The sequence below is a fragment of the Telopea speciosissima genome, chromosome 9 (genome assembly GCF_018873765.1).
Source record: "Telopea speciosissima isolate NSW1024214 ecotype Mountain lineage chromosome 9, Tspe_v1, whole genome shotgun sequence".
In the NCBI taxonomy this organism is placed as follows: domain Eukaryota; kingdom Viridiplantae; phylum Streptophyta; class Magnoliopsida; order Proteales; family Proteaceae; genus Telopea; species Telopea speciosissima.
The window spans coordinates 16352079-16496257 of NC_057924.1; the positions used below are offsets into that span (position 1 = coordinate 16352079).

The following is a 144179-nucleotide window of genomic DNA, read 5'->3' on the forward strand; positions in this document are numbered from 1 at the left end:
AATCACATACATGCTTAAAATAAAATTAATAACCATAAAATTATAATAAGCCATTATGCCTATTGGAAAAGGTGGGTGAAGAGAGGAATCTCTCCACCCATCTTCTCCAATGAAATTCCCTTCAACAAGTAAACCAGATTTTTTTTTTTATTTTTTGAAAAATTGCTACAAAAAAAAAAAACAAAGCCAAAGGGAAAATCATTAAACAAAGTGCACAAAGGCACAAGGCAGCATCACATGCAGCAAGGCTGCCCACGCACGCACGCGGCAGGCAGCGAGGTGCGCACAAAGAGAGGGGGTATGGTGCGGCATGGGGCTAGGGTGCGTGCGGCAGGTGGGGTGCATGCAGGCAACCAGCTCGCGGCCCCTTTGGTCGCATGCATCTCATCCCAATTTTTTTTTAAACTGAATACAATTTTTGAGAGCATCACATAAATAATGAAAAAAAAATTGAAAACAACCCCATCGATAAAGAGGCTCCGATACCACTGTTAGCATCGCAAGTCCGATCGAAGCGGAAGCGTAAACAAGATTACAATATCGATGGAGATGTCATTCAAATAACTGAACGAAGCAGGGATCGATTATTACCTAAGTTTCACAAATGCAAGACCTCCAATCGATGATAGCCCTTTCTCGATCGTTCCACGTACTACGCAAGCTTTGCGCTCCCACATGGTTAAGCTGTATATCTCCTCCAAACACCAAGGAACACACCACCTTGATTTCTTCTAGGATCAAACACCAAAGAAGAGAGAAGGGAGAAAACGGATTTTGGAGGGGGAGAGAGAGCTCCAACGTTTTGGGTGCCTAGTGCATTCCTTGTGTGTGATTTTGCAATCCCATAACTAAATATGAATTGCCCATCACACAATCCCAATTTGGTAGCTCACATAGGCAAGACATATTGAGTTTCATATTGGGACTCAATTGCTAGCCCATCTAATCTTTTTCCACAAGGAAAGATATGCATTGCTAGGGGAATCAAATATTGGGTTGAATATCCAATATTCACCCAATAAGTTTCCTTTTCTAACAGTATGATGACAACTCATTTAGACGAAGGTAAAGAACTAACATTGATGATTTTCAAGGATAAACACTTCCATTGTTGATCTACAGAAGCTATGAAATCTACAGATGCTTGAACGCCAATGAGCATATGAACTTCATGGCTCACGTGGTGGCTGCATCCCTCCAACCTCCTCAACCTCATAAAATTTGTCCTTACAAAAATGTCTTAAAATTGAATCTCCAAGGAGAAAAGAGGTGTCTTTTAATTACAAAAACACCATAAAAAATCACGTGGGGAAGTGTTGGGCCCGTTGCTCACTCTAGGTAAGCTAACAAGCCGCAAACACATATGAGTGGGGGACAATCATAAAGTCTTTTCAGTGGGAGGGAGGGGAGAGGCAGACACATAGTTGGGTAGCCTATTGGGATACCCAGCCTTTTCCCTATCATAATATTAGTGGGAGTAATATAGTATTGGTGGATCGACTGGCTTGGAAAGCAAATATAGAGAAGAGAAACTATCAAGGATTTTGAATTTCACCTATGAGCAAGAGATCTCTACTTGGTCGCATGGTCTCTACACAAGTGTCTGGGCCAATGGTGGAGCATGCCTAGGTATCTAACTAGGGGGCAGAAGCGTCATCTCACGGTGACCTGTGAGAGGGTGTAGGAAACACCACCAAGTAGAGATCTTTTTCTCTTCACCTTATTTCTTCTTAATTTAGTTATGTTTATATATCTAAAGGGAGAGAGATAGGTACACCACCCACATACGGCAAGCTAGCAGGCGGCACCAATAAGGGCACGGAAGAGGCCATCATACAAGAGGGACATGGGCTCATTTCCAAGAGGAAGAGAGAGATAGACATAGCGGGCGTAGCTTGTGGGTTGTGGGTAGTGTGCCTAACCTTATGCCCACCCTTGGGACTAGAAATACGTATAGAACATCATAGGCTTCGAGATATCATAATAGAATCCAACAAGAACAGTTGAAATTGAAATTAAAAGCTACTGAAGAGTGCACAATTCTTTGTTCATCTCAACTTTCAACATTATGCATGGCAGGGGTAGAAGTTGAAATATGAAATTATTGTCCAACTCTTTTAGGGAAGGGGAAGGGAGATGTAGGGGATGGGCTAGGCTAGGGAGAAGAAGAAGAAGATAGAGTCGGGCTTGGCCAGGCTAGGCTCAGCCCAAAGCCTCAATCCTTGTCCGGCCCAACCTTGACTCAAGATCAAAAATTTCCAGCCTTGACCTCTGCCCTCAGCCCAGGCCCCGTCTCCGGAGTGGCAGATTCTCACTGTGTTTCTAGGGTTTCAAATTCTTTGACAAAGAGTTGTTTGATTTGAAAAGGGCTTTTTTTTGGACTTTTTGTATTACAAAGATACGCACTACGCAGACATTACGGCGAGATTGGTTTCTGCTTTTGTTTTACTCGTTTTTTCTCTTTTAGGGTTTACTTCCTCTCTACTCCATTTGTAATCTGTTTCTTCCGATGATTGTGCAGTAAGTCACGCAGCCTAATAATCCATGAAAATGTATGTATAATCCATTATCCATTCCTTGTCTCTGTCTCTGTCTCTGTCCATTCCTGATTAATTAATCTAAACATCTACGTATTTCCGTGGAGCGAATCACCGACATCTCATGGAAATGGAAAAAATTTCAATCACTTTTCCTCCACTTTCCCAACCTACTATATTCATTCCTATTTTAAATGCCACGTTAAAAATTTTAAATGTTTTAAATATTTGCAGCTCCACCTTCATCATTAATAATCAACTCCTTCATAAAAAACCAATATTATAAGAAAATTCTAACACAACGAGGAATTTCATGGAGGAGCATTACGATTCTAGTCATTTGTCTGGAAAATAATTATTATTTATTTTTTGTTTTCATCCCTTATTCAATGGTAGTTGCAGATTGCGACTTCTCATTGTGTTGATATTGGAATTTTAATGCTCCCCTGTGGAATTTCTTGTGAAGCTAACAAAACCCATTACCCCACAAAGCTCATACAAAATGCTGGGAGAGAGAGAATAAATAAAGAATGTCCCTAACCTCCCTTCACGTCTTCAAATCTTAAATTACCTCCTTTTCATAGTTTACTCACAATCAAAGTAACTGAGAGTCACCTCTCTCTCTCTCTCTCACTCAATTCTCTTAGCTTTCCCAAACAAATGTTAAAGGCCATAAAAAGGAGCAAAGACAATGTGGGAGACTTTGGGGTTCTTTAGGGGGTGGAAAAAGAAGGTGCAGGCATTCAACATCAACGCCAATGGTGCTCATCATTCTCAACCACCGCATGTTGCTGCTGCAGCTCACCCTGTTCCTAGCTATTTGCCCTTCTTCTCCTCAACGTGGTAAGCTACTACTTCTCTGTTTCTTATTGCATTTCAAAGTTCAAACACCTCTTTCTGTTCTTGTTTCCCCCCACTTAAACTATCTTAAGCATTCATTGATGTGGTAAGGTTTTGTTGCTGCAAGGACTGTATTCCCAGGGGCATCTTGAAATGAGTTTTCTGCAGATTTTTTTCTACAGATTTTGATGGATCCAATGCTCTTAACAACTTCCTGTAATCATACATTAGTGTGTCCTTTCTTCTCCTGGGTCTGGAGTCTGAAAAATAATGCCCATCGACTGAGAGAGAGACTCAACTCCATTTGAAATGCACTTGCTCATATGCGTCAGAAACTATTTTTTTATTTGGTTTTAAATTTAGCATTTTACACGGGGAGATGTATATGCACTGGGAAAATAGAAAAATCCATACGGGGGATGTATAGAGTTGTGATGGGTATTAGATTTTGGTAAAAGAAACAGCAAGTGGTCTATTTGTTCTGAACTTTACTGAATTTCTAAGAAACTAGGCATTTTTGCGTTAGTTGTCTAATTGGAAAGTTTGACCGAGAATTTTGATCTATTCGAACTATTTCAATGAGCTTTTCTCTGCCCATTTGCAATCAAGGAATTGGTGGTGGTCGCAGAATCACAGGTCCCTTTCACATTGGAGGATGATTCACAGCATGAGGGGATCTAAAATTTCTTCTTCTTCTTCTTCTTTTTTTAAATGATCATTGACAATATAATGATAAGAACATTTTTGTTAATGACACCAACTTCACTGGCTTGCATAAGCAGCAATGGGCATTGCTGTACAAATTCCAGTTAATATAAAATTAGTTTTATCGTGTGGGTGCTTAATTTGTTCTTGGCCAATAGGGTTGTTAGTGTATCATTCAGGTTATAGCAGTTCTATTACCATTAGATAGTAGTTTTGCTGGAGCTTTGTTGCTTATTTTCATTCGTTTATTTTTTTATTTGTTCCTTAGTTTGATGTATGGTTGTGAAATGGATGTTTCTTCTTTGTAGAGCCATTTGCTATGCGCATAAGTTGTGGAGCTCATGCTAATGTCCAGACAGGCCCAACCAATACCCTCTGGTACAAGGATTTTTCTTTTACAGGAGGGAGATCAGCAAATGCATCAAGAACAAGTTTTATTGTTCCTCCACTTCCAACAGTTCGTTATTTCCCTCTTTCTGATGGGCCAGAAAATTGCTATAATATCAATGGAGTACCCAATGGACACTATTCAGTGAGAATATTCTTTGCGTTGGTTCAAGAACCTTATTTTCAGAATGAACCTCTATTTGATGTATCAGTTGAAGGAACTCAGATCTATTCTTTACCGTCAGGGTGGAGCACTGAAGATGAGGAATCATTTGCTGAGGCTCTCGTATTTGTTTCAAATGGTTCTGTCTCCACTTGCTTCCATAGCACTGGCCATGGAGATCCAGCTATACTTTCACTCGAAATTCTTCAAGTAGATGACAAAGCATATTATTTTGGTCCCCTGTGGGGTGAGGGGTTAATCCTTAGAACAGTCAAGCGAGTAAGCTGTGGTAATGAGAATCCTGAATATGATGAAGATTACGGTGGGGATCCCTGGGGTGGGGATAGATTCTGGAGTCCACTGAATACTTTTGGGCAATATTCTGACAAGATTCTATCCACTGTAAATAGCATCAAGCAAGCATCAGTTTCCCCAAACTATTACCCTGAAAAGCTTTATCATACAGCACTTGTTAGTACTGATAGCCAGTCAGATTTATCATATACTATTGATGTGGATCCTACAAGAAACTACTCAATTTGGTTGCACTTTGCAGAAATTGATTCTGCAATCACAGGTGAAGGTCAAAGGGTTTTTGATATCCTGATAAATGGTGATACTGTATTCAATGATGTTGATATTATCCAATTGAGTGGGAGCAGTAACACGGCTCTTGTGCTGAACAAGACTGTTGCTGTTAATGGAAGGACTTTGACAGTAACCATACACCCTACAGAAGGAAATCATTCCATCATCAATGCCATTGAAGTTTTTGAGGTTATCCCTGTGGAATCAAAGACTTTAGCACAAGAAGGTAAGCTTGCTGATTACCTTATCTATAATTCAGTTGATTCTGTTTGGCAACTTTAGCTTTCACAGGTAAATGATATGAGAATGAGATTGCTGGACCTTTACAAAAGCCGAATGATTTTTGTGTTGCATTTGACTGAATACATTGACTCAACAAAGCCTTATCCTAGCCATTTAGGGTTGGGTTCCACCCTTCCATTTAAGATTGTCTTTGAAGAGAGCCTTGCCTGATAAGCTCCAGCTCACAAAGCTATGACAGAGTTCAGGTGGTTGAATTTCTGAGTTAGGGCTCTGCTTCGGTGGGTTGGTCTATTTGGATCAAATTGAACTCTATTCCCAAAATCTCTGTTTTACATTGTTTTCGTCACAAACCCTGACCAGAAAGGGAGGGCAGGGGGAGGGGAGGGGAGGGGAATTTCTCCATGATAAGCAAAACAAAAGACAAACTATAGTTGCAAAATGGAAAAGTGGATTCTTGAAAAACTAAAATTAGAAAGCATTGAATGAGAAAATATTTCATTTTAATTTGTTAGCCATTAAACATGGTTGTTGTTGAATATACACAACTTATATTATCTGAATTCTGACCTTGAAAGGTGCTAAAGACAGTATTAGTATCTGATGAGGGCTCTGTTGTAATGCCTTTGATGTCAAGGTATAAAACCTCTGTTTGAGATAGGTCTTGACTTGGCTTGGAATCGGATGCCCACCCTCCCCCAGCCCCCCATTCTCTTTCTTTTCTGTTCCTCCAAAACTTTGTTAGAGTTTCTATTCATGAAAGTAAACTTAATTTAAGTTCCCAGTGAAACCTAAGGCTGTGTTTGGTATTCATTCTAGGTCAATTTTTCATTCTCGGACGACAATAAAAACAACTATGTTTATCATCTGAAAATGCGAAATTGACCTCGAATGCATTCCGAGAATGCATACCAAACACAGCCTAAGAAAGCTTCACAATTAAATTCTTCTATTCTTTATTCTGTCATTTTTTCTGTCTTTTTTCCTCATTTCACTATATTACTTTATCTTCTTATCCCTTTTCTTGTTTCTTCCTTCCCTTTTTCATAAAAAGTTGTTTCTTGAGATGGTAAGTGTGAGATTCAGATCCCCCCAAAAAAATTCCAGAACATGCATTCCATGCATCCTTTGAAGTGTTTCTGCCTTTAAATCTAATGTTCTAGCTCAATTGTTTTTATCTCCCCAATTTCATTTTCTTTTCATGGGTAAAGTACATCTTACAATGTTATGCATCTTTCTTAACAATCTACTTCTCAAGAAAAGAAGAAATAAATTCAATAGGATAAAAAGGGCGTACCCAGTGCATGAGGCTCCCGCCACTGCGGGGTCTGGGGAGGATTATAATGTATGCAGGCTTACCCGCTTCGCGGAGAGGCTGTTTCTCAACTTGAACCCGTGACCACTAGGTCGCAATGGAGCAACCTTACTGTTGCGCCAAGGTCCAAAATTTGACATGTGGCCAATCCAGACGGTGCCCTGTCTATCCAATGTTAGGAATTCCACATCATCTCCTGCATGGCAAAACTATGTGGACCTTGGAGAGAAACTTCTTTACACTGGATTGCATAGGGGCAATTATGCCTTCTCTCAATTACATGTATTGCTCTATGCTTTTTGGGGAACTAACTTGACGGGTACGGTAAGAACCAAATTCTATCTGCACTATTCTGTGCATACTTTCTCATTTTTGAGTTTTGGTTTGCATTTTGAAGAAAATAGTATTTAAACTTTAATTTTATAGTGTTATTACTAATTTGATCTTGTCAGTATCTGTCAATAGTTAAGGCTTTGCAGGTACTGAAGAATGCCTTGGGTCTTCCTCTTCGTTTGGGGTGGAATGGTGATCCGTGTGTTCCCCAACAACATCCATGGAGTGGAATTGACTGCCAATTTGATGGAAACAGCAGTAAATGGGTCATCGATGGACTGTATGTACTTTATCTTTAGTATGTCTAGTATTTATAGATATATCTCTCATGAGAAAATGGTAATGACTTGGCTTATCTCTAATAAAGGGAGGGGCCTCCTAGTGCAAAAGTTACCCTCTTGTGATCAAGGTTCAAGAAACTTGGACAGTTTTGGCTGCAAGTTTTGGTGAAGGGTTTCGAGGCCAAATGGCCAAATTGGATCCTGAAACTTTTAGGAAACCCTATTTTAGGCCCTCTAGACATACTGCAACTCTTTAAGTTTTAAAAAATCACACCCAAAATGGAAGTTTGACTTTGGTGCCTAGTTTGGTCGTATACATTGTACACTGTTGTATGGGGGCGTACCCAATGCACGAGGCTCCCGCCATTGTGGGGTCTGGGGAGGGTCATAATGTATGCAGCCTTACCCTTGTTTTCGCAGAGAGGCTGATGCAGATTTATCACCAAACTGGACTTCTTTTATTAGGAATAAGTCTAGGGTTGGGTTATATACATGTTGGGCCTTTGATCCCATGGGTTTTCAATGTAATAGGTCATTTTTATGAGCCTAAACTATGAGTAGTAAGGTTACATACGGGATTAGTTAGTAGATTTCTTTTTATTTGGTTAAGTGGTCATGTAACTATTTAATTGTTATTTAAGTTGGGCTGGATTAGGACTCTATAATTCCAGCCATGTTTTGAGTCTATTTCCTTTGTTATTTCACTTTCCTAGTCAGTTTAGGTTATCTAATAGGTTAAGGATTGGGTTAGGCCTTTCCTTTTTAGAGTAGGACTCTATTTTTGAGTCTTTTATATAAGGTTATTAGGGGGGCAAACATTGAAAACGAATTTTGATATTAATGAAAAGCTTTTGCTACTCTTCTTCTCCACCGAAGATTTTGTCTTGTGTTTGATCAAGGCTGGTGGGATCGATGATTGATCCGATTGACACCTTGCGGTGGGGAGCCCGGGTGGTTCGTTGGTGGGATTGGTGTTTGATCCAATCGACACCTTGCGGTGTGAAGCCCAGGTGGTTCTTTTGAAGCTCTCCTTTAAGTTCTTTGAAGATCTCCTTTAATTTTCAAAATCAAGACTCAAGAATTCTTCAAGATCTTCTAACCAACTGAGCTGCCCTTGCAACAACTGTAAGTTTGAATCATCTCATCAATACCCATTCTTCTCCAAATCACCCCAAAACCCTAATTTTCCTACCCATCTCTTGTAACCATCCCATCTCCCAAAATTCTTAGCAAACCATTCAGCTAACAACACCTTCACATAATTGGATCGAGTATTTTCCTGCCCAATTGGAATACTCGAACCAAGCTGTTTTCTCATCACCCCATTCAAACTTACAACATCCCACCTATTTCTGGAGATCATCCCATTATCCAAATTCTGCCCGGCTCAAACCAACCATCAGAAACACACCATACCTGAATCGAATTTCATTCCCTACACTAGGAATAATCGATCCAACCCCTAACCCTAATTACACCAAAAACCCTATTTTGACCTAGCCAATTCACCTGTTCATAGAAGATCCTGGTTTAGTAGTTCCTAGTTGGTCTCCTACCAATCTAGGACTACATTAGAGGTTGTTTCCAGATTCGAACCTGTGACCACTTGGTCACAATGGAGCAACCTTACCGTTGCACCAAGGCCCGCCCTCATTGTATGCTGCTGTATACATTCTCTAATATGGCCTATTCCACATAAAGTTTAATACTAGAACACACTTAATTTAATTAAAACAACTTAAATATGCATTAGGAATGAATGCACATAAAATTATTAACCATTTCATAAATCATACATCATACATGGATTATTACAAAAGTAAAAGATATGGGAGTCAATAATACAAGTCAGTCACCCCTATGCCCATCTTAGAGTCCTAGTACTACATTGAGTTTTAGTTAGGATCAAAACCACTAGAATGTTGCTGCTGTTGTTGAAGGAAGTTATCTTCCAACTGTATTACAAAAGCTGGCCATGTCATGGTATGGTGGAAGAAATGCTCAAAGTTCTTCGCAACATCCCTATAAATGTTCTATGCTTATACAGGAGTGATTTGGCAAAAAAAATCATAAAACATGAGTTTTTGGAAGGTTTACTGTCGAAACCTACGAAACTTGCGAATTTTGTTCAAAATTTTAGTCTTATAACTTAAGGAAAGTAACGTTTTGATTGAAATTTCGGCGAAACACCTAAATTTCGACTGAAATCTGTACATCATTGCACATCATTTCGTTTCGACAGCTGTAGAAACAGAAATATTTCGCGAAATTTCACAAAATCTTGAACCATACTTGTAATGGCCATGAGAGAGATTCTACAAGAGTATCTATTGTTTGGAGTGGCCCATTTATCAATTTTAAGGTTGCTCCAGAATCACTGTAAATAATGTTGTTCTTTTGATCGTTATTGTTGAACCTAGATGGCCAGTGAGAGTGGAGGGGGGGTGAATTATTGGTGTAGAAATAAGTGAATGGCTTGATTGATCAATGAGATCAGTCAAGCTCTCTATTTATAATAATAATAATAAAAGAGATTACAAAGGGAAACACTGTTCACGTGAACAGTGTCACAGCCCAAATATAACTCTAATTCTAACTAGTTAAATAGAGCTAGAATAGAACTAGGAAAGGGAAAATAACTAAAATAGAAATAACACCCCATGGGTCGATCTTATATCATGGATCGACCCATGTCATATGTAATACCCAAATACCCATATTCCAACACTCCCCCTCAAGTTGGTACGTAGATATCAGTCATGCCCAACTTGCACACTAGAGGTTGAAAAACTTTTCCACTTAAGCCTTTGGTGAACACATCAGCAAACTGTTCCCCAGATTGCACATAAGGAACACAAACCATCCCATTATCCAGATTCTCCTTGATAAAATGACGATCAATTTCAATATGTTTCGTCCTATCATGCTGCACTGGATTATGGGCAATGCTTATTGCTGATTTACTGTCGCAGTAGAGTCGCATAGGCAGAGTAATAGGAATACTCAAATCTTGTAACAACGTCTTGAGCCACAATAGTTCACAAATACCAAGAGCCATAGCTTTAAATTCAGCCTTTGCACTAGAACGGGCCACCACTGTTTGCTTCTTGCTGCACCATGTAACACAATTTCCACCCACAAATGTACAGTAACCTGTGGTGGATTTTCGATCATGGGAACCAGCCCAATCTGAGTCAGTGTAGGCCTCAATTTGTAGATGATCATGACGAGAGAATAATACTCCTTTACCAGGAGCCGACTTCAAGTATCTCAAAATCCTGAATACTGCTTCCAGATGATTAGACCAGGGATCATGCATAAATTGACTGATAAGACTCACAACATAGGCAATATCAGGCTTAGTGTGAGATAAATAAATTAGTCGCCCAACTAGCCTCTGATATCTCCCTTTGTCCACTGGTTCACCATCAGTGTCTCGGAAACGAGCATTTGTCTCAATGGGAGTATCCACAGGAGAACAGCCTAACATGCCAGTTTCAGAAAGAAGATCTAGAGTATACTTGCGTTGAGATAAGAACAGCCCTTGAGAAGAATGGGCCACTTCAATCCCTAGAAAATAGCGAAGTATGCCTAGATCCTTAATCTCAAATTCCTTGGCCAAATAATTCTTCAACTTGGAAATTTCAGCAGGGTTATTTCCAGTTACAATTATATCATCGACATATACTAGGAGGAGAGTAATAATGCTACCCGATGTCTTGATAAATAAAGTGTGATCTACATTGCTTTGTTTATAACCAAATGTCAACATCGTTCTAAAACGACCAAACCATGCACGTGGTGATTGTTTCAGACCATACAACGCACGCTTAAGTTTACAAACCTTGCCATGAGTTGCAGCAGATGAGAACCCAGGAGAGACATCCATATATACCTCTTCCTCTAATTCACCATGGAGGAAGGCATTTTTAACATCAAGCTGCTGTAGACTCCATCCCAAGTTCACAGCACAAGAGAGAATTACCCTGATAGTGTTCATTTTGGCAACAGGTGCAAAAGTCTCCAAATAATCTATCCCATATGTCTGAGTAAATCCGCGAGCAACCAGCCTTGCTTTAAAACGATCAACAGTTCCATCAGCTTTTTGTTTAATTACAAAGACCCACTTGCAGCCAACAGTCTTCTTTTGTGGTGGAAGTGTGACAAGATCCCATGTACCACTCTTCTTTAGAGCTAGCAGTTCTTTGATCATGGCCTCCTTCCATCTAGTATTTGCAAATGCCTCCTACTAAGTCTGTGGTATGGATAAAGAGGAAACAAAAGCATGAAATGATGGGGATAAAGATTCATACGAAACAACCTGTGATATTGGATGTTGCGTGCAAGACCTTTTTCCCTTTCTAAGAGCAATGGGTAGATCAAGTGATGGATCAGAAGTAATAGGAGAAGTAGCATCATCTAAAGGATTAGAAATATTACCAGAGGAGGTGTCATTCGATCCTGGGTCAGAGGACAACTCTTGGTCTGGTAATGCTGCAGTGGTGGGCTGTTGTTGCCCTTGCCCTTTTTTCTTTCGATAATACTGCTGTGTGAAATCTTTCACTGGCTGTACCTGTTGCTCCCCTTGAACATCATTATCTAAAGGTACATGATAGTCATCAATAGGTTCATGTAGAGGAGGAATGGGAATCGGCACTTCTTCTAGAGTAGGAATGGACTCCCCCCTGAAGAGGTGCCGAAGATGGAAAGAAAGCCATGGCCTCATGAAAAACGACATCCATGGAAACAAAAACACGACGAGATGTAGGATGATAACATTTATACCCCTTTTGGGTGGGAGAATAACCAATGAAAATACAGCGGAGACCGCGGGGATCAAGTTTGCCATGGGCATAGTGGTTTCGAACAAAACAAACACACCTAAAATTTTTGGGAGGAATAATATAAGAAGAAGACCCCTTCAAAAGATCAAGAGGAGATTTATAGTCAAGTATCCGAGAGGGCATCCTATTGATAAGATAAGCAGCTGTTAAAACAGCCTCTCCCCAGAAATGAGAAGGAACATGCATTTCAAACATAATAGAGCGAGCTACATCAAGAAGATGTCTATTTTTGCGTTCAGCCACTCCAGTTTGGGGTGGAGTGTCAACGCAACTGGTTTGATGAATAATACCCTGAGTAGCAAGAAATAATTGAAAGGCTCCATCTAAATATTCACGACCATTGTCACTCCTGAGAGTTTGAATGGTAGCTTGAAACTGAGTTTGAACCATGCTATAAAAGACTTTAAAACAGGAAAAAACTTCACTCTTGTGTCGCATTAAGTAAACCCAAGTGGTGCGTGTGTGGCAATCAATAAAGGTGACAAACCACTTAAAGCCAGAAATAGAAGAGGTACGTGAGGGACCCCAGACATCAGAATGAATCATAGAAAAAGGCTTAGAACATCTTTTATTTGAACTAGAATAAACAGAACGAGTTTGTTTTGCAAAAACACAAGCCTCACATAATAACGAGTGAGGGTTACAATGCTGAAATAAAACAGGAAAAATCTTAGCTAAGGTTCCTAAAGGTGGATGGCCCAGTTGACGATGCCATCAGTGCAATTCAGATAAATGATGTTCAACAGAAGTAGCAGTAAGAGCTTGGCCAGACATAGTAACAACATTAGAGATAAGATCATCGTCAAGCAAGTAGAGACCACCACGTATTTTACCAGTTCCAATCGTTCTCCCTGTCCCCAAGTCCTGAAAGACACAATGTGAAGGATAAAAAATAGCTTTGCAATTGAGATCAGATGTCAAACTACTGATAGAAAGCAAATTAGAAGTTAACTTAGGAACATGTAAAACAGAGGACAAAGATAAAGAAGGAGAACAATGGATGGCTCCCTTCCCTGAGACAGAGGAAAGAGAACCATCGGCTATTTTAATTTTATCTTTGCCTGAACAGGGAGAATAACGAAAAAATAAATTGGATTGACCAGTCATGTGGTCAATGGCTCCGGAATCGATTATCCAAGGATGAGATAATGCCGAAGCACAATGACCAGCAAAAGAAATACCTGGTTTGGAGAAAACAAGGTTTGATTCAGAAGAGGGAACCACAATCGAAGTAGAGGCAGGTGTAGATTAAGAGGCGAAGGTAGTCATCATACGACGAAAGGCAGCAAGTTCCTCTGCAGAAAGTGTGGTAGTAGGGGCTGTTTCAGTAGCTACAGAAAGATGGGCCTGTGTGCCACCACGACCACCACGACCACGGCCACGGCCTCGACCACGACCACCACTACGACCATCAGAAGAGTCAGATGGCCGACCATGTAACTTCCAGCAAAAATCCACAGTATGTCGTTCCTTTCCATAATGAGTACATTTAAGAGGTTCCTTCTCAGACGAGGAACGTGTACTAGTACTAGAAGAGCTACCTCTAGAAGAAATTAAAGCAGATCTCTTTGGCTGTGTAGTTGGTAACATGGTGGAACAACGAGTATCTTCCAGTTGTATCATAGAGTAGGCTTGCTCCAAAGTGGGAAAAGGTGAACGACTCGGAACTTGAGACCAGGCTGATCATATTCCACATTAAGGCCGATCAGAAAGTGTATACTTTGAATTTATCCTCCCTAAGCTGAAATTTGGTAATATCGGAAGGACAATCAAGTGAAAGTTATCATAATAGTCAAGCTCTTGCCACAGGCCACGGAGTTCACAGAGTATTCGAGATAAAGTAAGTTCACCCTGTTTGCTTGCATGGATTTTTCGTTGAATATCATAAACTTGTGCATCATTCCCTACCTGGGAATAGGGACCTTTAGCAGCTTTCCAAATTTTTGCCGCTGAATCAAGTAGTGTATAGCCACGGGCAATGGATGGAGTCATTGCACCGAGAAGAAAAGCCATAACAAGAGAGTTGTTGGAACTCCACTTGTCTTGTAATGTACCAGCTTCACTTGGTTTGACAGTGGTACCATATATATATCCCTTATAGCCCCTTGAATCAATGGAAAGAAACATTTGTGTAGACCAAAGTAAATAATTAGTGCCATCGAGCTTTATCGGGCTGACTGGAAAAGAGGGATAATCATGATGGGTCCCTTGTGTAGAAGATTGGCCAGTGTTGGTGGTAGTAGTGGATGCAGCTGAATCAGGCATATTGATAGAACTTCGAGTAGTGCGGGAAATTGCAGAATATTCTGCAATAGGTAAATAGGCAGCAGTTCTTCAAAATAAACTCTGCAGGTTGTATAAATGAACAACTATAGTGTTGTCAAACAAAGAGAAGCTGCAGATCTGTATACAGAAAAAAAAATCTGCAGGTCTTCAAAAAAATACTGCACTCTTGCAAAAAAATCTGCAGATCTTCAACAAAAAATAAATCTGCAGGTCTTTAATCTTCGAGAAAAAAATCTGCAGGTCTTCTAAAATAAAATCTACAGTTCTTCAATCTTCAAACATGGATCTCACTGTGCATGGAGATCATAAAATAGGATAAAGTAAAGGAGGTAAACTCTAGGGCAAGTACTAGATCATATTTAGATCACCTCAAAGTACTGCCCCCATGAAATAATGGAAAAGAGAGAAGGGAAGAGAGAAGGAGGGTCTTGGTTGATATAGGGTTTTAGGGTAATGGGTTAGTTGATCTAGGAGAGATCAATTGTGGAGGGAGACAATGGAGGAGAGCAGAATTAATTTCTCAGATATCGAGTTTAGGCTCTGATACCATGTAGAAATAAGTGAATGGCTTGATTGATCAATGAGATCAGCCAAGCTCTCTATTTATAATAATAATAATAAAAGAGATTACAAAGGGAAACATTGTTCACGACACTGTTCACGTGAACAGTGTCACAACCCAAATATAACTCTAATTCTAACTAGTTAAATAGAGCTAGAATAGAACTAGGAAAGGGAAAATAACTAAAATAGAAATAACACCCCATGGGTCGATCTTATATCATGGATCGACCCATGTCACACGTAATACCCAAATACCCATATTCCAACAATTGGTGACTAAAAACCAATCCCAACTCACTCGTTTCTCAATTCACTTGTTGGTGTCGCTATCATTCAAGCACATGCACAGACGTACAACACATCCACACACCACCTGCAACACTCACATATACACATATACGACTATCACCAGCCATTCAACATGCATCCCATCCAAATACACAACCATCCTACAGATCACACATCCACAATATCTACAAGCAACGCAAACCACAACACAAAAGGATACGTGGTTCGGCAGTGTGCCTACATCCATAGTGCAAATGACCGCTTGGGCTACAACCCAAATTTGGCTTCACTATAATGCACAATGTTACTTTCTGCAGCTACAATTGCAGGGAGCTACAACCCCTGATTTACAACATCCAATTTACCTAGCATATATATCTAGGAGGGCGCTACAATGCGAAATGTTTAGGTAGCTACAACTACCAGGGAGCTACAATCCCTGTGTCCAACGTCCATTGAACACCCCAGTGCAATAAACAATGGCCTTATAAGATTTGTCCCAAATACATGCTCAAGCTAGTCTAGGCTTTTTTTCAAACAAATGTCCCACACACTAGCATATATGAATGGAATGCAACAATGATGTTTACCTTCACTCAATGTTGATTCCCTCTTGAACGGCTCGCATTCACTGATGCCTCTTCGCCGCTTGACGTCAACCAAGTCGTCACTGGGGTATATTGAAGCTTCTCACAAACCCTAGGTTTTTAAACTCTTCTTCTCCTTCTCTTTCTCTTTTTTCAATCAAAACCCTTGATGATGTCTTGTAAACTTGAAAAATCCTTCCCTTGTTGTGCTCAAACAATGGGAATCAAGGAACTCTTCTAGGGTTCTCTTGGAGACTCTCTCTCCTCTTTTTCTTCTTCTTCTCAAACCCAAACCCTTGATGAAGCTTGATACACTCGAAGAGACCTTTCAATGGAGCACAATCGATGTCCTTGCTTGACGGTAATCTTCTAGGCTTCCTCTTTGAGACTCTCTCTCCTCTCCTTTCTTCCCTCTTCTCCTCTAGGGCCTTTTCTCCTTTTTCAGTTCTTGGAGAGATATGAATAAAGCCCTAAAAACTTCATTAAGAAGGCTAACAAAAGCCCCAATCCCACTGGTTGCGTGCGTGTCTGGCATATTGACCTTTGATCAGTCCAGATGGCATAAGTCCCTCTGTATATCTCTAATTGGACTGATTATTTTTGCATATGAACATAGACTCAAAATGCTAGAATTTTTGTAGAAATAGCCTTCCTCTAATTTTGCCCGGAAGATGCTAAAAAATCCATCCAAAATGTCATAAACCAAACCTGTGTCGGCCAACACCAAATTGAATTTCACCTGCTTCAAATGCACTCTTGCCAACGTCGGATGAACCTAAAACGTGTGATGAGCTTTTCTCAACGTTGGTTGAGCCTCGTTGAGTGTCAGGCAGTGAGCAACTCACGTCGGCCTTTATCAGAGCCTGAGAGCATGCTTAATAGAAGAGCATCTTTTAAATGATCTTCAATACAATCTTGCAATCTGAAGAAAGGCGTGTACTTTCTCGGGAAGTAACATCGTCCCAATCGGTGTGTCTAATTGAGTCGAGTACAATAGATCGAAGGCTAAGCCGCTGGCATAGAAAGATCCAAGAGCCTTGAGAAGGCGGTAAGAGCAAGATCTGAAATGGCTTTTCTCGCCGCAAAACTGCGTCTTCCACAAAGTATTCAACTGATGGTACCACTGTAGGTATGCCATCGTGAAGAAAGAAATCGATGGTGTTGGAGACCGATCGACCAAATTGTGAAGGCGGAATATTAGCCCGATTGTTGTTGACAATAACTGGGAGTAGGGGTGGGGTATATTCCACAAGTAAAAAGGATCTTGACTGCCCTGTCTTCGACTATTTCCGGGAAGAAATAGGGACTAAATGGTGAGAAGGGGAAGGAGAGAATTCCGTTGTTGTGGCAGAATTCGAATGTAACCAGGGGGAGTCCATTGGGTAGTAAACATTACTGGGGTTCTCTAATGAGAATACCACCACGGGGATAGGGAGTAAGCCAGAGAAGAGGCTTTCTTTTGCTCTTGCGATTGGGTGTCGCGTGAGCTTTACCTTTACCCTTATCGGGGATGCCGAGGATTCGTGATGTCGGCGGCCTGCTAAGATAATCAGCCGAAAAATTGTCAGTGCCTTTAACATGTACAATTTCATGCGATATTGGTTAATAAGATGGCCCAATTAATACGACGAGAATTAGTTTCTTTGATTTTGGTTTTAAGAAAATCACGAACCGCTGATTATCGGTTCTAATCGAAACTTCTCGGGTAAAAGATAAATTCTAAACCGTTGAATAGCATTTACAATGGCAAGAATCTCTTTTTCATAAATATTATAATTTTGTTGAGCCGGGGTAAATTTGCGAGTGTATCCGCAAATTTGTTCATCAAGAGGGTTTTTAAGGGGTCGTGCTTTCAGACACATCCCCAATGTTCATTGCTAGCATCACTCTCTAAGATTAAGAGATCACCAAAAGAGGGAAGTAAATGCAGACGGACAAGAATGGGTAATCTCGGCTCGTATGTCGAGGACTATCGTGTGTCGAGATGGGGTCCAAGAAAAGTCAACATCTTTTTTCAATTTTAATAAAAGACTTTTTCTTTAGTTGAGAGGTCTTTTATGTAATGCGTCCCATAGTTCAATATGCCTAAGAAGCTGTTGGAGATGCCTTGTTTGTCACGGAGGGACGAGAGGAAAATCCTTAATTTTAATTAAGATGTGATCTTGGAGTTGAGGCCTTGATCACTAAGGATGAGACCAAGAAATTCGATTCGAGGTTTTTCGAGTTCGATTTTCGTGGGAGAGAGAATTATTCCATGTTGGAGGAATAAATCACCGATGATACGAAGGTGTTTCGTATGTTCAGTAGGAGAATCGGAGAAGACGAGAATGTCGTCTATATACGCCACACAAAAAGAGAGGGAACCAAAGATGGAGTCAATCCAATGTTGGAAAACCCGAGGGCGTACATAATCCAAGGGCATAACCGTCCATTGATAATGACGATTAAAAGGAGTGAAAAAGCGGTTAGAGGTTTGGAATCCAGATGAGCTTAATCGCCGGCTTGATTTTAAGTCGAACTTACGTAAATCGTAGCCTTTTCGCACGGTGGATAAGAACGCCTTTTCGCGGAATGAAATATCCGTCGAAGACAATGTCTTGGTTTAAACGTTTATAGTTTATAACCATACGGGCTTTGCCACGCTTTTATTTCCGCATGATTCGTACCATAAAAGCGGGAAGAGTGAGGACTTGTTGAAGGTTCAATAAGTCGGAGAGCCAATAATTCGGAAATACTGTTTATCGAATTCTTCGATATCGGCTTTGATGTAGAGGATGGGTTTTACCCGAATAATCGTGTTAGGATTAGTGGGTTGGATAGAACACCACAAGGGCTTTGTCCCAATGAAGGAGGGGTTGGTCGATAAAGCGAGAAGAGAGTTTGTCAAGGAGCCAATGGGAAATGGCGGTGTTGATCGTGACCAAGCAACAGAGGTAACTTTGTTCAAGAACGGAAGAAGAAATCCGTTGAGGGATAAAAATCGAAATCATCACAAATGACTTTGGAGATAGGAGTAAGGAAGAGAAACATCACCGGAGGGATGGTGTAGTTGAGCAGAATCGAATGCAAGATGAACGGTAGATACTTATGCATAAAGTTCGTACAAGGATGAAATCACCATGCATAGTGGGAAAACAAGTAATTTTTGGAATTATAAATCGCTTGTTTTGGAAGAAGATTGGGATATTGTGAGCGCGATACTCAAGGGTCGTTGTGGGACCCGAAACACCACTAATATACGTGGGTTGTTCCAATTTTTCCTAAAGATGGCCAGGAAATGCGGTTGTTTTACAAATGCATCCGGTAGCACCGGTATCCACGAGGACATCGAGCGTATATGGTTTGAAACCAGAGAAATCAAAATAGCCCTTAACATAGGTGTAGTTTTTGGGATTTTGATTCGATTGAAAGAAAATATCGGTGTCGGCGTGACATACCGATGAAAGATATTAATTACAAGACGGAGAATCGGTGTCGGAAAATCTTTCCGAAGGGGAGCTTTAAATGCTCGGCAGTAGGAGGTAACCGAGTTCGCGGGTTGAAGCCGGGCATATTGCGTGGAACATAAGAAGATACGGAATGGCGAGAAGAAGAGCCAATCGAGGTATTAGAAGAGCCGGGTATGGCGGATCTAAGAGAAGGAGTACTAGCAGTTCGTGCTGGAGAAGGAGAACCAGTAGAACGTCGGCGGAAATATAGATTATGTATCATTGGACGACTTAAAGCCGGAATCACAATCTTCTTATTTTCTTTGTAATCGCACCTGACCAAACAGGTATAGAATTTGTTAATGATCTCTAGATAGTATCGAGGATCTATAACGGATCGTCAATCCTATCTTCGATCCGCAACGAGTGAAAGAGGCGGACTTATTGCCAACTTATGTAAGGATATGCACATATATCAAGTTTACTTCTTGTCTTTCCTTTCTGTTCTTTGTTGAGACCTATGAGCACACAACCGAAGACTATCTCGCGCAGTGATAGATCGCGAGGGTTACCCCTTTAGTCTCGAAGGTCGTTTTATTGATCTAGAGTTCGGTTAAGCACACACAAAGTTGGTTTATTTGCTGTTTATTTCTTTGCTTTTATCTTTGTGATTTCTACGGCCATATATTTGCATAGGAGATTGATGTCCGAGGAACACCAGGTTGGAAGAACCGTGCGTGTTTAGGACCCTTGTCTCTCCGATATTGCAAACGGGTTTAGCCCCAGGAAATTATCTTTTAATTGCTTAGTGAATTAATGGCTTCTTTTCCTCCTTGTTTTTGTGATGACCCGCTCATCCCATATGACCACAAGATTCATACGCGCAGCAAGACGATCGCACTAGCACTAGCGGTGCTCTTAATTTTTTAATAGATCTCACATTAGAACATAATGAAAAATATCAAAAAATTAGATACTACTCTCTCTCTTGTCGATCTGGTTGGAACCCAACCGTAAACACTTCGAATGCCCTCCCGGCTACTTTTCTTGTTATTAGCACTTTAAATGAGGATTCTTCTTCGAACCTCCTCCTCCCGATGATAATTATATATATCATAAAGAAATTATGGATCATTGGAAAGATTGGTATAAAGACTCCACCGATGAGTTGGACAAAACCCGCCTTCTCTCCGTGATGCAACAATTCTACGTTGAAAACCAACAGAGTTTTGTCGCACATAATTTTGTGCTTTTCTCCGACGATGACGAAGACGACGAGATTCTCAACGAATCGTCCCGACTCGGCTTCGCCCTCCTCTTCGACTCAGACTTTGAGTCTCCTCCCGAAGTCAATCCCCGACTCCCCTCCTGTTCCCCACCAGTACCCCTACGTCGGCGAACCTTCTTCCAAACGCAAGGTCGGTCCAAGCGGACCATCTTGACACCGATGCGGACTTTCAACCCCACACTGGGCCCGCACTTCTTTTGAGTGCGACGGCGTCTTTACCATCAACCCCGAGGTTCCCATCCTTACCCGAAAGGACGACCTCCATAAATATGGGTTAGCCTCATGGCACTTATTTGGATCTTACCAATATTGCCATTAAAGACTATGATAAGGCGATCGCGAGAATGGGCTCAAACCTTTCTTTGTTGATTACCAACAATAAGACCACTGGAAAGTAGAACAGTTCCTTGAATACTTTTGTGGTTCCCCGCAAGGTGATGTCTTGCATTTATCAAAAGTTGACTAAACCGACGATGGGAAATGTGCCAAAACAACCCTTTGACCTATGTCTCAAACCCTGAGAAGGTCTTGGTCGAATTCACGAAGCTCTTAAAATATGAGTTTTGTGGTTACCATCACCCTGACAAGCTTGCAGAAGATGTCAGTTTTAACCTCACCAAGATTAAGCTTAATAATTTAAATGAATTTGAAGCTTTTTCTAAAAAATACATGTCTCTTTTCCAATTATTAGATCCCACAAAATCTGATTATTGGAAAGAACAATTCTTTCCTAAACTCCCTCCTCCTTGGGATGAACTATGTCACACGACATACCCTGGTTTCATCAATGACTCCAAAAGCATTGATACTCTTGGCAACCGAATCAATTTCGTGTTTCGCCACATCTTAGATCACTTGTTTAAAGGCACGTGCTGCCAAACAGCTTAAAAAGAAGGTCTCCCCCGGCCTCAGTCAAAGATCTTCTTCAAAATGAATTTGAGTTTGGTACCAAGCCATCTCATTTCTCAAAACCCAAGTCTTTCAACTCCTTTCCTTTTCGCTCCAAAAAAAAGTATCATTGGAAGAAATTCCATAAAAAAGACTTTCCTTCAAAGGACTTTTCTTCGTCCAAGAACAAACGTTTCACCAAAAAACGATTTGTTTCCAAACGTACCCTTTACTCCGGTAAAAAGGACAAATCTCAATGTACTGCTACCTCAGTAATGAAAAGGGCCATTTTGCAAATGAATGCCCAAACAAATCCAAGAATGCCCGTAAGATGATTCGCTACCTCGGACGAATGTAACTACGAGATTCTTTTCTTCTCCGAAGTTTTTAACCCCACGAACTTCTCTACGAAGTCTTCTCTCAATCGGATTGCTCTGGTTTTGATGATTTACTCATCCGATTTCATCTTCAGGAGACGAATCCCCAACCGATTCGACTCTGTTGAAATCCAACCGATTCCTTCTTCAACACGATTCGGTTTCTCTTAATCACCTTATTCGTGAAGATGTCTCTTTTGACCCTAATCTCTTCACTAAGCTTAAATCCATTAAGCATGACGAGGTTTACAAGCTTTCCAAGCTTAACCTCACGGTCTCGACGCTTTTCTTTGACCACGCACGTGCAATTCCACGCTTTCGCCTGACGATGACGCGTCTCGAGATCTCCTGTTCAATCCAGCTCAAATCCAACGATTGGTAGCCAAACATCCTCGTTTAAAATACATCCACATTGGTCTCATTCAGATTGAACTCACGCTTCTCTTTTCGTCAAGCGCATGTACACTGTTGTCATTGTCTGTCTTTGACAAAAGATTCCTCTCTGACCCAATCAATGCCTTAATTGGTGGAATTGAGTCAAACCTCATTCACGGTTCGGTCTGGTTCAAACTTCGACCCAACTTCTTCCTCTCTCTGTCCAGGATCCAAACCTTTGTGATTCCGTGGTTCTTAAAATTAAGACCCAATGGATCGCATGAAGGCCGATAGCCATAACCTGCCAGTTATTTGGAAATGTTCGCATCGAATTAACAAACGTTACTTCAACCAAACTATCGCCCCTTCCGGATAAACGGTTCGTCGAACTTTTCGAACCAAAACCTTTCGAACACGAGATCCAACCTCGCCTACTCGATTGGCATGATATCCAACTTCCCCAGGAATGGATGCTCTCCGATATTCTTGATACCCCTCGAATATCACCGCTCCTTCTCCTCCTACCCAACTACAGGCTTCCGGAAATAATCTATATTTCCGCCGACGTCGCATCTTGGTTCTCCTTCTCCAAAGACGAATCGCTAGTACTCCTTCTCTTAGATCCGCCATACCGGCTCTTCTAATACCTCGACTGGCTCTTCTTCTCGCCATTCTCAGATCTTCTTATGTTCCACGCAATATGCCTGGCTTCAACCGCAGAACCGGGGTTACCTCCTTCGCCCGAGCATTTAAAGCTCCCCTTCGGAAAGATTTTTCCGACACCGATTCTATCAGCCGTGTAATTAATATCTTTCATCGGTATGTCACAAAACGACACCGATATTTTCTTTCAATCGAATCAAAATCCTAAAAACTACACCTATGTTAAGGGCTATTTTGATTTCTCCGGTTTCAAACCATATACACTCGATGTCCTCGTGGATACCGGTGCTACGGGATGCATTTGTAAACAACCGCCCCACTTCACGCCATCTTTGGGAAAAATGGAACAACCCCGTTTGTGGTGTTTGGTCCCACACCTCCAAAGCCCGCCCCCAAATCCCAACCCCCCCCCCCCCCCCCCCTCTTCTTCCAAAACAAGCCAAAACAAGATTTAAATTCCAAAAACTTTACCCTTTCCCACACAGGTGATTTCATCCTCGTACGACTTTAGCATAAGTATCTACCCCCCCCTTCCGACCCATGCCCGCCCCCTCAACTACACCATCCCTCCGTGATGTTTCTCTTCCCCTTACTCTATCTCACAAAGTCTGTTTGATGATTTTACCTCACGGATTTCTTCTTCCCCCCCCCCCCACCCCCCCCCCCCCCCCCCCCCCCCCCCCCCCCCCCCCCCCCCCCCCCCCCCCTTCTTCCCCCCCCCCCCCCACTCTCTTCCCCTGCCCAACCCCCCCCCCCCCCCCCCCCCCCCCCCCCCCCCCCCCCCCCCCCCCCCCCCCCCCCCCTCCTTCATCGGGACAAAGCCCTTGTTGGTGTTCTATCCAACTCGACTAATCCTAACACGATTATTCTGGTAAAACCCATCCTCTACATCAAAGCCGAGTATCAAGAATTCGATAAACAGATTTCGAATTATCGCTCTCCACTTATCGAACCTTCAACAAGTCCTCACTCTGCTTAGCCTTTGGTACGCAATCATGCGGAAATAAAACGTGGCAAAGCCCGTATGGTTATAAACTATAAACGCTAAACTAAAGCCAGCACATTGTCTTCGACGGATATTTCATTCCCGCTGAAAAGACGTTCTTATCCACCGTACAAAAGGCCTACGATTTACAAGAAGTTCGACTTAAAATCAAGCGCGGTCCTAGATTAACCCCCAGCTCACCGGATTCCCAAACCTCTAACTCGCTTTTCCACTCCTTTTAATCGTCATTATCAATGGACGGTTATGCCCTTCGGATTATGTAACGCCCTCGTCAAGGTTTTCCAACATTGGATTGACTCCATCTTTGGTTCCTCTCTTTTTTGTGTGGGCGTATATAGACGACATTCTCGTCTTCTCCGATTCTCTACTCGAAACATTTAAACACCTTCGTATCATCGTGATTTATTCCTCCAACATGGAATAATTCTCTTCTCCCACGAAAATCGAACTCGAAAAACCTCGAATCGAATTTCCTCGTCTCATCCTTAGCGATCAAGGCCTCCAACTCCAAGATCACATCTTAATTAAAATTAAGGATTTTCCTCCGTCCCCTCCGTGACAAACAAGATTCCAACAGCTTCAGCATATTGAACTATGGACGCAATTACATAAAAGACCTCTCAACTAAAGAAAAAAGTCTTTTATTAAAATTGAAAAAGATGTTGACTTTTTTCGACCCCATCCGACACACGTATAGTCCCTTGACATAAAGCCGAGATTACCCATTCTTGTCGTCTGGTCTTTACTTCCCTCTTCTTTGGTGATCTCTTAATCTTAGAGATCGATGCTAGAATGAACATTGGGGATGTGTCCTGAAAGCACGACCCTTAAAAACCCTATACGATGAACAAATTTGCGGATGGATACAACTCGCAAATTTATCCCGACTCAACAAAATTATAATGAAAAAGAGATTCTTGCCATTGTAAATGCTATTCAATGGTTTAGAATTTATCTTTTACCCGAGAAGTTTCGATTAGAACTGATAATCAAGCGGTTCGTGATTTTCTTAAAACCAAAATCAAAGAAACTAATTCTCGCCGACACTGGGCCAATCTTATTAACTAATACCGTTATGAAATTGTACATGTTAAAGGCATCGACAATTTTTTGGCGATTATCTTAGAAGCCGCCGACATCACGGCTTCCTCGGCATCCCCTCGATAAGGAGTAAAGGTAAAGCTCACGCGACACCCAATCGCACGAGAGCAAAAAGAAAGCCTCTTCTCTCGCTTACTCCCTATCCCCCCATGGTGGTATTCTCATTAGAGAACCCCAAGTAACAATGTGGCAAGACTACCCAATGGACTCCCCCTGGTTACATTCGAGTTCCCGCCCACAACAATGAATTCTCTCCTTCCCCTTCTCACCATTTAGTCCCTATTTCTTCCCCCGAAATAGTCAAGAACAGACACCAGGATCCTTTTTACTTGTGGAATATACCCCTGACCAGCCTACTCCCAGATTGTACAACAACAATCGGCTAATATTCCGCCTTCACAATTTGGTCAATCGGTCTCCAACACCACCGATTTCTTTCTTCACGATGGCATACCTACAAGTGGTACCATCGATTGAATACTTTGTGGAAGACGCAGCACGCCGAAAAAGCCATTTTCAGACGCTTCTTACCGCCTTCTCCAAGGCTCTTGGATCTTTCTATGCCAAGCGCCTTAGCCTTCCCTATCATTGTACTCGACTCAATTAGACACACCGATTGGGGACGATGTTACTTCCCCGAGAAAGTACACGCCTTTCTTGATCGGGCAGGCATTGTATTAAAGATCATTTAAAAGATGCTCTCTTCTATAAAGCATACAAAATCTGTTTATATTTAAAAGCTAAAGAAACCCTCCCCGGAAATATTTCCTATGATTCTAAGGCATTTGGATCATGACCAATACCGCTTATCAAGAATTTATGCTTGGAATTTCCCAAAAATATAATACGGACTGAACAACATAATCGCATCGCCTTATCTTCTACCCGGCTCCAACCACGGAGTATTGCTGCTGTTGAATGGGGACTAGTAGGCCAACCGGTCTTCTCTAGTGATATCTTGTTGTCCTCGACCAATTGCCCATGATGATCGTAACTATGATCGGCCATGCGCCGCCAATTGGAGATTTTCGGTGGACTTGAATTCACCATTTGCGGACCCTCGGCCGGGCGTGAACGTGAACGCTTCTTCCAGCCCTATCGCTCCGCATCTCCGCCTCCCGCTACTCCTTGCGTAACCTTCTCTTGTTACAGATGAAGCCGAAGCTCGCATATTGCTAATTTGCGAGATACATGCGGAAAGCCCGCACAAACAATCCTTGATCGCTTTGCACAAAGAAGTTCTCGAACTCACTCATCCCAACGGTTGTCCACGATATCGTTACCTTGTCTCCGACGGAAGACGACTCTGTCAAAGCTTCATGATGGATTACGAGATCACTGATGAAGTTCTTTGTCGATACATTCAAGTACGATCGACCAGCTCCAGGCGCTCTCTCCCCGTCCTCGACATCCCTGGCACTCTCCTTGCCCGATGTTGCGAAGCCATTGAAACCATGGCTGCAGCCCGCGCCGCCGAACTTCGCCGCTCGAGGAAGCCGCCAATGAGGCTCTCTCAACGAGCCCAATCCCCTCTTTGCGGTCATGGCGAGCGATGACATCAATCTCGGATCGGGCCAGCGTCATCACTGAAACATCAGCATGGTCACTACATGAACAGTGCCGCCGCCCTCGTCGCTGGCGTCCACAAGCAGTGCCGCCGCCCTAAATCACCCATGGCGTCATGCGGACCCATGAGCAGTGCTGAATAGTACCAGCCGCCCTACGACACCATTTCGTCGTGCGTTTACTATTCCCGAATTGAAATAAAATTTTGGAATCCGTGGACCGACCTCTCTCTCTATAAGGCAGCTCATTTCTTCAGAGAAGACAGACCTAGCTCCGCCAGCTCTCGAGTTCCACCTCTCGCCTCCCTCTCTAATCTTCTCCTTCTTTTGATCTCTATTTCGATACCTTCTCTAAGGATCGACGGATCAACCCCCCTCCTGCACTTATCTCCATCAGTTTTCGATGTCTGTCCACTGAAACCTTCATATCTCAGTTGTCATAGTTCCGATTGAGCTGCTTGTTTTTCCATATGAAAGCTAACTCAAAATTATACAACTTTCATATTTTCACCAACAACTCAGAACCAGTGCACGGTTTCTAAAAAGGATTTTCAATCTGACTGATGTGTAGACACTGCTTGCTTCAGCATACATGCAATACCCGAAGAATGAGTCATCTTCCCACTCCGATATCAGATTGAACTGATTCAAAATTTTTCCTAGAGATCTAACTCAGCGATCCTCCAAATTCCAACTAAATGAAAGATCAAAAAAATCTGTGAAGTTACTGCTACAACATAAAATTGCTGTCTTCCCCATACAATAGTAACCTTCACCTTCAACAACACCTTCTCATCTTCGGCAACATTACCTCATGCACACTAGGACTTGAACTCATCTCTGCATCATGCCAAAAACATTTCTAAATGGCCAAGATAATGATGCCAACTTTATCAGTCCTACTGCCAACTGCCAGCCATGCCAACCAAGCCATCCATGTCACTGACACTAACAACTGTACATAATGCCTTGCTATCTGTACTAGCTTAACCATGATTATCAAACAACTCACACTGCTATGCCAACTGAGACGTTTCTCTGACACTGCTACTGCACTGATACTCTCTGCTGCAATACCGTTTTCTCAACTGATCTTCCTGGCTGATTGTGTTACAACAATGACAACAACAACAACAACAATGCAAAGCAAGTTGTGCTCAACAATTTATAAAAGCACCACCTTGTAATTTTGTGCTGTGTTTTACTGGTACTGATATTGCGGGATATTATTTTGGCTCAACTTTCTTGCCTTTTAATTGTTGACTATTGTTGAGAATTAGGGGTAAAGTGGTCTTATATTTTTGGGTTTTGGGTTTTTGTGTAATTTTCATTCTTTCTTGTCCTTAGTTGTAAGGTTGTAATAGGTAAGGAGTAAAGGGTAATATTATAAACCCCTAACCACCTTACTTCTATTTTTAGATTCTAATTATAATATAAGTAATGGAGCCTGCGATCAGTTTATCTGTCGCAGGCTGCATCTTCTCTTCTTGCGGCAACCTCTTCCTCTCTTCTTCTTCCCTTCTTCTCCTCTTGACTTGTTTATCCAGATTTTGGTTTGGAACATGGTATCAAAGCAGTGGTAAACAAGTTGAGAGTCTTCTCCCATACTTTCTGCTGATCGATTCCTTGGCTAAAGGAGTGTAGTATGCAGCCACCTCTTGCTGCAGATTATTTTTGGCTTTGAACATGGTGTCGTGTGGGTTCTCACAGTGCTACTTTGATCATTCGGTGTTTGTTCGTCGTCGTGATAGCAAGTTGGTTGTCTTGGTTGTTTATGTGGATGACATTATTGTCTCAGTTGATGATATGGCAGACATTACAGAAGTAAAGACCTATTTGCAGCAGCACTTTCAGACCAAGGATCTAGGTGACCTCCACTATTTCCTTAGCATTGAGGTTGTAAGGAGCAAGAAAGGTATTAGCCTATCCCAAAGGAAGTATGTTTTAGATCTTTTATTTGACACTAGTATGCTTGCGTCAAAACCAATGGATATTCCTATGGATCCTCATCAGAAGTTTGGAGTAGATGATGGTGGTCCTCTCAAGGATGTGCACCAGTACAAGATTTTAATTGGGAAGCTGATCTACCTTACCATTACTAGACCAAACATCCGTTACCAGACCAGACATTTTTTTCGCTGTGGAGGTTCTTAGTCAGTTCATGTAGGCTCCGTAGAAAGCCCATTGGGATGCTGCTATTTGCATTCTTCGTTACTTAAAGGGTGCTCTTGGTAGAGGATTAATTTATCGCCCCAATCGGCATATGGATCTGGTTGCGTATTCCGATGCTGATTGGGCTGGCTATGCAGGTGGTGATCGTCGTTCCACCACAGGTTATTGTACATTTGTTGGTGGCAATCTAGTGTCATGGCGTAGTAAGAAGCAGACTACTATTGCGAGATTTGGTGTTGAGGCTGAGTACAGAGCTATGGCTCATATTACAGCTGAGTTGATGTGGCTCAGGTCTCTCCTTCTTGAGATGTGTTTTCCTGTGCCCACACGAATGAAGATGTATTGTGATAACCAGGTAGTTATATGCATTGCAAGTAACCCCGTCTACCATGAGCGGACCAAACACATTGAGGTGGGTTGTCACTTTGTTCGTGATGCCGTCATGAAAAATGTTGGTTGAGACCCCTTTGTGTCGTCCTCAGATAAGCTAGCTGATGTGTTCACCAAGTCTTTATTTGCCCCTAGTTTTTGCATCTGTTGTGGCAAGCTGAGCATGGGTGACCTGTATGCTCCAGCTTGAGGGGGAGTGTTGAGAATGAGGGGTAAAGTGGTCTCATATTTTTGGGTTTTGGGTTTTTGTGTAATTTTCATTCTTTCTTGTCCTTAGTTGTAAGGTTCTAATAATTAAGGAGTAGGGTAATATTATAAACCCTTAACCACCTTACTTCTATATTTTAGATTCTAATTATAATACAAGTAAAGGAGCCTGCGATCAGTTTATCTATCGCAGGCTGCATCTTCTCTTCTTGCAGCAACCTCTTCCTCTCTTCTTCTCCTCTTGACTTGTTTATCCAGATTCTGGTTTGGAACAACTATGATGTTTTGTAGCTAGAACAGTTATAAGTCTACTGAATAAGAACTAAGTGAATTCTATCATCACTATGGTACAAACATATAGGACTGCTTGTGTTATTGACCTTGTTCTCTCTGGTTTGTAAGATATGATTCCCTCAAATGTGTTGGCCATATGGAGAATATCATATAAACATACAGGGTTTGGTTCCAGACTTCCAGTCGTAAAATTGTGATGACAAGTGGAAGTTGAATGTTCTAAGAATTGATCTTTTGACTTGCCAATCAAGAAAGGAGAGTTACCTTTCAAATTATACTTTTAGAGGGCTGAATCTTTTCCCTGCTAAATTCTTAGAGGACTCGGTCCTGAACTTTTGATGTCTTCTTTCAATGTATGAAAGTTTATATCCTGTTAATGAGCAAAACCTCTTTGTTTGACATTTCTGAGGTGCTACTTTTGTGATTTTACTGTTTCAAACATTTGAATGTTAGGCTTGAGTTGTGTTAATGTGTTAATCCTTCAAACAAGTTTAGGTTAATCATTTTGTTAACTCAGTAGAATACATGGTAGCAATCAATGCATCCCCTTTTATTAGCCCGTTTCTGTGTTGTAACCCTATCATTCCGATGTAGCTCCAATTATTTGTTTTTTCTTCTTAGACTTGTCATTTTCTTTATTAAATCAGGAATCTTAGCACCTTCAGGAATAATTGATTTTTTGTTTCATGGTTGAACAGATCAATACATTAGTTGATTGGTATGCTTATATGTGTAATCTGGAATTCAGACATTTCTCAGCCTTTATTCATGAGCATTTTTTCTTTGGACTCTTCCATCTGCCCTTAAAAAGGCTTATTTCATGAATGGAATAGAATTTTGTTACTCATGCTTTAGTAACAACTTGTTTTTGCTTTGCATGTGCAGTGGTCTTGACACCCAAGGTCTGCGGGGCTTCTTGCCGAATAACATATCCCAACTGCTTCATCTACAAAGCATGTACGTCCTTTCGATAGTAGCTCTTCTTCATTTGTAGATTCTGGAAAAGGAAATTGCATATTTTAATTCTGAAGGATTTAGAATAACAAATAAATGATTTGCTGGTAATTTTGGTATTGTATTAATTATTTAATTAGGACACTATTTCAGAAATGTAGACACATTTAAGTCACTTGCAAATATTTATACCAAATTGATCATGGGCTGCACTTGACATGTCAGATTACATTCTTGTGGAGGAGTGGTGTTTGACACTGACATAAATATCTTTTTCAAAGATGCATGGGAAATATTTGATCTGAAGAGGAACTATACTATTCCTGTGCAAATTCAGTTTATATGGCTGTTATACATGCTACTTACTATTGACAGTAGGAAGAATGACCCCTAATGCATTTTTTGATTTTTCCATAGATGGTCTGTATCATCTTCACCATCTGATACTTATTTTAATTATATTGTATATAATTTATTTGTTTATTTTGTGCATTTTTTTGTAGAAACTTGAGTGGGAACAGCATTCTTGGGGCCATTCCATCCTCACTTGGAACAATAACCGGCTTGCAAATACTGTAAGTATGGCCTCTATATGGCTTTACCTAGTTTAAACTTTTGTATGGGCTATGTATTGATCTTCAGAAGTGTTCTGTGGATAATTAATTTTTCCCCACGAATGAAGGTGCCTGATAATGTGATCAATGTTGAACTATGTCAAAGCTATATGTAGCATGTTGCCCAAAAGAATTGTCCCTTCTGTCTCTCATATTCATTTCATATGTGGCAGTTAGTTTAGTTTCTAGCACAAGGTTGCCTTGCTATGCCCTAGCAGTGTTAGTGTTCTGCTACATATCTGTAGGCTGCAAATGAAAACATGTGGCATTGCCCAATGGAAGTATGACTTCTTTGTGCGGGGAGAGGGGGGAGAAGAGGGCAGTAGCTTTCTTTGCCTTGAGATCAGACGATCCCTATATGTTCTCTTTGGAGGCAAATATCTCCCGACTGTTGCATCATTTTCAATGATGATATGAGATATATTACTTTGATACTCTTACTCATGGTTACCTGTTTCTGACTGGGCACTGAACCACTGATGAGTGTTTCAACTTGGTTATCATGATAATAAATGTTTTCATCGATCCTTTTATACTTCAACGTACTAGTATTAAGCAACCCCAAAACTTAAGCTGTTAGATGGAGAGGCCTTCCCAAACTTGGTTCATGTTGGATTATTCCAAACTCTCCCCCTCATGTGTTGCCCCTTATGGGTGTCACTACACATGGCACGTTTGGCCTCTCATTTCTGGGTGATAGTTTGAGCACTATATCTGCCTGTTATAGTCTTATATGTTATAGTTGACGAAATATTGGAATATTGGAATGTTTCCTCAAAGCCTCCTAAATGATCTATTTTTATTGTCAAAGAGGGATGCAAGTTGATGTGAGTCTTACTGATTCCAATTCTTTCTTCTTGATTTTTGGTTGGTATAATCAGAGTAGGGGCAGCTAGAACACACCTTACCTAATGATCTATGTACCATGTAATCCCTGAAAGAGGTGGCTTGGCTGACTCTTAACAATTTTGTCATAATATCTGAGGCATTTGGGTTTCCAAGTGACAAATGATTACACACTAATATGGAGTAAAAAGGGAGACAACTGAGTGAAGCATGAAGTTATAAATCCATTAACCTCAGACCCAGGCCAAACTTGCTATTTCCATACCTTCCATAATGATAAAATGTTGGAACCATGTGATGGTCCAAAGAGAAAAAAAAAAAAAAAGGTGGGTAAGTGCATTTCTAAATACCATTAAAGTACCCTGCAGCAAAATGTACCTGGAAATGAAGATTGTCTTAAGTACTGGTTCTATTTTGTTCTGGGAGCTCTTTGATTTTTAGATTATATGCATTTCCATCTGGTGATTTTTTTTTCTTTTTTGTTTTCTAATGTATTTTAGTAGTAATTTAATTGCATATGATTATTATGCAGAGACCTTTCCTACAATTTTTTCAATGGTTCGATCCCTGAAAGTCTTGGGAGTTTAACATCACTAGAGATACTGTAAGGACATTTTTTTTTAAGTATCTACCTGAGTGGGAGTGTAGAAGGAATATTGAAGAGAGAAGCTAATCTGGATCATGGTGGTGCAGAAATCTTAATAGCAACATGTTATCTGGAAGAGTTCCTGCTGCGCTTGGAGGAAGGCTTCTTCACAGAGCTAGCTTCAAGTATGCATTCAATTTTTATAGCTAATTGTTATTTAAAGAGTCAAAAAGTGAAGATATTTACTATGGCAACTTGCAGTTTTACTACAAATGCAGGTCTTTGTGGTATACCTGGACTACCAACATGTGGGCCTCACCTATCTATTGGAGCAACGATAGGCATAGTAGTAGTGGTTTTTGTGGCATTTATTCTCACTGTTATCGGCTTAATAATCTGGTGGAAAAGAAGGCAAAATATTCTCCGTGCACAAAGAATTGCAGGTAGGGAAACAAATTGATCTCTTAGCTTAGTTACACTCACATGCACGTGAACCTGCACTTGCATGCACTTTTAACTTTCACAGGGACTTAATGATCTGCCCACTTTTGCCCTGTTACAGCAAGAGATGCTCCCTATGCCAAAGCAAGGACCCATTTTGTGCGTGACGTGCAAATGAATCGACATCATCATCATCATCATGGTGTTGATCACCACTCGAGGGCTGCCACTGAGCATGGGCCTAACTTGCTCTCTTGATTGACCAAGCACTTTTGGTTCCTACCAATTCAATTTTGCTCATCAATTTTTTTGGTTGGTTTCCCTGTGGCTGAGCTTTGAATTTCTCTGTCAAATGTTTTTAAGGCCCCATCTGGAAAGCTCTCTACGGCAGGTTATGAGAAGTCATGTATTGTTCTTTGGAAGCTCAGGTAGCCCATCTGCACTTGGATGGTCTTGTATGTTGTAGATCTGTCATGTATATTACTCATTCTTTTGTGTTTTTAGTTTTCTGCCAAGGAATGCAGATTAGACAAAATCTTTCCATATAAATATCAAATATAAATTCAAAATTACAGATTTCAATCTGTATGGCTGACTGATACAGTCCTTGTGTGTGAATAAACTTGGGTGGCTCATGTGTGCCTGCACAACTGTCATTTATTGTAAATGAAGAGACAACCAAATAAGTGAAGCCAGAATGGCTGTGTACCATCCTTGTCCCTTTTTTGTGGGGGGAAGAGAAAGCAGTAAGGGTTCTTAAATGATTAAAGTGAAATTTGTGGGACTGGGTGGAGAGAGAGAGAGTTATATCATGAGTATGCAATAACTCATTATCTGATAGACAAAATGTCTCCTTAGACCTGACCAAGTGCTTCTCTTTTGCCTTACCAGAAAAGAGAAGTAGATTTCTCATTTTCCCATTCTGGTCTTCAAATTTTCAGGTTTTCCCTCTACACAGCTTAAAGGTCTAGATCAATCCTATTTCTTGTAAAATAGGATGTGAGGGGAGATTCCCTCCATCACCCTACTTGTTTTTTGGGAGTCCTTCACTATCCTACGGTGATGGGAATTCTCAGAGTGTAAGTCCTGCTACATGGAATGTTGATTTGATCAAATGTCAAATTTAAAGACTTACCTCAACTGTATGGCCTAATGTGAATTATCTCGATTTTAATGTACATTAAACTTTTTTCAAATAGTTTTTAAGATACCTACAGGTTCTAACTTGGCTAAAGCCGGCCATTGGGAGTGATTTTTGTTGAAAGTTTATGACAACCTAGAGGATGGAACTTTCATCTTTCCATATTTGAATGATGAAATGGGTGTTTTGTGGACCAAGAAACCTGTTAAACCACTTTAAAGGAATCTCCAATATTAAATTTCTAGAACTGCCATACTTATCATGATGTTTGCTTTCAGGTCCAGAAAGGAGGAAAATTCCATCCTCCAATTAGTCAAACTTTCTCCTTTTGAATATGTAGGCAAAGACTAAGGATGAGACGTGGAGTTGTTAATATATATACTTTAGAAAAGTGAAAGTGCAGTGCAGTTGCTATGTATTCCGCAAAGGGCTTTGTTAGTGGAAGTTTTCCTTAAAACAAAGGTGATTAGGTCTTTCCTTCCCTGCCTGATATTGACTCTCTGAAGCATCTTTATCAATGTCCAATTGTTTTAAAAAACAAGGGGTCTCTCTTTTTAAACATGTATATTTGGTAACCCTTGAGTCGAAGATTATAGAACTTCCTTTCATTTTCCTTTTAGTGGTAAAGTCAAGATTTGTAGGCGCAGTCTTATAAAAATTTAGGGATTCATTAATGTCCCTGGATTTTATTTTTTGTAGAGTTTGGAGTTGGGCCCATTCTCTGTCGTAGTTGAAAGGGCCTAAAACCTTAAACTTAGGCTGGTTTTGCGGCCCACAAATCATATATTCTCAAGAGGTTTGAAAAATGATTTGTTATGTGGCTAGTGGGTTCACTCTAGTGTATGTTAGATTAGGTCAATCTAGTATGTGATAGGTTAAAAGGTTTGATTTAACGTATTTCATCAATTCTGGGGTTTTTATTTGTATCGATCAAGTACTTAACATTTGGTATTAGAACCAAGCATTAAATCATAGATTTAAGTCATGAAAAAGACTACTTGGAATAGAGTGAAAACCATTAAGAAAAGAGTATCTGCCAGCAAACTAAAAATCGTAGAGCAGAATGGAGTTGCTTGGAAAGGGTTTCCTACCGCCATTATGTGCCTAGTAGGGTTCATTTTAGTGTATGAGCGTTAAATTCAGTCAACCTAATATGAGATAAATTAAAAGACATGATTTAACGTGTTTTATCAATTCTAAAGTTTTTAGCATATTGATCAAGTACGTAATAAGACTATTGTTAAACATATATTTTGCTACAATGGGCTAAAACTGGACTCTTCTTGATCTCCAGTTGATTAGCCAAGGGTGGGTGATCATAGCTTGATTATTGAGTATTGGGAGTTATAGAATATTGGTGGGTTTTGTTGTTGACTTGGCCAAATTACCTTAATTAGAATTGAGAGTTGAGAACTTGAGCCAAACATTTACATATATTGAGAAACAGAAAAGATCAGATTAGAGGAATCCAATTTTGGTTTTGGGTTTTGAAGTGGATGATGTGAAAACCAGAATGAAGTCAGGAAAGAAAGAAGGAAAAGTAGGCGACGCTAGAAGATTAATGTGTAAGGACCTTAGTTAGTAAGTTCGGGAACGGCAATTGAACGGGAACGGATACGCACGGCTTAAACGGATTAGACGGTAATAATACTTTTCAAAAATCCGGCTTCATAAAATGCATACGGTAATAATACGGTACGCGTTTAATACGGATATAATACGGCATAGACGGCAATAATACTTTAAAAAACGGACATATATTCATTATATAACATGCATTCACCACCTAATAAACAAAATAATATCATGATTTTATTAACTAAAATAAACACAATAATATAATATGCTATATAACATCTCTAAGATTATCATTTAACATACCAAAATATCAATAATCTACAAGAAATGAATGTAGATTGTCCGAAAATGACATGAGCAAGTTGAAAGACCAGAGAAACAAGAGGAGAGTACAAGACTTAAGTGCCGCTTTGTTGAACGGAGATGGCGAGGATGATTGGAGATGGAGGGCGGCTACTTTTGCCTGCTACGGTTGGATGTTCAACGCAAATCGAAAGGGACGAAAGGGAAAGTGAAATCGTTTCCTAAATTCTAATCTTTTGGATAATTTTTTTTATAAAAAAGTATAATACGTGTATTATTCGAGTATAATACATGCTTGCTTAAAAAACACATTTTTTTATAAAAATATGGGAAAATATGGGGACGGGAATATTATACGTTTAAAAATACGGAAACGCGTATAATACGCGTATGATACGCGACTTTACTAACTAAGGTAAGGACAAAGGATTCCAACACACCTCCACCACCACAGTACCACACACACACACACACACACACGCTCTCTCTCTCTCTCTCTCTGTGTGTGTGTGTCAGTGTCAGTGGTGAGTGGTGAGTGGTGAGTGGTCTTCCAAGGAAACAAAGAAGATATCCGAATCTTATAGGCACTAAAACCTTAAAAAAGCTGAATTGCTTTATGAAATGGAGAGTAGTCGTCCATATCAAGGACGCATGAGTGTAATTATTATGTTTCCATTAAACCCTTTTGAAGATAGAGAACGTAGAAAAAGGGAATCAAAATATGATTTAATGAAAACAAATAAAGAAAAAGAACTCTATGGGAGCGTGGACGGATCATTATCCTTACCGGTACCTTGTTTGGAGCAGTTGTTCGATTATTCTCATAGGGGGTTAAAAATAACGGCCTAATCTTCCGTTTGAACATATTATTTGAGTGAGATTAAGTCTGTCATTTATGCCTTCCTATGAGAAAAAGACTCCGAATCAGTTACCCACATGGACAATTGTATTGGACAGGATAAAAATTCAATTTGATCCCTACATTTATACAAAGAGGGGGTAGAATGACCCCATAAAAGATGATAATGCCCACCTTGATACTTTCGCATGTGTTTTAAGTTTTTATAACTAATCCAGAGGAGGGCAGAATGACCGTCCTATCTGATAAAAGATGGTAATGCCCATCTTGTTGATATTTTCGCATGTGTTTTATCTGACCCTTGTGCTTACACAGAGTCCATGCCAAGGTTTTAAGAATTGATGAATCGAGGATTAATTCAGATCAAAATTGACCGTGATTGATCTTGATTTCCATCAATTTGACACGATCAATTCACACCCAAAAACCTTAGAAAATCCCTATTTTAGGATATGAGGATCAATTCTAAAGTTCTTTTAACACCAATTTGAAATTCCATAAACCCTCAGCCCATGCTCTCCCACAGAAAACTCTTTCTTCACCAACAAAATATTACATTAACCGATAAGTTTGATCCCCGCCTCTGATTAAAAAAATTTGTTGTTCTATCGCTACTCTCGAGTCTCGTTTCGACTTTCGATCATACTTTTAGCAATTGGTATCGGATAGATCGGTCTCAGCCGATATTGATCTGATACCAATCAGGATTGGACAGATATATCTACGGTCCCGAGTCTCGAAAGGACAAAAGGTTTCACAACAGTTTACAGGTCCAAACAAATTGCTTTTCAGGTTTAATTGTTTAAATGTCTGATTCCTTCTTCAGTCCAAAGTGCAATCCGTCCCACCCGCCGCCTAACCGAGTCAAATAAAGTTTCAAAAAACAAACAAAAAAAAGAACGATTCAAGATTCAAGATTCAAGATTCAAGATTCAAGATTCAAGACTCAAGACTCAATAGTGTCTCAAACTCAGAAGAAAAGGGAAGCAGATCGAGAACGTATAAAAAAGGAAGGGGAACTCAACTCGGTGCTGTTCCCCGCAGTTCGACACGGAACCCTGTGTATCGGGAGAGGTGATGAGGGAGATCGGAACCACGTGTGAGTCACTCTCTCTGCTTACATCATCATTGAAAAGCTACTATCCGACAATACAATACACAAACCCCAAAGCCCTCATCTCTCTCTCTCTGTCTTTCACGGGACACGCACGCCACTGGGAAGCAATGCAATACCAGCAGTCGTCGGCTTCTTCTGCCGCAACTGACACATTTTCAAATATTAAAAAAAATTAATAAAAAAAAAGGAAAAAATAATTAGAAAAAGCAGAGTCTGTACTCATATCAAATCAACAACATCATTACCTTTTTCTCCTTACTCGTATAATAAACAATAGGGCTGATGTCATCTCCACCCTCCTGCCCTGGAACGCGCGTGTATACTATACCACTTGAAAGCCTCCCAGTCTCCGGTCCCCACATGAGCTTCCCTCCCTTCGAATCCCTTTCCCTTGCCCTTGCTGACACGTCGTATCAGGCGGCGGCTGCTTCGTTGCCTCCTCCTTGATAGTTGAGACCAAAGTTGTGGCCCTCCTCCCATTGGGTGGGTGGTCTGTGGGTCCCACACCTTCCCACCAGCTCACGGACACACTTTTACTATTTAAATGGCGAGGGGGAGAAGCTGATCGAGGAGAGGGATGTCCCTTGGCCGTGCCGCCTAGCCGTAATCGTCGGGAGCCTCTCCGTGGGTCCCCAGCCCTTTCCCTCTCTCTCTCTCTCTCTCTCTCTCTCTCTCTCTCGCTTTCTTTTTTATCTTTTTCAGTTTCTATTAACTTTCCTGATCAATCAATGGCTTCAACACGCGAGGGACACTACAGAGGAGTAAGGAAGAGGCCATGGGGAAGGTACGCTGCTGAAATAAGGGATCCATGGAAGAAAACTAGGGTTTGGCTTGGAACTTTTGATACTCCAGAAGAAGCTGCTCTTGCTTACGATGGTGCTGCAAGATCCCTCAGAGGTGCTAAGGCCAAAACTAATTTCCCTCCACCACTTAATGCCTTCTCTTATGACTTCGATCTCAACCTCCCTTCCTCTGATCTCTGGCCTACTTCTTCTTCTTCTTCCTCTTCCTCTTCTCGTGCTACTGGTTTCGTTCTTGGAGAACTCTTGCAAGCACGCCTTCCGAGAGAGATGAACTACCATGAACACGACCTTTTGCCTAGAGATGTATCCGCTCGTGTTCAGCAGCCGCCGCCGCCGCCGCTTCCTGAACCGGCCTCCGCTCATCTTCCTCCTTTCTGTGGGACGGTGAGGCGTGGTCTGTCCATCGACTTGAATGAGCCCCCTCCCACGACGAACCCCTCATTCTGGTTCTCATGAATGATTCTTCACTTAGATTATATTTATATATATATATTTAGATGACCACCACCTTCTGCGGTTGTCGTTTTTGTATCTCCGGCAGCTTGAGAGTTGTTAGAGAGACCTTCGTCTCTTCTGTTCTCTATTTATCAGCTTCATTGCAAGTGGAGGCATTGTAAATATGTTTACGTTTCACTTTATCATGAAATGAAATATGACTATCTGTATTTCAATTTTCTGTCTCTCTTTCTTCTTATTAACTTCTAATCTGAGTTTAAATGTGATGAAATATTGGACTGGAAATTTGAAACTTTTCTGCAAAAAAATTTGAATCAAAATCTTAATTGCAGGCTAGATGCAAAGTCACCAACCCTAATAGTTATCTTCAAGAACAGCGCTACTACTGTAAATCGAGACAAGAATCCGATGTGTTCCCTCTCTCCATCCTTACTCTTCCCGATGAGAACATTCTACTAGTGGCTCTTTAATTAACTTAAAGTTTCGATTAAATTGTATCTTCTACTACTTGGATAAATACCAATTAAGAACAGAAATTTAATGGCCGGATATAATGAAGATTTTTTTTTCCTTTCTTCTTCTTCTTCTTCTGTGCGTTGGTCAGAAGTTCCAGCGTGCTGTCACTTCCCGAATCTTTTCTAGGAACCTGATTCGAAGGCACCTCTAGTCTAAAAATCTTGCTAATTTTAAAAGAGAAATAAGACGGAAAGAAGAAATTGGAATTGGGGATTTTTTGTTTTGGTTATCTGATGGTGTGGGGCAGTGGGTGAGATTTTGAGTTTAGAGAAGCAGAAGACACGCAAGCAAGTAAGTAAGTCTCTCTGGGGACCAGGGGAAAATGTCAGAACTAAAAGAAAGCGTCATAATGGGGCCATGGGCGGGCGTTCATTTGACACATAATATAATACTGTACAGAAGGCTGCGCAGCTTACAGCGACGGTTTTGACGCTCTTGTCAGTCGTGTGGTCCCCCCCTTCTCTCTGTCTCTATCTGGTCCCAGCTTTTACCAATAACCACGCCATGTTCTCTCTCTCTCTCTATCTCTTTCACAGAGACTCTCTTTCTCTCTCTCTCTCTCTCAAAAGTAGGGATGTAAACGGATCGGATGTGATCGGAGCCGGATATTTTCTGGCCGAATACGGATACCTCTAAACGGATTCGGATGCGGATCGGATTTTCGATCATCCGTTTACATATCTGCCTTGTGTAACCTGGACCTTCCTCCCCCTAGCGGATATAATTCTCTCTCAGTCCATATCTCTTAGATCATGATTCTCTTTTCATCATATTCTAGAACTTGTTTAATCTTTAAAAACCTTAAAAATCATTATTTACTTGATTTTTTATTATTAAGTATTCGGATTTTTTTTTGGACGAATTTTAATCGGAGTATTCGGATTATTTTTCGGATATCTCTAAACGAATACGGATGCCCCTCAACGAATACGAATGCGAATTCGAATTCGGATTTCGATTATCCATTTACATCCCTATTCAAAAGAGATAGATATAAATGAGGTGAGTCAAGTCATATAGGCATATATAGGCTACAGGGTATCATGGTGGCAGAGGTGAGTGGGGGCTGAGTCTGACACCCACGTGTCCTCAAAAGCATGGTTTACCTTCATTTGCGCTGCCAATCACAACAAATGAATTTTAAAGGGGTCCCCTACCTCCACAGCAAGATCTGTCGGCACAAGACTTGTCGTGATGGTTTGGTGATTATATTTACCAAATTCTCATCTAATAACGTGAATTATACACAACCTCTATTTTGTTTATTTAATTTAAAACTCTTTAATCCTTATCTGAAAAAAAAAAAAATTTTATTTAATTGTATATTTTCATAATTAAGGGTTTTTTATCTAACATTATTTGCCACATGGAAATACATGGAATTAATCCATGTGATAGAAGACTAAGCAAAAATGTTAGGATATAATTTTAACTTAAAATGAAGAATAGAAGAAATTATTAAAATTACAAATAATATCATTTGATGCCATATTGGCACTCTTAAATTAAAATTTAGCTCCTATCAAAAATAAAATCTAAAATTTAGCCATTAAAATATAGGTCGAAGCCTTTATCATATAGACTAACTCATGTCCTGTCAAATAGAATATACTCAAGAGTTATATTTCACTAGGCATTATTATGCCTAAAAGGATGCTTTTCAGAAAATAACAAAAAAAAAAAAATGTTCATTTTATATTTTCCCATATTAAATGTGTAAACATTTGTATTTTTTTACTCTTTAAAATGTAAACAAGTAAATTATTAAGAAACCATGGTCAATCTTTTTCTTGAAACCCAAGTACAAAACCCTTGGTATCTTCGTCCCTTTATCTGCCCATTGTTGCAAATCTTTCTACTATCCAAAAGGATCTTGTCCAGTATCTTGCCCGGGTGACGTGTAGTGTTGGACACAGTGAGCCGTGAAAAGACCACCTCACCCCTGCTTGAGCAGGGGTGAGGCGATCTTTTCACACCTCATTGTGTTCGACATTGTACGTGCAACCTAAGCAAGGTGCTGGACACGAGTCGAATTCTTTCGAATCGAATTCCCTTTCACTACAATTGACAGGTCATTAATCATCGGAATAAAAATGTGAAACCAAGTCCTTCGAGGCTCTTTTTGTACCCATAGTTCCGCCACTGCAATGTATGAATCTTTTTTTTTTTTTTTTGGTCTACTGTTGCAAACCTTCTTTCAATGTGCAAATCCTTCTTTCGTTCCTTAGTCTCTCAAACCTCAATGAGTTAAGTATAATTGCTAGATTAATTTAGGAATCAGACACACGGAATAAGAGAATACTTTCACATATGATTGAGAGACACAAATACCATTAGGTGTGAATGCTTGATATCTTTTCTTCATTGTACATTTAATGCGAACAATAAAACTAAGAGAGTCGAAGAACCGTGAACTCCTGGAAACCTTCACTCTCATGGTAAAGTTCCATCCAACTACCCAAGCAATTATCATAACCATTGATAGTTTGATACATTAGTGTGTTTTATGATAATCTTATGAGATCTAATAGAGATTTAAGGATTCAATTATTATAATATATTTATTTTAATTTTAAAATATTAAAAATAAAAACATAATCTACATGCTATTATTTTATTTAATACATAATATAGAAGCCAATTAATTTCTAAGTGAATAATGCCCAAATCTGTACCCTCATTTTTTTTATAAAAGAACCCATACTGCATCGTTACCGTACAACTCGTTGGGCTGGGTATAGGGCTGAGCTAGCTTATAATGGCGCTCCGTTTCATCAAAATTGTCTGTTGGGAGATGACTTTCCTCGGTCCTCTCCCCCCACTTCCGTCTCACTCTCCTTCAGCAGTTCAGCCTGTCGGTGACGGCGGTGGCTTTCTCACATACTCCAAGTGACAGTTGGATGGTCTTCCAATTGGGGAGCAGCCAACTCATTAGACACCCCCAGATTATAAAAATAAAAAATTAAAACCCCATCTTTCTTTTTTTTTTTTCATTCTTTTCAGATTGAGATGGACTGATAGTTGATGCCTCAACTACTCTTCTAGAAACGCCGTTAACTCTTTTCCTTCCGTCTTTCAAAATTTTTTTTTATCTTAATTATAGTCATCATGCATGACCTCTGAACATCCCAAACACTACTCCATAAGCCATAACCCATAAGCCATAAGCCATAAGCCATAGCCATCATGATTCACGATACGATTATTACGGTATGGAGATGGAGATGGTAACCAATGATCATTCGTGTGGAGTTGACCGGTCGTACCTGCCCTGTCCGGGAGAGGGTCCACTCAAATTGTATTGAAAGCTTGTCAATGTCTTACTTTTCGCTTCGGAAGGAAAGGGAAATAAATAAAGGGAAAACAGGAGTCGTAGAATTTCAGGGGGCACAGTAGTCATTTATGGGAGAAAGAACACTATCTAACTACGTGTGGTGTGGTGTGGTGTGATGCACTGTCCATACATTTAGACATAGGAGTGAGAAATGACCACCGCATTCTTATGGAAAGGTAGAATTTTTTGGGATTACAATGATCATTTCGTCTACCCTTGTGTCTGGATTAAGAGGTTGTATATGTAATGCTTGCGTCCAGGTAGCATTCTATCCCCTTATGGGAGAAAAAAATTCTACAAGGGTGTGTGTGGTGTATTGCTCTTCAATTTGGATTCTTTACTGTTGGGTAGTCGTGCGGCCTCTACATAGGCAAGGTGTGGACCCCATCCCGGTAAGGTATTTGGCAGTGGGTGGGGTAGTCATTTTACCTTTGCTTGTGTAAGACTGCATAGCTACTACCCAGCAATAAAGGATCACGATCAGCTGTTCTTACGTCTAAACACATGAGTAAGTAAAATGACTATCATGCCCCCATGAAAAAATGGAATTTTGCATGAGGCGGGAGGATGATTTTGTCCACCAATGTGTCATGGCGCAGTACAGCGTACCGCACGGGCCTGATAACTTTCTCTTTCTCTTTTAAAAGAAAAGATGGAAATCTTTGGCTTTCGGTACTGCAATGCCACCAGAATCAAGAGTCAGAGATCATAGAGTTATAAATATATAGATCTGCAGATACACCTGATTGTTACCCAAAAGAAATAAAAAAGCATGGCACGTGGAAAGAAGAATTGAAAAGGAAGTAAAAGGGCAGTTAAGGACTTAGGAACGTACATCTGATCGCTTTGTCTTGTCAAATCGTGATCGGATGCATTTTGTCCTATTATTATTATTTTATTTTTCTTCTTATCTATCTGTCCTCATTCCATCCCATCCGTCCATTCTTCATCTATTCATTTTCATCCATCCATTCATCAAAATCTCTTTCAAAAAAAAAACAGAGATGATAATTGAGGTACAGGTAAATAGGGTAGGGTAGGGTAGGGTAGGGTTGGGGTAGGAAGGCCTGAAGGGCAGTAGACGTAGGGCAGTGCAGAGTGTAAGACGTAGGGAGAGAATCTCTACCACTCCTGCGGTAATGACTGCATTGGTTCTTATCTCATAACTTTCAACTCAGACATATCTATGGGCGTAGACGTAGGTGATGACGAATGACATCTACCCTCAAATTACCCCATACGCAACTGACCTGATAACCCTACCCTACGTCCCTATCCTACCAACTATAAAATTCATTAATAAGAGGGTAAGGAAAAGGGAGGAGATTTTTATTTTCTAACCATAAAAAGGAAGAGTTTTTTTTTTTAGAAATTCAATTATTTATTTTAAATTGAATTTTTACAAAAATAAATACTTATTTTAGATTGAATATAACCCTAATAGAGTTAGAAGTAGGTTTAAAATAATCATTCGAGAAATGACAAGAAACTACAGAAATTTTAATTGACTTCAAATAGAGTTGATTGAAGAAATAAAGTTCATGTAATCGATAACATTTAATTGACATAAGACTGAATTAAGTTGGATTGCAAATATATGACAAAATATCTGATTGGAATATAGAGATTAAATGATGTAGAGAAAGTTTTAGAAGAATTCTTGGATCGTTTGGACTAGTAGAAATTCAAAGAATTCTTGGATTGGTTGGACTTGTAGAAGTCCATTTAATTAGATAAAAAATATTAATTTGTCTGTTCAATTTTCGAAGGTCATAACTTTTTTCTAGAATGGAATTACAGGGGATGAATTGATCATCTTACCCCCCATGATGCCAATGTGTATATTCTCACGCTCGTAGGGGCCACACTTCTTCATAGAGAACGCCAACCCTTCAAAAGTATTAATTTGTTAGTTCAACTTTCAAAAGTCATAACTTTTCGCTAGAGTGGAATTACAAAGAATGAATTGACCACTCCGCCCCCATGATGCCAACGTGCGTGTTTAATGCCAAGGAGGTAACAAGGGATCAACTCCACTTCTTAGAAAATAGGTAAATGTGGATTTGGTGCCGTTAAGGAAACTCACCACCAATCAAGCTCCTAACGCAGTTCTCCCAAGAGAGTAGCCAACCACCCAGACAAGCCCTAGATCGGCAATCTATTAATTAATTCAAATATCATATCATATCATATGGACGGATTATATCTAGAATGATTATAGTATTTAACGGATGGAGATAGGTACAAGAGAGCAAAGAGATGGGCTTAGAAAGATTAAAGACCACACAAAAACAAAAAAAAAAACAAAAATTGAAAAAAAAAACTTCCCCTATCAAGACTTGTCAAACGGTACGGTTTCGATAATACGGTACGGTACCAAAATAAGTACCCAATAACCATACCATACCGTATTGTTTAAGAACCCTATTTTCAATATCGCAACCGTACCACTACGATACGATTTTGGTATGATATGAAAACGGTAGATAAAATGGTACATATACGGTATAGTTTTGGTACGATACGAAAATGGTGTATATATGGTACAAAAATTATATAAATTTGATTTTTATAAACGGTATGTATATGAAAATAGTATATATACGGTACAAAAATGGTATGCATATGATACAAAAATGGTACGGTTTCATTTTTACATATTTACACCCCAAAATGGTACGGTTAATGTAAAACGGTATGATCGTAAAAACCATTACCATATCGTACCGTGGTCAATACCGTTTGACCATACCGTACCATACTATTTTTGTAGTAATTCAATTTGATATGATTTTACACGGGCAGTTTCGATTTCAGTTTCAATATACGATTATGGTTCCAGATTGACACCCTTACCCCTATCATCCTTTTGTCCGTTGAAAAACGTGACACTGATGATTTTTCTATTGCTTTCTTTCTCTTTTTCTTTTCCCTTCGTTTTGTTTTTTTTTTTTTCACTTTTTCCTATTTCTTAAAAATTGCATCACTCTTCCACTTGAGTATTGAGATTAAGATATAAAAATCCGTTTACTTATTTAAATTACTTTATTAATGATAATGCTAATCCTCAACATGGCGGCTAATTGCCCACGTCAAGCCCTTGTTGCTGTTGACATCTCTCGTCTTCGTAACATGACATACATGGCCTTTGCTATACCGCAAGATGTGCCCCGCATCCTATGGTATGGTAAAAGATTTTTATATTCCTACCACATCCTTATTTGGCAGCATTTGCATGTGAAGAGCTAATTAATACTTAAATACATAAAAGTTAGAAACAGTGAAAAGGATGCCAAATAGAAAACTAGTAACACGAAATTCTTCTCAGGATTCTGATCATTAAGATCCTTTCCACCTAACATTCACACCATTTTCATTTCTTTCGTTTTCAAATAATGTATTTACTCTTTTGATCTCGTTTCTAATTTTGGGTATTAAGAAGAAAAAAAAAATCTGCAATAGTTCAATGAACAAGACAATAGGTTGTATTCTTTTTGAGATATTACTTGGAGTTCAGCCAAGGCAACCTATTGATCTTCTTCTACTTCTACCCCAAGCTCAAGGCAATCTTGAGGCTGATGAATTTTTGTGCCACATTACAAAGGTTTCGATGACATATTACTTTAAGCAATGATGTGTATAAAGTTATAGTTGATCGTCATCGACATCATGTGGAGTTTAAATTGGGAGAACATGGTGATCGTTTGTGTCAATCCCGAAAGGTTCAAATCTGGTGTTAATATTAAACCCCACCCAAGGAAGATGCGTCCTTTCAAGGTGCTGAAATGAGTAGGACTGAATGCTTATGTGTTCGAACTACCTAATGGTATGACTATAAATAACATCTTTATTCTTTAATGTGGCTAATCTAAATTTTTATGTGAAATATTATTTAGATGATGGTGATACAAAATAGATGTTAATGTTACCCCAACTTAAACCAACCATTATCATATTGTTGAGGAGGTTTTGGATGACACCTACAAAATCACCCGTCGTGGCATTAGATATCATGCATTTCTTGTCAAATGGAAAAGCGTCCACAATACAATAGTACTTAGATTCATGCTCATGACTTCAAGAGAATCAATTCCAACTCGTAAAAGTGCAATCTGTCTTTCATTCATTTGTTGAAGACGAATATTTTCAAGCCGGGGAGAGCTGATGTAGAGCTGAAGATCTGCTCAAGTAAGAAGAAGATTAAGGGAGAAGGTCAACCGTGACCTACTTTGTTATTGATTTACTGTTTTCTATACTTAATTTATTTTCTTTCTTCTTCTTTTTTTTTCAACTTTTTGTTTAGTAGTTCATTGAATCTAATCTAATTGTGGTTCAATTTAAGTTGTCTATTTAATTCTTTAGTTAACTACTATGTAATTGGGTCCACATCACTTTAGAGTCTAGGTTTGGCTTTAGTTAGATTTTTTTGGCTTTATTAAGGTTATGCGTGAAGAGTTTCCCTCATCCACTATTTAAAAAATAAATAAATAAAATTTTACTCCTTGTGTGTAATCGAAGGAAGAGATTGGTGTTTGAACCAATTAACACATTGCAGTCAGAAACCCTGATGGATCATCTAATTCTCATTTTCTTTTATTGTTAGATTTATTATTCATCTTCATTAATCACAGCCATTAACAAGTAAGATCAATTTTGATAATTTTTCTTACAACTAGAACCATTGCTTCTAGATCATATACATGTTTTTTTAGATTAAGTGATCCAAACATCATATCATACTCAAATTTTTATGGATTGGTATCCTCTCCAACGCATTGAGAGCCTAATGAGTCATCCAAGGGCTGGAGACACTGTGCACACGTCGAATGCTCACAAACACAATCCTTATGCAAACCCAGCCATTGGATGCTCATTCGGCACGCCCCTCATTGGAAAGGATCCAAATCCATTATCTCATGAACCCTAATTAGGGAACCATAATCCAAAATTTAGGCTGTTCAGGCCAACCAATTGGTTGTTATAGTGAAATCCCTATTTTGCCCTTCTCATTAAAACCATGTTTAATGCTTGAATCGATTCTGATTTGTTAAACCTTTAATTAGCAGGCATGACATCCAATGGTCCAAGGTCGATTGAGTCATATTTTTTCTTTTTTCTCTCACTTGACCCCGTTTAATGTCACACTTACCAGGTGTCAAGCTCTCAGCCCCAAACTGCACCGCTGTGCACTATTAAGAAATTGGAGAAGATTTTTTTTTCTGATTTAATTCATGATTGATTCCACCAACTTTTCTTAATATCTGAACCTTAAGATTGTTAACTAAATTACTGTTTTACCCCTAATCCTATTGCTACTAGGATTGCTGCATAATTTGTAATCCAACTTGTGGATTAACCTGAATCTTTCAGCAACCATTCCATCTACTTACTGAATAGACAACTTGACCTGAATTTCAGGTCCATCAAACCATTGAAGTTTGTTCTATTTGTTTTCTCCTTAAATTTTAAATTTGTTCTCTACTATTTTGAGTATTCAATCCAGTACTACATTACACCTACCCTCAGCTTGAAGTAGAATACAAGCCCAGCAAAGCTAAAGATTGAGGAATTTACAAGCTTCAATATAGGTATAAACAGAGTACAGCTCGTTTCACCGTAATTCAGTTCCACAATTTGTACAAGAGGTGTTACTAGCTGCTAAGCATCATCACCATCACTCATGGTAGGGTTAGTATCCAGATAGAATTCTGAGTCGATTCCATCTATTATCCTTCCCCTGTTCAATCAAAAAAACCATAGAGAGACCCGCACAAACACGTCATCGGAGGGAGTAAACGAAGAAGAAGTGGAAGAGAAGAGACAGACTAATGAACATCTTCACCTTTCCAAAACAAACTTTCCTTCCTTATACTTCTGGCTTTTATCATGTGCCGCCTCCTGAATGTGACAACCGAACCAGTAAGTAGCTCATCTAAATGGACAATTAAAATTCAAAGTTTCCAGTATTATATTACTCACACAAAAATTATTAAAAAAAAAAAAAAAAAAAAAAAAAAACACTGATTTGAGATAAGAGCAAAAGATTAAGTCCAGAATGAGGGAAGAACATATGACGTGTGGTGCACTTGCTCTTCCCTAAGGCTGCGTTCAGTTGGTGAGAATATATATATGAAAGATAATTTTGAGTTGAAAAATTCAATTGGGACAATGCATGATAGAGACACTCATCTAGTTTTTTCATCAGGCCGTGAGAAATTAAAAAAATTGGAAGTTCTGCAGCCACCAAAATATTCTCTTTGACTGTTTTTCTTTTCCCCCACCAATTTGGTGAGACTCAGATGGAGAAAAAAAGGGCATACCCAGTGCACGAGGCTCCCACCACTGCGGGGTCTGAGAAGGGTCATAATGTACACAGCCTTGCCCCTGCTGTTCACAGAGAGACTGTTTCCAGACTCGAATCCGTAACCTCTTGGTCACAATGGAGCAACCTTAACCGTTGCACCAGTCGGATGGAGAAACAGTTGCATCTAAATAGCATTCAAACAAACCAGACATGATTTAAATTTTGAATTACCAAATCCCATACAATAAAATATGAAAGATAATTTTGAGTTGAAAATTCAATTGGGAAATGCATGATAGAGACACTCATGAAGTTTTCATCAGGCCGTGAGAAATTAAAAAATTTATTTCACCAGCCACCAAAATATTCTCTTTGACTATTTTCTTTTCCCCTAAACAATTTGGTGAGACTCAGATAGAGAAACAGTTGCATCTAAATAGCATTCAAACAGGCCAGAAATGATTTAAAATTTGAATACCAAATCTTATACAATAAACAGACCTATGAAACTACGACTGGAATATCTTTCCTCTGGTTTTCTTTCCACTTCTTCCCAACCATATGGGTTCACATCCTTTATCAGGCCTCCATAACTGACACTTTGCAGGTCAGATGGGGCCCAACGTCTTTGGACAAGTAGGCTCCAACCTCCCTTAACCAAGTGTCAAGTTTCAATCCAAGTGGAGTTCTCTGTGCCTCATGGTAAAGGTTAACAATTTTGTTTAAAATATCAACTCCATTGACCAGTGTTACACTGTTAGAATTGCAAGGAAAATAATTCAATAGAAGGTAGGTCATATGACTGAGTTGACTCCTAAAATTCAACATGCGACTAAGCAGGAGGTTTCTTCTTATCCAATGGTTGGATGCCATTGCAGCCTTCCACATGGAAACAAAAAAGACCGAATCAGGTCCTTGTACACGGACAGCAGTAACGGACGCGTGGCAAACACAATACAGGCAACCCCCTGGACAATCGCCCTCCTCTCTCTTTCCCATTTTTAAATCAAGTCCCACCCCCCTTCTTTTTTTATTCCAAACCTCTTTCAATTTGTTTAAATTTTTATTCAACTCACCCTCTTCTTCTTTCTTCTTCTCCGCCCTACAATATCATGGCCCCCACCCCCTCCTCTTCCCTGCACACCTACCCCACCCTTGCTGTTACTAAAATTAGGCGCTCTCACCCACCTTTTCCATTCTTTAATTTTTTTTTAATTTATATTACAGTTTAGTTTTGCTACTGTAAGGCTCATCAACCATGCAGAGTACTTGCAGCCAATTTTCTGATATCATCTGAACCTCCCTTGACTTATAGTTATTTATTTATTTATTTTATTTACATCATCATGTTCGTGTAAGGACTGTAAGGTTATCCCTGGGGAGAGCCCTCAACCACCCAACATAGCTTGGTGGTCTTGGATATGTGCATCAGTGCATAGATGCGTAGGACGGAACATACGTACCCTAAGATAAGATGACGGAGATTAAAAGGGGAGTTCCTAAAGGCATTTATTGATAATGTGGTAAAAACAAGGAAAGTGGGATTTTGAGGGAGACACCAATGCAATGTGAATCATGATGATGATTCGTATTAAGAGGGTTGCCAAAGATGTGCTAGGGGAAGCTAAGGGTAGTCATTAGGCCCCAAGGGAGACTTGATCGTGGAACGATGATAATGTGGTCCCTAAAGACATTTATTTATAATGTGGTCAAACAAGGAAAGTGGGATTGTGAGGGAAACACCAATGCAATGTGAAATGTGATGATGGCTTGTATTAAGAGGGTTGCCAAAGATGTGCTATGGAAAGCTAAGGGTAGTCATCAGCAGGCCCTAGGGAGACTTGATCGTGGAACGATGAGGTCCTAGCAGCCATTAAGACCAATAAAGATTGTTTTAAGACATGACAAAGGACTAAAAAAAGAGTATAAAAAGAGGTACAATGATGCCACAAACGAAGCTAGGAAGGGCGAAGAAATATGAGGACGTCTATATCAACCTAAACACAAAAGGAGGAGAAAAAGCTATATATAAGATAGCTAAGATGAGAGAAAGTAAGAGTGAGATTTTGATCAGGTGAGGTGTATCAAGGGTGATGATGGAAGAGTGTTGGTAAGGGATGAGGACATTATGAAGAGATCGGATGAGTATATTTGTGACCCATTAAATGAAGATAGGTCGAGTAGAAATGACCTGGACAGTTACATTATTCAACAAGACACCACATGTCATAGATATGTACGAAACGTTAGTATGGCGGAAGTTAAAGAAGCTTTAAGAAAGATAACAGTAGACAAGACATCAGACCTAGATGAGATTCCAATAGAAGTGTGGAAAACCCTAAGAGGTTATGGGGTATACTGGTTAACCAATCTGTTTAACAGGATTATGAACACAATGAAGATGCCAGATGAATGGAGGAGAAGCATTGTAGTCTCGATGTACAAAGATAAAGGTGATATTCAAAGCTGTAATTACTATACAAGCATAAACCTAATGAGTCACATTATGAAACTTTGGGAGAAGGTTATTGAAGCCCGTTTGAGAAGAGAGACTCATATCTCGGTGAACTAATTTGGCTTTATGTCAGGTAGAGCCATGACAGAATATCTACTTATTGAGGAGGCTCCTGGAAAGATATAGAGATAGCAAGAAGGCTCTCCATATGGTCTTTATTGACCTAGAAAAAACCTATGACCAAGTCCCTAGAGATTTAATCCGGGATGTTGTTGTGAAGAGAGGGGTGTCAAGTAAATATGCAGATGTAATTAAAGACATTATGAGGGTGTGGTGACTAGTGTGAGATCTGTGAGAGGTCAACGCAAGGATTTCCCAATTACGACTGGGTTACATCAAGGGTCAGCCTTAAGCCCTTATCCTTTTGCACTTATCATGGACGACCTAACCAAGAGCATTCAAGACGATGTCCCGTGGTGGAAGCTCTTCGCCGATGATATCGTTTTAGTGGATGAGACAGAAGCAGGGAATAACACTAAGTTAGAGCTATAGAGATCAACCTTGGAAACAAGAGGCTTTGAGATGAGTAGAACGAAGACAGAGTATGTGATATGTAATTTTAGTCATACTATGATGGATACTACTAACATAGTGAGAATTGAGGAAAGAGGGATACCGCAAAGTGACTATTTTAGATATCTAGGGTCAATCATAAATAAAGGTGCCATAGAGGATGATGTTTCACAGAGGATTAAAGTGAAATGAAAGTGGAGAGGTGCGTCTGGAGTACTGTGTTACCGATGTATTCCTTTAAAGCTTAAAAAAAAAATCTATAGGACTGTTGTAAGATCAGCTATTATGTATGGGACAGAATGTTGGGCAATTAAGAAGTATCATAATGAGAAGCTATGTGTAGCAGAGATGAGGATGTTAAGATGGATGTGCGGAAAAACTAAGAAGGATAAAGTAAGGAATGAGTATATTAGAGATGACTTGGCAGTTGCCCCGATCATTGATAAACTCCGAGTAAGGAGGGGTGACATGATCTCGATTGAAGGAGCTAAAAGAGCTAGGGGCATGCCTAAAATGACGATAGGAGTTGTGAGGAAGGTCATGCATAGTCTAGGTCTTGTACCAAGTATGAGCTCGGATAAAGCCTATTGGAGGGCAAGGATCCATGTAGCAAACCCCATTTAGTTGAGATTCTCCTGACTTGTTGGGCTGTGCCTCTGTCCTCTTACTTTCATTTTTCTTTTTATTTCCATCCTTCATTTGTCAGTTTCCAGTTTTCATTTTTTTTATCTCATTTCCCATCCCTCTTTTCCCCATCTTTTCATTCACCTATTTAGTTCAGACCTCAGTTTCCCTACTTTGTTTTGTTTGGATCCATGTAGCCAACCTCATTAAGTTGGGATAAGGCTGAGTTTGTTGTTGTAGAATAATCATGTTCGTGTCTTGTCTTTATGATCTGGGACCGCAAAGAAGAGGAGAAGGGGGCTGGGAATTTGGGAGAGAGATGGGGTTGCAAACGAGGGCGGGAGGGGAGAGGTGGGGGGTAGGGGCGGAATAGTGGGGGGGTGGTCATGCATCTAAGCGGACAGGGGAGGATGGGGCTGGGAAGGCAGGGGCAGGGTGAGCGCTGGAGGTGGAGAGGCGGGGCCGAGGGAAAGCAGGGGGTGCCGCTAATGGGCATGCAAGGACAGTTGCTGTCCTTGTACAAGGATCTGATCCGGACTCATAAGGATGAGGCCTGCTACAAGGTGATAGGGTTAAGGTGTTATGACGATTTGAACCCCAACGAACTGCCGCAAATGGTTTGTGCCTAAATCATACCATTGCTACCGCTCGATGAGTCGTGGATACGTGCTAGACAAGTACTGAGAACCAGCCTTAAAGACATCCCCAGCATCCGGACCATTAACTTTTTTTTCTCAATCAACGATTAGTAGTGCAGCCCATTGGGACCAATGTCGGCAATATCTATTTTAACAATCTGGACCCATCACTTAGCAGGTACCATCTAAGCAGTGGAATATGATAGAAATTAGCATATCATATGAACTTTAACAATTTATTCCTAGCCAGCTTGTTTGCAAGGTCAACAAGACACTTGAACATGCTCTAGGAGAAATGTTTACACGTCATCCAACCATGCTGAGACTTATAATAAGCAATCTCTAAGGGGGAACCAATCCAGTTGTGAATCCAAATACTCTACATTATACACATGACGCATTTTAGCACTAGTAATGTAATAATGAATTTGAAGAAGACAGGATTTTAATCAAAGAATAAGTTCAGATATGGGAGATTTTATAGAACAACAAATCAGATGGTCAGAACAGACTCAGAACAGACTGATATTCAAATCAAGTTCAATAAATAAGGGACAGAAGGTCTGCTGAGAATTTGAGATTGATCCAATGGTTAGATCAGCAAATATGGACTAATCCTAGTTGTGTACTAGGATAAGGGTAAAACAGTTATTTGGCTTATCAAAAAAGATCTCATAATTTAGTGTTGAACTTGTCAATTGATTCTGAATATAGGTTAGAAAGCATTAGCAAGACGGATCATGAAACAAAAATCGAGTTTGACTTGAAGAACAATGTTCTAATAAAGGGCAGAATTCGAAATCTTAAATAACTCAAGATCAGTAGGTCAGAATGAAACCAAACCGGAATCAAGTTTATGATTAAGGGTTGATGAGCATTAGGTCAAAATATTGAATAATTCTAACGGTCGGATCGCTCTAATCAGAATTCAGGCAAAAAAGGTCTTGCATATGGCCTTCAACGAGAACAGAATTACTAGAAGATGAATTACAGAAAAATAACCAGAACTTGAACTTGTAAATGGAAGGTAAGGATGGGAGAATAATATAGAGATAGATAAAACAACCAGGCTTCACACCGCAAGGTGGTTGGATGGATCAAACAACAACCAGCCTTGATCAAACACAAGGGATTTCTTCACAGCATGAAGAAAATAGAAGCAATAGCTTTTCATTAATCAAAATTCGTGTACAATGCTGGTACTGTTTAAAGACTTACATAGAAGACTCAAAAACAAACTCCTACACTACAAAGGAAAGGTCTAACTCAATCCTTAACTAACAAGGTAACCTAAACTGACTATGAAACCGAAATAATAACAGAAATTTACTCAAAATAGGACTGGACTTGTAGAACTCTAATCCAACCTAACTAAAACACTTAATAACAATTAAAATAAAAAAAATAAAGACACTAAACGTCTAAACTATCTAATTTCATATACCTAGCCACTACCCATATCCATTAAATAGGCCTCTTACAATGAAAACCCGTTGGACTAAAGGTCCAACGCATATATAACTCAACCCAAGGCTCATTTCTAATAAAATAAAGCCTATTTAGGTGATTTAACCACATCAACTAGACAACAACTTGGGACTTACAATTAAGATAAAGACCCAAATCTCCTCCATCGCATTTCTCCTGTCAATTCCACCCAAGGGTTAAACCCCTTTCCTCTCTCCTCTTCCAATCAAAATTTTAGCTCCATCTACCCAGCAAAGACTACATGCACTAGTGAACACACCAGCTCCGAATTATTCCACACCAGGGGGGGGGGGGGGGGGGGAGAGGAAGCTGGGTTTGTGCAGGTTTTGTTGTTACGAACAATACCAGGGCAAGCAACAATTTGTGCAGGTTTTCTTACTGCCAAATGTTGGAAAGGATGATGCCAGACTACCAGGACAGAACAGGATGGAGAAAGCTGACAGAAGCACAAGAATACAAGAGGCAGGGAAGTTTCAATTTATGGGGCTTGTTGGAGTCAAAAGAGGTTCCTGAAGCTACCCAGAGTCCATCAGGAGGGCAGGAGATTAGAAATTGGGGTGAGGGGAGGGAAGCGAGAGCAAAAGCTTACATATTTCCAGCCAACTATCTGTCCACAGCAGCAGCAAAATATATCAGCTACAGTATGCATTCCAGAGAGCATCATCCGCTCCTCTTTTGCCCCAACAATGATATTCACCCTGAAACAAAACATCGCAGTATACCACTCCATAAATTTATGCTCATTCAAAGCTCCATAAGGGAGTGATAGAGTTCTGATAGATAACACTGCAACTGGAAATTGAGAAATACCAATATCCAAGGAAATTAAGATTCCAATTTCCATCTTGGGAAAGCTCATGTATAAATCTAAAATCATGACTACAAATAGAATGAGGACATAAAGCCAAGAAAATAGTCCCCAATTTGGTGCATGAATACCATGGAAGGAGCATGAATAAATGTAAAGTAAATGGATCAAGGATGCAGAAGCCTTGCTCCCACCTTACTCCTTACTCCCCACCCAAAAAGAAAAAGAGAGACGAGATGGAAAAAAATTAGTGGAGCTGTATAAAGCTGCCTGTACATCACAGTCATTGCTTAGCAAGGAGTGGGAACGTGTGTGTGTGTGTGCTTGTGTGAGTCTGTACCAATAAAATTTTGCACAAAGAACTGATCTCCATTCAGTTAATTAGTTCAGCCTTGTATCTTCAGAGAAAATTAAATTCTGGTAAACTAATTCCTCTCAATAGATCAACCTAACCAAGAATAAAATTTGGTTTCCCCATCACGCAGGACTAGAGGTCTTTGCCAACCACCCGATTTCCAATTCCATCAACAACAGATGCTCAATGTCATAGTTGCTGGAATCTATAGCTGTCCATGACCAACATCAGGAACATGCTCACAACCACTGCTTGAAATTGCTGTCTGCTGTAGTTCAAATATCATATCTCTATCTCTCCCTCTTCCTTCCCCTCTCCCATTCCAAATGTGTGTGCAGGCACTTCTTGCCATCCATTCTGGGAACAGTGAGCATTAGTGGTATATATTCCGACCTTGGAGACCCAATTACTGATGATGGGAAATGACACTAGTAAAAGGGACGTTACTGAGACAATTATCTGATGAAATTGCTGGAGAAGTGAACAAGGAGATAAAAAGTCATCCATGAGAACGGCTGTAATCAACTGCATTCAGATAAATGAGCAATTGTAGTTGCGAACTGTAGATTGCAACCAACTTTGGGACATCTTTCTTCGATAAATTCCATTTTCAGGCCACTTTTGTGTCCTTACTCATTGATTTGATTGAAGTGGTTTCAAATCAAGACACATGGAAAATTAATCAAACGACGGAGAAAAAGGGACGAGAGATTGCATATATAGACAAAGATGCCATTTTCATATAAATAAATTGGTTGAGCAGTGTAAACATTAATGAAAAACAGTACAATAGTGTGTGTTTGCATGTGTGCTTGTACGCACCTTTGCGTGTTGGTATGCCTGCAGGTGTTTATACGAAATGTTAGATGAGTGGTTGTTATATTTTTTACATTAGCGAGCAAAATCAGTCTTCCATATCAGGTGTCATGCAAGACAGTTAAGACAGAGGTTTACCAGCAAAAAAATATGTGTTCCAATGTGTCTAGTTTTTGTGCAGCATGTATTCAGGAATATAAAATTTTGGAGGGAGTATATGTATGAATGAAACCATTTTGCACTTCGGTCAAGTCTTGAATGAGTCATGGTAGTAGCAGGTGGTGAGAGCAAAAGGATGGTCATGGAGAGGAAAGAGAAAGTTGCCCCATAATTTTGCATTACCTAGTCAACTGCATGTCAAGATAGTCATAAACAGAAAAGGATCATTAAGGCTGCTTGGTATGCTAGATTCTAAAGAAAGTTAGGTTAGCAAATAACAAAATCAAAAGGGTACCATCAAAATAATGATCATGTGAACATTTCTCATCAATTTTTTCAAAATTTTCCTCTCCATGAAATTTTTAACAAGAAAATATAGGCAGTTTTTGATGAAACCAACATGACAATATGAACTAAAAATTATCTCCACATCTAGAAATTTGGTTTTGCTTCAGAGTGTCTGGCTCAACCTCTTAGAGTCAATCTTAGTGATGAAAAACATAAATTCAAGCCACCACAGTAAACAAACATGTCATCAACTGCTTTTATAGTTATTTTATCAAACATTATTCTGTCTAAAACAAGTTTAAAATTCAGAGAAAACAAAGTATTCAATGATTGACCAATATGAATTAGTTTCCCTAGAATGAAATTACAAAGTAAATAAAGCTATGAATGTGTATATATCAGTGCTTACGTACATACGATTTTGGGGTCGGGGCAGAGGAGACTATCTTCAGAAAATTTGCAAACATTAAAAAAAATGAAATATTAACGAAAACAGTGGAGAACTCACGCAGTGTTGAAAAGGTATGCCTTCCCTCGACGGCAATGAAAAGCCTGGTCAATGAAAAACAACAAAGTGGAACCAAGATGGTTCAACAAGATTAACATTTCAAGAACTTATATAAAATCACTATATATAAAAAAACAACAGGAATTTGCATCTGTAAAAGAACCATGTAAGTACATAAAGACATGTCAAGTGAATAACTCTCTTTTATGACTAAGGCTATGGAATTATCCCTCAGAAAAACAAAAGAAAGGGAACAAACATGAGAAAAAGGGAAGGTGGGAAAGTCGACTCATCCATTCAGATGCATTACCAAAGTTACTAAAAGAAGGCATTAGCTTGATACAAAAATGGGAGATCACAACTTTAGAATACTTCAGTATTCCACCTTGATTTCATGGGATTATTAGAAATTAACAGCATGTCTATAAGATGTGGTTCATGCCCTCACCTTGGGCATCAAATTTCAGAAAGTGTCACCATCTAGTTCATGCACTCACAGGAATCACATCTAGAGAAAGCCTGATTCAAATATTTCTCAAGTCATCACCTTTTCGGGATTTAAAATTTTCAGACGCGGACATGTGGATAAAGGCACTTACAGATGTAGACAACACAGGTTCACGTACAAAATGTAAATCAACTTATGGCTTCTAGAGGGTTTCTTGGTGAAGGGTGACTAGTAACTTCAGAGGAGCAAAAACCAATATACAGTTGCAAGACCCAGTACATAAACAGACTTAAGATCTACAGTACATGGAAAGTGTGAACCCCTTTTGTTGAAGATATCATTGACTGAATTGGGCATCCAAATTTAATAAATTGTCAAAATAAAGATGCCATTCAACATGATAGGGCAGAACCTATTGAAGTTATCATTCACTGTAACAAGGAGAACTGGGGAAGAATATGTCTGGCCAAATTTGCACACCAGTGTCCAGATAGAACCATTGGCAGTCGTCTTTGATAGGAAGGAATTAGTAGATGTTAGTTGCCTGAGTTACTGAGGAAGTTACAAATGATTGATTTTTATGCACTAGCTGTTGGAGTATGTCCATCAAACCCGAATTTGTTTTGAATAAATAAATTTAATTTATATTATTGCATGAGTTTAATTACAGGGCTTATAAGATTGTTCCATGGATTTTCACCCAAAATAGTTCTCAACTAGGGATCGGACTGGACATCCTGTTCATGTGGTCGTTACATTGTATGTCACTAGAAATGATGATCTCAAGGCATAAAAGAATTTGTATGTGTATAAAACAGAATTTGGTACAATTCTCACATGTATTACTGCCTGTGGTATTAGGACGAGATGTGTACCTGTCACCAGTTGACCCTTTGACCTGAGAGATCTTTATCGTTACGGTGTTACGTTATGGGTTTTGATACACCAGTGGTTGATGTCATGTGGACTATATATCGATGTGCTGGATTCGTGATTGCACATCGTGAACGAAAGAGATGCTCAACATGGAATCCACTACCCTTGATTAGAGAATATCGAGAAGAGAGAAACTCTATGATAAATCGGATTGGAATATGGATCCAGTGGCATTTTTGTAAACTATTTACAAAATTATTTTCTATTATAGATATTATACTATTTCAACGAAGTTTGATCGCGTTTCTGATATCTGATTCTGAGCACAGAATCTCTGATAAGGACATGTATGAGGAATTGGGGTTTGGCAGTATTTAAGTACATGCCCTATAGCTTATCATGAGATATTGTTTCGTGGAGGGTCTTATATGCAAATTAAAGAGCATAATTAATCATGACATTTATTGGGAAAATAAAATAGGTTGATTATCATTTTAATTATAGTAATTTTATGTGATAAAATAATCAAATTAAAGAGATATCAAAATCCCTTTTTAGATTCTACCTCTTCCCACTTTAGAAGTAAGATTGCTTGCAAACCAAGTAACTTCATCAACAAGCAACCCAATCAGTTTAGGAAACTGAAAGTTGGGATTCCACTCAACTCTAACGGGTTGAGTTATATATAGGTAGGCACCATAAGGGGAGGGGGGACACTAGAGCTAGCCGAATTTCCTGAGCTCCCCCCTGGCCAGTTTTTCTCTCTTCTCTCTCTCACCTTGTGTTGACTGTTGAGTGGTGTTGGTGCTTTAAGGTTTTGAATCTCAAACTTGTTGGTAATAGTTCGCGCTGTCCGTTTGCATTAAATTGACGATTCAAGTTGATCATCATCAAATCCTATCGTTGCTCAAGTGAGGAAGAATTATTATTTGGAGGAGAAACTTCAATTGCAGTTCTAAGGTAACCTATTGTTTGCCGTTTCGTTTTGTTATGGGTTGATCTCAATTTTGAATGCAAAGGTTCTATACCCAATCCAAATCCGTTGCGCTATCGGGTCACCGATTTCCAACACTAGCTTGACCAGGTATTAGTCAAAGACTTACAAATGCATGATCGCAAACCCACCCCCCCACCCCCCCCACCCCACCCCAACTTTTAATGGTAGAAAGGTTACTTCCTCTTTATATTCTTAACATTTTCTTTCTTTGACCTCTTGGCATGCATTTCACCTAGTTTACATTCACTCTGACCATTGGCCATAGGATCATAATTCATAACATTGTCCAATTGACTTACCTTGATTGGGAAATCTACAAATAGGCATAGCTATCAGCATCAAATTTAAAGCAAATGTCAAGGTTCAACATTTTAGACCCTAAAATACTTCATGGAAAATTGATATCAAAGTCAGCGCCAATAAGATATAACTCTCAAAGAATATAATATGCATAAATTGCGGGGGAGGGGGGGGGGGGGGGGCAATGAAGATGTTACCACTAAGTCACCAAAGCAAACCATCAGAACCTAGTTATCGTCTCAACACATTGACCGGACAGCTCTGTAATTTCTTAGGGCCAATAAGATATATCAAATGCTACAACCAAGAAAACTATCAGTCATGAGACACAGCGCAGGCCATGCCAAGGCGCACCAAAACCTAGTCGTCTCACGACATTGTTGTTTAACAGTTTTCTATAGCTCTCTTCAATGGTAGACTCTATCAGTTCGAAATCATAGATAACAAAATTTTAATAGGCAATACCATCAGACCAATCCATTCCATAGGAAACACCCAATTAAAGAAGTAGAAGAAAAAGCAGAAACAAATTGGAGACTAGGAGGAGGAAATACCCTGGAGACGAGGTCATCGGCGAGAGCTAAGTGGCTTTTACAGAACTTGCATCTGTAAACCCTACCGTCAAGTTCCACCAGAAATACCCTGCCCATCACTTGGTGCTGAAAAAGGTTCCAAGAAAAAAACTCATCCAAATAACGACTTCAATATCCTCAAACGATCCATTCAGAACTATCAGAAAGAACCAAACAACAAAGACGAAAGAAGAAGAAGAAGAAGAAGGTCACCTTGTGCTTGTGGTTTGCTGGTTCAGTTCTTCAAGGATTCCCGTTCACCGTTGCATTCATTATGTCTCTCTGGTTCTTTTCATATTAACTCTTACAACTGAAACGCGAAGATTTAACGGCTACGATTGTAGAACATACTACCATTACCAAAAGCCAGATGGATCTGTCCATATCATCATCAATTCTTCCTGTGGGCTCCATAATTATGGTTTTCAACTTTCAAGTAGAGATGTAAACGGATTGAATTCGGTTGGATAGTGGCATTATCATATTCGTATCCGATTATATTCGGACGGATTCGGATAATATTCTATCGGTTTCGAACAGATTCGGATAATTTTTGGATAGTGATTTTTTTAATACAAATTCTCCTAAATGGATATGAACATGGATCAAATACGAATTTTCGACTATCCATTGACATCTTTACCGTTTTTATGATGAGGGCTAGGGTTGAGACTTGAGAGTTCAGCAACTCCCCTTTTTTCTACTCTTCTTAGTCTTTGATTTTCTTACGTTTTTTACTTTTGATTTTTTCTTGTATTTATTTTCATAAATATGTGATTCCATGTTATAACATTGTATAAAACAATATATATAAATCATAGAAAATCTAAAAAAAGAATCACATTATCTTAACTTATAAATTTATAAAAATAAGATAACAAAATCCAATAAGGTAACTTAAAAGGATAGACGAACACAGAGATATATTTTAGATATTTTATTACTTTCATATTGCTAAACGAATCGAATAATAATCGGTCGGATAGGGGAATTATCATATTCGTATCCGATTATTTTCGAACGGATTCGGATTCTCCTAAACGGATACGAACGCGGATCAAATTCGGATTTTCGAATATCCGTTTACATCCCTACTTTCAAGCGCGAGGGGTCTCAGAAGTCGGAACACTCCACATGGTAAATGTAATGGCATCTGTCATTTATGCCTTATTTTTTTCCCCAAATAGTTGAGCGACAATTGGCACGCATGCAAGGCAGCTCTCTTTTATAGATGTTAGATTGTAATAATTGTAGGACCCAATAAGGCATAATGTATCTTTTTCTTTTTCGGGATTGGGAGCTTTTATATATATATGGGAAATTTACACATACCACCCTTGAGTTTTAACGAAAAGATATTTTCATCTCCCAGTTTTGAAAAATTCTGCGTATCCCCCTGAGGTTTGCAAACGGTAACAAATAAGCCCATTCTGTCAGTTCATGACTAACACTATTAAAAATTAGACTTGAACTGACAGAATTGCCCTTCTAAGAAGAACCCAAAAAAAAGAAAACTGCAATCTTCTTCCTGTTGTTGAGCTGCGTCACTAGGACACCAATGACTCGGGTTTCTCGGGCATGGAAGATACGAGCCAATGACCCAATCGATTTTATGGCAGCAATTTGTAGCGATGGAGTGCTTACCTCTCCAATTACTCTTAGAAGCTGTTCCACAACCGCCTTCGCCGGAGGAGAATTGGTCTTGAAAGCTGCGTGCCTAAGGTTGGCATTGGATTCAGCTGCAACGGTTATCTCCATGACCGTCATGAGGCAATGTTCCTACAACTCTCCCTGTTCCTTTTCGATGAGCTTCGCAAGGCAGAGCAACCCTTTGGTCTCGCAAATTGGCAACACCAATCTGAACCCTCATGGATGAATCGAAGAGAACCTTCACAATTATCGGAATCCCAAGCTCTCTGGCGATGATGCGAACCCTTTCCTGGTCGATGGCGAGGTTGAGCAAGGCAGTAGCAGCTGCAATTTGGGCATCGGGAGAGGCACCTTCCATCAAGAGCTTCAGGAGTGGAGGAACGCCGCCCTCCTCAATGATGATCTTCTTGTTCCGGTAGTTGTCGATGGCGAGAAGGGCTAGCTGGTTTGCAGCCACGACCCGATCGGGTAAGGGACCCATTTGGATAGAAGCCACGAAGGACCAGACCCAGGGGAGGATTGGGTCATTATTAGCGATGGCGCGGGAGGGAGACCTTGATGCCTCCGGAGGTAACAGAGTTGAAGATGCTAAGTAGCCACTTCATGTGGCCGATGGAGGCGTCCAGCAGGTTGAAGGACTTGTGGAAGTCAGTGGCGCTGGTGATTGAGAGTGTGATTTTACCTGAAATTTGAATATCCATTCGGCCATGTTCCCTCCATTACCGACGTCAAACCATCGCCTCTGCACCAAACGAATTCTTCACTGGCATCTCCATCATCAGATACCTCTTCATCGCCTGAGAATTCCTCGAATCAGTATAATTTTCTAGACCATCTCGAAGCAAACGCTTTGTTCTCCTGTGATAGCCGGAATATTTCAGTGGCGGCAACCAAAATCGATCGAAATGAATCTCGAGAGATTCCATGGTTAACGATCTGAAAACAACCGATCGCAGCAGTAGATTCTTGAAAGTTTAGGATATCGATGGAGTTATCATCGTCCATGGACATCAATGATCGGAAGTCGATCTGAGGCATGCTTTGGATCGAGATTTGTCGAGGGAAGAGGAGATCGGGCAAGACGAGAGCAGGAACTCGAGTCGATTGCTCCAAGAATTCGGTGAGCTCGTCGCCGTTTATCACACCAGATCGATGACCACTTGCGTTGGCGACGGGAGAAGGTGGTGGAGCTCGAAAGTCCGACGGCCTTCCTGGCAGAGCTTCTGGTGATGTTGCTTTGGGGAAGATGAGTTGCAGAAATTTTTCTTTTTTTTTTTTGGGTTCTTCTTAGAAGGGCAATTCCGTCAGTTCAAATCTAATTTTTAACAGTGTTAGTCATGAACTGACGGAATGGGCCTATTTGTTACCGTTTGCAAACCTCAAGGGGGTACGCAGAATTTTCCAAAACTGGGGGGTGAAAATATCCTTTCATATATATATATATATATATATAGGGCTCATGTTCTTTGTGCCGCAGAACAGGCTGCGCCCAGACACATGGGCCTTCCACTCAGAGGGTAGGGTGGTCATTGCGCCCAACCCCATGTGTCTGGGCACAGCCTATGCCCCCGACATAGAGAACATTCTCCCATATATATATTTATCTATAGAAGGGGGGGGAGGGAGTGACCTGGGGAGGGGGTAAGGTACTAGCCAGGAGACTCAAACTCGAGACCTCCTGGTGAGCATGGGCATGAAGCACACCACAGCTCACCAATTGAGCTAGGCAGTTGTTTGTAAGGCATAATGTATCTTTGAAGCAGGGAGGTCAAACGTGGATTCCGGATTGGAGAGGCAGCTAGCCTTTTCTTAACTTAGGCTATGTTTGGTTGGTGACAAAAAGAAAAGAAAAGAAATCTATACAGTTTTCATGGTTTCACAAATTTTCTTTGCTTTTGGCACACTCCAATGGCGAGATGATTCTTTCATTTGAATTTTAAATTTTATTTCAAAACTTTGAGAAAAAAAAAGCTTTCTTCCAAGAAAAGTGTTGGGATTAGGAGATAGGGAGAGTTGTAGAGAGAACTAGAGGAGAGATTGGGTTGGGGGGGGGGGGGGGAGAAAGAGAAGTAGAGAGAGGGAGGAAATACAGTGATGGGGAGAGATGCCGAGAAAGAGAGAGAGAGTCACAGTAGCTGCCTGAAAAGCTACTCCACATGGCTTAAACCACATCCATAAGGATTCATTCATCTTCATCATGCACAACCTCGAGGGTGACAAAAATAAGTTGTTTGTAGAGTTCAGCTTTACCCTCCCCCCCTTGTGAGACAAAGACCCCATGGAAGTATCATCTTTTAGGACAAAATTTGGCTAGACAGAATACCATTCCCAAAAAGATACTGTGTTCTTACAAATTTGGCCAAATGAAGTACATTGTCTGTTAGGATGGAACTCAGTTAATATTATCCCTGGTGGAGCGGTCCCCAGCTTGCTCAACCATTTTTTATCATTCAACGTGTTTGTCGTGTCAAGCTCAAAAAGGTTTGTACCCCAATTTGGTTCAATATTCACACTTATCACCTTATGTTTATCGTGTTGAGCGCAGAAAGGTATGCACCCCCAATCTGTTTCACTACATTTAATTACACCATTATTAGAGAATCGCTGAACAGGTTTGTTGCTATTTGACTGTGAGCAGACTGCTAGTTGGTCCCTGACCCCTATTCTGCTTGTCGTGCATTCAATAGTTTTTTGAATTCACTACTTTTCTTTTGCATCCTTGACCTAGTTGATGGAGTTGTTTTTGCTCATCTCCTGATGAAATGAGGAGTAATGTCTTGGACTCTCGCCTACTAAATAGCCCTAATAAAAAAAATACATTCTATAGGCACATCGTTTTTGTCACCTTCGAAGGCGTGCATGATGATGACTACTAAATCCTCGTGTAAATGGTTTAGGTTTTGTGGAGTAGCTTTAGGTTCTCCCATACTTCATACTTCATTTAGGAATGTTTTTTTGGATATTTGACATCAACTGTTGAAAATGCCCTTGGCAGGGTCTGTCAATTCAAGCTAAGTTGGTTGGTCAGCGATCTTTGTTTTATATTATTAAATTAAGCTAATTAAACTAACAAAAATTAATGCGTCCTAACTCATAAGCATCTAACGAACTAAATTGGCATGAATTAAATTAGCGTCCTAACACATATCCATCTAACCTATCAAACTAAAGTGGATTGGAAGGGATAAATTGCAACCACACACCACAACTACATAAAAAAAAACAAAAGAAGAAGAAGGAGAATGAGATAGAAGCACAAAGAATGAGATAGAAGAAGAGAGAATGAGATTACGAGTTTAGAGAGTAAAAACCTGGATGAGCTTGATACAGATTGAAATTGCTTGCATGAATGTAATTGAAGAGCTTGAATACTTGAATAATCCTACCATGACTTCCTCTTCCAAGTCTTCTCACTAGAATTTAGAAACCTAGACTAGAAAGCTTGAAACTAAACTAGAATTATTACAACCATATTGAAGATATAAAATTAAAGCATGAATCAAAAGCATTACAACCATGGAATTGAAAGCATGAAATCAAACTAGAACTTAGAAAGCCAAAAACTAGAAGAAGAAAAGAAGAAATTTCACTAATTAATTGAACTAAAAATTGCATAAAAATTGAACTAAAACTGAACTAGAACTAACTAAAAAATTAACTAAAAATTAACTAGTTACAACCCAAAGGGCAATGGGTATTTATAGGGGGAAGGAGAGGAGAAGGGAGAAGAGAGAAGAGGTAGGAGAAATATTCCCTTCTCCTTCCTTTTCATAGCTTGATCCCCAAGAAAAAAGAGAAAAATAAAAAGAGGAAGAGATTAAAATTTTAGCTACATAAACCTTCTATTTTTCAAAAAGTGATTTTCTAATTCTATTCTTGTGCTTTCTTTTCTTTGTAGGTGTCTTCTCCAAGCAATGAGATCAAGGCATCTTTGACCTTTCAACCTTCCATGGATAAGAGAATATTTTTCAAAAGAAATCTACCCATAGTACAATTCCAAAAGTGCCCTTGGAAAGTGGAGGAGAGAGAGAGTGGTGACTAGGACTCCTTTCAAGAATTAATCAAATCCCCATTCTGTCCTTCAAAAAACGTGGAGCATGGAATGTTTATATATGCCTCACTGTTGTATTCCTTGCGAAAAATCACCCAGAATAGACCTAAATTTCGTCCAATTTGGAGTTCGGGAGCCCAAGATATCTCAAGTTGAAGTTGGACTGTCCAGAGCCTTCCAAATGGAATCTTTCGGCTAACAGAAAAGATAACTTCTGATAATTGTAATATGACCCATCGAATCGGAACTTCCGCTTTACTTTGTCCCTGGTCGATTTTCGATAATTACAAACAAACCCCTGCATGCCATTTTCGCGCGTCGTTATGGAAACGACCGTAACTTCTTCGTTTCAACTCGGAATTAAGTGCCGTTTTAACCGTTGTGAAGTTGACTCGATGGGCTATGCATCCATACTATTAACACCTCAAAATTATGCTAAGGGGCCTACTGTAATCACATTCAAATTTGACTAATTGGCGTGAATATTTCAGTGCTCAATCCAAACTTGATTTTCTCGACTCCTGGACGCTTCCGACTACTGCCAAACACCACTAAACAGCTTAAAAACGGCTCCTTAGCATCATTTGCTCCATTTTCACAAGAATTCACCTAAAACCTGAAAACACAAACAAAAACCTCGGGTAACTCCGTTCCAAGTATAAAAATGCATGCTTTATGGCCCTAAAATTTCACACATAAATGTGCTCATCAAATTCCCCCACTGTAGACGCTGATTTTTGTCACCCCCTAATTGGCGATGATGACAATGAGATATGGACGATGGACGACGCACCCTCCCTCTTTTCAGACCCAAAGATACCTGACCCATGGGACCAAGAACCATGTTGAGCACAAAATGGTCCATTTTAGGCCCAAAAACAAGGAAAAATGGCACTGCGCTCCCACGGTGCCGTGGACGCCTTCCCACGGCACCGTGGGGATGTGTACCAGATTTCCACGGTACCATGAGGGGGTGTGACATCAGCCTACTGATGTCACCCACGGCGCCGTGGAAAAGTCCCCCATGGCGCCGTGGACATCTCCACGGCGCAGTGGAGGACTTATCCGGTCAGGAGAGAGAAAAGGTCCCTCCCTATAAATAGGAGGGTCCCCTCCCACATTTCCCAAGGAATTTTGGGTAGAGAGACCCTCCCCAAGTGATTCCTAGCCTCTTTTTCTCCCTTTTCACCCTCATTTCTCCTTCTTCTCTCATGAGTGTGTGAGTATTTGAAGTTTTCTTGTGGTGGACAGATCCTTCGATTGTCCCTCTGAGTATAGAGCGCTTTGGCTCCTTGGCTTTGGTATCCCGTCTGTGCACGGATAACCATCGAAACTCCTTTGTTACAGACGTTATTCTATCTGTTTACTCTTTTCCAAATCACTCGAAAGAGCCATTACTCTGCCGAGAAAGAAGCAGCGTCGGTCCATTCGTCCATCTCCCTTGAGCCAGGGGCATACAACCATACAGGTATAATTATTGCATTTTTGTTGATCCAATGTAGTTCTTTCATATTTTACCATTTTAGTCTGCATTTTTCACATATATAATGTAGTTTATTATGCTTTAGTTCAATTCATAGCATCTGAATGTAGTTCATAATATCCCCCATCCCCTTAATAAGAGAGAGACAACATTCGTCCTTATGTAGCATCTAACACAGAGAGACCGGCTTCGGCCGGGCAAGGTGGGTGCCTAACACCTTCCCACACTCGTAACCTGACCCCTTACCCGAACCTTTGGTCGGACCATATGGAGTCACGTAGCCCGATTTCGCTCACCACGGGTAGGGCTACACTTAATGGGTCCTAGGCCCTAACCCTAGGTGGCGACTTCTCATTATATTAACATATTTTAATGCATGATCCCAATCCCCCATTTATCAATATCATACATTGACAATGTTATCCACATCCATACACACACACATGTATCTCCCAAAACCCTATGTCGCCATATACAAACAAAGGGCGAGGCAGAGGAAATCTTTGTCCCGAAGGACCGCGGTACTTACAGTGGCAACTTCACTAGGGAAGTGGTGGACAAATGTCCACCCGAGGTCAAACTCTCTAAATAGGTGCTATCAATAAATGACAGAACGTTTTCTCTAAACTTTTATAAAAAAAAAAGAAAAAAAAATAGTAATAAAAGAATATAAAAAATATATATATATATATAAAACAAAAACAAAAATAAAAATAAATGAATAAATAAATATCATAATATGTTTGTCTGGCTAACCCTTGTGTGTACTAACCGCATCATGCATAGTGCTCGAAGTGAAATCAAACGGCGAGGGTACTCCCTGTCGTGCCTTTACCCCCGGGGAGGTGAGGCACGTCATACTAAGTACTCTGAGATCGGATGATAGCCGCTTCCTGTACCACTTTCTTGCACACATACACTGCATGGGAACCCCTCTTACCCCCGTAGTTAGTCGTTGGACCCCATGAGTAGTCATGAGTAATTCGCGGCGAAGCTACAACCCTTGATATTTACTGTACGAGTTTAGAATCACCAGCGAGGGTATTCACTAGTGTGTTGTGGAGTGCTTTGCCACTCAAAAAAGGCACTAGCTCGATTACTCTGAGTTTGTGTGACCTATTCTCCAGGTATATTAAAAGAACCACGTGCCTACAATTCGCGACCACGAGCAACAGGTATATCGGTTCTGTCAAGGGTGGCCTTGATCTGTCCTATGGAAGCCTACCTATTACATGCATCATGTAGGAAAATAGACCACATATGATTAGGGTACGACACAAACTAACCTTTGTTAGCTGTAAGAAAGACCGAGTTTAGGGTCATTTGACGATTAACCTGGTTTTGATATGAGGTGCCACCAAAGATAAGGAATTCCATAGTCCCACGATGGTACCTCAAAGAAAAATGGAAGTCCACTTCCATATAATGGAACCTTACATGTCCCTCGAGAAAAAAAAAAGAAGGCATCTCATCTTGACTCCAGACATAATCATCAATAACCCGGTAATTAGGATCTTTCTTTTGTTTGTTTTTTGTTGTTGTGTTCAAAAATGCTTGGGCAATGACGACATTTGAAGTCTGGTCTCAGAAGGAGTCTGCTGAAACTCTGATGACCACTCCGATTACTTGAGTTGAATAAAATAATAAAATGAAACAAATGTTATAAAATACCAAAAAAAAATCATTAAAAAAAAAAAAAAAACCCAAAAGAAAAAAAAAATTTTAATAAATAAAATAAAATTCTTCTTTAGCCTTCTTAGGGTCTAAACTAGATATTCTTCTCTCTTTCGTAGAAGCACGATTCCATCCTTATCCATCTGGGTCCGACGCAACAGAAGGTTGACTCGAGCCAGCCCACCATTCTCCTCAAGATCCCTGATTCCTTCTCATTCTTCTAGTTCATCTTCTGAGATATCACTTATGAGTAACATGAATCCTCCGGAGGATCACTTGTCTGAAAGTCACGTCGAAGATCGAGTGGATAGGCTGCAAAGTAGACATGGTCAAAATGCGGCAACTCATGGCACAACTAGTTCAGTCGGTCAATGAACTATCTAGGGGCGGATCCATAGCTGGACCAGTAGAGCAAGAAGTCCGAAAAACTAACCCCGCAACCCTCAAGACTCCAATCATCATACCAGTAGAAGAAGGGGAAGATAGCCACCCTATGGACCCTCCTGAGACTGAAAGGGAGAAGAAAATGAGAGAAAAAGTAGCCGAGTTGGAAGTGGTTGTCAAGGGCAAAGTCAAAGAAAAGATGAAGGAGACCTGGTGTTCTTTCCCGAAGGAAAAATCCCCGAAGATTTCAAATGGAAATTGGATAAGTTCGACGGATCGGGAGATCCTAGGGTTCATCTCAAGATTTTTGCCACCATTGCCAGATCATGGGGACTTTCTGAATATTAAATGGGACAGGCGTTCTTGTATTCTTTGGCCGGATCTGCTTTGAGGTGGTTAACCCAGCTTGATCACACCCAAACCCAGTCATAGGCCTCTGTGGTTAAAGCCTTCACTAAGCAATATTCATACAACACTGAGATGGATATTACTCGAAGAGAATTGGAAACCTTGAGGCAAGAACCAAGTGAAGAGTTCTCAAACTACATCATGCGGTTCAGGGAGAAGGCCGCAAAAATGTGGAACCACCCTACTGAGGAGGAGCAGGTCGAGATATTGTTAGAAAATCTGTATGGGGAGTACCGTGAGAAGATATACTACCAGCACATCAAAACATTTGATGCTCTTATGACAATCGGGAAGAAGATTGAAGATAAGATCTTTAAAGAAAGGCAGAATCAGGGTATGACCCGTGAAGCATCAGGAAGCTATTCGGCAAGGAAAAGCCTAAGAGCCAAAGGAGGAAATGCTATAGGGACAACCAGCCAGGCGGCAAAAGTTCAGGTGGTAGCCATAGGATCCACCCCTCTTGTGATCCAAACTGAATCTGAAGCATCCAGGAGGAATTTCAACTTTGAAGGAATGATGCCCTCATTATTATTCACCAAGCTCAAGAAACAGGGAATGATCAATTCCGTTCCTCCTAAGCCTGTGGATTTGAACAATCCACCTACCTGGTATAAGCCCAATCTGTACTGTTATTATCATGACCAACAAGGCCATCATACGGATAGATGCCTAGCTCTTAAGCATGCGATCCAGGACTTGATTGACGAGGGCAAAATTAAACTTCAGAAGAAGCAGTCGCCAAATGTCACCACAAATCCTCTACCTAACCATGGAGTAAATATGCTTCAAGAGGATGCCGAGCAAGCAGATCCTACCACCTTGATTCATCCAGTTGGAAAGAGGAAGCTAATGAAGGCACACGTCTATATAGCAATGTTGACCAAGAAACTTAAGGAGGAAAAAGAACCACAGATTCGACAAGAGGTGTCTCAGGAAGTGGATCAGCCCGATTCCCCTTTCTATCATCCAAAGTCAGAAGGTGCCACATGGGTAGAATACCGGATACCGCATGGAAAATCTCACAACCACCTGGTGAAGGGGACCTATTCCCCAGTCGTCTACAGGATCGTGAACATGCTGCAGGAAGAGACACCATTCCAAGATCCTACTACATTGATCCAGCCCATCCCGTGGTATTCAAGAAGAGATGAGCGATCCACGGCAAGCACGGGCGAAAGGATGCGATTTGCATTTATTGCCCGAACCAAGCTGTGACGGGAATATCCGAACAGGCGGGTAACCATGTGACCAAGGTAGAGGTATAGCATCCATCAACCGACTTCAGAAGTTGGATTTCTTGGAGTACGGATTAGAGGGTCTCGAGATAATGACACCATTGTGCAAGTATGGTTTCTCATCATCCGAAATATCTCACCTGGATCCTAAAGAAGAAGAAGGGACCGAAATCACCAGAGTCACACCTCAGCTCCTTAAAGCAGTCTCAGCACTAGCTATTGGACAAGCTCTGACCAAAGAAGTCTCTCTTGCCCATATAGGGAGAGATATTGACAACAGCTCAGATGAGGAAGATGACCAAGATATCCACGAGGGATGGATAGAGTATGCCGAGCAAAGTCCAACGATGGAGGACGAAGGAGTAGAAGCGATGGATTGGGTAAATAACATTGGAAGCGATGATAATAATGACCCTATCAGCCTTATTCAACCCGTATCATCAGATGAGTATGAAAGCAGAGATGATGAGGAGATATCATCTCCAGAGGTTCCCAGAGGCGATTGGACGATGTCCAGAGAAGATTTTGAGCGTTGGAACATGAGCGCCTTCTATTAGGTCGCAGATATACTCGATGTTTCCACCCATACTCAAGAGATCCTATACAAGGCTACTTCTCTATTTCCAGATCTGGTGTGTAGTAACTTCGCAGCACGTTGTGAGAGCTTGGTGATGCCAAATGAGAGCGATGAACTCGCTCAAACCCTCCATGAGCTAAAAAATATGACTTGGTTAGTCAATGCTTTGGCCTGTGATCTGTTCGGAACTCCTCCAAAAGACCTGGTCTTGTATTCAGATTCATTCTCCTATCCGGAACCACCTCAAAGAAGTGAAACATGGGACGCATGGATCAATGATATCAGCTTCGGGGAATTTTAGATTGACCCCACCAGAGGTATCTTTCCTATGGACATCGACGATGAAAGGGAAGAGCCGTTGGAAGAAGAACAATTATCTGAAGAAGATGAAAGTGAGCAAGAATCTGCATCAGAGGAATCCAATGTTGAAGTGTCCGAAGGGGAAGAAGAAACGGAGGATGAGGAACCTTAGCAACCAAGGACGCGTCTGGAGAAGTATGAGAACATTTACGGACCCGTACCATGGGAATTATCATTCCGGGTGAACAAGATCCACCGGGATGTAGATAAAATCCAGGAAACACTCATGAGGACGGTGGTCTTGGATGATAAGTACCAGGAAGAACTTCAACAGCTGGAACCTGTTAGAGAACAGTGGGCGCTCCCTCAAGCAATTCACCATTTGGAAAACTCTGTAAGGTTAACTTTGGCCTTGACACAAGACCTATGTGGGACTCCTCCCCCATCTCCATATCAGGGTAACAGAGAATACCGTACATGGGCAAGAGCACATGATGATTTCTATATGTGTCATGTCAATGAGGGAGAAGCAGTAAATGACCCAACAGGGAATATCCACCTAGTTACGTCAACCCAAGAAAAGAGGTCCAAAAGTTCAATTTCTCAAGGAGAAAAGAAGGATCGCAGCTTCTATAAGTCATTGGCGGAAGCAAGGAAGATGTACCAAGTGGCTTGAAGCCTTTCATGCCATTGGCCAATTGATACCAGAAAAGCCCCATACATCCAAAGAAGTTCTTAAAGCGAGAAACCCTGTCAGGAATCCTAAATCAAGCCCAGAAGTCTATCGTGGCCTTGTCTGATGAAGGAGGTAAAACCCGAATTTGTCCCAAAGGTCCTCTTATCATCACTGATAGTAACGAAGAAGATGGGGACTTTTGCCCAGTCCGGTTGGTCATTAAAGAAAGAGAGTCAGGGGTGGCGGAAACCAGGAGTGGCCGAAACTTCAAGAATAAAGAGTTGACAGTGGAAAAATATCGGTCTAGCCAATCAACGGCGGTTGTGGAGCCAGAAAACCAAGTATTAGACCAATTGAAGAAAGCCCAAGCTAATATCTCAATCTGGGGATTATTAATGGCGTCGCCAACCCACCGAGAAGCTGTTTTGAAAGCTCTTACCAAGGTTCAAGTGCCCATAGAAATGGGGCCTGAGGATTTATCTCATATAGTGGAGGCCACTTATGCCATTCAGTCACTCTTTTTCTCAGAAGAGGATTTACCCCCAGGAGGAAAGAATCACAATCGGGCACTTTACATTACGGTCGAATGTAACAAGAATCAGGTCCCCCAGGTTCTGATAGACAATGGGTCCGCCCTCAATGTGATGCCCCTCATAGCAGCCAGATGTATGGGTTTATCTCTAGACAAAATGAAATCGTCTAGTCAAACCATCAGGGCATACGACAATTTCAGAAGGGAGGTAATTGGGATTCTTACCACCAGTGTCAAGATTGGACCAGCCTGCTTTACCATAGACTTCCAAGTCATCGACATTCAAGCATCCTTCAATATGTTGCTTGGAAGACCATGGCTACATTCAACGGGAGCCCTACCATTAAGTCTTCATCAAAAGCTGAAATTCATATATGACCAGAAGGTGATTACCATTTTTGGAGACCCGAAAATGGTACACACTTTGGCCAACATTGAAGTAGGTGGTTCATCCTCGCAAGAAGTGCAGCTAGGGGGGTTTGAAATTGGCCACATTTGTACTACCTCTGCAAGTGAAGAAGAATAGAGTCTAGGGAAATTCCTGACAATATGGAGCGAGGCCTCTGTAAAGATTATGAGAAAGATGAAATATTTCCCTGGATTAGGACTGGGAAAAAACCAATAGGGGGTACCGGCGTTCCCGGAGATACCAGCCAATGCCAACCGTTGTGGATTAGGGTTTAACCTAAAGAACCCAAGGAAGAAAGCCACAGGACAGAAGAATAGTACGACAAATGGTGAGCCATATTTCAAGACTCTGAACGGGTACTTCGTGAAAGAGGGAGAAGACTTTCCTTACTGTGGAAATCCAGAACCATGGTTGAATCAAGAGCAGGGCGAACATCTACCAGGACTTGAAATATTCTTTAAGAACAAAATAGACTGGATAGCCATGGAATTGGATCAAGCTAGCAAGAAGGGAGTCACAGGGGATCAAGGGATCGGCAAACTGTTCGAAGTAGCAGTGATCATTGAAGAAGAAGAAGAAGGACCGGCACTACATCTTCTCATACAACCTCTCCAAGGATCCATAGCGAATTGGGAAAGAATGATGGAAGACTTCCATATTAATGAGTTTGAAGTTGTAACCAACTCTAGCATAGTCCTGTCTAAGTCTGTCTCTAAGTCTGTATCTGAGTTCGGTGGAAATGTCCAGTCCATTGGGTCTGTCTATACTCTTCCCCTTATCATGAATGAAATTACTGATTCTGAGTATGTTTCTTCTTCTTCTTCCTATTCTTCTGATGATGATAATGTCTTAGAACATCGTAATCTGTTAGAACAATTGGAGCAAAGAAGAGCTCAACCCGTCCGAGAGGATACCCACCCCGTAAATATAGGGACCGATCAATGCCCTCGAATAATCAAAATTGGTGCTTCTCTCAACAATGACGAAACATCCCAAATGATCTCTCTCCTCAAGGAATTTGAGGAAGTCTTCGCCTGGTCCTACAAGGATATGCCCGGCATCGATCCAAAGATTGTGCAACATGAATTACCAACATATCCGGAGGCTCGCCCAGTCAAGCAGAAGTTAAGAAGGATGCGGCCGGAATGGAGTGAGAAGATCAGGGAAGAAGTAATCAAACAATGGAATGTAGGATTTCTTCAAGTAACCCAGTACCCTCAATGGTTGCCCAATATTGTCTCAGTCCCTAAAAAAGATGGGAAGGTCAGAATGTGTGTGGATTTTCGTGACCTAAATAGGGTCAGCCCGAAGGATGATTTTCCGTTACCCCACATTGACATTTTGGTAGATAACACTGCAGGCCATGCCCTACTGTCCTTCATGGATGGTTTCTCAGGATATAACCAAATTAGTATGTGCCCAGAGGACAGGGAGAAAACTGCCTTCACCATACCTTGGGGCACGTTTTGTTACAAAGTAATGCCTTTTGGGTTGAAAAATGCTGGGGCAACATATCAAAGAGCGGCCACAGCTATCCTACACGACATGCTACACAAAGAAGTAGAGGTATATGTCAATGATATGACAGTCAAATCTATTGACCGACAAGGCCATTTCGCAGCTCTCAGAAAGTTTTTTGAAAGAATCAAAGAATACAAGCTGAGGCTGAACCCTCAGAAGTGTGTGTTTGGGGCCAAAGCAGGAAAATTACTGGGATTTCTTGTCAGCGAAAGAGGGATAGAAGTGGACCCTGACAAGATAAAAGCCATCACGGAAATTCCACCACCTTAGACAGAAAAAGAGGTACGAGGGTTTTTGGGCCGCATCCAGTACATCAGCAGATTCATATCTCGGTTGACATCCACTTGTGAACCTGTCTTCAAACTCCTAAGGAAGAAAGAGCCGAAAGAATGGAACGAGAAATGTCAAGATGCCTTTATGAAGATCAAAGAGTATCTACTTTCTCCTCCCATACTTGTCCCTCCAGTGTTCGGTGAACCTTTGCTCCTATATTTGTCAGTAGGAGAAACAACGGTCAGATCAATGATGGCCCAAGTTGGCAAGGCGGATGGAGAAGAGCATGCAATCTACTATGTTCGCAGGAAATTCATCGAGTATGAAACTCGATATGCCCCAGTAGAAAGGACATGTACATCTTTGGTTTGGGTAACTAAGCGCCTGAGGCACTACATGGTGTCACATCCCATCAGGTTGATCTCTCGTATGGATCCAATTAAGTACCTCTTTGAGAAACCAGCATTGACAGGGAGGATGGGTAGGTGGTTGTTGCTATTATTAGAATTCGACATAACTTATGTCAGTCAAAAGTCTGTGAAAGGGCGAGCAATCTCTGACCATCTAGCAGCATTTCCCTCAGAGGATGATTCCCGAGTAACAGAGGACCTCTTCCCAGATGAAGATTTGCACTCCATAGAAGCCGGACCAACTAGGGGGTGGCAACTGTACTTTGATGGAGCCGCCAATCAAAAAGGATTTGGCGCAGGGGTGTTATTGATAACCCCAGAGGACTTTTACTTGCCAATGGCCTTCAGATTGGAATTTAGTTGTACCAATAACATAGCAGAGTATGAAGCTTGTGCTATTGGGTTAGAAATGGCTCTGTCTGTAGGAGTGGACAAAATTAAAGTTTACGGAGATTCCTCTGTGGTGATCTGTCAAACACAAGGAAAGTGGAAGACTAAGGATGAGAAGTTGAAACCCTACCAAGTCTATCTGGAACAACTGACGCAATGCTTCAAGGAAGTTTCTTTTGAGTATCTGCCCAGGGATAGCAATCGATTCGCCGATGCTTTAGCCACTTTGGCGTCCATGGTAGAATGTGACACTCGAGACAAGATCCGACCCTTCCTAATAGAAAGAAGGACCTGTCCAGCATATGGAGAACCAGTCAATATGCTCACCTAGGATGGAAGACCTTGGTATGCTCCAGTGGTCGACTACATCAAGGAAATGAGATATCCTAAAGAGTTTTCAGAAAGAGAGAAGAGGCATTTACGAAAATATGCCACTCAATTCATCCTCCAAGGAAACTTGTTGTATAAGAGGTCTTATGATGGTATCCAATTATTATGTGTAGATGAGGATCAGGCTCAAATCATTATGGAAGAAATCCATCAAGGAATATGTGGACCACACATGAATACAAGGATGCTGGCCAAGAAAATTCTCAGGATGGGATACTATTGGGTCACTATAGAAGCTGAGTGTGCTGCCTTCATAAGGCGATGTCATAAATGCCAGATATTTGCCAACATCATTCATATTCCTCCGACAGAGTTGCACTCATTAAATGCCCCTTGGCCATTTTCTACCTGGAGAATTGATGTAGTTGGAAAAATAACTCCAAAGGCTTCAAATGGACATCAATTCGTGTTAGTCGCCATCGACTATTTCACAAAATGGGTAGAGGCTCAATCTTATGCAGTTCTAACTTCCGCCAAGGTGGCAAAGTTCATAAAAGAGAATCTCATTTGCAGATACGGGGTACCGCAACAGTTGATTTCAGATCAAGGCCTGCATTTCAGGGGAAAAGTGGAAGAACTCTGTAACCAATTTGGCATTAAGAGGCATAAGTCTACTACTTACCGGCCACAGACGAATGGAGCAGTAGAAGCAGCCAACAAGAATATGAAGGTCATATTGCAAAAGATGGCAGATACACACAACCACTGGGCAGAGAAACTTCCACTAGCCTTATGGGCGTATCGGACATCCATCCGAACCTCTACCGGAGCTACCCCGTATTCCCTGGTATATGGGATGGAAGTTGTATTACCGATAGAAATTCAGGTCCCTTCTCCTCGAGTCTTACTCGATAGTCAATTACCAGAAGGGGAATGGGTAAGGGCCAGGTACGAAGAGCTCAATCTCCTGAATGAGAAAAGGATGAAGGCCATGGATAATCTCAAGAAATATCAGCAAAGAATGGCTAGGGCATTCAATAAGGGTGTCCGCGCTCGGAGCATTGAAGAAGGAGATTTAGTCCTTAGAGAGCAGCGAGCTCCAATCCACGACCCAAGAGGAAAATTCCGACCCAATTGGAGTGGACCCTACAAAGTCAAGACCATATTGCCAGGATAGGCGGTCCAACTCTCTGATCTTGATGGAGAAGATCTTCGGGGTCTGGTCAATATGGACCAGCTAAAGAAGTATTTTGTCTGAGATATGTGAAGCAATTTGAACTACGTTTGGCCTGATTCCTCCGAAAGGATACGTAGGCAACTCGATGTATTCAGGTACGGTCTCAAAAAAAAAAAAGAAGAAGAGAAGGCATTGTATTGGTTTCCTCCCATAAATTCCGCTAGCCGGCGTCCCTTGCACATATGGGTAAATCTCGCCATTTGGCCTTCCATTCCTTGACCTAGTTTAGGAGTAAAAGTCATCTAGAGCTGGTTATTAACAAAGGATTTATTCATTTTGTGTCGCAAAATGCTAACCCAATCCTTGATACAGGTAGCATGAGAGGACCAAAGAAAGAAGGACTCGACAAACAGTTGCGTCAATGGACTCTCCGGATGAATGTGGACGAGCCTACACTCCTGGAGGATCACCATCTGATAGTATTGGGAAGGATCAGTTGCTTCAAGCTCCATCATGATTTACTAAGGGAAGTGTCGAAGTGCTGGAACCCCCAATTGCACGCGTTTCGCTTCGAAAAAGTCTGGCTGGCTCCGACCATTGAAGAATTTCGGGCTTGCATGATGTCACCCCCTCGAAGAAAGTCGTTCCTCCCAACTATGAAGAAAGAACAGCTCTTCAAAAATTTAGGAGATTTCTTTGCCATGAATAAGAAAGAGGTAAAGCAAGTTCTCAATTATGACAAGGTGAATGCGTTGAAAGTTGTGAAGGTCTTCAACAACAATGGATTTGAAGAAGGAAGACATATCCGATGCAGAAAGTGGGCATACTTATTCTGTATGATTGGGAGGTACTTGTTAGCATCTCCAAGAAAAGGCATGTCGCCAATAATTGCAGAAGTGGTGAGGCAAATTGAAGAAGGATGCGACATCACTCCTACCATTTTAGCAGAAACATTCAAAGGGTTTGATATCATGAGTCAGTCTCAGAAATATGGTACAGACTTCCTTCACGGATCTCCGGTGGTATTCCAAATGTGGTTGATGGAAAAACTAAAATTGGTCACACCAATTTCGTGTCCTCACCTCCGGCCTATGCATTATCAAATACAAAGGGAAAAGTCAGAATTCCACAAGGTCCAAGACTGGAAGAAATATTTGGAGGAGAGAGATGTCCAAGAAATCCAATGGAACTGCCCTTGGATGAAGGCCGAGAGAAAAAAATCAGAAACATCAGGGAACAATTATGTGAGATTCATGGGTTTAACTCACATTAATTTTTATATCACTTCCTTAGTATCTCCGAGGCAGGAACAACCTAAGATGGAAAATTTCAGAACCCTAGAGATGTGACACAAGAAGTGGTGATGCTGTTATCCGAAAAATGTTACAAATAAGTGATATCAATTGGATGTTCCTATCTTTACTTGTTTGTCTGTCTTTTCTCAATTTCTCTGTCCTTGCTCATGTAATGGAACCATTTACCAATGGAATTTGTGCTTCTAAGGAAAGGGATGGAGTCTCATGTGCATTTCAAAGAAAGAAATATCCAATGAATTCATAGACAATTCGTTTGTGTACAAAAAAAGAAGAAGAAAAAACGTGTACATAAAAATTGCACCAGTATCCATACCAAAATGTATAAACAAAAAAAAGAGAAGGGAAGGAAAATAAATGTACATAGTTGTAACAATATTTCCAAATAATAAAAAAAAAAAAAAGAGGAGCGGTCATGACTCAGGGGAGTAGTCGTCAACATCCAAGCCTCCCCCCTCTCCGCTTTGGGATGCTATCAGGGCATCTCTCTCGACCTCAACCCGCGTAAGGTTGAACTGCAGCTGATCATTTGCAAGCCTGAGTCTCTCAATCTCTCTCCGACAATGGTCGAGCTCAACCCTCTAAAAAAAGGAGAGAGAAAGAGAGAGTGGAAAATCAAAAGATAAGCAAGAAAAAAAAAATAATTGAAGTAAGAAAAGAAAAAAAAGAAAGAAGAGAAGGGGGAGGGGGGGAAGAGACGAAGCATCACCATACTATGGCCCGCGTCCACACGCGAGATGATCATCTCATCCATGCTCGCCATCATGCGCCTCATATCGGCATATCGGCTCGCATCCACCTAAACATGATAATCACCCAAGATGTCAAGAATTTGAAAAATAATGGATGAAGTTAGGAAAGTCGGATGTGCTTACCCCATCATAAGGAAGAGGGAGGCCTAGGTCCGTATCTGCAGCCCGAGGGGGTGGTAAGATGACCTCAACCATCCCAGGATCATGGTGGCGAATGAACCACGAATGATACCCTGGAATGTGGTCATCTGGACCAGCAATCCGCAGGGCTGGAACCTCTCCAGAAGGCCCAACACCTGACTCCACCTCCCCTACTCGGGAGGCGCGAGAAGAACTCCCACCACCATAGACCCCTAGAATCATGGGGCGACCTGGAAACTGTCAAAAAGAGAAACACATCAGAATAAAAGCTAGATTAACAATCTGAGGAGAAGAGGGGAAAATGGAGAAGATCTTACCTGAGGACCCTCGCAGGTGAGGGGGACGTAGACTGTCTCTCGGAGAAGGAAATCGGTATAGTCCATCTCGGCTAGCACCAGCCTAATCGCGGGCTCACCAACCCTCCAGTGCCTGATCTCCTCCCGATCCATCAAGGCTGGCTGATGGACCCGAGCAGGAGGAGGGCAGGGCACCAAGCGAGCCTCAGACCACTGTAGGGACACTCGCTCTCCCAAGTAAAAAGTAAACCCCCATGGACTCTCAAAAAGGACCCTGCGAGTGGAGAGAGCTGAGGCCCTGTCAAACATGTCCGGCTCTAAAATCACCTCCCCCAAATAAGGACGGAGAGAAGCCTGTCAAGAAAGAGTCAAGATCAATGCAAAAATAAAAAGGAAGAGAAGAAAAGAGAAAATAAGATAAACAACCACTTTAAATTTACCTCGGTCGGCTGCAGCTTGTTCAGGAGGCCATGAATGGACCCAAGGTCCTTATGGCGACCACTCCTGAGCAAGTGGGACTTACGCCATCGCGTAGTCTGAGGAAAGGTGGTTCCGGGGTCATCCCCAGGTTTGAAAGTAGGGACCCAAAACCGAAGGATCTCATAGCTCCACGTCTGCAATAGGCAATCATAAATGAGCTAAAAAAAGTAAGAATAAAATAAAAATAAAAAAAGGAAAGAGAAAAAGGCAAAGTTGAGAGAACTCACCCATAAGACATAGCAGCATCCGATCAGGTTCGGCAACCCCACAACCAGATAATCTAGCATATCCAGGAAGTAGGCGTACGCCAAGCCCCCCCAATCGTAGCCCGCGGCCATGTTAAAATGCTCAAATAAGTAAACATATGCGGCATCGGCTGTCATCGTACCCCATCATATCGCTGAAGATCACCTCCGCCAGCAAGAATAGGAGGAAGCATCGAGCCTGCTGATCCTGAAGGACGGACGATGAATGGTCTGTAACGACCCTCTCATCCTAGCTACCCCTCAGGACCAACGCGGGGATCTCTCTCCCTGTAACGACAATCCCCAACTGCTGCCTGTAGTACTCCAGGCGCTCTGATGGCTCTGCCGAGGCTATAATCCTCTCCTCCGGAGTCAGTGTCACGGGTAATCCACCAAAGGGCAGTCCCGTGATCATGTAAAAATCTAGGGGGGTGACCGTCGCCTCACCAAAGGGAAGGTGAAATGTATGGGTGCTCGGCCACCACCTCTCTATCAGAGCCCTCGCAGTCGGACTGTCCAACTCGTGAGCTAAGGACGAGGCGATGTGCCCCAGCCTGGTCCGAACAACCCGCGACTGTAGCACTGGGCAAAGTGTGTGGTACCACTCCGAAATAGCCTCCAGCCCACAATATTTCTTGGGCGAAGGAAGGGAGCTGCCCTGCAAAGAAAAATAAGGCAAATGGTTAGCCGAGATAATGAGGACAACAATTAAACAATTAAATAAATAAAAAAAAAGAGAGAGAAAGAGGGAGAGGCTGTAACAGGGGGCATCACCTAGATTTGCAGGCCAAATGACACTTAAGGTGGTGTCTGATGGTCTCGCTTTGATTTGCGTGCCACTAGGTGCCTAGGAGGGTATCTAAAGGCGTTACCTAAATTTACGTGCCAAAGGACACTTAGGGTAGTGTCTGATGGTCTTACTTTGATTTGTGTGCCACTAGGTGCCTAGGAGGGTATCTAGAGGTGTTACCTTGATTTACGTGCCAAATGACACTTAGGGTAGTGTCTGATGGCATCGCTTTGATTTACGTGCCACTAGGTGCCTAAGAGGGTATCTAGAGGCGTTACCTAGATTTGCATGACAAAAGATACTTAGGGAAGTATCTAATGGCCTCGCTTTGATTTGCACACCACTAGGTGCCTAGGAGGGTATCTAGAGGCGTTACCTTGATTTGTGTGCCACTAGGTGCCTAGGAGGGTATCTAGAGGTGTTACCTTGATTTATGTGCCAAAGGACACTTAGGGTAGTGTCTGATGACCTCGCTTTGATTTACATGCCACTAGGTGCCTAGGAGGGTATTTAGAGGTGTTACCTTGATTTGCTTGCCAAAAGACACTTAAGGTGGTGTCTGATGGTCTCACTTTGATTTGCGTGCCACTGGGTGCCTAGGAGGGTATCTAGAGGCATTACCCAGATTTACGTGCCAAATGACACTTAAGGTGGTGTCTGATGGCCTCGCTTTGATTTACATGCCACTAGGTGCCTAAGAGGGTATCTAGAGGCATTACTTAGATTTATGTGACAAAAGATACTTAGGGAAGTATCTAATGGCCTCGCTTTGATTTGCGTGCCATTAGGTGCCTAGGAGGGTATCTAGAGGCGTTACCTTAATTTGCGTGCCAAAAGACACTTAGGGTAGTGTCTGATGGCCTCGCTTTGATTTGCATGCCACTAGGTGCCTAAGATGGTATCTAGAGGCGTTACCTAGATTTACGTGCCAAATGACACTTAAGGTGGTGTCTGATGGCCTCACTTTGATTTACGTGCCGCTAGGTGCCTAGGAGGATATCTAGAGGTGTTACCTTGATTTACGTGCCAAAGGATACTTAAGGTGGTGTCTGATGGCCTCACTTTGATTTGCGTGCCACTGGGTGCCTAGGGGGGTATCTAGAGGCGTTACCTTGATTTGCGTGCCAAAGGACACTTAAGGTGGTGTCTGATGGCCTCGCTTGGATTTGTGTGCCACTAGGTGCCTAGGATGATATCTAGGGGCATTACCTGGATTTACGTGCCATTAGGAGCTTGGGGTAGAATCTAGGGACATTACCTCTAATCTATGTGGTGAGGTATGAAGCTAATATAAATAAATGCATAAATTGAAAGGGAAAGAGTAAGAATACTGACCTGGCCCCATATGGAGCGGCAACCATGGCGGGCCGTGTCGGCCAGGGTGACCCCTGAAAGATACCATGCAGCCCGTGCATCGCGAGCAGTAGTACCGAGTAGTGGCTCCCGGTGAGACTGGAGTCCTCGTCGGTGGAAAGACATGGTGTGAGCGGATAAAAAGGGTTTGAAGTCAAAAATCAAAAACAGCAGAGCTTCGTAGCAGAAATGAGAGTGAAGGAATGAGGGAGGGGGCCCTCTATTTATAAATTCTCTATCGCGCCCACTGCGCCGTGGAATTCTCCACGGTCCCGTGGAACAGCGGCCCACGGCGCCATGGAGGATTACCCACGGAGCCGTGAAGTCTGGCACGGAGCCATGCATATGGGGCCGTGCAAGCACGGTGCCACCCATACACGAGGCCGTGCGGCGGGAGCCGTGGACCCAAAAAAAAAAAAAAAAAAAATCCCCAGTGAAATCCCTCAATACTAACTTTCGATCGAGTGGTGCCTTATCACCCTCAAATTTGATCTTCGGGCCAAGTGGTACCTTATCTAGATGTTCGGTCGAGTGGTGCCTTATCACCCTCCAAACTTGATGGTTTCGGTCGAGTGGAACCTTATAACCATCCAAAGTTTGACTTTCGGTTGAGTGGTGCCTTATCACCCTCAAATTGGGTCTTCGGGCCGAGTGGCGCCTTATCTAGGTCTTTGGTTGAGTGGTGCCTTATCACCCTCAAATTTGATCTACGGGCCAAGCGGTGCCTTATTTAGATCTTTGGTTAAGTGGTGCCTTATCACCCTCAAAATTTTATCCCAGTGGAGTCCCTCATATTCGATCTGGTGGGCCGAGTGGTGCTTTACCTAGGTCTTTGGTCGAGCGGTGCCTTATCACCCTCAAAAATTGTTTGAGCAATGCTCACAAGATAAAGATTTGGTTCTTCCGAGTTTTTCTTTTGAGGATTATCGAAAGATTTCATCGCGATTAACCGCCTGTTTTTAGCAACTCTGCCGCCTTTGAGCAAAGCGTTAATAGTACATGCTCTTGGTGACAAAATTAGTTGGTCTTTTGTCTTTACCCTCGGCTGTTGGCACAGACCTCGGCCAAAGAGGGGCAAACTATAGACGCTGATTTTTGTCACCCCCTAATTGGCGATGATGACAACGGGACATGGACAATGGACGACGCGCCCTCCCTCTTTTCAGACCCAAAGATACCTAACCCATGGGACCAAGAACCATGCTGAGCACAAAATGGTCCATTTTAGGCCCAAAAATAAGGAAAAATGGCACTGCGCTCCCATAGCGCCGTGGACTCTTCCCACGGCGCTGTGGACGCCTTCCCACGCCATCGTGGGCACCTTCCCACGGCACCGTGGGGATGTGTACCGAATTTCCACGGCACCATGAGGGGGTGTGACATCAGCCTGCTGACGTCACCCACGTCGCCGTGGACATCTCCACGGTGCCGTGGAGGACTTATCCGGCTAGGAGAGAGAAAAGGTCCCTCCCTATAAATAGGAGGGTCCCCTCCCACATTTCCCAAGGAATTTTGGGTAGAGAGACCCTCCCCAAGTGATTTCTAGCCTCTTTTTCTCCCTTTTTCACCCTCATTTCTCCTTCTTCTCTCATGAGTGTGTGAGTATTTGAAGTTTTCTTGTGGTGGACAGATCCTTCGATTGTCCCTTTGAGTATAGAGCGCTTTGGCTCCTTGGCTTTGGTATCCCATCTGTGCACGGATAACCATCGAAACTCCTTTGTTACAAACGTTATTTTGTCTGTTTACTCTTTTCCAAATCACTCGAAAGAGCCGTTACTCTACCGAGAAAGAAGCAGCGTCGGTCCATTTGTCCATCTCCCCTGAGCCAGGGGCATGCAACCATACAGGTATAATTATTGCATTTTTGTTGATCCAATGTAGTTCTTTCATATTTTACCATTTTAGTCTGCATTTTTCACATATATAATGTAGTTTATTATGCTTTAGTTCAATTCATAGCATCTGAATGTAGTTCATAATATCCCCCATCTCCGTAATAAGAGAGAGACAACATTCGTCCTTATGTAGCATCTAACACAGAGAGACCGACTTCGGCCGGGCAAGATGGGTGCTTAACACCTTCCCACACTCGTAACTTGACCCCTTACCCAAACCTTTGGTCGGACCATATGGAGTCACGTAGCCCGATTCCGCTCACCACGGGTAGGGCTACACTTAATGGGTCCTAGGCCCTAACCCTAGGTGGCAACTTCTCATTATATTAGCATATTTTAATGCATGATCCTAATCCCCCATTTATCGATATCATACATTGACAATGTTATCCACATCCATACACACACACACATGTATCTCCCAAAATCCTATGTCGCCATATACAAACAAAGGGCGACGGCAGAGGAAATCTTTGTCCCGAAGGACCGCGGTACTTACGCCCACACTTGAACGTTACTTATCCTCAAGTAAACAAAAAAAAAAAACTAACCTAGAATGCAAATATCCTAACTCACTTTCGTAGGAATCATGGTTGCACTTAGCATGTGCAACAAGCCTTTAAACCCCTCGGTTACCCTTAATGGACGAGTTTTGTCTCGTGGGTGTTTGCAGTGAATATACACCCAAAATTCAATAAGTCAAAAATATACTGCAAATTTTAATCATGGCATAAGTAGGATAGTGCACACAAGCTCTAAAAACTCTCAACTAAAGATCAAGGAGCCAAAGATTCTCCCACACTTGAATTTTATCACCCCACATCAATTCAAGCAACAAGCATGCATCAAGATTAAGGGATCTCCTCATATTTTCTGAACACTACTCACCTTCAAGTAAACCACTCATAGCATTGATGGAACCAAAGACTCAAGCTTTGAGTATTTTTTACCATACTTTTTTTTTCAAGCATTAAGGCAAAAGTTTTTTTTCTTTCTCAACAACAAACTCTATTTCTTCTCCACTACTGTTCTCTGAATGACATGGTGGAGCATACACCAGACACCCAAATACTTGGTAGCTTCACTTTTTGCATATATCTATAAAGACTTTGAGACATTGGTGCAAGAGTTTTTTTTTGAGTTTCCTTCCAAGGAATTTCGAACAAGTCACCCTGCTTCCTGAGGCAACAGTGCCCTGTCTAGTCCCAAGGAATTCCACTTTCCTTTCTTGTTTCTCTTTTTTCTTTTTTCCCATTCACTTTCATGCTTGCCTTGACACAAACAAATTGGTCTCAACTACTAGCCAAAAGATCAAAGGGGCCATAAAACACATAGAGGAATCTAGCCATCAAATGAAATAGTACTCATATTTTTCAATTCAGTCCCTCTCATCGGATACATACCAATTACCGTCCTCGAAAAGGGATTTCTTTATTATTTCGCATGCTAGAGCACCTAATTCCCTCTTTCTCTCGCTTCGCAATCAAAGAAACATATGCACAAAACCACAACTATTGCCACAATCAAAATTCACCAATTAAGTCCAATACACCCCTCCACACTTAATTCATGCAGTGTCCTCAATGCATGTAGAAAAGAAAAAATAAGGACAAGGGAGGATATGAGGGGGCTTACCAGATATAATCGACAAAGAGGATCATGAAGAGTCATGAGCATGACAAAAAACGCTAGAGGCAGCATTAGAAATCTCAATCCAGGGCTAGTAAATGTAGAAAGAGCTTCAGAATCAGAAAATACTCAACCATGAATTTTAGTAAAGCGAGAAATAACATTGAAGTTAAGCACAAATGAGAAATACCCAACAGGAAAATCTATCCTCATGGGACAGTGGAAAATGAAGGTAGTGAAAAATAGTCCTTGTAGACAAATCCTCCCATTCCTTCTCATGGTCAATGCAGAATGCATGTCATTATCGCAAAAACCAACCAAGAATGGATCGTAGTAAGCATCAAAAGGATCATGAATATTAGTAACCTCACCAAGATAATCATAAAAAATGGGAGGTTTACTCAAATCAATCCTAGCAATAAAACTATCTGCCCCTTGCATAACTTGGTCTTCCAAATATGGATCACGATAATATGCTTGAAAAGCATCATGACTAACATTGTCCTCCTCAATAAAATCATCAAACCTAGGAGGTTTGGACCAATCAACATACGGGACAGTTGAATCCTCAAAATGACAATCATCTGGGTTTTCCAAAGAGAGAGAGGGAGATCGAATTTCCTGGGTTTCTATGCTATCATGAAAATCTAATTCTAAATCAGTAGAAACACTAGGCTCACTAAGATCAGGAATTTCAGGCAAAAGTTGGACTTCCCCAGGTGGCTCATCAAACTTTGCTTCACTAATATCTTCAGGAAACTCAATCTCAACAAATAAATCATCTTGAAACTCATTTTGTTGGGGGTGACTCTCATTAACTTCAAACTGGGGTGGTGGATTTTCAACATCATTAAACTGGGGATGGGGCGGTTCATTCTGAACTGGAATCTGGTAACATAGACTAGGTTCAGGCCGACTAGGTAATGTACCCAATTCCTCCTCCTGTAACATGGTGATCAGTTGAGAGAGTTGCTTCTCCATTCTATTACTACTTTCTACGAAAAGGGCAATGTTCCTATCAAGCTCACTCATTCTGGCCTCCTTACCCATGTTTTGAAACTCAAGGGGTTGTTGAAATGGTGTAAGGAGAGGTGGCTCATGGAGATTCAATGGAGGGTTGGGCATTGGTGGACCAAACTGACCATGGGATTGGAAATTGGGTGGTCCAGCTTGGTTATTCCATTGATCCCACGAGATATTGGGATGATCACTCCACCCCTGATTGTAAGTGCCAAAAGATTTGTACTAAAATAGAGGACTCACATTCTCATCACCATAGCTACCCCCATAAAAATTATGGTTTCCGTCCATAACATGGATAGCCTAGGGATGTGATCAATCAAAATTTTCTGAAAGCCCATAGTTGGGTTGGAGAACGAAATTGTACTGGGGTGGTGCAAAGTGGTTCTCTAACTCACTACTGTTGGCCACCCTAGCCTGTTTAAACCTTTCCCCCAAAGTCATATGTGCCTTAGCCTGTTTCCACCTTTCCCCCAAAGTCATAGGTGGAGGTGCACCTCCCATTATTCCAGACATGCATAAACCAACCACCTATCCAAAATTGAGGTGTCCCTAATTTTATTTTTTTTTTGGATTTAAATAAAAATATAAGGACTATAAAAAATCACTAACAAAAGCACTCACTATGTCGCTTTCCTGTTATCAAAGTTGGTCACCTCCAAAGATAAGTCACATGCCAATTCACCGAACCAAGTCAAGATCCAACGTCTTAGGTAACTAAATCTTATGAGGGACACCAAGATAGGCTGGGTTTGGGCATATGAAGGACTTTAGATTGGGCGCACAATCTTTGGAGCAGAAGAGAAACAAGATGAGGTTTTCAAAAACTGATTTTTTTTTTTTAAGAAGAAAAGGAAAAGAGAAAAAACTAAGCACTCCGAATTACTTAAAAATAAAAAAAAATAAAGTGGACAATAATCTCCTTTGCAACGGCGCCAAAAACTTGTTACAAAAAATAATAACCGCAAGCATACGGATCAATTATAGCTACGGGTCGAACTCAAGGAGATATACGCCACCCTATTTTACTCACTTTAAAGTAATGCAAAGTGAACCAAATTAAAGTGTTAAATTAAACTAATTTCTTGGTAAATCTTTGGTGCCGAAGCAAAGAAAGGGAGGGAGTTCGAATGTACATTATTCTCACTTTCAAGATGGGGCCTTTGTTTTAAACATGCTTACTGAGGGGGAACCAGTTCATAGATCGGATTCTCGTGGGTCGGGTTTTGACCAATCTGATCAAGAGGAGGTGCAAGGCGGCGGGTCTCAGGTGTTGGATTGGAAAAATCGTGCTGGACGTAGGAATGCTCTTCGAGGTGTTCGTGTGGGTTCCCATATGGCAACTCCTGTTCTTGGCAGAACTCGTCGTCTAAGGAATGCTAATCTTGGTGTTGAGGCGGTGGACTCAGCGGTAGGAAAACATTAGGTTGAAAAGGAGTTAGAAGTGGGGTTGCAAAATATTCCATCTCCCTTTTCGCCGGAGGAGGAGGCTCTTTTGGCCCGTGTGGCTCTTGATCGGCCTAGTCTATATGCCGAGATCCCCCGACGTTCGAATAGGATAAGGACCCCCTTGGTGTTTCTCATATATCCCCCGTAGCCTTATTTTATTATTTCTCTTGGGTGAGCGAGTGGCTTGTTTCCCTCGTCAATATGTTTAAGGACTGAGTTCCCTTTTTAGGCTTTAGCTTTCTTTGCTTTTAGTCTATCTTTAGGCTTGTTTGCCTACTTTTTAATCTTCAATAAATTTTTTAATTAAAAAAAAAAAAACTAATTAAACTAACAAAAATTAACGTGTCCTAACTCACAAGTATCTAACGAACTAAATTGGCATAAATTAAATTGACGTCCTAACACATATCCATCTAACCTATAAAACTAAAGCAGATTGGAAGAGATAAATTGCAGCCACACACCACAACCACATAAAAAAAACAAAAGAAGAAGAAGGAGAATGAGATAGAAGAAGAGAGAATGAGATAGAAGAGAGGGAGAATGAGATTAAGAGTTTAGAGAGTAAAAACCTGGATGTGCTTGCCATGGACTGAAATTGCTTGCATGAATGTAATTGAAGAGCTTGAATACTTGAATAATCCTACCATGGCTTCCTCTTTCAAGTCTTCTAAATCTTCTCACTAGAATTTAGAAGCCTAGACTAAAAAGCTTGAAACTAAACTAGAATTATTACAACCATATTGAAGACATAAAATTAAAGCATAAATCAAAAGCATTACAACCATGGAATTGAAAGCATGAAATCAAACTAGAACTTAAAAAGCCAAAAACTAGAAGAAGAAAAAAAGAAATTTCACTAATTAATTGAACTAAAAATTGCATAAAAATTGAACTAAAATTGAACTAAAACTAACTAAAAACTAACTAGTTACAACCCAAAGGGCAAGGAGTATTTATAGGGGGAAGGAGAGGAGAAGGGAGAAGAGAGAAGAGGTAGGAGAAATATTCCCTTCTCCTTCCTTTTCATAGCTTGATCCCCAAGAAAAAAGAGAAAAATAAAAAGAGGAAGAGATAAAAATCTTAACTACATAAACCTTCTGTTTTTCAAAAAGTGACTTTCTAATTCTATTCTTGTGCTTCCTTTTTTTTGTAGGTGTCTTCTCCAAGCAATGAGATCAAGGCATCTATGACTTTTCAACCTTCCATGGATGAGAGAATATTTTTAAAAGAAATCTACCCATAGTACAATTTCTAAAACTGCCCTTGGAAAGTGGAGGAGAGAGAGAGTGGTGACTAGGACTCCTTTCAAGAATTAATCAAATCCCCATTCTGTCTTTCAAAAAACGTGGAGCATGGGATGTTTATATAGGCCTCACTGTTGTATTCCTTACGAAAAATCACCCAAAATAGATCCAAATTTCATCCAATTTGGAGTTCGGGAGCCCAAGATATCTCAAGTTGAAGTTGGACTGTCCAGAGCCTTCCAAATGGAATCTTTCGGCTAACAAAAAAGATAACTTCTGATAATTGTAATATGATCCCTCAAATCCGAACTTCTGCTTTACTTTGTCCCTGACTGATTTTTGATAATTACAAACAAACCCCTACATGCCATTTTCGTGCGTTGTTACGAAAACGGCCGTAACTTCTTCGTTTCAACTCGGAATCAAGTGCCGTTTAAAGGATTGCGAAGCTGACTCGATGGGTTACACATCCATACTATTAACATCAAAATTATGCTAAGGGACCCACTGTAATCAAGTTCAAATTTGACTAATTGGTGTGATTATTTCAGTACTCAATCCAAACTTGATTTTCTCGACTCCTGGACGCTTCCGACTACTGCCAAACACCACTAAACAGCTTAAAAATGGCTCCTTAGCATCATTTGCTTCATTTTCACAATAATTCACCTAAAACCTGAAAACACAAACAAAAACCTCGAGTAGCTCCGTTCCAAGTATAAAAATGCATGCTTTATGGCCCTAAGATTTCACACATAAATGTACTCATCATTGGCCATATTACACTCAAAATCCAATGATTTTGAGCGGGGTTTGTTGCTAATAGAAGTGGCGAGACTCAAGGAGAGTCTCAATTTATAAAATAAGGGCTTTGCCCACGTCCTAAGGGCCTTTGGCTCTGGTTTTTGAGTGCTAGAGAGTTATAAGATTTCTAGTGGTACTCTTGAAAGTATTCTTTTCTCGATTGAGAGATATCTTCTTTTGAGTTGTGCACGATCTCCAACTTGTTTCTTGAGTAGCCTGCAAGCTCAGATACCCCTATATACAAAATAGTTTTATTTCATTTGGTATGCATATTATTATCGTCATGTGATCATAGGTATATCGCTATTATTTTAGTAGAAACAATAGTGTTATTTTTTCTCTTAGGCATGGATGGAAGCATGGAGCTATTCTTCTTCTAAGTCTAGTGAGTAAGGTTTATGATAAAGTCTATTAACCTAGCTTATGCTATTATTATGTCTATACTCAATGTTTGTGTAATACCCCAACCCAAGAATTTTATTTTAATATTGGTTTACTGTCTTACTTTCTATATGACTGGACTGGATGGTAGAGAATCGATTTTCATGTGATATTGTTAATTATGGTAAGATTTCATGTAACTATGATTTTACATGTTTTATAATGAATTATAAGCATGAGTACGATTGTTGGTCATGTATAGCCATGTAAGGGCATTTATGTAATTTCATAACCCTTGATTTATGTATATAGACCCTGTATTGATTTTATACACTATGGTACATTTTTATATACTATGGTTTATAAGTTAAAGTGTATGAAAGATATGTTTGGTTCACTTTTTTATTAATAGTTTACTATTTGGTTCATGTGGTTCTTTTGAGTTACTTTTTGGTTCAATGAAATAGGGAAAAGAAGAGTTTAAGTGAGGTTTTAATGAAAAAGTTACAAAAGGAAAAGAAGAGTTAATGGAAGGGCATAAAGGAGATTTTAAGTAAGATATATTAATGAGGGGATATAATAGGAAAGAAGAAAATAATGGAAGGGCATAAAGGAGATCTCAAGTAAGATGTAAATTAATGAGGTGATAAGATGGGAAAGAAGAAGAAAATGGAGGGGCATAAGGGAGATTCCAAGTGAAAGTTAATCTAAGAAAGAGAGAGAGTTATTTTAAGAAAGAGGGAGAGTTATTCTAAGAAAGAGAGAAGAGAAAGAAAAACAAGGAAAGCAAAGAGAGGGAAGGAAAATCGTGGAAGGGGGGAGTAGTCCTTTTGGGATTTGAGTGTCCAAATTTCAGGGTTTGTGAGAAGATTTCCAAGGCTAAGTTGAAGATTTGGAGCTTGGAATATGGTGGAGTGAAGGGCCAAAGCTGGGATCAAGACTTGGTTCTTCAACAAGGTAGGTTCCCCATCCTTGAATTCTGAATTTTTGTCTCTTGAGAGAAGATTTCATAAATGGGATGGAAGAATAGGGCTTTTATGCTTGAGGATGCATTATGAATTTTATATGGATTAAGACATACATTATTCATGTTATATGAATGTTTTTCTAAATTTAAATCATGGTATTGAAGCATGGAAAATTCAAATACATGAGGTAATGAGAGAAAAAGTAACTGATTTTTCTTATTTCTGGAATTTCTGGGTTGGACAGAATAGTAGCCCAAGATTGTTCATGTTATCCATTATAGTTAGGGATCAATTCATGGTCTCAAATAATTATTGGGAGTATATATATGTGTTCATATGATCTCTTGAAAATTTCATTTAGAAATAAGTCAATTTGATATGTTTATAAATTCGTGCTCCCAGACAGGTCACTATTAGGGTAGTTTTCTGTACCCAAGATTGAGAGATGTGTTTGAGGTACTTATACTTCCAATTGTGATCTTATTTTTGGATTGAATGAACTCTAATCAGTCTTATAAATCCTCCAAAAATATTGAGGACATTTGAATTCAGGAGAATGGATTTATGATTTTTACAAATTGATGACTCCAATTTTGTCATAGTCAGAAGGGTGTTTTTGAAATATTTAAAACTCTATGATAGGATGGGTTTCAAGATGTATGGTCTTATTATGAAATAATACATGGATGTTAGCTTTCAGTAGCCACTGACCTTGTTCAATATTAAGAACATTAAGTATTTATTATGTATTTTTATATCACTGTAAGTAAAACAGTGACATAACAGAAGTTTACAATTGATGATTTCCATTTGAACCTATCCTGGATTGAAGAGATTTTGAGCTTGTTTGAGGATCTGAGATAAGAACCCTAAGTTTTGGGGTTTTTATTTAAAGAAGAAGGACCCTCGAAAGGCGGACATTAATTGGACGACCGGACGCGAAAGTGTTGGTAAGGAAGCATTGTTAATCAATGGTTAATATTGTAGATTGAAAACATATATGTTTATGCAATGTTTATGGTGATATTTAATAAAGATTTATTGATATGACTATGATAGGTCTCTATATGCTTGAATGTTGAATGATCTTATGGTTATTAATGGGAATGTAAACGGTACATGATTCTATGAATGATGACTAAAATGGATTAACAAAGAATGAAAATGAAAAGAAAGTTATGTGACGATGGGCACGACCAACATACGACCCGGTGCTCATGAAGTGCCTATGAAGATGGGTGTTGAGGCCATGACTGAACCCATTCCAGTGGTTTGTAACTGGAGCCATTTTGATGGTACGACTGAACCCATTCTAGTGGTTTGTAACTAGAGCTACTTCAGTAGTACGACGGGGATATACTGGAGAAAGATCTAAGACTGAAATGAAATGAGAAATGATAAAATGAATGAAATGTTATAGGTAGAATAATTATTGAAAGATTTATGGAAATCGACTGATTAAATGATTATTATTCAAATGATAAGAAATGATACCATGCTTATGGATAGAAAAATGAAATTTTAATTGCATGTATATTGTGTGCATGATTAGCAATGTTATTTCTTACTGGGCGATAACTCATTCCTCGAATGATAATCTTTTTACAGATAAGACAGGCATGGATAAGGGCAAGGGCATTGCTATCGTCGGGCAAGATGAAGACTGATGATCTGAGGATCATTTTAGGAGTCTATTACTTCGAAATTGATAGAACTCTTCTGTCCTAAAGGATATTTATGTTGAAGGAAAATCTTGAACTCGGATGACTGTAAATATTTTTAGAGTTCTGTTCCTCTCCTTGGAGAGTATGGATTATAGACGTTAGAGCCATCAGTACCATGCTTTAAGTTTTAAATCGTTATCTTCCACTTACTATTATGTCTTTAATTTTATGCACTTTGATTATATTGAATGCTTGACCGAATGTTTTTCTGTGCGGTCCCGACCGGACTCTGGTGTCATGGGCCCCACCTGGTCCTTGGATTGGGGTCGTTACAGTTTGCATGCCCATGTAATGCATTAAGCTTCTTATTTTAGGTCTAGTTCATTGTTTGCATGTAGAGAGCATGTTTTGTTCCTTATCAATTCATGTTTAGCTTCACATTTTGTTTGTGATCATATTGCGTATAGTGGAGTTAGGCTACTATTATGTCATTAGTTCTTGTTAGTTATCTTCTCTAGCTTAGGTATGCATCTTGTTTAGAGCTAATGTAGGTTTTATTACTTATTTTAAATTACCGAATACTTATGGTTCAATATATGTCTTGTGATGTAATTTAGGGTTCACATCATAAAATTAGCTCTTAAGCGAGGTGACTTAACACCTTTCTCGGACTGTACCCTAACGTGTACCCAATTCATGGTTTAACCAATCTATATTGGAGTCATACATGGAGTCATATGGATGGGTCCTAGATCGAGTCTAACTGGTGACTCATCAATCTTTAAAGGATAAAAACAAAAAAAGAGTGTGTCTCCACTCCCCTTGAGGAAGGCTGCACAAGATGTGGGAATCTCAAATCTGATGGTTCTCATACTCTATTCAATATTTAAATTGGGGTTGTCGACATAAAGAGCACGTCGTAGAACAGACGATCGATGTCAATAAGTGATCTTGAACATTAGAAATCCTCATTTCAGTGATGAAAATCATTTTTGTCACGTACTTTATATGGCTTGACTTGGGTTCGGACTGGGCTAGTTGGGCTTAACCCTATTAAATCCGTTTAATTCATTTAAAATGCTTAGAAAATCATATTTTTCTTATAAATCAAAATCAAAGGATTCAAAAAATATTTTATTAAAATTTGATCCATCAATCCCTTAAAGGTTATTTTTGTTGGAGTATGTCCATCAAACCCGAATTTGTTTTAAATTTAATTTCTATTATTATATAAATTCAATTACAAGCTTATATTATTGGCCCAAGGGTTTTCACCCAAAATAGTTCTCGCCTAAGGATATATAGGACAGGACATCCTGTTCATATGGTCGTTAAATTGTATGTCACTAAAAATGATGATTTCAGGACATTAATGTAAATACACATTGAAAAGAATCTGGTACAATTCTTACATGTATTACTACATGTGGTATTAGGACGAGATGTATACATGTCACCAGTTGATCATTTAACATGAGAGATCCTTATCGTTACGGTGTTACATAACAGATTTTGGTACACCGATTGTTGATGTTATGTGGATTATATATTGGTGTGCTAGATTCGTGATTGTGCATCGTGAACGATAGAGATGTTCAACATGGAATTCACTATCCTTGTTTGTGATCAATTGGATTGAAATTTGGATCTAATGGCGCTTTTGTAAATTATTTATAAAATTATTTTCTTATTATCAAGTATATATTATTGTATTATTTTAACAATTTGTTGGTGTTTTTAGCATCTAATTGTGATCACAGAATCTCTGATAAGGATATGTTACATGCCCTATAATCCCTAATGAGATATTGTTTGGTGGAGGGTCTAATATGCAAATTAAAGAGTTTAATTATGCATGACATTTATTAAGAAAAAAAAATAGGTTTATTATATTTTTAATTATAGTAATTTTATTTGATGAGATTATCAACTATAATTAAAGAGATATTGAAAATCTCTTTTAGATTCTACCTCTTCCCACTTTAGAAGCAAGATAGATTGCAAACCAAGTAACTTCACCAATAAGCATCCTAATTTAGGAAATTGAAAGTTAGGATTCCATTTAACTTTAAGGGATGAACTATTTATACGCAGCACTAGAGGGGATTACGACACCATTCATACGAATTTTTTAGGCTCCTCCCTTGGCCAATTTTTCTCTCTCTCCTCTCTCTCTTTTGAGTGTGAGTGGTGTTGTGTTGGGAAGATATACACTTCCCTTTTTTATTGAACCTATGAGGAAAAGATCGAACACAAGTAATGACAATATTCCAACAACAGATATAGAGAATCACAACAACCACAATTATATAAAAGATTTTTACATGGAAAACTCCTCCAATGAAGGATAAAAACCACAGGAGCGTTATCGAAGTCTACCCAAATCTTCACTATAATATGTTAGGTACAAAACCTAAATCCATTTAGGTATATAACCTATTCTTAACATTCTTGAAAGGGAAACAACCCCACTTCCATTAACAATGGAATCCATAAGTATAAGTGAAGATAAAGCAATAAAATCAACTCCAACAAAGTGAAAAAAGGAGAAGATCTCATAAAAAATGTAGGTCTGAAACTGACCCATGAAACTAGGTACAGAGTGCTTAAACCACGATCCAAACTGTTCATAATATAAAGCATGAAGTCACGAACCTGTTGTTCAAATTTCAGCTCAATCGGACCACAGACGATCTCAGATCGCCGGTTTGATCGTAACTGTACAGAACCCCTCTTACCTACGAAAATACTGTTTTTTTTTTTCTTGGTGTCGACTCGTTGCTTCTGTTTCCCCCTTTTTTGCTTTTGATTAAGGAAACTAGGGAAAAGAGAGCAACCATGGAAATTTAGCCCCCATAACATTTCCTCAAAAGGAATCCATGCCGGCCAGACGCCAACAAACCCGAAGCTTCTCCATCAGAAGTACCTTTGCCATCATATTTGAACCATTATCATTGATGTAAACTTTATCAAGCTCTAACAATTTAGATTCCAAAGTTTGTCGTATCCAATGATACCTGACATCGATGTGTTTCGACCTCGCATGGAATGTGGAATTCTTAGCAAGGTGTATAGCACTTTGATTATCACAAAATAACACATATTTTTCTTGAGTGAAACCAAGTTCCTACACAGATTCTTTCATCCAAAGCAACTCCTTACATGCTTTAGTCGTTGTGATGAATTCTGCTTCTGTGGTGGATAAAGCAACACATTTCTGTAGTCTTGACTATCAAGCCACAGCCCCCCCTGCGAATGTAATCAAATAACCTAAAATAGATTTCCTAGTATCAGTATCCCCTGTCATGTCTGAATCAGTATACCTGACGAGGATCGGCTTCTCACTTTCAAAAGAAAGTTTCAAACTAGAAGTGCCTCGGAGATACCTTAAGATCCACTTCACTGCATTCCAATACTCTCTACCTGGGTTTGATATAAAACGACTAACTGGTTCAACGAAATGAACTATGTCTGGCCTTGTGCAAACCATTGTATACATCAAAGTACCCACGCCAGATGCATAAGGAACTCTTTCCATGTCTTCCATCTCTTTTTCACTGGATGGACATTGTTTTTTACTAAGCTTAAAGTGTGTAGCAAGAGGAGTGCTCATAACTTTAGCTTTATTCATTTTAAACCTTTCAAGTACTTTCTCAATGTACTTCTCTTGAGACAACCATAACTTCTTGGCCTTTCTATCACGACTAATTCTCATACCAAGAATTTGCTTAGCCGGTCCCAAGTCTTTCATAGCAAATGGCTTGCTCAAATCTTGCTTTAACTTCTCAATCCTCAAAGCATTCTTACCAACTATAAGCATGTCATCTACATAAAGTAGTAAAATGATGTAGTCGTCTTCTGAGAACTTTTGCATAGACACACAATGGTTAGAAGTAGTCTTCTTATAGGTGTGCTCCCCCATAAAAGATTTAAACTTTTTATACCACTGTCTTGGTGCTTGTTTTAAGCCATACAAGCTCTTCTTTAACTTACAAACATAGTTCTCTTTATCACCTTGAAACCCTCTAGGTGCTCCATGTAAATGTCTTCCTCTAAGTCACCGTGAAGGAAAGCGGTCTTCACATCCATTTGCTCAATCTTAAGATCCAGGCTAGCTGTCAATCCCAAAATAACTCGGATTGAAGACATTTTGACAACTGGTGAGAAGATCTCATCAAAATCAATCCCCTTTTTCTTATTGAAACCCTTGACAACCAATCTAGCTTTGTATCGAGGACATGAAGTATTCTCATCTTGCTTCAATTTATAAATCCATTGTTTCTTCAAGGCTCTTATGCCCTTAGGCAATGCCACTAACTCAAAGGTGTGGTTATCATGCAAAGATTTCAGCTCATCTTGTATTGCATCAACCCATTTCTTTTTGTGCTCATCCACCATTGCTTCTACAAGACTTCCGGGCTCACCCCCGTCAGTCAATAGGACATACTCATCAACAGAGTATCTAATAGAAGGCTGGCATTCTTTGGTAGACCTCCTCAAGGTAGTAGCTGGTGGAACTGTAGGTACAGTATGTGGAACATCATAAATATCATCTGCCTGAGCATCACAATCATCTACACCAAGTTGGTCATCCTGAGTCAGATCTTGAATCTGATCCTATACACATCATGCTGAATATTATCTCCAATCTGATTAAGCAATTATCCCTGCAAATCGGTAGGTGGGACCGGATCAACATCAATCAACATATATGTGTCACAGGATATTGTCTTCTCTACCTTTTCAATAGCCATTATGGTCTAATCCTCAATAAATACAACATCTTGGCTCCTCACAATTTTCTTCTCAACTAGATCATAAAGTCTATAGTCGAACTCATCAGTATCATACCCAAGAAAGATGCATCTTCGCGTCTTGGCATCCAACTTGGACCTCCCATCTTTCGGAACATGAACAAAATTTTTGCACCCAAACACTCTCAAGTGATCATAGGATAGATCCTTGCTAAACCAAACTTTGTCTGGTACCTCACCGTGCAAAGCAACAATGGGAGATAAATTAACAACATGTACCACTGTACTCAATACCTCACCCCAAAAGGATTTTGGCAATTTTGCATTTGAAATCAGACATCTAACTCTCTCAATCAATGTTCTATTTATCCTTTCTGCTATACCATTCAACTGAGGTGTCTTAAGATGTTACATCTATGCCCGGACCTTGACCCGAACTCCGAATGTAGGTCCGAAACCCGATGGATCCTAGGTCTTACCCACTAGCAACATGTGGTGCACCGACCCGGTGATCATTTTTTAGGGGAAAACTCCGGTGATGTCATATCTACCGGTCCGGAGGTAGCTACCAGACTTATGTCGCTATTCCATACACAAATTGATGGACAACCTAAGGTACAGTCCCTGCCTAATCAAAATAGGAATAAATTCATTTTAAATGTTTGAATAAGGGTTTAATGGCCATAAATTATACAACGACAAGGCCCTAGGCATGGTACAGGCCTCAGTGGGGCCCAAATGCAAAAACAACAGGGTTTTACCTACTGGTCTATTGGATCGACCAGTGGATCGACCAGTACTGCTGCATTGCTCAAAATTCATCTCAGATGCATGGGGTCCAGTGTTTCGCACCCTAGATGACCTCCCCATGCTTAGAATGACTTGTGGGGATGTTACCCTCACACTATGACCATGTGGGGCCCATTTGGGAGCCATTTGCATTCAAGAATGAGATCTTAGAATGCATTCTCACTAAAAATTAGTTTCAGCCAAACAGCCCTTAGTGGCTGGGCTTATAAATAAGTCAGCCTTAGACCAAAAACCTCTTTTGCTTATTTCGTTGAAGAGAAAGAAGAGAAGGAGAAGGAGAAAGAGAGGAGAAGAGGAGGAAAGGAAGGCTTTGGACCCTTGTGCTTAGAATCCAAGAAAGTATTTCCCCTAAACCCAGCTGTTGGTGCTGCTTCCTAGCCATTACCATGGCTGTAATCCATGTCTCTTCTCTGTTGTTGGCTGTCCAGCCATGTTCCCATGAGTTCTATAATAAAAATCATGTTTTGCTAACCTTAGATGCTTAGATTCTTTTATGCAAGTATGAATCTAGTATGCTTGGCCTATCATCTACCTGTGCCATGATAAATATATATTGTAACTGACATTAGCAGCTTGCATAATTGATTCTTATGCCCATTGCTAGCCTTGAATGGTCCATATAGGTGTAGGAGCCTCAATACCTAAATGCATGATGAATTCATGGCCTTATTTCCTGAACCAGAGCTGTTACAGAACTGATAAATATGTATAAAATCTGTTGATCTGGTGCACAAGCCAAGCATGCTAGCATAGGTACCCAAACCCCCAAGAACCCCATGCATGTTGGATTTATCACCATGTATATGTTGGATGTCATGCATGGAACCCCACTGTAACTCCTGATCATCCATGTAAACCACTGATCCAAGGATCTAAGCCAAAACAGCCTTAACTTTTAAATTTTTGAGCTGTACTTGTACTAGTCCATTGCCACTGGTCCATTGGATGGACCAGTGCCAATCGACCACTGCAGGTAACAACTGAAACCTGTGCTACCCCTAGCTTATCTCTTGGTCTGTAATGCCCCGTATGAGGCCTTGGATGTCATCCCAGCTGAAATCCATGCTTTGTACCTGTGTTTAGAGCTAATTTGACAACCCGGGATGGATTTTGGGTAACCAAACTTGTATCTAGCATAGAAGCATAACCCAAACAATTTATGGAACTACTGTAGTACCATCTAATACCCCTGGTGTGAACCCCTTCCAATTCTGTGGCTGAAACCCCTACTGGTCCATTGCCACTGGTCCATTGGATGGACCAGTACCAATCAACCACTGTAGGATATTGAAGTCTGTGTTGTCTCAGACCCACCCCAAGGTCTGGACATTCTTTTTAGAGCCTTTGGTATGAACCCCAATGCAAAACACATCTTTCCAGCCATGTTCCTACACTTGGAGCAATGGGTTGATTGCCACTGGTCCATTGGATAGACCAGTCCAATCAACCAGTGTAAACCATTGATGAAGAATTTGACCCTAACCTCTGTGGTTACTTACAACAGTACTTGGGCACCCTTTCAGGTTTAAAACCATAAACCCCTTTTGATTTTTGGCCACAATAGCCTACTGGTCCATTGCCACTGGTCCATTGGATAGACCAATGCCAATCAACCACTGCTGCTGACATGGCAGTTTTGTGTCCTACTTGGGTCTGGGAGTTAGACCAAGTTCACCCCTAGACTTTTAGGATAAAATGGTGTATTAATATAATTCCTCTAATTTATTTACTTAGGCTGTGATTGTCTGACCGATGACGCGCATCTGAGGACTTTTGCGGATCAACAGTTTTCAGAACCAGCGGTGTACAATCAAGGTGAGTGGATATTAGATCATCTTTGTAGGTGTGATCTTGTGAACATGCCAAAGATAACAAACTAATTTTTATTATTTAAATGTGTTATATTATTATTTATTTGCTTTTGGACTTGAAACTCTGATGTACTGTGGATTGTAATTATGAGCATGTTGCTAAGTTGATTGATAACTAAAATGCATGCTTTGTGAATTGTTAGATTAGATGCCGTAATAGACGGCTTGAAAATGAAAGGCATGGTGAGCCGTAGTATGGGCTGCGGGAGCACCGTGCATTTTATACTGAAAATGAGGTTTGTAGTAGTCCATAGAATGGGATATAGTTGACACCACTCAACTCATACTTACCATATAGATCATTGGGCCAGGTGAACATACCCTTATGCTACAGCCCTTCCCAACAGGGGTGTAGGTGTTGGGTGATCATGGCCTCTTGAACAGCCAAGGGCAGCAGAAGTCGGGTCAGGTTGTCGTGATTAACTTGGGGTCTACCAAGGGAGGGAGTCGGTGCTCCCGGACCAGCGTGGGTTCCACCCGCAATGATTGAGGTAGCAACCGAAGATCGATAAGGGAGCGACTGAGGTTGTTTCCTGAGTCATTGCAAGTAGCATATACCTAGTGACTTAGTTGTGATGTTAGGTGGACTAGAGTAATAAAAGTGAACCCAACATGTAGATTGATGATTATGATGGTTGTACCTGCTTGCATGATTTATTATTCATTCGCTGGGCTCGGTGGAGCTCACCCCTCGTGGATTGTTTCTTTTAGATGATTTTGCAAGTGGACATCTCCCTGAGTGGGAGGATTATTACGGATAATTTGGTGATGGTGATCGTGAACATTCTGGTCTGGACCCCTACGGAGGTGATCCCTTTGATGTGGGTGCACAGGATTAGGTTGGAGGAGCTTATCTAATGGCGGCTGTCCTTTCTTTTTGATGTTCATAGAACATTCTTTTTGTGGATAGCCGATTGGCGCTTTTCTTTTGTATAGCTTACAGATGCAGCTTTTATGTATTTTGTTTTATGATGCTGGGCTATGAAAAGGCCATGTATGTAATTGTTATAAGATACTGCAGGTGCGAGCCTCTGTTAGACATTGTAATTATGGTAGTACTGTGGGTTGTGGGCTACTATCGAACAATATACTTTTGGTAGCTCTTTTATGTATATATAACACTTTAGCTTCTGTTGCACTCTGTTTCTAATATTATATTGTAAATGATGTGCGAGTTTGATGAGTGGTGTTTGCTTCTGAATCCTTGGGGATTGGCAGATGTGGTTCGACATTCGGGTCACCCGCCCGATTCGCCTAGGGGGTGGTTTGGGGTGTGACATAGGAGGTGTCTTCCTGATGTTGAATGCCTACTATCTGCAGTGCTCATCAAATGGTCCACAATATTCACCACTATTGTTTGTTCGGATGCATTTCAACTTCTTCCCTGTCTGTCTCTTAACTAAAGCTTGAAACTGCTTGAATACATCCAACACTTGGTCTTTTGTCTTCAAGACATAAACCCAAAGTTTCCTTGAATGGTCATCAATGAACGTCACAAAGTATGATGCACCACCAAGTGTTCTTGGTTTAATTGGACCACAAACATCTGAATGTACTAATTCCAACAAATCTGATTTTCTAGGAGGGTGACTCTTGAAAGAGACTCTTCTCTATTTCCCTGCCAAGCAATGTGCACACTTCTCAAGTTTGGCACTCTTCACTCCTGAGAGTAGATTCTTTTTGGTCAATAAGTTCATTCCTTTCTCACTCATGTGACTCAGTCTCTTATGCCATAACTCAGTTGCATTTCCATCTTTCACAACATTACAAATATTCTTGAAAATCTTGGCTTTCAACAAATACAAAGAAGACTCCTTCTTTCCTCTAGCCACAACTAATGAGCATTTTGTGAATTTCCACTGTCCATTGTCAAAGGTATTGCGAAACCCTTCATCATCGAGTTTCCTAGTCGAGATAAAATTCAAACGAATATCTAGTACATGTCTAACATCTTTAAGAATCAGTCGTGTGCCATTATTAGTCTCTAGGCACACATCTCCCACATCTATCACTTTTGCCAAGCCGTCATTGCCTATGTTCAAGGTACCAAAGTCTCCTGGTTTATAGGAGGTGGAGAATTCTTTCTTTGAAGTGATATGAATCGAAGCTCCACTACCAATAACCCAACTTGTCTCATTGCATGCAAAATTTACATTATCATCATAACACACAATGACAAGTTCCTTAGAGGCGGTGGTGACTCGATCATCATTTTTCTGATCCCTCTTCTTATTGTTGTCACTACTATTTTTCTTCTCTCTTTTCAGTTGAAAACAATTTTTTTAATGTGTCCCATCTTACCACAATGATGACACTCAACATTTTTATGCCAGGACGATTTTGACTTGCTTCGGCTCTTGTTTCTATCACTCTGGCCTCTACTTTGACTTCTTCCTTTGCGTTCGATAACCAATATTTCTGAGTTTGATGATAAACCCTGAGACTTCTTTCTCATCTCCTCATTCAACATACCACTCTTAGCAAAATCTATGGTGACAATACCATCAGGAGCTGAGTTACTCAACGACATCCGAAAAGTCTCCCAAGAGTCTGGTAGGATACTAAGCAATCAAAGTCCTTGTACCTCATTTTCAAATTTAATGTTCAAGGCCGAAAGCTGATCTATCACTCTTTGGAACTCATTCAAGTGATCAGACAAAGATTGACCATAACTATATTTCAAACTCATCTGCTACTTTATTAAATACATTTTGTTGTTACTGGTTTTCCTCGCATACAATGATTCAAGCTTGCTCCACAGGCTTCTGACATGTGTTTCTTTACTGATGTGATTCAAAATATTATCATCCACAAATTGTCGAATAAATCCGCACACTACTTTATGCTCAAGTGCCTATTCGGCATCGGTCATATTGTCTTCTATTTTACCACTCCAAATATGATAATTCTTTCTGTTCAAACTAACCATCCTGTTCAAACTCAGTTCCATCATTCAATCAAAGTAAATATGCACCAAGCTCTAATACCAGTCTATTGGGAAGAAACACACTTCCCTCTTTGATTGAACCTATGAGAAAACGATCGAACACAAGCGATGACAATATTCCAACAAAAAATATAGAGAACTACAACTACAATTACACAAAAGATTTTTACGTGGAAAAGTCCTCTAATACGAAAGAAAAAAACCACGAGACCGTTCTCAGAGTCCACCCAAATTTTTACTACAACATTTTAGGTACAAAATCTAAATCCATCTAGGTACACAACCTATTCTTAACACTCTTGAAAGGAAAACAATCTCACATTCATTAACAATGGAATCCACAAGTATAAGTGAAGATAAAGCAACAAAATCAACTCCAACAAGTGAAGAAAGGAGAAGATCTCACTAAAAACGCAGGTCTGAAACTGACCACGAAATCAAGTACACAGTGCTCAAACCACGATCCAAACCGTTCAGAATGTAGACCATGAAGTCACGAACATGTTGTTCAAATTTTAGCTCAATTGGACTACGGACGACCTCAGATCGCTGGTTTGATCGTAACTGTGCAAAACCCCTCTTACCTACGAAAGTATTGTTTTTCTCCTTTTTCTTGGTGTCGAGCCGCTGCTTCTGTTTCCCCCTTTTTTGCTTTTGATTAAGGAAACTAGGGAAAAAAGGAGCAACCATGGAAATTTACCAAGTTACCCCCACAACTTAAAATAACTTCCCAAATGGACTGGACCGGCTGTAGGCCCAACATGTTGGTGCTTTGAGGTTTTGAATCTCAAATTTTTTGGTGATAGTGAACGTGTTGTTCGTTTTCTTGGTATTGAGGATTCAAGTGTTGGTCTTCTTCAATTTCTATTGTTGCTCGAATGAAGTAGAACTATTATCTAGAGAAGGAACTTCAATAGTAGTTCTCAAATAACCTATTGTTTCCCGTTTCGTTTCGTTATGTTATGGATTGATCTCAAATTTGAATACAAAGGTTCTCTATCCAATCCGGATCCATTGCACTATTTGGTCACCCATTCCAACAATTTTAACCAACCATCACACCTCATCTCACACGTTCTATGCAATGTGGTCCCCACACCACATGGATGATGTGAGATAGGGTGAGATGGTTACCCCGCAGGGAAGGAAATGAGACTTCAAAGTTGCTATGTTAAGGGAGACAGGGCCAGGGGGGAGAACTGATTGATTCTTGGGTGATACAATAAAATGCATCCATAAAGATAGATAGATTGATTCAGATTGGAATTGAATTCCATCTCAATTAAAATTCGAATTCTGATTTCGGTTCCGATCATGATTCTGATTCTGATTCCGATTACTTAAACCGTAGTACTAAAGGCATAATAATGCACTGAGGACCATTTTGTCGGTTAGACTTTGACAGGATAAAAAATTCATTATGTGTCATGCCTAATATACTCTGAATAGGAAGATGATCAAAGCTGGGGAGTGGGACCTACTAACTCACCGCCACCGGTGGCGGTGGCCGGTGGTCGGTGGTTGTACAATAGATCCTGTAAAGTTGTTCCAGACCGGGCAACTAGCACATGGCCCGACCAAAAATCTCCCTTCTTCGATCTAAGTTTCACTATCCATGCGTCAAAATCAATCTCACTCTACCAGCGTCGTTGGATTTCAGATTTTCAGACAAAATCCATGCTCTCCACCAAACTACCTCTGGCCAATTAGATTCCGGCAACGCCAAGCGTGTGGTGTCCAATGTGGACACGTTCTCAATTTTCTCCGGTGCATGTGAGCGCATAGACAGAACTATCAACTACAGCAGCTTAACACGTGACTCACGACTCATGAGTCATGACTACGTGTTTGGCTTTCATTTGAAACCCTCCGCCATCGCTTTCACTCTCTCGATTAGAATCAAACGGTAACCATGATCAGACGGCTGAGATGTTTTAAAGATGAGATATTTTGAACTAAGGCAGCCACGTGTTAAAGAGATCTAACGGCTGTGAAGTACTGAGAGGTCTCCTTATCCCACAACTCCAGTGGTCGTGGAAGTAATATATCTCAAATCTCAATGACGTGTGATAGATACTATCACACGCGTCGCGTCTGACGGCTTTAAATTCAGCACACCCACCTTGTTTAATTAGTAAAAAGAAAAAAGATTACTTAATTATAGATTAATTAGATATATCAAGTATTCAGTTCAGGTTAACTTGGGGGATTTAATTAATTAATCAAGAAGTTTTAAATAGAAAAAGACATTATAAAAATCCACGTAATGGGGACTAAGACGCGTCGCTACATAAACGGATAGAAGCGTGGTTTGGAGAGGTGGTCACCTCACGAGACAACAAATTCCACTTTTGAAGGCGGTGCGGCAGCATCAGCCAGCCGCCCACATCCAACCCTTCCCCTCTTTTGACGGTTGCTTTTATTATCCCCACATCCTTAACCTCTTCTCAGCGATACGTGGCACATAATGAGGCAAAAACACAAAGGCCCACACAAACACACTTTCTCTCTCTTTGCTCTGCTCTGGCTGACCCAATCCACCACCGAACCACGCCCCAGCAACGCCGACCCGCCGGCTTAACTATCTGTCCCCTTCAAACGCGTCACCACTTCGTCAGTGCCGCTCAGCCATTCAATATACCGTACGATCCCATGGGCCCATTATGCATCCATCCATCCATCCATCCATCCTATCTCAAAACCAACTACCGCAACATCCATGCATATAATACCCACCTCATGCATACATGAACATGACAACCATAGAAGAGAGGAATTTTTATGGGTGTGAGCCTTTTATGAATAAAAAATTAGAAAAGGCAAAAGCGAAATCTTCTCCATAGATTCCGAAGACGAGGACCGAGCCCCACTTAAGAAAGCCCAAAAGCCGCCGCGGCGCCTAACTTCCAAGGGCAGTGTCCAAGTGGACCCCACCTTTGTCTCCTTCCGACCCTCTCTCCTACTTTTAAGTGTAAACGTGTACCTTACGCCCCACCACACCCTACCGGCCAGAGAGGCCTTTCTTTCTCATTAGTCCATTTTCACATTCACAATACCAGGACGGCAGGCAGAGATGTATGCGTGCCGCCCCTGCCGAATCTCAAACAATACCATAAGGCCACACATACACACACACTAACGTCGTCAACACGGAATTAATTTACCTGGCCCACCTTAGGACCATCGCTCGTGATTTAGTCTCGTTGGTATGTGTGGTTTCACCGTTGGCGAATTTTTATTTTTACAAAAGTAAAAATTGAAAACATAAAAAGTGAAAAAATACCGTCCGTTTTAAGCATCTTCATGTTGTCCGGTTAAAGAAAGATTTACTAAAAAAAGGAAAAGCATCTTTTCTACTGCAAGAAAGAGCACCGTTTTACACATTTCTATCGGTGACCAACCATGTCAATGCCGGCGGCCAAACTATGAAGAATATGAAATCTTTAAACAGGCAAAGATAACACAAAAGATATGAAGAGAGCAGTTATAGAACATCAAATACTCCATTGAAGGGAAAAATTGAAAATATCGATGAAAAAGGTTACAGTAGTAGCTGTGATAAAGAACAACATTGAGAAACTTCTGATTTCTCAGTTGTAAAAAACAGCTTGGGATAGGAAAAAAAAAGGTTCGGGTCACATATTTACATAATAATTCCGGTCTCGGTCTTTTCTCTCTTTTTTTGGTTTTTTCTTTTTCCTTCTTAGAAAAAAATAAAGGAGCAAGAACTTTGAAATGGAACTAAAAATATCGGGTAACAAAAGCCTGATCTGATCCCGGCGCCGCTCTCAAAATCCGGTATCAAGCAACTTCCGGCGGAGGGGGAAGATTGAGGTCAAGATCACGGAGTCCTCTAGGAGGACTGTGTGAGTGGTGGCTGAAATCCACAACGGAAGATGAGTCGGAATCGCTTTGGGCCCCACCACCGGCGCCAGCAAAAGCAGCCTGGAAGTCAGCAGCAGCGGCGACTGGGTCGAACCTCAGATGGTGATGGTTCATGTGGTGGTGATGATTCATGTTCATGTTTATGCTCTCCGACCGTATGAACGGGTCAAAAAAGAAAAACGGATGCGCGGTCGGCAAAACCCCAACAGCGGCAGCCGCTGCTGCCGTTGCAGCAGCCTGCTGTTGTTGATGATGAGGATGAGAATGGTGGTGAAACGGGAACCTCATAGCAAACCCTCCACCAGGACCGGCACTGCCGCCGGCGGCGGCACCAGAACCAACACCGCGATGCAACAGATCAAGGTTCAAAGGCGAAGGAGGTACGATCGGTGCTGGAGAAAACCCTTCCCGGCTCGAAGACTCAACGGTGCTGCTCTGGCTAGGACTCGACTGGTTATTATTGTTGGTGGTGGTGTTGTTACACTCAGAAGTTAAAGGGAAGTTAGTTTTAGCCTTAGAACCACGAAACTCTCTGGCCGCAGCATCATAAGCTCTTGCTGCTTCCTCCGCCGTATCGAAGGTTCCCAACCAAACACGACTTTTCTTGCCGGGATCCCTGATCTCGGCAGCGTACCGACCCCATGGTCTCTTTCTCACACCCCTGAAATGCACTTCCTTGCCGCTACCGGCACCTCCACCGTTTCCTCCTTTAACCCCATTAGGCTTATCTCGTGGAGCCATCTTTGTACGACTGTGCTAAGCTTTGCTTTGCTTTCTTTCTTTCTTGTCAGTTCAGGCTTTTTCCTTTTTTTTTTCTTTCTATTTCTATCGCAGAAGATTAAAAGAGTAGACGATGAAGGATATCGAAGGGAGGGTGCGAAGAGCCTTTTTATAGAGTTGAAGGGATAGGGGAAAGGAAAGAAGATGTTAAAGTGGAGGGTGTGTGGTAAGATCGGCGAGGAAATCGAAAATATTAGGCGCAGTCAACGAGGGATTTGACTGTCCTTGGCCGCCGCCCCCGCCCCGAGCGTGGTGGTAATATTATTATAATATTGTCTTGACTTACGTGTCACATTAGCTTTAGGACACGCGGTTTACGGCAGACCGGGCGGCGTTGGTTCCTTAACGGCCGTTAAAGAAACAAGACGGCACATCACTGAAACTGTGCACTTCTTGTGGCTGGTGTTGGTCCCATCTCTCCTTTCCAAGTCGCTGACTGCCGGTTCAAACTTCTAACAATTGTCGGCACACTCCGCTTTCCCGCCGTATGAGTTGGATCGGGGTTATCTTACCTGGGCCCCATTGAACCGCTCCCAAGGACCGACAGTTAGTGTTGTTTTACCAATCCTATTACGACACGCGTTTAGCGGTACCTTCCGCGTTATGGGACACAACACACAAGAGTGCCAAAACCCCACAAGTACCCTACACCCCTACTTTTCGGTCTCTCTTCAAGTCTAAAAGTCTTAAGTCTCTCAACTAACGCCAACAGGTTACAGGCGTCCCCTTCTGACAGCCCCGTGTTTTGCGTATTTTATGGTTTTGCTTTCTCTAACTTGATGAAATTACAATTTTACCCACATATGAGATTCTATCCTTCTTATTTAAAAAGTAATAAAGTACCATAATATTGTCTTTATCTTTCAAATTAAATTAAACGGGTAAGGGTAGCAACTAGCAACCAGATTTTCCGCCCCAAAAGCGGCAAAGCTAACGGATCTTTTTTGTATTTGGATTTTGGAGCTTAGAAGACGCCCGAAGAGCCAAGACATTGTTCCGAGTCACAGGCAACCTTTTATCCACAATGGGTCTCCCCTCTCTCCCCTCTCTCGTTTTCTCCTCTCCAGTGCGAATGTGGTCCCCCGCCTCTACGGCTCTCTACGGCAGTCACATTTTTTTGTTTTCACACCTTATACAGATCTACTATTCTTCAATCGTACGGTTTTCACACGTTACACGAAAAAAGGATTCCGATCTCACGTGTGTCTACATTGCAATATCAACGCTTCGTCAGAATAGGAAAGGAAAAGCGTGGATTTCAATCAAACGGTTGATAGACAATTACGCGTAGAAAGAAGACACGGCGGCTATTAGTAATAGTGCTTGTCGTTGCCCGCTAGTTAAACAAACGCGCCCCTAATTTAAGGGTGGTTGTGGTGGTGGTTTGTGAAGACAATCACTTCAACGCGGTATCTTATAGATGTGATTCGAGTCAGTGAGGTCCACGCGCCCAGAGTTAGTGAATTCACGACGACACACTTTACTCGAGACGGTGGAATCCATTCATGCATATCTTATTGGGTGGGATGTGGTGGGACCTATTGTAATTCGCAAAGTGGAATCTCTGTCGCACGTTGACTGATTTTGCATCACTATAGTGTGATGCACGGAAAGAACCATGAAAGTGTTCCTATTATGACTTTTCTTAATGACGTCCAGCCTTTGTCCCCCTATGATATGAAAATCCCTCGTGAAACTGGATATTGTTTGGCTCGTTGAGTCTGAACACTCGAGCCTTCCATTGATGCACCCACGAGTCACGAGTCACCGGTGCAAAAGTCATTTGGATCATAGTTAAGAATCAGAATTTGACTCGGACGAGTCAGTCGATCGAGTTGAGTCAAGTAAAAAAAACCATATGAAATCTGATCAGAAGTTATGAAGACTCGTCCAGATTTAAGAAATGACTAGATCATGTCGAAGTTGATCCAAGTTTTCATTGATTCAACGCTTTTGCTCATTGAGTCTGGTTTTTTCTCTTTTTATGTTGAGTCATGTATTATTCATAGGCTATACACTTGATATCCAACTAAACAAAAACCCTATAATTTTTGTTGGTTATATCTTCAATAGTAGTTCCTTTTTATTTTCTTCTCACTAGTGAAACAACCATAGCCTTGATCTCTCCACACTTAGAGACGTAGAAGAACAAAGCTAATAAATAAATGAGAAAAAAATAGGACTCACCTTGACTAAGTTTGACTCGTCCGAGTCACTAGGTTTTGAAAAGGGCGATTCAAGTCAAAAAACTTCATTTTTCAATTATGATTTTGGATGCAAAAAGCCAAAAGGCGTAGTGGTGTCGCTATATAACTTTTTTTGATTTCTAGAAAGGGAAGGGGTTTGGAGGCATGTATACACGATTCTCGTGTGTTGGCATTTTTCACGTTAAATTCATGGACATATGAGCGAAAAATGTCTCGTGATTAATAAAAGGGAAACCCACATAAATAATCAGGGAGAAGACAAGAGTGCGAAAAGGGTGTGTACTACTCATGGGTTTAGTGATTGATAGCGGATTGAGTATTGGTCACCTTTAATTGATACAGATCGACCCATATTTAACAAATTTACCTTTGATTTTTCTTTTAAAAAATCAGATTTTTTTTATTGTTTTACCCTTGGTCTGTACTATTTCATTGATACAATATCAGAATCAATGGCTAATGATACAGATACCTCAAACCATGATACTACTGATTTTGTGTACATTATTTTCCCATAATTTTACCATTAAATTAATATTTTATTAATTAAAAAAAGATTTGATAAGTAAAATGTTAAAGTTTTTTTTTTTTGGGTACGAAATAAGTAAAATGTTAATAGCACCTAATACAACTAGAATACAAGCTATTTAATTGTAGGGAAAAGGAAATACACAATGTCTTATCTCTGTTTTCTCTCTCCTCATTAAATATATGGGTATCTCTTCTCTCACCTGTAGGAAGACATGTCATCTTTAGCCTATAATTAATATACATGACCAAATACAAAGCCTCGATCTTTCGCTGTCCCTAGGCCATCAAGATGCTCCAGCAGTGATCATTGTCCCAACCCTTCCTACTAATGAATAAAAGACGCGTCACAGTCTTGAATAAAACCACACTAAAGTTGCATAATTAGTAATTTCATTGCAATAGTACCAAGAGTTGGGACTAATTCTTTACTTTTGCATCTACCATCCTTTGAGATGCAAAAAGATCCAGTCAATTCGGGCAGCGTTTAGTCATGTGGAGCGCCTAAAGATGAGGCGGGCGCATTGACCGCTTTACTCCTGTTCGGACAAGGCATTTGGGTAGGGGTAAGGCGATAAATGCACACCGCCTCATCTCAAGTGCTGCACATGCAGCACTGCTGCCCAGATTGACATGAGAAAAATGTTTATTTTATAGGGAAAATAACTTCGTCCGAGAGTGTGTGCCATGCACCTAGTCATAGAGGAGGAGAATGACCACCCTACCCCAATGAAAAGTGGAAATGTCACCCAGATAAATGCTTATTCGCATGAAGATGACATGTCTTCCTAAACCACTCTGCCCTGGTTGCAGGAGCCATGCTCCCGGATAAAGGAAACTTTCCTTTATTTAATTAATGGGTAGGAGATTGATACTTGGTCACATGGTCTCTACACCAGCGTTTGGGCCAATGGGGGAGCACGTCTGGGTATCTACCCAGGAGGTAGGGGCATCATTTCATGGTACGCTGTAAGAGGGCGTAGGGGGCACCACAAAGTAGTGATTTTTTCCCATTAATTTATAGGGAAAAAGATCTCTATTTGGTGGCGTTTTCTATGCCCTCTCATTGGGCACCGTGAGATGACGTCTCTGCCTCCAAGGTAGATACCCAAGCATGCTCATCGATTGGCCCAGACGCTTGTGTAGAGACCATGCGACCAAGTAGAGATCTCTTGCCCTAATTTACATTATATTTTTTGGAGAAAGAACACTATCTGGTCGCATGTGGCGCGCGGCCCTTACGTCCAAACACAGGCTAGGCCACACAAAATGACCACCGTGCCCCCATAAAAAGACAAAAATCACTAGAGACGCAACAATCATTTTACACGACCTTATGTCTCGACACACAGACTGCACATCGAATGCGACCGGATAGCGTTCTCTTTTCCTATATTTTTTATCTATAGAAGAGGCATATAACATGTGTTCTTTTATTTTTAACATATTATATCTGTATTTAAATATAAAATTGTCAAATTAAATAAGAAAAATGCCTTTACACGGCAATGAAAGAAAGAATTCATTTACAATCCACCATTTTAAGCAACGTGATTAGCTTTATGTAGTTCCAAGTTCCAACCAACCATTACATATGAGCTACCTACTACACTTGGAGACATGTGTCAAATTGGTTTTATTCTTAACCTTGTGGGTCAATATATATTGAACTTTTGCCCTTTTTGCCCTTGTATTTCTTAGTTATTGAACAAATTAAGATGGCAAAGTCAACTTTTCAATAATTGGCCGTTGTCATTTTGAGAAATGGAAGACGAATGCTTGCGTAGTTGGTAACTTGTCAAAAGAACGCATGCTCCAAGAAGCTCACGAGTTCTTAATGTAGTTAAAGTGTATTGGAATTATCTGTTAGAATATTGAGGGTTCAAATTTAAATGAGTAGAAAATTATTTTTACGGTAAGAGTTTTCAAACAATCACTCTGTTTTAGAAATTTATAACAAAAATTGTATTAGAAAAACTGACAAGTTGAATCATGTCACTTGACAATACTATCCTTAAGACCTTACATGTCCCTTGTGCAATCAAGAATATTCTCCAAGATACAATTGTTCATTGGTTCCCTTAGTAATCGGGCACTCAACTATTAGACCCCTTTGAATGCTACAAGGATGTACTCAAACTAAAAAGAAATACTTCTACATAGGTAGGAAAACACAAAACAAGAGGAGGAACTAAGAGGAAACATTAAGAGCAGGAGTTAAGATAAGACTTTAAGAACTAAAGAAAACAATGAGACAACAAAAATCTCTAGCAACTAAAGAGATTATTAAGAAACATTTATGGGAGATATAAAGTGTCTCCAAAAGGACCAAAACTAAAGAAACTGTTTTGAATAATTTGTTTTAAAAATTTTATTTAAAGTTAACAAAATCCCATTGGGCAATAATAAATTGAGTTGGAGTCTGGCTCAGGTCCTCGTACAAGAACACTCCTTGAGACTTAAGCACCCCTCTAAAAGAGTTTTGAAATGGGGAACCGATGGATCGGTTGATCTGACAATCCGGATCCAATATGATCCATGATACTATTCCATGATCAATCAAGTATCCATATAGGGGGGTTGCTGATACCGATACAGATCAACCCATATAGGGGATGTTGATATTGATACAGATTGACTGTATCTGCCGATCCAATACCAATATTTCAAACCATAATCTCCTAATTAAAGTATGGACATACCTAAAAGATAAAACTTTAGAAAATGTGACATGAACAGCCACAAGTACTAAAGCTGTCTTGAAGAAAAAGGCATGATATTGGTCATATCGCACAATAGTAACAGGTTTAACATGAAACCTCCCCAACTTATAGCATACTCGCCCCCCCCCCCCCTTTTCCCCCCTCCCCCAAAAAACCTTTTCAGGCATCTAAGCCTTGTTAGTAAGTTCTAGAATAATTCACATATTACTCACGAGCAAAATTTTGTTAAAAAAAGTTGCCTTCACATACATTTACCAAAATTTTGATAAAAAAAAAAATTTACAATCCTTTAATCAGATTAATTTATAAATCTGTGTGAGATAAGGAGAATCAAGAATGATCCTTCCACTATAGATGAATGATTAAGGGCAGAAAATTGATGCTAGGCTGCGTGGCCATGCACAAGCACGGGACAGTCAATGGGATGAGATTTTTTATTTTACTTTAGGAGGGTGGGGGCAGTTATTTTGTGCAGTCTTATATTTGGATGCAGCCTACACGCAGGCTTGTAGGGATCGAAAAACAAGAAGTATATGCCATTGGTGTGTACTTCTATCTCAAAGTCTCTCTTTTCACTCTCTTCATTAAAGATATGATTCCCCAGTATGATACATTCACACCCATTAAAATCTCCTCTCTCATCCCAATAAGATGCCAATATAAGCGGACAGCGTGTTGATCTTTCTCCTGTACAAATAAAAGAATTCTTTCTTAATTTCCATAATCCACTTAAACATAATCCGGATCAGAATTGTTCAACACTATCCGGATCTCGATTCTAAGTTTTTAAACCCTAAATAACAATTATACCAATCGGGTAAGGCCGGGGGATCAATGAATTGAGTAGGAAGATTTATTTATTTATTTGTTTATTTTTTGGGCACAAATGGGTTGGAAAACAGATGGGAGAAATGTCCCCTAAGTTCTATTCCCTTCTTTCTTCGTATGAAAGATCCCAAAAAATTAAAAGAAAATTCACATTGTCGGTCTTGATTTAATGATAACGAGTTAGGTAATCAACAGCTTGCCGGCGACTTAGGTGAACTAAGTCCGTTTTACATCATTGATCAAATCTTTTGGTAGGTCAACCCCTCTTTATGGTGGGTGGACGGTACCAGTTCTTTCCAGTTTGAATTTGGTTCCAATAGAATTTTTTTTCTTTTGATGAAGATAAAAATTTATTAAAATCATTAAGCCGGAAACAAATTAGAAAGCTAAGTACCCGTTTGATATTGTTTCTGTGATGAAACTGTGCTGAGAAATAGTAGAACAGGTTTTTCTAAAACTGTACTGAAAAATCGCTTTTGATCCGCTTGATAAACCTGTTCTGAAACATTTTCAGAAGACAATTGAAAAGGAATGTAAATCAGAATTGAGAAGGTTCATGGAGAGGGAAGTCAAGGGGGTTTAAGGCTTAACACCACCCAAGCTAGGTGGTGTTCTGTTTGTTTTTTGCAAGTTCTTTCCCCAAAGCATTTTAGGCACTTGGATTGATGAGAGTGCAGGTGACTGAAATGAATGAGGATCACTAGATATGATATCAAGCCATCGTTTATTTAGGCACTTGAACCTGAGAAGGGACTTCACGGGTAGCCATGAAAACAGTTTGATCAATGGATCTTCAGGTAACACTAATGATGGATCATCATTGTCACTCCTCATCGCATTTAGACGGTCTTTGTTAATCATGCCAACAATAAACCCTATCATTGAGAAATCTCATAGAACAGGTTCAACAGATTAATAAGGGGGAAAAAAATCGAAAGGGGAAGCAGTGCAGTACGAGATTACCTCAAACGATGAGATGCTCTGTTTCTGTTTCAGTCGAGAGATCAAAAGACTTGAAAACTCAAACGCAGCAGCAATTGCAGCACCGCAGCAGAGCACCTGAGTAGGTCCAAGTCTTGAAGATGAAGAGAGTTAAAGTGTTAAATGGGTTTGGAACGAGATTTCCTCTACCTGGACCTAATTGGATGGTCAGATCAGCAGATATGGGTGAGAGAGAATCAGTAAAATCAACATCAATTCAAAAATCTATCTGGACCTAATTAGATTTTTGAGATCTAGGGTTCAACGATAAGTGTGCTTAGACATAGTGGAATAGCAGAAAAAGAAGAAGAGGAAGCAGAGGAAGAAGAAGAAGAAGATGAGGAAGCAGAAGTAAACATAGGGCTTTTACCTGAGTTCGCCGACGGTAAAGAAGAAGCAGAGGAAGCAGAAGTAGCATCAATGGAGGTTCGATCGACCTTGGAGATGGCTTCGCTGGGTTTCGTTGGAACGTTGCAAGGTTTCAATGGCTAGAGGCGTGAGAGGAGAGAGAAGTTTGAGGCGTGAGTATCGTGAATACGAGGAGAGCTTTTATCGGGAACAAATTTTCCATTTTGCGCCAAGAAAAAACGGAACATTTCATGTTCTATGAAACTCTTCCAGATATCATAAATTTCAATTTATATTTCCAAAAACATTCAAGAAAACATTCCGTTATCAAACGCATTTTAGGGTGTTTTTCCATTTCTCGGAACGTAAAAAAACCAAAAACAATTTCCTGTAAGATTATCAAGCGGGCATAGTTGGCTAAATGGTGAGGAAGTGATGTGGTAGTTCTATCTACTTTCAGAATACAAATCGAATTAAAAAGTTTGAAAAGAGATATAATGTCAAAAGCTGCTGCAAAAATCTTCCAAGGCTATGGTTGCTCCAATGGAAAATATTATTATTGATATAAAAGTTAGTATTTTATTAAGGGATAATCTGTTTAGACTTCATAGGGAAAATTATTTGTACACCCCCTATACTATGGCTTTATTGCTTGATCATTCCAACTTTTCAAACAATTACTTGAAACCCCATGAAACTTGATAGTGTTAGTCTACTGTTAGTGGTTGAATGGAAAAATTCATTTTACCCTAGTGAGTTATTCAACTGAAACTTATGAAGTTAAAATGATCAACTTACCCTTTAACTATTTCTTCTTCCAGCCTACCCCTGAACTTCACGTCACCCCGTTGCCGTCCTCCGCTCCACTCCTACCCCTGCCATCCCCACCACCCGTGCCCTGCACTCCCGGCCAGCGACCATCGCCAAACCCACCCCGGGTCCCAGTCCACCCGCTTGCCATCGCCCAAGCCCCTGCACCCCTTGCCTCTACCCCTGCCCTGGCCTACCGGCCATCACAGTTTCGATTCTTCTCCCAAAAACTACACCCTTGGGTTCATAATAAGATTTCACAGTATCGTTGTGGGGATTATTACAGCGATGGAGTTAAAAGTCTTGCCTAAGAGGGTGAATGTAACTGAGACAACAGTGTTTTTTTTGGGGGGGGGGGGGGTAAACTGGGTGACTAGTTGATGCTAACGTTTTCCTTCTACAGAGTAAGAATAATCATATTAACACATTCTTTCCACTTCAGATAAACCATTTTTGACTACTGAAGGATTAAATGGATAGCTAATTAATTCTTCAGGATCTAAGAATTGGAAAGAACTGAATTTTCTGGGCAAATTATGCCAAGAAAGGGAAAGTATTTGCGAAAATTTTTTGGCTGTCATATGGAAACTGAGAGAACATTAATTTTTCATTAAAAAAAGGTGAAAACCAAGAAAGGGAGAGTAGAAAACATGAAAAATCACTAATAACAAATTATAACTATTAACAGATAGAGTTGAAGATTTAATCTAACAATTCAACTGGTTATACTGTTCATTCTGCCTGACTTACATGGCTTACACTTTTATGACCAAATCTACCACTTGAGTACAAACTAGCCCTTCCCCTCAACCTCTAAAGCGCCATTGGATATAAAATAGATAGATCTCATCAAATTAAGTACACCCAATTCCCATTTCCAGTCAATTCATAATTACTACAATCTCCAATCATCACGTATTTCACCCACTTTGATGCCTAGGTTTTGGAATGGTTTGAAATAGGGATGGGGCGGATAGGGCAAGGGGTGCAGGGGTTTGGGCGATGGCATGCAGGTGGCTTGGGTCCTGGGGTGGGTTTGATGGTGATCGCTAGGAGTGCAGGGCATGCGGGTGGGTTGGGACCTGGGGTGGGTTTGGCGGTGGTCGCTGGAAGTGTAGGGCAAGGGTGGCGGGGATGGCAGGGGGCAGGGGCAGGGGTAGAGAGGAGGACGGCGACAGGGGTGGTGTGAAGTTTAGGGGGTAGGGGTGGGTTGCAGCAAGAGGTATGGTTGTAGGAGGAAGAAGAAGAAGTTAAAGGGTAAGTTGGTCATTTTAACTTCATAAGTTTCAGTTGAATAACTTTAAAGGGTAGTTTGGACATTTATGATTTTTCTACCCAATGACGTCATCACTAAACAGTGACTGACTAACGGATAGAGGCTAGTTGTAAGAAATCTTAAAATGCAGGGAGTGTTCAAGTAATTGTTTGAAAGTCGGGGTGATCAAGCAAATCAGACCATAGCACAAGGGTGTACAAGTAATTTTTGCTACTTTATAACCAAGATGTGTAGAATAACGAGAGGTTTACTCAATGGTGAACATTGGAGAGGAGAAGTCAGTAATACTGAAGCATAACTTCTTGTCTATATAAGGAACGAGTGCAACTTAGGTTCTTGTACGAGAACCATTCTCATACAACCTGAGCTGTATAGATGGAATCCAAGAGAGGTGGGTCTCACTCTTGGATTCCATATGTGCGGCTCAGGCCCATATGAGAATGGTTCTCCTATGAGAAGCTGAGCCAATCTCATAAGGAACTGGGTATATATCTCCGTTTCTAATCACTTTCGTGGGTCTACTACACCCATGAAGAACTGCGTATAAATAATTGTTTAAATGCAAAATAAGTTTCATAACATTTGCCTCTTCATTTTTTGTAGCCTCCTCTTGAAGCTCCTAAAGCCTTTAACCTTCAGTTTTTTCGTTCTTATTTCTTTCTCTTAATGTCACTTCTTAAATGTCTTTCTTTCTCTATATATTGAAGAAACCTTTAGCCCTTTACGGATCAAATCTCTCTTGAGATTAATCAAGTCCCTCTCGAGTGTGCATGTGTTGTTCTTGTTTCTCTTATTTTTTGTTGATTCTTATGTGAGTAATTTCTTTTTAGTTTAACCACAGTCTGTAGCATTCAAAGAGGTCTAGTAGTCGAGTGGACGATTACTAGAAGAGTCAATGGGCTGTTTTATCTTGGAGCAATTCGCAATACTCTCGATTGCATCATATGGGGCGTCTACGGTCTTAAGGACAGCGTCAATTGACACGACTATGCCTGATCTCAGTTTTTCTAACATAATTTTTGTTACAACTTTATGAAAGAGGCAATGCAAGTGATTGTTGAGGCAGTACAAGTGATTGTTTGAAAGCTCTTATCGTAAAAGCAATTTTCTACTCATTAAGTTTAACATCTCAATATTCTGATATATAATTCCTACAAATCATAAGACTATATAGACTTAGGTTATTGATAAACAAAAAAGTTGACATGGTTAATAAACTTATGTCGATGATGGTGAATCTAGAGATTATCTCTAACCTCAATTATATGACATATGAGGTTTCAAGTTTTTACTGTTGTTGATAGGCAAATTGGTGGTTAACAACTAGTTTGTCTTTCTCCAGATTTGAGATTGTTGCAATGGTTGAAAGGCTTTTGCCATTAATTGGTTTTACTTCACTCATTAAAATGGTCATTATTGAACAAATTGTTTTGGTCCATTATTATACACTGATTTGTTTGCAAGGCATTTGATCATAGATTAATATATATATATATATATATATTAGTAAAAATGCACGTGCAAATGCACGTGTGACCATACGTGGATTCCGATGTATCATGAATGTCCTGTAGACCAAAAGGACATATCTTCCCTTTGTGATTAACTACTTCCCCTACATGGATATGAATAGAAAGTCTTAGAAAGACAAACTTCTAAGTGGGAAAAAAAAAAAGGATTGAAACTGTTTACTTAATAAATCCTGATTTCGAAAAAGAAGTACTTATTGAAGTCCAATTTGAATTTAGTGAGAGAGAGGAAGCTAAACATAAGTTGTGATGATGACATTTAGACGGAAAAACATGAAGATTATTAGCAAGGCCCACACCACAATTTTTACAATCCATCGGCCATTGTGCAAATTTGAGAAATAAGAAATTTCCCTAGCTGACACGAAGGACAACATTTGTTTGAAACCATTCCTTAGTGTCAGCAGAGTTGTTTATCCCTGTAAACCAAAAGGAAACAAGTTGACGAACAAATGAAGTGTTTACTTTGAAGGTACCATTCCAAAATTCTACGAAAAGAAAAATAGATAGGGGTCGTACTACAAATAATTCTCCCAAAATTGTATCTTTAAAAAAGGTTAAAACCGCTTCTCTAGTCAATAAGTAAAGTGAAAACCTCTTCAAAGACCACAACTAATGTCACAAATTCACAAAGAAAGGTAACAAGAGCATGTAAGTTAATCACATAACTCAAAACACTGTCCATGATATAATAAAGAAACTGAGGCAAGAGAAATAGGAAAACACCTTCAATTACAGTTGATTTCAACCTAAATTTGTTATGGTACGCTTGATTTTAAACCTAAAGCAGTGCAAAACCAGGTAAACAACTGAAGATAAAGCAATTGATAATGCCTGAGAGCTTATGCCTGAGAATTATGTTGAGATTCTTTACAACTTGGCCATCAACCATTATCTACAAAACAAGAGAGCTTGCCAAATCTATTCCTTCTCAATTTTTGTCTTCTTTTTTTTTTATTTTTTTTTATTTTTTTATTTTTTTTTATTTTTTTATATCTTCATTGTCTTCTAATTCAATGACTTCCATCTTTTCTGCGTTTGTTTTCTTGAGTGTCTCGGCAACGATCCTTTTGGATGTTCTACTTGAATTGTTCTTGTCATCAATTTTGAAGTAGAAACAGTATATTTGGGATACACAGGACTTTAAAGATTCTTTGTGTTGCAAAATCGAAAAGAAACATTAAATATATATTTAAGTGTACTAAAATTATTTTTTTTTGTTGATTTTGCATATTCAACTGCTGATATTCCAGTAATTGTTTCAATATCATTAAATATTGTCACAATTATTATTTCTGAATCATTTGAGACCCTAAATTTTACCAAGTACCTGTGAATGTGAAATAATTGTTGATTGAAAATATTTAAAATACTATTAATTTAAATATTTGTTCAAATAATTTATTTGTAAATTGAGATCTTACTTTTGTGTATACTCTATATCATCATTTGCACATTTTTCGCATCTTTCTTTTTCTCTTGCTACATTTTGTGCATGCTTTGTACCATGGTTTTTCAGTTTCAACTTTTGATATTATTCCTCTAATGTAATAAAACTTATTCTGTAAATTATTATATGTTCGAGTCATCAAAGAAAAATTGAAAATAGTTTTTATATTTTCTATTTTGCTAACTTAAGTTACAAAATAAATATTTACCGAATCTGCAGAAAATGGCTTCTCTATTAAATCATTAATTGTTAGATGCTCCGCTTCTCTATATTTCTGTTCTTCTAATTTGACATGATTTATTTTCCTGATTTCACTGTTTTCTTTGTACCTATAACATAAATTTAAGAAAGTTAGATATATGTATTTGAGAAGCAGTTTTCTGTACGGGAGTGTGGCCTACGCCAGCACTCTCATGTGTCTATCTCTCTCCTCCTTAAAGGGGGCAGAGGTGTCTTTTCACATGAGTAGGAGAGATAGACTCATGGGAGTGCTAGCGTAGGCCACTCTCCCAGACAGAAAACTTTTTTCCTATGTATTTTTATATATTTTATTAGACATATGGTCTTCTTAATTCTTTAGTTTTTGGATTTTGAGACATACCATCTTCTTAAATCTTCAATTTCTTGAATTTCTGGATTTATTCTCATTGATGTTGCTCTAGTAGTATTCAGTGAGAATCCTAATATTTTAAAAAACAATAATTTTTATTATACTTTATGAATAATAATTAAAATAAAAATTTATACATTACCTTGGTAAGTTGATGTTGCAATTGATGAAAATGCCACAATCGGATTTTGTGATGCCAAATTCATTATTTCGCTTCCTTCATTTGTAGCATATTCACCTTATAATGTTAACATTATTGGGTCCGAACTATTAATCAATATCAATAATAGTTAAAAATATTATAATATAATAATATAATATATTATATATATAAATTTAATAAATCTTACTCCATGTTGTTGATCTTAATCTCTCTTTTATTCTTTTTTCCATTGTTTTTTGTTTGTATTGTGACCACATTTTTTACTTTTGAAACTATTCCAATAAAATCTGGCAAATCACATGAATAAACAAATAAAGTTAGTCTCTTAATTTCATAAGCAATTAAATTATTTAATATTCTAAACATTCTAATTACTTACCAATTAGTCCCTCCTTTTTTTCAACCTGATTAACCCCTTCTGCAACGCTCATAAATAATTGTTGAATAACTAATGCAATCTAGGGAAATACCATTCCTTACCAGAGGAATAATTGTTGAATAACTAATGCACTCATAAATAATTTGATTTTATAAAGTGCACTCAAGAAATTTGATCAGAGAAATTATCAACTAAATATTTAAATAGGATTGATGGACACACAAAATAGAATTCATATGCTTAATTCTAATTGTTACCCTCGCTCCCCTAGCATCGGGTATGTCCTGAAGGCCACCATCAAACCGAAAACCGCCCGTACTCTCATTGCCATTTGTGCCATTAGCCAAAGAAGGGGGAGAAATCCCCAAGTTCAAATCAAGATTGTGGCTGTTGCCTGCAGCATCATAACCATTATAAGTTGATCATGCATCAAGTCCCAAGAAAGGACATTTGGATTTCCACGGTAGACAGTGGTCACAGTGTCCTGAGACTAAACACAAGAATAGTGTTGATGTTACCTCCATTATCCACCACAGAGTTGATCTCCTCTCCATTATATTTATATATATAATAATATATATATTATTACTAGGGAAAGGTATTCGGATATGGGAGATTCTCCCATCAACTCCATCAAACAAGGGGTGCAAGGGCTTTTATGGCATTTCAGATTTGCACATTTAATAATATATATATTATTACATTTAATGCAGGTCGTGCACATGCATGAAAATTTTTGCCTTATTACTATTTTATATTTATGTCATAATTGTACTAATCTTTTAGGATTTGGTGGATTAGCCCACTGTAATGAGAATGTTTTTTTCTTATCATTTTCTTGGATTTGTCTAGGTCATCAGCAAGTTGAGCTTAAAGGAATTTGATCGTTAGACTCCAGAGCTATCTTTTCTATGCAATGTAAGTATTAAAAAAAATTGTATGAAATATAATTTCTAAATCCAAATCCAAATATTCTCAAGGATGTTCATTGCTTTGTCTTTATTATGTGTGAACCATGGATTAGGATTTTCTGAACAGCCCAAGCTATTGACCAAGTCATCATCTAATATCTATGGTTATAACCTTAATGCTTAGAGTGGTTTTTTATATTTATGTTATTAAACATGAAATAGTGTTACTTGTTTAATAGTTGTAAACATGTTTACTTTAAACTCATATATCTTGTACCCAATGTAAGGTTTCCCAATGAATTTTTCTTATCCCAATTTTTTACAGCATTGATATTAAATTTGCTAATTGGTTTATCAACCATATGTTTCTTGAGGTTTTATAGGGCTGACCATAAAGGGTTATTATGAGTTCTAATTGATGTATGCTTGGGATGCTTTAATTATTATGTAAATTGAATCAATTAAAATTGGGACAGACATTATTGTAAGTTTTATATAAAGTTCAAGTGATTGCTTCTTAAGTTTACATGTAACAAGTCTCCTTTATTATTTTTGGAAAAGTTATCTAGAGCTGGGTAAACCGAGGGTATGTGATTTGTTTATTTCTTTTATCTTATAAACATCAGTAGTTAGTAAAAGATTTGGATTGTAAATTTATTTGCGGTCCATTTGGATCCAAATTTTACTCACATGACATTATTACTCAATATTTTGCAGTGTAGGGGCTTAAAGCCAAGTAGATTTTCAAATGAATTCAATATATTTATATGTTATTTTAATCATTATTAGCGATGATTTTGAATTTGACAAAACTATTGTGTAATGATTCGATATTGGATTTAACATCTAAGTATAGTTATACAATTAAAAAATAGGGATTAAATTGTGATTGATCTAATTGGACCTAACTATTTTTTTCTTCAATAGTTCAAATTAGTGAGCCAATAGAGACCAGAATTAAATCATGCCTGTTAATATTCTCTAGTTTTAAAGAATGAATACGACCCAGTTAAGATTAAGACTAAATTGAATTGTATAGTCATCCGAACTAAGTGGTGTCATAGTTTGTCTAAGTAGACCAAGTTTAGTTTTCCCAGTATTATTTCTATGATGCGACACATTTGTAGTCAACTCATTGGTAAATTTATTTTATTTAGTACAGGCTATATCTTATTCATTGATAATTTATTCAATGGGATGTTGAGATTTTTCTATTTTATTAGTCTATTTATAATTGGACATTAAACTCATATGATCTAATTAATTTTACTTTGTCTAATTTGAATTGGCGGCTCAAGCTAGGTGGTATAATTTATTGACTATTCAAGCAAAGTGACATTTGTATAAAGTAATTTCTATTTGTTAGATATTTGTTTTAATTTATTTTTGCCAATACTCTAAAAAATTATTCATATGCATATAAAAATGGATAATGCACAAATATGTATACTTATGGTACAGATTTCTTGAATTATCATGTATGACTTGGTAATATTATGAGCATATATTTTGAAGTACTTGAATTACTATGAAATGTGGGGGATTTTAAAATTCATGATATATACATTATTGTACAAGGATTGTGTAATAGATAATACCAAGTGATAATGTTTCTAAAAAATGATGAAGGTCCACTAAGAAAAAATAAACACAAAGAAAAGAAGTTTTTTTTTTTTTTGGGTGTGAAAAAATAATATATTAAAAGATTAAAAACTATTTACAACCATTTTCATTGTGTGATTGGTAGACCAATCCTCAGTGATTTTCAGTGCTAAGTTCTAAAGATAATCAAGGGGTTATCAATACATAAACTAAATGTAACTGTCGACAAGTTAACAGTTAACTCTGTCAATTTCAAAGAAAAAAAGTTTGAGAGATGACATAACTTACTTATCTTGTTGATAAGGTTCCTCTAACAAAAAAGTTGATGTAATATCTCCTAATGTTGGGAAAGAAAATAGTTAGAGTGAATTACACTCGGTAATTGTTGGAATTAGTTAAACTTTCATTTAGTGGTGAGGATTTATATGCTTAATTGATATTTAAGTTGAAATTAAAACTTAATAGATCACTTAATAAATTTAAAGTCAGATTAGTAATCCAAGAATTCTAACAAAGGAAAACTATATTTAGCAACCTGAAGGTTGTGTCGTTCTCAACAAAGATCACAAGGTGTATAATTAAACTTATGAAGTTTCTATGTGGCTTAAAGTTAGTACATAGAATGATATGAAACTTGATAATGTTTTATGGTTTTCATGTGAATGATACTGGTTGGTGTGTTTACAACGAGTATTATAATGAGAAAAGTGTTTTCATATGCTGATGATGGACACCAAACAAAATGTTGTGAAAACAACAGAGAACCTCTTGAGATAATTTCTTAAGCCCATCACATGTGAGAACATAATATGATTTTAAAAAATAAAATCTTCAGAGAACAATATGAGATAATTTCTTAAGCCCATCACATTGATAAAAAATGTGGTCATTATGACTATACATCTGTGATGCATTTTGTTGTTGATGATCGTTTGCAAAGTAAATAATTAAGATTGTACCATTATTTATAACAATATTCTTAAATTATTGGTTCTATCTCTTATTTGATAAATTGCAATATGATAGACCTGCTATTGGATAACTAAGTATGTATATCAAAAATCGAAGGAACAGAATATCGATATATTTTAATAAGGTTGTTAAAAGTTACTGTGGTTTATATTTTACATTATTGTGGTAGCCGAGCTGGTCTTGAAAAATATTTTGACACTAACTGATATTTCACGGGAAACTTTGACTATTAATGGATATATATTCGCTTTAGATGATGGTGTGATATCTTATAAAAATCGGTTAAAGAAACCTATGATATGTTTCACCATGGAAGTCAAATTTGTAGCTTGAAAAAAGCTGGATTTGAAGTTGAATGACTAAGTTATTTACTAGCATACTAATATGGTATATGCCTGTGCCTCTGATATGTCTACATTGCGACGATCAGGTAGTCCTTGCAAAAAGCTAAAAGCATGATTTGTAATGGTAAGAAAATGTGTATATGTTTTAGACATAACTTGGTGTGAGAATTATATAAATAATGATACCATTATTATCGACATTTTAAAGTCAGAGGAAAAAATAACAAACACACTTACAAATCCTTGTTTCACCAAGGTTATTCATAAGACATCTAACGGAATAGGGTAAGGCCCATGTAATATGTTAAGGTGATGGACACCCAACCTATGTGATAAGAGATTCTTGGAATTAGGTTCAAAGGATAAAAAAGAAGTCACACTATAAAAAAGCACTCAAAAAGTACACTTGGGCTTAGGTCTACGACTATAGTTGCTAAGAACCGTGGTGAAAGACAATTTATACTTACGATTTCTAATAAACGCAGTCAATTGTACTTCGGGGGTGCAAATCTACCGCGAATTTTGATAACCGTGGTCATATATTATTATTTAGCCACGATTTATAAAAATCACGGCCCATGTTACATTCTTTAGCCGTGGTTTCGAGGAACTGCTGTACATATACTATTCTTTAGCCGTAGTTTGTAGGAACCGTGGTCATATACCATTCTTTCAACTGTAGTTTCTAGAAGCCGTGGTTCAGAAAAAAAGATTATTTTACTGTAAGTTCCTATATGGTAGTTTTATTATTTAACATTTTTAATAAAAAAGAAAAAATTATCCATCATGCTATTTTCTCTAAGTGCTAATACTATAACTAATAATTTTTTCTATTTTTTATTCTCTCCTCACAATTTTCTGACTCTAATAATTGTTGGCTAATGAGGGCCCTTGAAATAGAATCTTTTCATCTGGAACTCCGATTGATTTGAATGTCATTGGATCCCACTTTCAAAATTAGGTGGTTTAGACCCATATTTATCAATTTTTCATGGTTGGTACATAATTTTCTAATCATATCATTGTCGACCAATGACGACCCTTAAAATTGATTTTTTTCCCTGAAACCCCGAGTGACCTAATTTCAATAATATCATACCCCTCTTTAAAAATTAGGTGGTTTATTTAGAAATAATAATTTCATTTTTCCATGGTCCTGACTCCTGAGCCCTTGGTTGAGAGACATTAGTTTATGGAAGGGTTTAGGGTATTGTTTCTAGGGTTTGGCTTATTCTAGTCGATATCGATTATTCACCATTTTTAAAAATAAATTATGTGAAAAATAAACTTATTCGTGTCCCAATTTCAATTTTAATAGTGTTTTTGGTTTTCTAGACTATGTACATTTTTAAATTTTCAGGAATTTATTGCAATATATTAATGCATTTTATGCAATATTTTGAAGAAAAATATCTATTTTTTAATGATTTTTATATTGAAAATTTATTGACATTTTTTATATAAATTTTATGATTGTTCTTGGATTTTTTCAAATATATAAATTTATCTATAAATAATTTTATATAGATATACCTTTATATACTATATATATACATATTATTAATTTTTTCAAATTTCCATACTCCCCTTACAATTTTTTGGTTTGCATCATTGTCGGCCAATGATGACCCTCAAATTGAAATCTTTTCAAGTAGAACTCGGATTGATCTAATTTCAATGTCATCATATTCCCCTTCCAAAATTGGGTAGTTTATGGATGGTGACTACAACGTCGGGTAGTAGGATATGTATGGTAAGTCAGTCGACTACACTAATGAGTAAAGATTTTTTAAGAAGTTTGACTTCACCTGTATTCTATAGTGTGGCTTATCAGACCTATTATAGATTTAAGTCCGAAAGACATTTGCAACAATATGTCCTACTATTCTAATGTGCTCAAACTATTTTTGTTGTTTTATCGGTATTTTGAATTTTAGAGGCGGGGATTGTTAGTTTTAAATTCTTTTTTTAAAACAAATTAAAATTCAAAATAGCTTGGTTTACCAAATTTTTTTCTTTCAAAATAACCATAAATAATTGTTTAAACACAAAATAAGTTTCACAGCACTGGCCTCTTCATTTACTTTTCAATTTTGTTGCTAGAAAATTATGTAGCCTCCTCTTGAAGCTCCTAACGTCTTTAATCTTCAGTTTTTTTGCTCTTATTTCATCCTCTTAATGTCACTTCCTTAATGCTTTTCTTCCTCTATAAATTGAGGAAATCTCTAGCCCTTTACGGATCACATCTCTCTCAAGCATGCATGTGTTGTTCTTTTCTTTTTTTTTTTAATTATTTAAAACTTTTACAAGTCAAAATTCTGGTGAATGATTTCTTTTTAGTTTTAGCACAACCCTGTTGTACTCGAAGGGGTTTAGTAATCGAGTGCACAATTACTAGGGGAGCCATGAGCTATTTTATCTTGGAGGTTGATTCACAATACTCCCGGTTGCATCATAAGGGGGCGTCTACAGTTTTAAAGACATTATCAAGTGACACGATTCAACCCGTCAGTTTTTTTTTTAACACAATTTTTATTACAGCTTTATGAAAGATGCAGTGCAAGTGATTGTTTGAAAAATCTTATCGTAAAAGTAACTTTCCACTCATTTAAGTTTGATCTCTCAATATTCTGATATATAATTCCTATAAAATTTTATCAAGTTTTTCCCCTTCCATTGCAGGTTGATTTCTTAGTTCTCTATTCAACTTCTCTCTTGCATTTTTCCTCAATTGAATTAAAAGTTTGAAGGTAAGTTTTTTTTTTTCTTCCATTGTTGTGCTATTTCAAAATAAAAACCATGTGAATTGTACAAAATAGAAAAGAACCTGTTGTGCTGTTTCAAAACAAAAACCCTGTGAATTATACAAAATAGAAAAGAACCCAGGATACCTTTTTCTATTAACATTTATGTATGCTGATGAAGTAGATGAACTTACTTATCTAGGAGATCATAGGTTTGCACGGAAATATAAGGTTAGTTCAAATGTATTGATCAGGAAGAGGCATGCAATCCATGGATGCAATTACTTGACCAAGTTGATATTACTATGAGAGATCATGTGGCCTTATGTCGGCTCATCCAATTTCCCTATATGGTAGATGATTGTGGTATTTAGGAAAATCTCTTCCCCTTTTTTCAACACAAAAGATTACAATATCAACATCCATAGTCAAGTTAATGCTTTTAGAGTTGTTATTGATGAAGCATGATCTCAATTTTAATCCAGAAAGTACTGTGATTCTTTGGCGGGCTATTTCACCTTCGAAATGTGCAAAAATGACCAAAATATGCATACATCAGTGCCCGAGGTGCTAACTTCTAAAGAGCTCGTCGAGAACTTCAATTTGATAAATTATTTGCCTTATGGTGGTTTGTACCTCGAACCAGACTGAGTGGGCTTTTAGGGGCAGTTTTGTACTTTCGTGGGTTAGGATTTTCTCTATATTGTATTTATATATAGTGGTTATTTGTTTGAGAAATGTGTGTGAGGGTTTGTAATTTCTTCTTCGAAATGGTGGATTTGGACTATCGCTTTGCCGTGGATGTAGCCTACCTTTTTGGGAGTGAACCATGTAAAATCGTTGTCTTGTGTGTGTGCTTTCTATTTCTCTTTGTTTTCTTTTGCAAATCGCCATTCTGCTGCGTTGTTATTTCCTAACAAAAGATGCCCAGACTTTGAAGTTTATGACTGAGTTGTAATGTGTAAGACTGAAGAATTGAGTTTGGTGCCTTTACTATTGCTATAAATAATGATACTATTTTACAGATAACTCGGGATAACTCTATAATTTTTTGGTTATCCAACTTGTCTAGGAGTAAATTCAGAAGACTGAAGTTGCTAACTATTTACTAGCAGTACACAAATATTAAAATTTTTGGACTCCAACCCCTGGTTTTCCGCTAGCTTTACTTCTTCCCAATCGGATACTTTCTTTTATTTTCTCGATTTAATGATTTATCACTCCTATCAAAATTTCTCAAACTTTTCTGAAATCAAGAATTTGGTGCATGCTATGTTTGGATGGGAAATTGTTGTCTATGTTTTACCATGAGATTTGTTCATTAGTGTAAATTGTAATGCTTTTGCTTGAGTAGTCCCTTGCATGTGCAATGATTGTATTCCTAATTCAGCTGCAAAGACTATCCATTAACCTTTTTGTTGGATTTTTTTTTTGGGCGGAGGGAAGGGATGTGTTTGGAGGGTTTGTCTCAGAATGGATATAAATCGTACAATGGTGAAAATCTTTGCTCTACACAATTTCATTTTTTAAACTCATCTTTGTGCTCTACTTTGTCATGGATCAGAAACGGTTACTTGCCCCTCTTTACGATGTTTCTTGTAGTCCATTGGATCCTTCACCTGGAACTCTCTCGTAGTTTTGATGTCTTCTGTATATTATGTGCATATTAGATTTTAGAAACGATGGAAACTTCTTCAAATAACGATGGAGAGTTTGCAAAATGGACAAAAGCTGAAGTTGATGTTTTTGTAACTTTATTATTTGAGGAGTTCAAGAACAGTAGCATGACAACTAGTAGATTTAACGAGACAGGGTGGAAAACATTAAAACTCAGCTTGAGGCAAAAGTAGGCCATCCCTTTAAAATTTCACATTACAGTTCTGAAATAAAATGAACAAACTCATAATTGATTATAGAAGTTTCAAAAAATTGTTGGGAACATCAAGCTTTGGCAGAAATTCAATGATTAGGACTTGGACTATAGAGGATGATGGTGTTTGGGAGAGACACATAAATGTAACTTTTGCACCATATACATATATCATCTGCAAAAATGTCTTTTGTTTTAGTGTAGTTTCTACTAAAATGTAAAACAAATATTTTTTGATATCAAGCAATTGAACTTTTTTTAAGGAAAACCCAAGCTGGTCAAATTTGAAGAAAAATGATCTACCCAATTGCCAAAATTGCTGATGATATATCATATGGTGATTCCTATGCATGTGGGGTTGGAGCAATTGAGTTTTACTTTTGTCATGCTTTATTATCTATATAATGTGCATGAAGTGATTTAGACTTCATTATAGTAGATAACAATTTTTGTTCCTTCGGTATCACTATAATGATGCAATTAACATTATGAGAATTATTGGATGTATTAGAGGGTGGCCGGACCTTGGTGCAACGGTAAGGTTGCTCCATCGTGACCAAGTGGTCACAAGTTCGAATATGGAAACAGTCTCTTTGTGAAAGCATGGGTAAGGCTATGTACATTATGACCCTCCTCAGACCCTGAGTTTCGTATAATTGGATAATGGTAACTGACATTTTTAGGAAATATAGAATTTTCTTAATAATCAGTGTAGTAATAAGAGTGATTCTTTCATTTTTCATAACAAACGTTGATTCTAGTCTCATTTTATTTCGGAATCAATTCCATACTAGTGTTATCAAATGCCAATTTTACTCTGAAAAATTATGCAATTAAAAAAAATAAATCAATCCCACCTAAAAATCAAGAGAATGGGACCTAGATGATTATGAAACATAACCTTACTCTAGCAAAAACTCAGAGCTGTTCAAAAGGAATCTATTATGTGGGAATGTTCCATCTGAACGGTTGTGAGTTGTTCACGTACGTTCACGTTTATGAACATTCACCCCCTTGAAAATATTTGCTCTACACAATTTCATTTTTTAAACTCATTTTTGTGCTCTACTTTGTCATGGATCCGAAACGGTTATTTGTCCCTCTTTACGAAATCTCTCGTAGTCCGTTGGATCCTTCACCTGGAACTCTCTTGTAGTTTTGATGTCTTCTGCGTATTATGAGCATATTAGATTTTAGAAACAATGGAAACTTCTTCAAATAAAGATGGAGAGTCCGCAAAATGGGCAAAAGCTGAAGTTGATGTTTTTGTAACTTTATTATTTGAGGAGATGAAGAGCGGTAGCAAGACAACCAGTACATTCAACAAGGCAGAGTGGAAAACATTAAAACTCAGCTTGAGGCAAAAGTAGGCCGTCCATTTAAAATTTTACAGTTCTAAAACAAAATGAACAAACTCTACGAATAAGCGGTCATGAGTTCAAACCATCTTGGGGCCTATCCCCATCCCCTAATTCCCCCCCCCCTATTATACAAGCTCTTAATTCCAAAAAAAATAAAATGAACAAACTCATAATTGATTATAGCAGTTTCAAAAAATTGTTGGGAACATCAGGCTTCAACTGAAATTCAATGACTACGACTTGCACTATAGAGGATGATGGTGTTTGGGAGAGACACATAAATGTAACTTTTGCACCTTGTATCATCTACAAAAATGTCTTTTGTTTTAGTGTTGTTTCTAGTAAAATGTAAAACAATTTTTTTTTTATATCAAGCAATTGAACTTTTTTAAGGAAAACCCAAGCTGGTCAAATTTGAAGAAAAATGATCTACCCAATTACCAAAATTGCAGATGATATATCATATATGGTGATTCCTACGCATGTGGAGCTGGAGCAATTGAGTTTTACTTTTGTCATGCTTTGTGATCTATATAATGTGCATGAAGTGATTCAGATTTCTTTGTAGTAATTAACAATTTTTGTTCCTTCAGAGGGTGTGCCTTGGTGCAAGTGCAACGGTAAGATTGTTCTATTGTAATCAAGTGGTCACGGATTCGAGTCTAGAAACAACCTCTTTGTGAAAGCATGAGTAAGGCTGTGTACTAATCCTCCCCAGACCCCACAATGGCAGGAGCCTTGTAGTAATAAGAGTGATTCTTTCAATTTCATAACAATCGTTGATTCTAATCTCATTTTGTTTCGGAATCAATTCTAGAATAGTGTTATCAAACGCCAATTTTACTCTAAAAAACTTATGAAATTAATAAATAAAAAAATCAATCTCACTTATAAATCAAGAAAATGGGAGCTGGATGATTATGAAACATAACCTAACTTTAACATCTCTAGAGGATGAGATTTGCGCCTTTAAATTAGGGGAGTTAACCGATTGGTCTTGGTCTGTGGAGTGGTTAAGAGTCAAGGCTATGACTGACTAAATAAGTAATTGGTCTGCAATACCCAACAGTCCAACACGGTGGCATTCAATAAACAGTCGGTTGGTAATAGGCCTCAATTGGTCCAGTACGCGGTTAATAAGACTCCACACACAGAGAGACACACACAGAGAGAGAGAGAGAGAGAGAGAGAGAGAGACTTGGCTCCCAGTATCCGACACACCCCACACACAAAGAGAGAAGGTTTGAGATAGGGGTGTCAAAAGTTGGCCCACATCATAGGCCCCATCTGAACCAATCGGTTGAAGCTTGAGACCGGTTTGACTAATTAACGTGTTGGGCTCAAGAACCAACCAATTAATAATCGAGTGTTCTTGGTGCAAGGTAGTGGCTTGACGCCTTGACAGTCACCTGATCAGGATCGGCCGAATAGTGTGATCAACCAATAATTGACTGTTTATAATCTTATTATTAGTTTGGTTAAGCTTATTTAGTCGATTATAGCCTGTTTAAGGACTGTCTATTGCCCAACTACTCAGTTATCATGTTTAAAATCCAATTATGGACTGGTAATTAACCGACTGAATAGAAATGTTTCCATGCCACTGTCTACATGGCCCGATTACCTAAATAGAAAGAAACGATGTGATCTTTAATTGGTGGAGATTGATTATTGCCTGACCAAAACCGATTGCATCTGATCAGTTGACACCCCTAGTTTGAGAGTCAGAACTTGAAAGTGACAAACTCTCTCAAAGGGTAGGGGTGTCAAAAGTTGGCCTGCATTGGTAGGCTTGACCTGAACGGTTCAAGTATTGATCGATAAATAATCAGGCGGACCTGATGCAAGGTAGTGACCTGATCAGGACAGATTAAAGACGGTTTATGGCCCGATTGTACCTCGTTTAAAGACGGTTTATGGCCTGTTTAAGGACCATTAGCTCAATTAGCTCAATTAGCTCATTTAAATCCCGATTATAACCCAACTAACTCAGTTACCTGGGGCCAGATTATGGACCGAAAAACAATCGTTCGAATAGATATATGTCCATACCCTGGCCTACGAGGCCCAATTACCTAAATAGGCAGAAATGGTGCGGGGTCTTCAATTGATAGGGATCAATTAGAAATGGTGTATATAGAAATGGTTTATTGTTTTGGTCGGTTTGGTTACGGTTATTTTTCTGTTTCGGTCGATAACCAGTCAAGGATTAGTTTTCAATCAAAACCGAGACTGGTTGATTATCACATTATCCAAAACCATGATTAGACCGGACCTATTAAATGGTCGGTCCAATTTTGGGCTAATCCAAAACCGTTATTGGTCTGGGTTTTGACATCCGTACTCTATTATCTATATCACCTTAACCTTGTGTTACATGAATCAAGCCACCACAATAGACAATTGCCAAGACAAGTTGGATCTATCCACAAGTGGACCACAACCTCCCCACGTCAGGTGTCAATTTTTTCTCTCTAAGTTTAGTTTTCAATGCCTAATGCTATAGGTTTTGAAATTTTGTTACAAAAAATAAGATCAATCTTATATATTTAAAAGAAGGCAAGAGATCTCTACTTGATCGCATAGTCTCTGCACAAGCATCTGGGCCAATGGGTGAGCACGCTTAGGTATCTATCTAGGGGCAGAGGCATCATCTCACAGTGCTCTGTGAGAGGGCGTAGAAAACACCATCAAATAGAAATCTTTTTTTAATTAAAAAAATAAAAGAAGGTACCACATCCTTCCCAATTTGAAGTGCCAGTTTCGCCAACCAGAATATTCTACATGGGCTGCGTTTCCCTTCAACCACGGTCAAGGGATTCAACTTCAAGGGAGAATACCTTGACCATGGGGTTTGGACTTAATGGTGTCCTAACATGGTGGTTTGAGGAATTGGTATTGGTATCATTGGAGATAGATATTGATTCTTGACCGATACAATGCCGATCTAGGGCTACTGATCAAAGGTAAAAATGTAAAATAAAATCATTTTTTATTAAAATTTACGGGTAAAGCTATCCGATCCAGATCGATATAGGCTGATCTAGATTAGTTTCATATCGATATCAATCAAGATCGATAATGGTTCCGATATCGATTATTAAAACCTTGGTCTTGAGTAAGGTTATCAAAACCAAACCAAAATCATTTATTGAAATTGAACCAAGCCATTTACATCGAAAACCATGAAATCATTTAATAATGGTCCAATTTTGATTTTACCTAAAAAACATTGCATCGAATCGAATTGAACCATTTAGTAACTGAGCCGTTTAATACCATTTTCAATCATTCCTCAATAAGAGGAGATATTTTTATTAAAAAAAATAATAATAATAAGAGGTAGATATTTATGGTCTCCTTTCTATACCTCGTGATAAAGGTTGGAAAATTTATTTAAAATATTAATTAATTTTATATATTAAACATAAAATTAAAAAACAATAGAAGATGGGTAATATATTATAGATTTTTTTTTTTTGGGTAGAATATATGATAGATTTGAACATAATAAAAAATTTAACATGTGACTAATTCAAAGATTCTACCATAAATCCAAATAATTTGTCTATAAATTAAGGGATTATCTCAGTTGCCAAGAATTAATATCTCATAATCAAAAGGTCATGACTCTAATTCTCATTGGTTTTACTTAATAAAAAAATAAAATGAATAATTCCCCATAAATAAATAATAAATAAATAGTTTATAGTTGGATACAGTGTGATACAGAGGATACGCGGTAGTGCATCTGTCGATCAGCAAGCCGCCACTATTTGGTCAAATCATCGATCGGTCCAAAAAGTCCTAACGACTAACGTAGTTGGTCAGTTGCCTTCTTTTTCAGTCTAATTGTTGAGGAAGAAGAACAAGAAGACCGTACGCTTTGATAGCTATGACCATTTCCATGGCCTTCTTCCTCATCTTCTTCTTCTTCTACTCTTCTTCCTTCATCAAGTACAGCTCATTATCGGAGACTTTTGCAGTTCAATTCCTCTTAATCTCTGAGGATTTCATTTGTAAAAGAATAAGCTTCTTTCCTTTTAGAGAGGGAATAGACGATGGCGATCGATGCGAGTCTCTTGACTCCCGAATCTGCAGCTGAGAGAGCAGTTTCTGTAATTGGTCTTGGTTACGATCTATCTAGTGATATCCATCTTTCCTACTGCAAGTCTGGTCCATTTAATTCACGTTTGATCGAGCTCGATGAAACCCTAGCTCGTGACCTCGTTTTGCCTTGTGGTATCGTTGTTCCTAATGTACCCAATTCAATCAAGTGCGATAAGGGAGAGCGCACGCGGTTTCGTTCTGATGTTCTTTCTTTCCATCAGGTCAGTTCTCTGTTCCCTCCCCCCCCTCCCTTTTTTTTTTTGCTTATGAAGACTACTTTCTTTCTAAGGATCTTGCCAAGGATCTTCGTTTAGTACAATATAAGTAGATTAGAAGTGAAAATTTTAGAAAGCTACACTTATCCTCCTAAAATCGGTGATGTGATTTACTGAAACACAGACAGATGAAAATGGTCATGGCGATGAAAGGCACTGGAAATTAGCTTTGAGGGCTTGGGGGTGAATTGCAGTTTAGTAGGATAAAGCTTAGATGCTAGATCTGAATATCGCAAATCAGATAACGAAGAAAATGAGTGACTTTTACAACTATTGGAGCTGCATTCGTTCTAATGATACTGGATTTGACCCTTTTCCTTTTGTTCCTTTGTATAGATTTCATGGTTCATGTGATCGCATTCTCGTTTTTCTGAACTATGTTGCGAAGGTTTAAAAACTAGAATCTGGTTCGGGGTCAGTCTCCATCGATTCTGACATGATTTCTGATTCCAATCGTCTCGGAATCGACAGGAATTAGACTCAGCCGATCTGGTCAGACCAGGTCAGACTTAGTAAGCGAAGAGTCAGGGTTAATCAGGATCAGCGTTGATCACCGATTCTATTCTACTAATTCCGTTCGATTTTAAAACACAGTTTGTTGCGGTCCTTTATTGTTGAGATTCTTTTTTACCTGTTACATAAATTGATCAAGAAATTGGTATGGTTCTTCAATCTTTCTTCCGCGTAAAGCTTGATATTTCTCTCCTTTTCTGATGTTCCAGATGTCAGAGCAGTTCAACCACGATCTATCTTTGACTGGTAAAATCCCCTCGGGCCTTTTTAATGCAATGTTTAATTTCAAAGGGTGCTGGCCGAAGGATGCAACAGCCACAAAAAGTCTTGCTTTTGATGGATGGTTCATGACTCTTTATAATATAGAGTTAGCAAGATCTCCAATAGTACTGAATGAACATGTGAAACAAGAAGTTCCAACATCATGGGACGCTGCTGCTCTTGCTGGGTAAGATTTTGGGAACAAACAAGGTTACCGCAGCTCTGACAATTGATTGCATTTTTATGTCTTTTTTTTTCTCTTATTTCATTTCTTTGTAGATTTGTGTTTTTTTTTTTTTTTGGGGGGGGGGGGGCGTCTGACTTAATACCCTTTTATTGTTCCATACATAGACTGAATGTGGGCATAGTTTTTTACTTGTACATAAGATGCGAGCAGAAATCAATTCATAAACACATTACATAATGTAAGTCCAACAGACATGATAATTTGTGAACAGAGGAGTGATTATTATATTGTTATATGAGCTATAATTCTTTTTCTGGTGTGATGAAGTAATTTGTACTGTTGGAGCAAAACTATGTCCTTGTTATGTGATTTGATTTTCTTATTGCCAGTAAATAACAAGGACACTTCATTTTGCAACATTTGTGTGTTAGATACCCTGTGTCTGCATATGACGTCGACTTAATGTTTTCTATAACATGACTGTATAATTTTCACCGATTGTGCTGAGTTGGACACCCTGAATCTGTGTTGGATCAGATGGTGGCATTAATGTCCCTGTTCATATCCTTGTTACCTAGCCTACAGAAGCTCAAATAATTGCAAGGTTGTTAATCATCTTCTGCTATTTTCATGGATTATGGAACAAGGAACTAATTGTCCAGTTATATCTCAATTCGACTCATTCCAAGCAAAAATAAATAAGCATCATGGATATCTTGCAAATGGTAGAAACTTCTGTCTGTTTTGCAATGATAACCTGTAATCTGAAAGTTACTTGGATTTTACATACCCTTTGTTTTCTGGAGGGGTAATGAACTACATTTCTTGTAGATTTGTAGTTTATTTATTCTTTGGGGAACGAGGCCTTTCTCTGAAAAGAAGGTGGAACATCAATTATTTGCTAAACTGTAATTGAGATTCTTTTTTTTTAAATTTTAAATTTCATACTTCAATTGGAATGCAATTTTTGTTCATATTTTATACTTCGGTTTGAATTCCAACTTTCCAAGTTCCTACCCCCTTGTTCTTGCTTCGTTTTGAGTTCTTCTAACAACATAATTTTCCAGGTTTATTGAGAAATATGGTACTCATGTTATTGTTGGAGTAAAGATGGGAGGTAAAGATGTGATTCATATTAAGCAGCTAGAAAACTCAAATCTTCAGCCAATGGAAGTGCAGAAACTGTTAAAGGAGTCAGCCGATGAGAGATTCTCTGAAGATGTCAATGGAAATTTATACTCAGGCTCTAATGAATTATCAAGAAAACTAAAGGTATATCATACATGGTTTTGAAACTTACATATTTGTCCAATAATGTAATTTTATTTAATCATACAATAACAATGAACGGGTGAGAGAGAAAAGCTAAATGGTGAGAGTAAAAGATGATACATATAAAAATGTAGGGGTCCAAGGAACATGCAGTTTCATGTCCACCCACCTTGAGATTTTTTTTTTCTGCTCTGGTTAATCATTATAAATTTAGCATGTGCACTTGCTATTTTACTCTTTGGATCCACAATTGAAGAAATCATTTGTGTCTCAATTGATTTTATTCATGAAGAAAAGGAAAGCATTTGACTCGTAATAGTGCATGAGTCTAGGATAAATCCTAATACTTCTCTTGCTTATTAGATTAGATAATAGCTATTAGCTGACAAAAACAACCTACTAGATGGCAAGGAAATGCAGTATTTGAACACATTAACAACATAAAGGAAAAAGGGTATGGAAATGGCAAAATTTCAAGTCTACCCCGAGTTGTAGAAGGTATAAATAGTTGAATTCCTCTGAACAATAATTTATTTGCACATTGGGATCAGTTTTAGTGGAATCTTGTCAAATACTTGACAAAATTATGCAAATAATTAAAAAATAAAAAAGGAAATTGTTTCTGAATTGTGAGAAAAATTTTTGTGTATAAAATAGTGATATTTCTTTTTACTATTTTCCTAATTAATGATAAACAAATTAACATATCATGTTGTTTATATAGAAATGCTAATTTATTGAAAAATATGCGTGGAAGGTCTAGGAATCTGGTAGATGATATTAGAAATTGTGATAATATAAGAAAAACAAGAATAAATTATTTCTATGACAAACAGATAGTTGTTAGTGGGTTATTCTACAGCGGAAAGAATAAGTAGACAAATGATTAAAATCTCCCCAATCTGCATTGTTTCAGGATAAACAGTTTGTGGCCTGGGAACTTAATACTGCATTTGCAAACTCAATTAGATCAACTACTGTTTCTCACTCAAAGAAGGAGGTAAGATTCTTCATTTCTACCGCAGTTTTGAAGAATTGCAACTGGTGGAGAGTTTTAACTATTATAGATTTGATGTTCCTTTCCTTCTGTGCAGGATATCGTAAGCATTCATGTCAGGAAGGGAGGTATTAATAATGGCCAAAGTCATAATGAGTGGATTTCAACCATATCACAGTCTCCTAATGTGATATTAATGTCTTTTGTTCCAATAACCTCCCTTTTGAGTGGTGTACGGGGTAGTGGATTTCTAAGCCATGCAGTAAATCTTTACCTCCGATGTGAGTATGGCTATCTCAAGAGCACCAGTTTCATCTTGTCACCATATTGAGAACCCTTTGGTCTAAACACAGTGCAATTTATTCTTGGACTTGGAATGGAAGAACAATCTTCTGACCCAAGGAAGTGTACCAGCTATATCAAAAGAATTTCATGTTTTATTTATTTGATTACTATGTTTCCCAATTTATGTACCCAAAGGATGGGGGGGGGGGGTAAGACTATCCTAGCTATGTTATTGTCCAACTCCTGATTGTGTGTGTATTTAGGTTTCATTATCAATTAAAAGATTATGAGCACAAGGAAAATGCCAGATGAATGTAGGAGAAACATTGTGGTTCCGATTTACAAAAATAAAGGTGATATTCAGAGATAAAAATAACTATAGAGGCATAAAACTAATGAGTCATACTATAAAATTATGGGAGAGGGCTATTGAAACCCACTTGAGACAAGAAACTACCATTACGAAGAACCAATTTGGATTTATGCCAGGAAGATCCATGACGGAAGCTATTTACCTATTAGGAGACTTATGGAAAGATTTAGAGATTGTGAGAAGGATCTCCATATGGTCTTTATTGACCTAGAAAAAGCTTATGACAGAGTCCTTAGAGAGTTAATCTGGCAAGTACTAGAGAAGAGAAATGTTTCAAGTAAATATTTGGACATACTTAAAGATATGTATGATGGTACAGTGACAAGTGTAAGAACTGTGGGGGGCCAAGGTAGTAAGTTTCCAATTACAATTGAGTTATATCAAGGATCAGCTTTAAACCCTTATTTGGGTGCATTTATCATGGATGATTTAACCAGAGACGTTCAAGATGAAGTTCCTTGGTGATGCTTTTTGCTGATGATATTGATTTGGTGGAAGAGACAAAAGCAAAGATTAACGCCAAATTAGAGTTATGGAGATCAATCTTGGAATTCAAAAGGTTTTAAGATAAATAGAACGAAGATGGAGTATATGGTGTGTAACTTTGGTTACATTAGGACGGATAATGAGGTGGTGAAAACTGATGACAGGGAGATTCCGCAAAGTGATTATTTTAGGTATCTTGGCTCAATCATAAATAAAGAAGGTGATATAGAGGATGATGTTTCACCGAGAATTAAAATGGGATGGATGAAGTGGAGAGGTGCGTTTGCAGTGTTGTATGATCGGTGTATTCCTTTAAAACTTAAAGGAAAATTTTATAGGACAATCATACGATCGACTATGATGTATGGTGCGGAATGTTGGGCAGTTAAGAAGCATCGTATAGATAAATTCATTGTAGCTAAAATGAGGATGTTGAGATGAATGAGTGGAAAACTAGGTAGGATAAAGTAAAGAATGATCATATTAGAACTGGTTTGGGAGTAGTTCCAATACATGATAAGCTACGAGAAAGTCATTTGAGGTGCATGACCATGTTCAACGGAGGCCTCTGGATGCTCCAATACGGAAGAGTGATTTGATTCAGATTGAAGGAACTAAAAGAGCCAGGGGCAGACTTAAATGACCTTAGGAGAAGTGGTGAGGAAGACATGCATAGCTTAGGCCTTGTATCAAATATGACCTCAAATAGAGCTGATTGGAGGGAAAGGATCAATGTAGCTGACCCCATTTAGTTGGGATAAGGCTGAGTTGTTGTATGAATTAAAATTTCTTTGTGAGTTTTTGTTGTGTGAAAGATATGAACTTCAAATAATTCCAGGACACCCAACATGCCCTGAGATGGGACATCAGCAAAGTGTTCTTAATTTAGTACTGAATTTGAATGATCAAAACAGTAGCCAAACAAGATCTTTTCATAGAGTAATAATTCCAGATTTGGGGAGGTTATCAATAATGCAAAATCAGATGGTTGAACGGTCCTATAACTCCAATCGAGTTTAGTATAAGGGTAAGGGAATAGTTGCTGAAAGTATGAACCGAATCTGGTTGTTAAATCAGCAGATAATAAGGTAATTCTAGTACTAGTAGGAATAGGGGTAAAACAATAATTTAACAATGAAAACAGAATCCAGGAACTAGGGTTTGTAATGGACAATCGATACAATAATGTTAAAGACATAAACAGTAGCTTAAACATTAGAATCAATTCAGGTAGAAAGGTCTAAACAGTAGCTATAATGGAAGGTAGGACAGAATAGGAAAACAGAAATATCTCAAGATCCAATGATCAGAAATAGGTCAAACTCAAATCGAGTTTACCATTAGGGTTCATGAACATGTGG

At 39.4% G+C, this 144179-nt stretch overlaps 5 protein-coding genes and 1 pseudogene across 8 annotated transcripts in view; 3 read left to right on the forward strand and 3 right to left on the reverse strand.

Annotated features, from left to right (window-relative positions):
- Positions 1-3154: 3154 nt before the first annotated feature.
- Positions 3155-37103, forward strand: LOC122641169 (receptor-like protein 4). 2 transcript variants are annotated; one of them, XM_043834503.1, is made up of 10 exons: positions 3155-3380; positions 4391-5446; positions 7241-7388; positions 30598-30669; positions 31170-31241; positions 32659-32730; positions 32820-32897; positions 32974-33155; positions 33275-33428; positions 37092-37103. In XM_043834503.1, exons 1-9 carry the CDS (start codon positions 3296-3298, stop codon positions 33409-33411), a joined length of 1902 nt encoding a protein of 633 aa, XP_043690438.1. In that variant the 5' UTR covers positions 3155-3295; the 3' UTR covers positions 33412-33428; positions 37092-37103. The 2 variants fall into 2 exon arrangements, with proteins under 2 accessions (XP_043690438.1, XP_043690437.1); XM_043834502.1 differs by lacking the exon at positions 37092-37103 and having other exon boundaries at positions 33275-33447.
- A 1755-nt stretch (positions 37104-38858) lies between these two features.
- On the forward strand, positions 38859-39415 carry LOC122640590 (ethylene-responsive transcription factor 12-like). The gene has a single exon (XM_043833809.1). It carries the CDS (start codon positions 38880-38882, stop codon positions 39408-39410), a length of 531 nt encoding a protein of 176 aa, XP_043689744.1. The 5' UTR covers positions 38859-38879; the 3' UTR covers positions 39411-39415.
- A 9343-nt stretch (positions 39416-48758) lies between these two features.
- LOC122639282 (protein yippee-like At5g53940) lies at positions 48759-61601 on the reverse strand. Of its 2 annotated transcripts, none has more exons than XM_043832099.1 (6): positions 61452-61600; positions 58277-58320; positions 55932-56040; positions 49103-49158; positions 48915-48997; positions 48759-48853 (listed from the first exon to the last, which is right to left on the reverse strand). In XM_043832099.1, the coding sequence occupies exons 1-5, from the start codon at positions 61545-61547 to the stop codon at positions 48919-48921; spliced, it is 384 nt and encodes a 127-aa protein (XP_043688034.1). In that variant the 5' UTR covers positions 61548-61600; the 3' UTR covers positions 48759-48853; positions 48915-48918. The 2 variants fall into 2 exon arrangements, with proteins under 2 accessions (XP_043688034.1, XP_043688035.1); XM_043832100.1 differs by having other exon boundaries at positions 48801-48835; positions 48913-48997; positions 61452-61601.
- A 224-nt stretch (positions 61602-61825) lies between these two features.
- LOC122638681 lies at positions 61826-63820 on the reverse strand (annotated as a pseudogene).
- A 45416-nt stretch (positions 63821-109236) lies between these two features.
- On the reverse strand, positions 109237-110439 carry LOC122639330 (ethylene-responsive transcription factor 4-like). The gene has a single exon (XM_043832156.1). It carries the CDS (start codon positions 110382-110384, stop codon positions 109560-109562), a length of 825 nt encoding a protein of 274 aa, XP_043688091.1. The 5' UTR covers positions 110385-110439; the 3' UTR covers positions 109237-109559.
- A 27600-nt stretch (positions 110440-138039) lies between these two features.
- The window catches only part of LOC122640525 (MACPF domain-containing protein NSL1), a 9540-nt gene continuing 3400 nt past the window's right edge, over positions 138040-144179 (forward strand). For both annotated transcript variants that reach the window (XM_043833740.1, XM_043833741.1), the window contains exons 1-5: positions 138040-138390; positions 139167-139405; positions 140473-140677; positions 141594-141677; positions 141772-141955. In XM_043833740.1, coding sequence (XP_043689675.1) covers positions 138121-138390; positions 139167-139405; positions 140473-140677; positions 141594-141677; positions 141772-141955 — 982 coding nt within the window. In that variant the 5' untranslated portion in view covers positions 138040-138120. The remainder of the gene's footprint in view (positions 138391-139166; positions 139406-140472; positions 140678-141593; positions 141678-141771; positions 141956-144179) is intronic.

Coding starts and splice junctions, on each gene's coding strand:
- LOC122641169 (XM_043834503.1), top strand. CDS start 3,296: ATGGTGCTCATCATTCTCAACCACCGCATGTTGCTGCTGCAGCTCACC. Junction 32,731..32,819: donor TTAACATCACTAGAGATACT/GTAAGGACATTT, acceptor ATGGTGGTGCAG/AAATCTTAATAGCAACATGT. Junction 33,156..33,274: donor CCGTGCACAAAGAATTGCAG/GTAGGGAAACAA, acceptor GCCCTGTTACAG/CAAGAGATGCTCCCTATGCC.
- LOC122640590 (XM_043833809.1), top strand. CDS start 38,880: ATGGCTTCAACACGCGAGGGACACTACAGAGGAGTAAGGAAGAGGCCA.
- LOC122639282 (XM_043832099.1), bottom strand. CDS start 61,547: ATGGGCAGGGTATTTCTGGTGGAACTTGACGGTAGGGTTTACAGATGC. Junction 58,321..61,451: donor CCGATGACCTCGTCTCCAGG/GTATTTCCTCCT, acceptor TTCATTGACCAG/GCTTTTCATTGCCGTCGAGG. Junction 56,041..58,276: donor GCATACCTTTTCAACACTGC/GTGAGTTCTCCA, acceptor GTTTTGTTTCAG/GGTGAATATCATTGTTGGGG.
- LOC122639330 (XM_043832156.1), bottom strand. CDS start 110,384: ATGGCTCCACGAGATAAGCCTAATGGGGTTAAAGGAGGAAACGGTGGA.